This window comes from Palaemon carinicauda, chromosome 1, assembly GCF_036898095.1.
Source record: "Palaemon carinicauda isolate YSFRI2023 chromosome 1, ASM3689809v2, whole genome shotgun sequence".
NCBI lineage: Eukaryota > Metazoa > Arthropoda > Malacostraca > Decapoda > Palaemonidae > Palaemon > Palaemon carinicauda.
In genome coordinates, this window is record NC_090725.1 from 285966564 (window position 1) to 286110742 (window position 144179).

General features: G+C 38.8%; 3 protein-coding genes and 1 pseudogene across 4 annotated transcripts; 2 read left to right on the forward strand and 2 right to left on the reverse strand.

Annotated features, from left to right (window-relative positions):
* The first annotated feature begins 1243 nt into the window (after window positions 1–1243).
* Window positions 1244–15858, forward strand: LOC137657410 (protein slowmo-like). Of its 2 annotated transcripts, none has more exons than XM_068391752.1 (5): window positions 1244–1402; window positions 6788–6953; window positions 7633–7719; window positions 8014–8187; window positions 13699–15858. In XM_068391752.1, exons 1-5 carry the CDS (start codon window positions 1371–1373, stop codon window positions 13993–13995), a joined length of 756 nt encoding a protein of 251 aa, XP_068247853.1. In that variant the 5' UTR covers window positions 1244–1370; the 3' UTR covers window positions 13996–15858. The 2 variants fall into 2 exon arrangements, with proteins under 2 accessions (XP_068247853.1, XP_068247849.1); XM_068391748.1 differs by lacking the exon at window positions 1244–1402 and adding an exon at window positions 1409–1548.
* A 5754-nt stretch (window positions 15859–21612) lies between these two features.
* LOC137639475 (zinc finger protein 708-like) lies at window positions 21613–23913 on the reverse strand (annotated as a pseudogene).
* A 19675-nt stretch (window positions 23914–43588) lies between these two features.
* On the forward strand, window positions 43589–53328 carry LOC137639482 (uncharacterized). The gene is made up of 4 exons (XM_068371753.1): window positions 43589–43939; window positions 46492–46593; window positions 51909–52244; window positions 53209–53328. Exons 1-4 carry the CDS (start codon window positions 43589–43591, stop codon window positions 53326–53328), a joined length of 909 nt encoding a protein of 302 aa, XP_068227854.1.
* A 376-nt stretch (window positions 53329–53704) lies between these two features.
* Window positions 53705–54145, reverse strand: LOC137639490 (uncharacterized). The gene has a single exon (XM_068371761.1). The coding sequence runs from the start codon at window positions 54143–54145 to the stop codon at window positions 53705–53707; it is 441 nt and encodes a 146-aa protein (XP_068227862.1).
* Window positions 54146–144179: the final 90034 nt, after the last annotated feature.

Sequence of the window (144179 nt, forward strand, 5' to 3'; positions counted from 1 at the left end):
CGTCTTGGGTTGGAGTTCTCTTGCTTGAGGGTGCACTCGAGCACGCTGTTCTATCTGGTTTCTCTTTCTCTTGTTTTGTTGGAGTTTATGTAGTAGGTATTTATTTTAATGTTGTTACTGTTCTTAAAATATTTTATTTTTCCATTTTTCCTTTCCTCACTGGGCTATTTTCCCTGTTGGAGCCCCTGGGCTTAAAGTGTTCTGCTTTTCCAACTAGGGTTGTAGCTTAGCAAATAATAATAATAATAATAATAATAATCCCAGTCATGACTACTAAATGAATTGATAGATAAACTGTTAAGGAGACTTTCCCCGAAATCTCCAAATAAATGAATGAATGGAGGTGATTTTGTTTATCATTACACATATTCGAGTAGTTTGAAGACAATACTACAATTAAACGTTTTACATTTATTTTTGGTGCTCCGTGGGAATAACATGAACATAGTCACTGCTAGGCCTACATTTACTCTTTCATTGATGCTGCTTCATATACCTACGTCTATTTCTATGAATAAGATTATAAAATTTTGAGTACGTTCACTCAACACTATAATTAACATATCAGATACTAGAATTCCCAAAATCTGAAGGTAGTGACAAATAATAATTGTTTTTATCAACTTTTTCGCCCAGAAGGCCGAAAAAGACTGATTTTGTTTCAGCATTATTAGGCCTAAATGTGAAAAAAAAACTATAACCGAAATCAAAGGAAAATGTTGAGCTCAGGTTTCCTCTTTTTTCCTCTTCTAAATCTTGCGTGGGAGTAAGGGCTCGGGCGTGGGCGTGAGGGCTAGAAAGTCAATTAATATCTACCATTTGGTCTTTCTCTATTCACTCGGAAAGCCTGCATTGCATAGTTCTAAAATATGTGCAGAAATATTGCACGTTTCTTGCTAAATACAGCTGAGACTTTATGTTAATCCAATTCTCGTAACTTTACTTGAGTCAGTTAGGTATTCCATGAATGAAATCTACTCTTTAACATTGGCGGGTGCCACACGCCCAGTGACGTCAATATGACGTTAAAGGAGTGCCAGTTTGTACCAAGATTATAAGAACTCTTTTCTTTACCATGAGCTCATGCAAGATTGTATATGGACATAATAGATATTGAGCTTAGATTATTTCTTTATAATAATTATGATCAAAATAACTATTTATTGCGCGTACACAGGATAAATTACGTTTAAATAAAGGGTAAGCGGCAACCGCGTGATTGCATAAAGGTCCAAGTGAGATAGAGCCGTAGCTCGGAGGTGGCCTCCCAGAATCGTTCCTTTGAGTAAGCGAAAGGCAAAGAAAGCGTAAGGCCTCACTGATTGCTGTTGAGCTCAGTGTCAATTCCGGTGAACAATTAACAATCAAACATGAAGATCTGGACGTCCGAACACGTATTTAGGTAAGTTGAGATAGAAGGCAAGAAATGGAGGGCGGAAAAGGTGAAAAATCATGTGGTGATGACGAAACCCACCCTTGGAATATTCCCGAGGACGTTGCTTGGCGCCGTCCCTCCGCAGCTGATATATTTTACTTCCGGGGAAAAAAGTGAGCAGTCAGGATTGTGTGAAAGTGAATGAAGTGAATAGTGTTGTAATATTTTCCCCGAAAAGTGTCTTATTTTATGTTTAAATCATGAAATCACTTCGTAGCAAGTGTCTCGTAGGGCTTGATCGAAAACGGATTGTTATACGGAAACGTCTAAATTTTCTATTCTACGGCATTTGCTTTTGCTCATAATGTCTTATATTGATTGAATGAATCGGAGTTTATCCATTATAATAACCACCTGGGATACTTAAACAGATGTCTTGTTGCTATGCTCTTTAAAACCAAGCCTCCAAGGTTACCGGCTTCGGCTGACGGTAAATCGCCTAAATCCTAAGAATTGTCGGCTGGCCCACATTCAGCCTTTTTTGCCCAACTGATATGAATCTAATATGCCTATGTTATTTTTAAATGTATGTGAAGGCTAGGGAATGTAGGCCTAAGTAGGCTATACCTGTGTTTTAATTTGAGGGCAGTGCCAGCAGTCGCCAATCGATAGTGTAGTGTTTAAATAGGAATGGTCAGTTAGGCTAACAAATTATTTTTCGCTTATTATGAAATTCTAGTTTAAAATAAAATTGCTTTTAAAATCCTAGAAATGTGAAGTGCCTAGGAGCTCTATGTAGCAGGGTTTCAAATCAAATCAAAACTGAGTAAAATTTAGAAAGTTAAGAGGAAACGGTAAATTTAATAACAAGACAATATTTTATTTTTCTTTAAAAAACAGAAATAATGTGTATTTATATGGGTTTTGGGGGTGGATGTATGATAGTGGCCATCTGTATGTATTATTACGGCTATCTTAGAACACGGCAGTGTAAGGGGGGTCGCAGGGGCATATACCCCCATTAGGTAAGTAGGTAAGGACACGGCTTGTAGGTTAGGTTAGGGGGGGAAAGTTTGTTAGTTGATGTCCATTTTTAATCCACGCGGTAGAAACTGGCCGCTGATATACAAAGGCTCCGTATTTTGAGAGTTATTGATAAAATTTCTGGCGGATATCCATAGATTTTGAGTTATGATGGGTCGACTACCGAGTAATATTAATGAAACGCTGTCATAACACTGGAGCATTTGTTTGCCAGGACTTCCTGACGATAGAAAATGTGACTTTCCATCCCATTTTCTATGTAATTGGTAGTAACAGTGTTCGTCGTGTTACTGTACTACCTCCTAAGTTAATTGAGCTAATGATTTGGTTTTATTATAGTTACTGATGGGTAAAAGCTGGCTTATGCTCAATTCGCTCGCAATTAAACATTAGCTCGATGCTCCTTTGTTTTGGCAAGCGGAAAATGTTTTGCTACGCACGTTAGTCCTGTAGGCTAGTATTTGGGTTGATTACCAATTATACAAACTTAAAATTTGATTACCTCACTTATTATTACCCAGCGATTCAGCGTTATGGGTTTTAAACTAATATACTAGTAATGTTTTATTAAAATCTGTTGATTGAAATAGTGTTTGGGAAATATTGTTAATGTACAGTAAAATAAAACTGAGGAAACGGAAATTTCAAATTTCCTATGTTATTATCTGCCGTGTATAGATTTATGTTCATATCAGTGTGTTTGAAGATATATATTTAGTTATGCTGGTTCCAATCTCCTAACTAATATTTCACTACGGTAAATTAAAATCTGCTCGGTAAGCATGCCCCCTTCTATTGTTATACAAGATCTTGGTATGAAATTGAGATTTTAGGGGTGCTGGAATAACATTTAAATGCAATGCAATCATTGTAAGGGTAGATCATCTGTATTACTTCCCCTCCTAAAATACATAATTCATGTATGGCACTGGTGGTGTAATATTACACAAATGATTTACTGTACAGCTTAGTTCATATTAAACTGTCAAATCTTTACTTGCTTGGGGAGACCTAGCCACCAAAGGATCACACGTCTAATCTCCAAGGCCGTTGTAAATTCAGATGTATTTACCCCGGGGGGGTTGCTGTAACCTAACCTAAGATAAGAGGACCTTACCAGACCTAAAAATCACAGGTGAAGTACAATCTAATCACAACCTCCCAAGCTATGCTAGACAATACTGCACCTTTTGCAATGTAAAAAGAATAAAAGTGTTTGGTGTAAACAGTGATAACATAAGGACACTGTGCCAAGGTCTTTACCGTATCTATGATGACATTCTCCACAGCAGTATTGCACATTTGTTCACTAACTAACTGTTGAAACTGAAATGACATCTGTATCATTTATGTAGATTGGATATGAAAACAGCGAGATTCTGTATTTTTTTTATGTATAATTTGAAAAGAATAACTTGAAAATGACTAAAGCAAAAATTAAACAACGAAGCAAAGTAGGCGGAGGCATGTCAGGTGCAAGGCACAGTAACAAAACCACCATATAAATGGAAGCATCGTGTGTGTACTTGATGAAATGTATATAAAGCCCCTTTAAGAAATCATTGGCTTTTTATGAAAGCGAGTATTTTGATATTTAATTTGGTAATTATTAGATTATAGAATGTTATCCCTCATACAGTATTGCCTTGAAGCCTTTGCAATAATGTTTAGGAAAAAAAATCTTCAGGAATATATTCTTTGTGTAGTGCTCCACTGTAAATTACCTAATAAAGTTCACAAGTTTACCTTCAAATTAACTTGATGATATTTTCAAATGAATGAAGATAGGAAAGCATAGGTGTGTAGCTTGTATTGAGCTTATAAGTGTTTTCTTACTAGTTAATGTCAATCAGAATACTGTTTACACCTTTCACTCTCACTTGAGTGTACAGTAGCTGTAACTTCTCAATGGATATTTGTATGCATGGTAATGTTAGTGGAGGTATTTTAGGAATGCCAAGTAGCTCTTCTACAGGAAGGTCATTTTGAAAAGATACCAATGATCTCGAGCCTTCTACTGATTTTGTATCAGAGTTTTCTTGTTCACTCGTTCTAATTTTGAAGGCTTGATAGAATGATATAGATGCCTGGTGGTTTATCATAAAGTTGTGCTTTTCTTTGATCTTTTTGTTTATTTGACTAATTTTCAAAGCCATCACTGCTGTCCTATCTATATGTTCTTGGTTATTTTTTCCCCTTTAATAGTTTATTCCCTGTTTCTTCTTTATTCGTGGTAACTTTACCTATTGGGTCCCAAGTCCTTAGAGCATTCTGCTTTATGCATTGGGTCCCAAGTCCTTGGAGCATTCTGCTTTACCTACAGTATTTTGTCCCAAGTCCTTGGAGCATTCTGTTTACTTATTGGGTCTCAAGTCCTTGGAGCATTTTGCTTCACCCAACTAGGGTTACAGCTCGGCTTTTAATAGTAATTGATAATACAGCAATTTGGGCATTTCAGGCTGATTGCCACAAATATGATTTAATACCTTTTAGAAGACAGCTGTGAGTCCTTCATTTTAGCATAGAAATTGGGTAACCAATGGGAGTGAGAGACAGAGTTTTGGGACCGGGAATGAATCTTTAACATTACATCATAGATTAAGGCAGGATGTACCTACTGTACTAAAGCATTTGGGTTCCGTGTCATAAGTTTATTGTACTGTATTGCATAATATTTGGGAGACTACAGTATCTTTTTTAAATTTAGATTTGCTAGAGTACAGTATATGTTGTTAACAAGTTTTAGCTGTTTTTTTATAGTTATAAATTTATCAGGTCAAGATCAGGAGCTTAATGAATTTGTATTGATTTTATTTCAAAGGATATTCCCCTTTTTTTTAATCACAACTGCTGTTTTTATAGGGATTTCTCTTGGGTAAGTTAAGGTGTAAAGCATTTTTATATTTTATTTTTTTATGCTCTGCACTCTTTTTGTATTGTGCGTGCATTGTTTTTTTTCTTTTCATATAGTTTATTTATTTCTTTATTTGCGTTCTTCACTGGACTATTTTTCCCTGTTGGAGCCCTTGGTGTTATACAATCCTGCTTTTCCAACTAAATTTGTAGCTTGGCTAGTAATAATAATAATATAGTCATCAGGATAAATCTTGTTGTTTTTGGGCAGACGACCTTTCCACAAACTTTACCCTTTGGTCTACTCCTGATTTTAAGTGCAGGAGAACTCATCAACTGAAAGATAAGGTTAAAGTACAACTTGGCATTAGTTTAGAAATGATATAGGATTAGTCAAGGCTCAGGGTTGTTTCCAGTTTTATGTATCAGTAGGTCAGACCTAAAATATTGAAGAAGTTGCTAATAAAAAAAAGAAAAGGAGAAGTAGAAGAGTTAATTAAGCTCTTGCTTATATTTTTACCAACTTATTTGGTCTATATATTAAAGGGGGAAACTTGAAAATTCTTGTTATAGTACCAAATAACTCTCTATAACATATACAGTACCTAGGATGCATGCATAATTTTCACTGTGAATACAGTATTGTACTTTATTAGCAAATACAGTGTAATCAGTTTTATATATATACAGGATTAATATGTAAAAATTCAGTATGGAATTTTAGTTGGAAAGGTAAATAGAACTCATGGATATTCTGTATTAGCATGTATTGTGGAAATACATTCATTTTTACTAAGTGTGGGTAGCCAAGAGCGTGGCTATTTTTGGGCTTCTTAGTGTCAGTTCTGGCTGACGACAAGGTGGCTGGTGAAGGCAGGTTTTTTCATTGTGTTAATCTGCACCTGGTATGTTTCTTGATCATGTGGGTCCTAGTTTCCATTTTATTTTAACGTAGAGATTACATTAAATAGGTAAAACAAACACCATACATTTTTATTTGACATGATTTAGTGACCTTATTATGAGAGACAAGGAGAGAAGAGCTGGGTTATTAACCCTTTTACCCCCAGGCTATTTGGAAATTTCCAACCCTTAACCCCCAGGGGGTTATTTTTTTCCCAGCACATTTTGCAGTATATTTTTTTTAAATTGCTCTAACAGCCTTAATTTTTGTCATAGAGAGGTCAGGTTGGTCTCTTTCTCTTTCTCTTTGAAAATGCCTGAATTTTCTCAAAAAATTATCAAAAATATGGAAAAAAAAAATGTATAGCATTTTTTTGCAAGGACGTACCGGTACGTCCATGGGGGTAAAGGGATGGCTTTTGTGAAACGTACCAGCACGTCCTTTGTGGGTAAAAGGGTTAAAGGAATTTTTTCTTTCTTGTATAACTTGTGCTGCGTATTTGTTGCTCTTAGTTTGCTTTGAAAGTTTTCTACCAACTTAGAATAATAATAATCAATGACCATGCTTAATTATTACAGTAATTATATTTAATTTTCAATTTACATTTACAGCCACCCATGGGAAACTGTAACCCAAGCAGTTTGGAGAAAATATCCCAATCCACATAACCCAGCTGTCGTCGGAACTGATGTCATAGAAAGGCATGTGGAAAACGGCGTCTTGCATACACACAGACTCATCAGTTCTCGGTGGGGCCTGCCATCATGGGCACAGACGGTATGTGTTTCCCTTTATATTTGTTTTTGTCTCTTATCGTTTAAACTTTGTGTTTATGATTGATTAGGAGTATTTCTTGAAATTAATGTCTTGTATGAAGTTTATTATAAAATGAATTTCTGCAGGTCTTAATAGTTTTACTTTGACATTGTTGTATTGTTAGTGGAAAATTGAGCAGAACACAGATCTCCTTATCCTGTTATTGATTTTCACAACACACCTATCCTGTGTAACATGGGAGTTTAATTTTCAATTAACAGAATTATTGCAGTATTTTTGTAATGTAATGCCCCGTAAAATATACTGATTACCAAATTTTGGTCTAGTACCGGTATCAAAATTCTAGTAAATATCTTCTGTACTTTTCCATACTGAGAAAATACCGTTGATTTTGATTGGTGCCACAATTTCAGACATGTGTACTGTTAGAGGTTAATAAGTGGCAAGGGTTAGAGTACTTTCATTTATTTTTTTTTAGATATTTAGTAGAGTTTAAATAACTAGCACCACCATAAAAAGTTTAATCTCTGATACTTAAATCAGAAATGTTTTATAATTGCAATATTTAATAATATATTTTTAGATAGCAAAAAGTTTTGTGTTTAAGCAGCATTATACAACTGTATATATTTAAGGCATTCAAGTGTTATTTGTTTCTGATTTCTAATCCCTCATACAGATACTCGGTGCTGACCGCATTTGTTATGGTTATGAACATTCAGAGGTGAATCCATCTGAGAAGACAATGACTATGAGGACCAGAAATGTAAGTCTCTCTCTCTTTCTCTCTCTCTCTCTCTCTCTCTCTCTCTCTCTCTCTCTCTCTCTCTCTCTCTCTCTCTCTCTCTCTCTCTCTCTCTCTCAATATATATAATTTTAGATAAGAAAAAGAAGAATTTTTATATAAATGTGATTGGTCAATTTTTGTTGAAACGTTTGATGGGGATCATAAATGTTAAAAGCACATGCTTAATAAAAATCTTGATATAAAGTAAAGGTATTTTGAAGTAAGGACTTAGTTTCAGAAATATACTGATTTGAGTATTTCTACTTTTTCCAGGTAACATTCTCCAACACAGTTAGCTTGGATGAAAGATTAACATATTCTCCAGATCCTTCTGATAGCGAAAAGACTATCTTACGGCAAGAAACAATCGTTACCGTCATGGGTGTCCCGTTAAACTCCTATATGGAAAATTATCTCCTCAATAGCATTACTAAAAATTCTTTTAAGGTAAGTCTTTAATTCTGTCTTACTAATCTCCTTTTTCTAGTGTATGAGAGATTAATTTCCAAATTAACTTGCTATTCCTTATTGCCCTAAAAGATTTTTTAAATATTTTATATTATTTTGAAGGGGAGTGATACAAGGTTGTATACAACATTGTCATATCTTACAGAATTAAACTCTTGCGGTTTGAGGTGATAACAAACTGAAAATATCCATTGACTGTGAATGGGTGTGAGGAGTTATTTAGCTAAATCGGAAACACTTAATCTAGTTCAGATTGAATAATGATCCATTTACAGATAAGATTGCTGTGTATACAACAGTTGAAGGGGTTTTTACTTTTCATAAATATAAACCTTTGAGATTTTAGAGATAGTACTTTACATCAAATTATGGTGTGCTACTCTCATTCTTTAAGAATCTGAAAGTGTCAAAATTAGTATAAAATAAGAATATTAACCATGAATATTTTTGGGTTCTATAGCATTGGAATGACATCTGTAGAGTATTAGGACAAAATAACTGTATCACATTAAAGTATGGGGCGGACTCGGGAGAATTATGATTTAATCAGTTCTCCATAGAAAATATGAAAAATTCATGTCTATTTCTCCATAGAGGTTTTGTATGCAGTCGCATACATTAATGATTATTATAAATTACCTAAAGTAAGGAAACTACTACTTGGTAAGGCTGCAAGTTGAGCATAAAAAAAATTGATTTACTACAAGCGATAAAAAATATATAATGTAAGCTCATGAGTGACTGATCTGAACTTAATTGTCATTGTTCCTTTGAGTATTTTATCAAGGAATGTCTTCCTGCACAAGCAGTAAGTAATTAGTGAAGCTTGTTTAATGGTTGTTGCATTAGTGGGGGAGGGTCTCTTCCACGCCTGGTACCCCAGCCACTTTCCTTTGGTTGTTGTTATGGATAAACTTGTTACACAGTACTTTACCCAGCATGACTCGCTGTTGAATCTCTTCACTTGAAGTAATTGTTGCTTGTTTTGGGATTTTATTTTGACTAGTATTTAAGGATGCTTTGAGTACTAGTGATCAGCAGTGTGTTTGGTGATAGATTGGGTGTGGATGATGTATGCCCTGGTTGTCCATTAACCACTCCCCCCCACCATTATTCTTTTGTAGGACTTGTATATAACCCTGATTGCCTCTCCTTTGAAATGTCTTGGTCATTTTCTTAATGGTAGAAATGTGGGAAGAAGCGGAGGAGGACTGAGAAGTATTCTTTCGTTATTGGGGAAATACTCTGACCCCAAAGAACCTCTGATATCTTTGTTCCTTCTCCCCTTATCAATTCAGTAGGTTCTGTCTCTTCTCAGGGGAGTGGGAGTACACATAAGGGGGAGGTTGTTGCCATACACCCCTTGTAGAATCTCCTAGTGTGTATAAAGGATCTTCCAGGAGGGAACCCCATGACCTGCTTCTTGTATGTCATAATGAGTTTGGATACTTGGGTGATGTGATCTTCCTTGGTACAGTATTCCTGACACCCCTTGTTTTAGTGTATTCTTGGACCATCATATATATAGGTGTCTTTGAATACATATAGCTAGTGTTACTTATATTAGCTGTGTCTGCTCTTGTGACTTTACAGTATCTGGATTTGACAGTTTGGTGTGGTGCTCTGGAGGTTACTCTCCGCCCACAAACACGATCGTTCTGACCTACCACTAAGGTGGTGTATGGCGATCACTGGGGGAGCCCCACTCTTCACCAAACCCTGAAAAACTTGTACTCCCGGGGAGTAAGCCAGGGAGCTTATTCCTAGGAGCTTCAGTGACTGATGAGCTGGGTGAGGAGAAAAAGTGCATTAACACGTTGACTGCGATGTGCTCCACATATGGTTCACAGGGGACTCTCTGAATGAGCGATGTGTACCCTATGTGGTACACATGCTAAGAATTATATATTTTTTTCAAGTATCAAAATTTCTTCAAAATGTGCTTTTTTTTACCAAAATATTATTGTAATATATTGGAAATTAATTAAAATAAACTGGAACATTAACTAAACACTATTTATTACTGAAAATATTCTTCAGATGCTAGCAAAAGGGGCATATTTTTTTTTTTAATTCTTTCTTCCTTTCAGTAAAAAAAAAATAGAAAACATTATTATTAGATCAATAAAAATGCTATCCTTTTAACCCTAGATTATATTTATATAAATTCAATAGAAAAATAAATCAGTTTGGTAAACATTTTACTTCTGAAAAAATAATAGTGTCCTTTTCTTGGTGAAAAAATATCCATGTATGATGAAGGAAATCATGAAGTATTTAGAGTACAAGTATAAAATTAAATTTTTTTTCTGTTTTGCTTCTACATAAGAAAAACCAATAAAATACACAAATTTATATTCTTCAAACTGAATGTTTCAAGTTGAAACAACTGAGACAAAGGAAAGGTTTACCCTCACAATTCTCACATTAGGTGTTTACTCTTCGTGCTTTCTTTTGAGCTACAGAACTTCCTTTATTTTGTGACCGTATCTCATAACAGGAACGACATAGCCTTCTTGTCTTGGCTTTGGGGCCAGTAGCTTTAGTCAGGGAATGTTTTCTGTATGCATATGTACGCTTTTGCGTATATACAGTGTGTATATATATATATATAATATAAAGGAATAAGTAGAAATGACAAAGAAAGTAATACATACATACATACATACATACATACATACACACACATATATATATATATATATATATATATATATATATATATATATATGCATACATACATACAGTAAATATACATACATACATATGGTACTAAAAGGAAGGCAAGAATTCAAATATTCTCTGGGGTGTTAATTTTTCATCATATTGGGACAATGGGTAATTTGTATATCAGTCTGTATATGCAAGTGTATATATATATATATATATATATATATATATATATATATATATATATATATATATATATATATAAACTACCCATTTTGTGTGTGTATGTGTGTCATTCCTTTTTCTGTTACTTCCTTTATCTAATTTTCTAATATTTTATATTATAATAGACACAAGGAAGAGTTCTTTTCCACATTTTATTCCTCTCTCACATAAGTGTGAATATATGTATGTATATACGTGTATAGTCAGGTACAAAAAGATGGGCTACCGTATACAGAGGGACAGATACTGTATATATGAATAACTGAAGAAGACCTAAATAATTTACTTGTATGTAAATACTTTTATCTATGCAAAATATAAATTTGTATTGCCAAAAATACAGCCTGTATATATGTTTCCTAATGTGTGTGTCTGTAACATGTATGTACATCTTATATGTATTGTATTCAAGTGTATGTTTATATATATTCCTATATACACACGTGGGTACTACAAATTTTATGTGCACATATGAAAATATACAAAGGTGTTATATATATGTCTGTCACATTGAGTATGAGCCACGTCTGGTACATGTTGCATACGGTAATTCCCTAGATCAGTCTGAGCGATATGCACCATAACTGAACATCCAAAGTGTGACCATATTTGGCACACAACGCCAGCAGAACTATCTCTAATCATTCTGGGCGACTTGAGCCATACAGTGAACCCTCGCTACTTCACGGTTCGACCATCGCGGATTCACCACTTCGCGGATTTTTTCCATAACCCATACAGTATATATACAGTAATATATATATATATATATATATATATATATATATGTATATATGTATGCATGTATTTATGTATATATGTAGGTATGTATATGTGTATACATATAAATATATATATATATATACACACACACACACATATATATATATATATATATATATATATATATATATATATATATATCTAAAGTAGGAAGATGTGATGTAGTTCTAAGGGAAAAGTATGGGAAATATGTCTGGGTAATAAGCAAAGCTCTACCTCCAGTTTGTTTCTTCATTATGATCAGAGATAAATGTAAACGAAACATTGGTTGCCATTTTTTAAATGCATGATATAAAATCACCTTTAATATTTGTGCCTGTTTTAGTTTAGGGTACTGTAGTACATGCATTAAGTGTTCTGTACATTAAAGGGTAGTTTGTTAACAGAACTACGTACAAGGGAAGGTTTTAAAAGTCTGAATATACAAGTTGAATAAATAGGTAAATATGGTGTCACTACTTCGCAGATTTTCACCTATCGCGGCCGCGACTGGAACCTATCTACCGCGATAAACGAGGGTTCACTGTATATGACCACATCTATAATGTCCATATTAGGTACACAACGCCTGTAATGAAGACTTTTGTTATGTCAGGCGAAGTGTACCACATAAAGTCACGCTTTTTACACTGGCTGAGCACTCGGCTTACCTTACGGATACACCATAACAATTCTCACGTCAATAGCTAGCTGGTTACTGATTTTAATTGGGGTTAAAGATAACGCCCATTGGGCCGTTTCACAGCATTGCCAATCGCAGTCAACGTGTTAAAGTTTCTTCAACATCATCTGGGCCATTACCAAGGATGATGCCAGAGAAGACTTAGCCTTCTTTCCCTTCATTGAAGAAAAAAGTCTTCACTTAACATATGGTGATATCTGCAAACATCAGCTTACACTTTCCCATGCATTTATGAAGTTCTTGCTTCACATCATATTTGAATCCAATCATAAATCATTCATTCTGTAGGCCAGGAAAGGAAAAAAATGTTAAAGCCCTTAGATAGGTCGTAACAGTACATCCATACTTGATGCAGCCAAAGATGAAAGTGAAGAGTGACAGGAAAGCGAGCGGGGATACTTGCCTGTACTCATCACTCTGAAAAATTTGGATTTTTAAACACCCTGGGAAATTTAATATACTGTACTTCCTTTCAATTGAAAGATTTTTTGTTTCATATTTAACGTCCTATGTAGTAACATGAAAAGACAAATACAACTGTTTCCTAACCCTTTGAATAGTTGAGAATGGTTTTGTTTAAAGCAGCATGGTTGAGTTGGTGTTGTGATAAAGAAAAGCTATTTTGGTCATAAATATTTAAAGATTGTAAAAGCAGGAACATGTATAGCATAATTTTATAGAGCCATGAAGAGAAAAGAGACAATAAATAAAATACATGCCTTTAATATTACGCATACAGTTTAAGACAAGACACGTAGACTAGTACAGATGATTAGCAGTTTAAATAATTTATCAACTATTTCATTTGGTCACTTACTTTACATTTATTAATCTCTACTTTAAGTCTATAGCTGTCCAAAATTAAGAAGCACATGATAAGTATGATAAGTAAATTATATGTATAATGATTTATATTATTAGCCAGCCTTAGGTGTGGCACAGAATAAGCTACCCAAAATCTGGCAAGGCTCTAGAACTAAAGTTGCCGGAATATCAATGGTGAACCTGTACTAGAGTTTGTACTGTAGTGTAGATAAAGGTATGTTATAGTTATCCCACTGATTTGTTATGCATTGAGTTTTAAAAATTATGTGGATTAGTCATCATGTGAATTTTCTTGTCTTCCGCAGGGTCGTGATGCTATGGAGTTTGTTATAAGCAAGATAAATAGAGAAGTGGAGGAAATTATGTCTACCTACAAACGCAGTACCACGGAACTACTCTCCCACACAATAAAATCTTTCGACGAGATTACTGAGAGTGCAAGAAGATCAGTTGATGACATTTCCCTGGTTGCTAAGAAGTCTGTGGATGGGTTCTCTGGTGTAGCTAAAAAATCTATTGACGATATTTCATGCGTTGCCAAGAAGGGCATCGATGAGATTCAGAATTTGGCGAAACCCAATGAACCTATGCCGAGGATATGATATCAGAAGATATTTAGGATGTATTTCAATTGTCTTTCTCCCAGTTCTTGTGGGAAAGAATATAGAATAAAGAAAAAGGAAGATGATAATGCCAGTGACAACATAAATGTTTGAAAGCTGTTTGGATAAAAGATTTAGAGATATTGCCATCTGAGGTTAGATGTATATTTTTGTAAGTGTTACAGTGTGTTACATACTGGAGACTTGAAAATATTTTCAAATCATGCTGTTATGGTTTCAGGTATTCATTTGTTAATGCTATGGGCTTCTCTCATAGACTTTCTGGGATTATAGGACTCTTAACGTATCCTAAGTTCACTGACAGGTAACAATTGACCGCAAGATTTGTTTACTGTGATATGGGAAGCTCCATTTAAGCTTTACAAATTATCCTGAAGTCAATAACTCGGTGGATGTCTATCCACATTAGACACTGGCAGAAGAAGTGCCTATATCCCTTTGGTTAGGGGAGGCAATTCTGGGCATTTTACCTTGAAGGCATTAAAACAGCTGTTGGTTGTCCTGTTCCAGAGGTCGGTATTCGTTATGTTACATAACCAATAGGAGGCTTTTCAGATTGACCATCATGAAAGTAGAACACACTTGTAGTTTGCCTGCTATTGCCAATTCACAGTTGCTCATGGCCGTCCCTAGAGTAGGAAATATGTTCGTCTTGCATCTGGGACAGGTGCTTCTTTGGTCATTAACCTCTGCCCTACCCCATTTTTTTTTTATTTTGAGGGGTAAGACACTGTTTTGTGAGAAGAGGGCTCTCTCATACTCAGGGTTTATCATTTGTAGCAAGAGGATGAACCTAGTTATGATTGCATCGTATCCATATGACAGTGTTGGAACATAAAAGTCACTATTCCCATTTTTACGCAATTGTATAGCTTGAAGTTCAAGTGCCAAAAGATTAAAGGTTGCCATACATCATTGGTTTCCAGATTTGTTAACTAGTTGATCCATAACTTGTGTCATTTCAGTCAAAACATCTAGATCATGAAACTGATGAGGGCGTTTAGACAAGAAATTTATGGTTCATGGGATCACAAAATGATTTGGCAAGAAATTCATGGTTCATGAAATCACAAAAGGATTTGAACTTTTATAAATACATCCTTTCAATGTTGATGATTTTTTAGGTCTGTTTAGCTGAAGTGTGTACTGTAGGTTGCTAACTGAATTATAATAGAAAAATTAGAGGGCATCGTCTTGCTAGTTGTGGAGTCGAGAGCACAGGTATTGGGTATTTCAGAGACTTTGAAATGGATACTCGAGTATTTTCCTAACATAACTTGGTAACAGCTCCTTGCATTCCCCCAACTTTTCTACCTATGAATTTTCAGTGCACAGTCATGTACCTGTATACTTTTTACGATGAGAAATTAACTTTTGAAATACATTGGAATAAGGAAATATAAAGGCTGTAAGTTTTGTTGGCAATTTGCAAACTGTTGTAAAGTTGAAGTGTTATATGAATACAAAGGTTGGATAAGTATATCAAATATTTTTTGGTTTTGCAAGTTTAATTTTCCAGCCATTATAGATAGATAGCTTGAGTATTACCACCAGACCAAAGGTGCTTATAGATCTTTTGTTTAAGTAGCTACATCAAAGACTTTATCTTTCGCGAATTACTGTACATATCTCGGCATCTTCCCAACAGTGCAGCAGCAGATTTTGTTCAGTAGCATTTTAGAAATTGGTTTTTTCCCCGATACCATATGGCTGCTGCTCCTCAAGATTGTCAAACATTTTATTCTACCATCATCTTGATTTCTTTGACATAGCTTTCATAGAGTATTTATTTTATTTAATAAAATGTTATTTATCATGACCTAAAATATAAAAAAGACAATCTGAATTTTATCATTTGTTTTTTCCTTACTTACCTAAGACACTTTATATCAATTAAATGATGTATGAGAGCCACAATGTCATATCTTATTGTATAAGATGTATAATTTTAAGAGATAAATTTATTGAGGGGTTTTAGTTTGAGGGAGTCTTTACAAAATGAACTGTAAATCCATGAAATAGCTTTTGAGATAATTAACTACTGTACTATTTTTTTCTCAATCTAAGGTGCAATCCTTTCAGCCTGTATGGTATGGCTCAAAAACACCTTGTGATGAGTAAGCTCTTATCCAACCATCTGAGAATCCAATTACTGCTCTAAGCTCTGAAGAATATGCCTTCCATTCATGAATTAACAATATTTTCATGTCCCTGTCATTAAGATTACGTAGAAGATATCTATTCTCAAGCTCCAAATGAAATAAAACATATTTAGGATTTTGAAATGTACAACTTACGAACTTCTTTATTATTGATGGCCGTCCTGGAATTAGACTCGTCATGTAACATTTCAGGTAAGTGACAAGGTTGATTAACTTCAGAATGACATTTAAAGCAGACTTTGCAATATGGATGGGTTTCATCATAACTGCTAACTCGTGTGTAGCCGCATTCATTGAAAAGATGGTACACAGCAGTCTTAAGCTAATAGCTTGCAGGGAATCCAATAAACTTGCCACCACCATTGTCAATCTGATGGTCAATCTCTAGGGCAATGTCACTTTCCCTTGCCTCTGTCATTCATGAGCAACCTTTAAAAACCGGGCTAACACCCTTAGGTCATAGTACCATCCTTTATTCTCTCCTAATCAATAAGACTGAGGACTTGAGTAGGTGATTCTCAGATTTGTTAAATTTGCTCGATATATTTACAGCATTTGACTTTCAAGTTGCATTGTTTGAATGGTACAGTACTGCATTAATGTAGGTATATCTAAAATAGTCCAAAGCTTCTTACTGTGAGAAATACAAGGTTAATAGGGAGTTACCTGTGATAGATGAATTTTTTGTGTAACTGAAGAAATGGACCGATGTGTTTCACAAAGGCACAAGTAAATTTGCTATCAAGAATCGCGTAAAATTTAAAGGAGTCTTATGTTGTAGAGGTAAAGAAACATTATTAATGCAGAGATATGGATATCGAGTAGCCACTGTCCTCGACCTACTTATAATCATACTTTGAATTTTGTTAGGGTTCTAATTTCATGCACCATGCAAAGTGAGTAGCATCCTTTGCAAATGCAACAAACTTGTCTTCTAGGCCCAACCACATATCGCATATATAGTGAGAAAAGTAATGAGCAAAAAACACTACCCTGAGGAACACCAGAAAAGTCCTAAACAATATTCACTATGGTACCACTCAACACCAACTCTGCAATCTACTGTACTGTATTACAGTACTTGGAAATTCAATAATTATTCTAAGAAATGACCCACTTACTCCCAACTGTTTGAGTTTGAAATAAAGTAACTCATGATTAACATGATAAAAGGCATCACTAAAATGAAGGCCAATCATATGAACTTTCTGACCCCGATTGAGGGATTTCTGTACCACATTGGAGATTGTAAGAAGGGTATCCCATGCACCAAGGCCTTCCTTTCCAAAATAGCATGGTCACATATCTAAGAGAGAAAGGCTTACAAAATGACTAGACTTCCCTTAACTATTGGAGATAGTCAGTCTTCAGTGAGACGGGCAAGGGTCATACTCTTATTCTCTAACTACATCATAGCTGACCTTGTGGTTATTTTCACTTACTTCGCGCTAGATACTTTGCACGAATTGAAGTCCACGACGTTATAAAACTAACATGGGAAAAATTAGTATATAAATGTTCTCTTGCTTACTAATGCTAATACAACGTAGGTTTTATACCATCGATTAATTAAAAACATATTTTTTTTTTCTTGAATTGGACAATACAGTAATTAAACTCTATTGAAAACAATAATTGCAAAAGAAATTAGTGATAAAATAGAAAAAGCACGGCAGATGAGTACGCATTTCATTTTTTTTTTGTAAGGTGAAATTGGACAAATTTTTCTTTATTTAGATTTTTTTTGTGCATTACCTGTAAACTTAGTGCTTACTTTAAGTTAACAACTTCAACTGGGTAAGGAAGACCCGGTATCGATGGTGAGCGGGTGGTAACTTTGCCATTTTTCAGCCATTGAAGAATACTGCTGGACATATTGTACCGTTTTTTAAAACAAACAGAAACTTAATTTTGTTGCCAAATGCAGTTGGTGAGGGGGCTCTATTTTTCGAAAACACAAGAATGACAGTGAAAAGATGTATAAGTATAGTAAGAAAATGAGTAAATTGGTTAGGACCCAGTTATTTGTATTAAAAGTCTTCGAGGTTAAGTGTCAATTAGACCCAATTACTGTAACAGTGAACATGTCAGTTTGTTACTACCAAACATTGGTTGGGGGAAAATATGATGGCTGAAATTGAAAATACGCGATTTTATGACCACACGAACGTGGAATTTTCGATGTTTGCATAAATCTTCATGCCAGCGAATTTAAATGATACTACAGTACTCATAATCCTTGATCAACAACAAAACTAAAATTCCCTTTAGTTTCATAACCCTCACTATCTGTAAATACTTAACATACACTCACATGCTAAACATGACGACTGGGGTTTAAAAATCAATTACGCTGGTATTTTAATCACCAACACTCGTAAGATTGACTAGCTATGAAAAAAGGAAGTTACTATGCTATGCAAGACAAAATTAATAAGATAAGGAATCTAAATTTATTATCAAATTAGAACGATATCTCAAATTCTTTCATTAGGAAGGGTAAACAACTAAAACCAATTCATGGTTCAAGAAGTCAGAATACAATTACTCAATTATCAATGTACGTATTTGACAGATTTAAATCCAATTTATATTTTAACTATTCAAAACCAAAATAGGGGTAACCAAAATGTGATTCCTGTTATTTATCTTAATTGTACAGTATTTCAAGATTCCCCACTTCATGAAGATATCAATTCTTTGGCAATGAAATTTTGATAGCGGTTAGGAGAAAGTTGATGAGCAGGTAAAACTGTCAACAGCTGTAGCGTTGGTTCTTGCATATGCGGTGATGTAATTTTATTGGAAACAGCAGATGGTTTTCAACAGTGGAGGTGCTGTGTCGAGTTCAAGAGTGCCTGAAATGGAAGGTCTCTCTTACACACTGAGTTTATGCTTTGCACGTTGATACACTGGTCATACAGCAGGGGAAACGTTATTTCTTAGATATTTATGTCGTACTGGGTTTTTTGTTGTAGCCTTTCACAGGAAAGTCTTTGGAGACCACAAAACATTAGCAAACTAAGCCCAAGAAGTATTATTCAGCTAGTCATAAATGAGAGTAACAACCAAGTTGAGAAACAAGCTACTAAATTAGATTTACTGCTCCTAAGTGTCCCCTATCAACAAATATCCCACTCCCTACTGTTAATAATAAGGCACAGAAATTCCAGTATTATGCAGCAACTGTTTGTTGCAGATTGCTAAAAGGAAGGTAGTAACAAGAAAATGATTTACACCCACATATGAAAGCACAAGATCTTTGCTCCCATATTAGGATAGTGCTTTCAGTGCACTGCATGTATTATTTAAAGATCTTTGCACTCACTTTAGCTTTCTACTATATTTTGTCCTTGCTTCCTTTTTTTCACCTTTCTGTCCAACATCTTAATTTTTCCTTCATATTACAACTATGGGGTTTTCCCTCTGTTGCACATTGGTACTCCCTGGCCTTCTGGTCTCATAACTCCAATTAAGTCCAAGCTCATTCCCATACTTCAATAACATCAAAATGCATACTGCATAATCTAAGGAGGCAACTGTTAAAACAACATACCCCAGTTTCCTTAACAGTCAGTGCCCAAGATTACCTTAAAAATTGAACTATACAAAGAATACTGTATATTATCATTACCTCATCCATCATTCAATTCTGTTATCATGACAACTTTAAAGGTTTATATGTATTTGAGCTGACATAATGCAAATGTTTAATCAAATATTGTGAAGTAATAGCTTTAAACATAAAGGCCAGAATTTGGGGTTTCTCCAATAAGACGGACGTCTAATGGGGTAATGAACTGGTTTGTTTTTTAAAGTCGTTTTCTATGATCAATGTATTAATCTTTCAAAGTTTTTTGAGAGGATATACTAAGCTGCATGTTAGAACTAGGGTCAATTTTTTTTGTTGCAGTTTGTCTACAACTTCCCCAGCAGTAAAGGGATTTTGACGAAGGAAAAATCTATTTCTGGGGAGAGACCTGTGACGCCCGGTGAAAAGGGTCCTTCTTTACACTTTTCTAATATAAATCTTCCAAATATACTAGAGAAAGATAAAAGCATGGAATGCAGAGGTAACAACCCTCGCGCGAGCACCTTGTTGGTGTCGTGTATTTAACAAGGGCGTGTGTAAACCACTATTCACAGGCTGTCTTCCATTTAGATAATCCCTTCATCAAAGGGGAGGGCTGTGACAGGCCCTAGAGAATACAGTTGGGCTACCCCACCGACACCTACTACTCGCGCTCTCCAGGTCATCCTTCTGTTTTGGACTTGCCAGCTATGTCGGTAGTGTTTTGATCAGTGTTTGTCGTTAATTCAACATGACTGACGTTGCTACTTCACCTTTACCAATGTTAAGTACTTCCCCAGCAGAAATGGTATCTCCATATTTTGATTGAATATGTTGGTACATGTGAAAATCATAAAATAATTTTATATTTTCATCATAACCTCGTTATTATAACTGAAAACTTTTCTTTCACACAGTATATGGGACTTTATGACTATACATCACTCTGTATAATACAAAGAGCAATCTAAGTACTGTATTTGGAAGAAAGGGACTTGAATTACTTTGAAGAAACCAAGGTATTGAATTTAAAATATTCACCCCACAACATTTCTACCCTGTTCAGGCACCATAGTCCTCACCTGGAAATTCATTATCATAAAGAAAATTACACTGTCCTTATTTCTACACTCCTAGGGTTAACCAAAAGCATTTATTCTTAGATTTAATAAGTTCTGTATCAGAAGATTATTTGAAGACTTAAACCATGAAGGAATCTAATACAGTACAACAGAATGTGGGTTAAATGATCCAAACTTGATGAGACAGAAAGCAATGCAGCAGAGGGCCAAAGAGAGGCTGGAAAGGACCTTTAGTATTGCATAGCATACCAGATAAGGTACATTATGGTATTCACTGACAAAGCACACAGAAAAGGAAGTCTGTCCCATTCCAATGGATGGTTTAAGGGGCAATGGTAGGGAGGCATGCATATTAAGCCCTGGAATTGTGCTGTAAGCTGGGCATAATTTTTATTTTATTTGCCTTCGATTCCCATCTAAAGACCCTTTTCTATTTAGAGAGGCGTGGACTGTGTGAGCCAATTGAGGAAATCAAACTTCAGACATCACAAATACCAACTCAAACTTATTCATAAAGGTAGAATAATTAAAACTCTATACGCTAGAAACTCTTTTCATTTTTCAACATAACAAAAACAAAATTTACTATAAATGCAATTTTATATATGATTCTGAAATTTTAGTAAAACAAGTTCTATTTTGCAACAACAAATGTAAATATTAATTTTTTCACAAACATCTGACAGAACTAGAAAAGCACTGTGAGAGTGAATACTCGCACTCTCAGATCTTGACCTTGACCTTTGACTTGGTACAAAATTGAACCACTTCCCCGTCTCAACATAACAATTAATCCCTGAACATTTCACTACTCCATGAGTAAAATTGTGGCCTGGAAGTTGTTCACAAATGGACAAACAGGGGCAAAAACATAACCTCCCAACTTTGTTGGCGGAGGTGAAAAGGATCATGAAAACTTAATGAGTATATTATGTTAATGATATAGCTAATGTTTCTAAAACGTTATGCTTCATTGGTAATCAAACAAACCTCGTTGGAACTTACATTACATTGAAAGATGAAATAATTTATGGTAATATTGCATTTTACTCTCAAAGGGGCACGATAGCTCACAATTTTTGGAAAACTCGGTTCATACTTCATCAATGTGCTCATCTTTAACAGTACACTTTTCTGAGGAACACTTGCTTTCCAAAAAGCTTTTATCTTCAGCTCTAACATCTAATAAATATATAGGATTTATAAAATCCTCTTCTTTGAGTTTTTCCAAGTCATTCCAACTGGAGCAGCCCGGCCCAACGTGGTTTTTTTCTAGGACTTAAGCTTTCTTCGTCTATGTTTGAGAGATTGGATAAACTTCCACAAATTTTTATCCTCTTTATGAGTTTTCTAACAGTAGGGACAACGCATTCCGTCTTATCTATATTCTTTTTCTTTCGAGCATGTACTTTCAAGTGTTCGCTCAACTGCAACTTAAACGAAAATTTTTCCATACATAACGGGCAATCGTATGATAGGGAATTTATATGCATGGTCATATGCTGGAAAAAATCGGATTTTTGCAGGCACTCTACACCACATAGTTCACATGCATAATTTTTTAAAGAATTATGTTTCAGCACATGCTTAGTCAATTCTGACCTAGTATAAAATTCTTTGCCACACATATCGCACTTGTGGTTCTTGCGACCGGTATGTCTCTTCAGATGTTGCTTCAAATTTACACCACCAAAATGCTTTCCTGCAAAATTTGCACGGGAATTTTTTTTCACCTGTGTGTTTCACAACATGTTTATTATAATTAGACTTAACAGCAAATCCTTTGCCACATACTTCGCAGTGGTAGTCTTTGACTTCTCTGTGTATAGCCATATGGGTGGTTAAATTACACTTTTTTGAAAATGGTTTCTCACATACTTCACACTTAAAATTTTTTATTCCCGTATGTACCGTCATATGTTTGGCTAGGTCTGTATTACGGTGGAAACTCTTCTCACATAAACTGCACTTATAATTTCTAACTTCACTGTGAATGAGCATATGCTGAGACAGAGTCGACTTGAGGTAAAATTCAACAGCGCATACTTCACACTTGAACTTTTTGATCCCTGTGTGTGTGACCATATGCTGGTTCAGGTAAGACTTCGTGGAAAATTCTTTCTTGCATATTTTGCATTTGTTTCTCATCCCCGTGTGAATAGTCAAATGTTGTGACAAAATGGATTTTTGAGAGAAACTTTTACAGCAGACCTCGCACTTATAGTCCTTGGCTCCGGTGTGAACCACCAGGTGACATGTTAGATCGCACTTTTGATAGAATGTTCTGTCGCATAGATCACATTTAAATTTTCTTACTCCTGAGTGAATTATTTCATGTTTCTTCAAATATGATGATTTGGCAAATTCTTTGTTACAATATTCACACCTTACACCTATTGAAGCAAAGTGTAAAGATCTATGTCGTTTTAGTCCAACATTTTGGGTAAATGTTTTAAAGCAAATATCGCACTGAAATTGTTTCACTCCAGTATGAGTGACCAAATGTCTTGTTAAATCAGATTTTTGATAAAATTCTCAAGTACAGACATGACACGAATAGTTCTTGACGCCTGTATGCATTAACAAGTGCCTCGTTAAACACGATTTTAAGGTGAATGCTTTTCCACACAAATTACATTTGAATTTATATTTTCCTTCTTTCTTTGCCTGCGGAGAAGTCTGTTCAACTTCTGAATCCAGAACATCACATTCGTTGTTATTCTCTACAAAAGCTGTGACTTCTGTATCTTGGTCACTTAAATCTGTCTATGAATACTCTTCCCTTACATCACTTTGCAAAGAAATTTCAGTTTGCACTGGCTTCGAGGTCAAACCATTTTGAATACCTATACAATCTGTTTTAACAGGTTTTTCATTCATATCTCCCTTAACATGTTCCATACTCAAATCACATTCTTGGGCCTTTGCCTTAAAATCAGTGTGCACAGATTCTACCCTTATTCTCTGGATCTACTTTTAATTCAGTGTTCTCAACCTCTGCCCTTATATCAATGAGAGGAGTTTTTGAGCCTTTGTTTGTTTCCAAATGTAAAACAGAACTATTGTGTTCTATCTTATCCATAATCAAAGCAACTGAAAGACAGCAATTGAAAGATCTGATTGTTCAAAGATAAATACCTGTAATCTACACACCATGATTAAGTACAGTATATTGACTTCATAAGTAGACTACTACAATGTAGGAATTATAGACTTACTGAGTATTGCAATCAATCAAATTTCACCGTAATAGATTAGCAGCAGTATACTACCACTAGAGGGTTATGGGGTCCTTTAACTGGCCAGACGGTACCACATTGGATCTTTCTGGTTACGGTTCACTTTCCCTTTGACTACACATACACTGAAGAGTCTGGCCTATTCTTTACACATTCTCATCTGTCCCCATTCACCTGACAGCACTGAGATTACCAAACAATTATTTTGCGCTCAAGGGGTTAACTACTGCACTGTAATTGTTCAGTGGCTACTTTCCTTTTGGTAAGGGTAGAAGAGACTCTTTAGCTATGATAAACAGCTCTTCTAGAAGGACACTCCAAAATCAAACCAATTTTCTCTAGTCTTGGATAGTGCCATAGCTTCTGTACCATGGTCTTCCACTGTTTTGAGTTAGATTTATCTTGCTTGAGGGTACACTCGGGCACACTACCCTATCTAATTTCTCTTCCTCTGGTTTTGTTAACGTTTTTTATAGTTTAAATCGGAAATATTTATTCTAATGTTGTTACTGTTCTTAAAATATTTTAATTTTCCTTGGTTCCTATCCTCACTGGGCTATTTTCCCTGTTGAGTCCCTGGCCTTGTAGCATCCTACTTTTCCAACTAAGGTTGGAGCTTAGCAAGTAATAATAATAATAATAATAATAATAATAATAATAATAATAATGTTATTTTGATAATAAAATAAATTTTTGAATATACTTACCCGGTGATTATAATAGCTGCAACTCTGTTGCTCGACAGAAAACTCTAAGGTAAAATTCGCCAGCGATCGCTACACAGGTTGCGGGTGTGCCCAACAGCGCCATCTGTCGTCCAGATACCCAGTACTCAATGTAAACAAAGAACCCAATTTTCTCCTCGTTCCACTGCGTCTCTATTGGGGAGGAAGGGAGGGTCCTTTAATTTATAATCACCGGGTAAGTATATTCAAAAATTTATTTTATTATCAAAATAACATTTTTCAATATTTAACTTAGCCGGTGATTATAATAGCTGATTCACACCCAGGTGGGTGGGTAGAGACCAGCACTATATGTTTACATTATTATGAGCTAAGAATTTTTATTTCATTTTAGAAGTTATCAAAATAACAAAAACAAAATAAATAGGTACCTGGTAAGGAAGTCGACTTGAACAATTACTCTGCCTTTTTAAGTACGTCTTCCTTACGGAGCCTCGCGATCCTCTCAGGATGCTGATCGACCCCTAGGATCTGAAGTATCAAGGGTTGCAACCCATACAACAGGACCTCATCAAAACCCCTAATCTAGGCGCTTCTCAAGAAATGACTTTGACCACCCGCCAAATCAACCAGGATGCGAAAGGCTTCTTAGCCTTCCGGACAACCCAAAAAACAACAATAAAAACATTTCAAGAGAAAGATTAAAAGGGTATGGAATTAGGGAATTGTAGTGGTTGAGCCCTCACCCACTACTGCACTCGCATTATACTTTGCAGAGATATATTTTGCTTAAAGGCCACGTAAGTTGTTACAGCTCTAACTTCGTGCGTCTTCACCTTAAGCAAAGTTCGGTCTTCCTCACTCAGATGTGAATGAGCTTCTCGTATTAACAATCTGATAAAGTCTGACCAAGCATTCTTTGACAAAGGCAAGGATGGTTTCTTAACTGAACACCATAAAGCTTCAGATTGGCCTTGTAAAGGTTTAGTACGCTTTAAATAGAACTTAAGAGCTCTAACAGGGCATAAGACTCTTCCTAGTTCATTGCCTACGATCTCCGATAAGCTGGGGATATCGAAAGATTTAGGCCAAGGCCGAGAAGGCAGCTCATTTTTGGCTAGAAAACCAAGTTGTAGCGAACAAGTGGCTTTTTCTGACGAAAATCCTATGTTCTTGCTGAAGGCATGAATCTCACTGACTCTTTTAGCCGAGGCTAAGCATACCAGGAAAAGAGTCTTAAGAGTGAGATCTTTCAGGGAGGCTGATTGTAACGGCTCCAACCTGTCTGATATGAAGAATCTTAGTACCACGTCTAAAGTCCATCCAGGGGTAGCCAAACGACGCTCCTTGGTGGTCTCAAAAGACTTAAGGAGGTCTTGCAGATCTTTATGTTTGGAAAGATCTAAGCCTCTATGCCGGAAGACCGATGCCAACATGCTTCTGTAGCCCTTGATAGTGGGAGCTGAAAGGGATCGTCCTTTTCTCAGGTATAAGAGAAAAACAGCTATTTGAGCTACAGAGGTACTGGTCGAGGATACAGAAACTGACTTGCACCAGTCTCGGAAGACTTCCCACTTCGATTGGTAGACTCTAATGGAAGAAGCTCTCCTTGCTCTAGCAATCGCACTGGCTGCTTCCTTCGAAAAGCCTCTAGCTCTCGAGAGTCTTTCGATAGTCTGAAGGCAGTCAGACGAAGAGCGTGGAGGCTTTGGAGTACCTTCTTTACGTGTGGCTGACGTAGAAGGTCTACCCTTAGAGGAAGACTACTGGGAACGTCTACTAACCATCGAAGTATCTCGGTGAACCATTCTCTCGCGGGCCAGAGGGAAGCAACTAACGTCAACCTTGTCCCTTCGTGAGAGGCGAACTTCTGCAGTACCTTGTTGACAATCTTGAACGGTGGGAATGCGTAGAGATCCAGATGTGACCAATCTAGGAGGAAAGCATCTATATGTATTGCTGCTGGGTCCGGGACTGGAGAGCAATAGATTGGAAGCCTCTTGGTCAGCGAGGTTGCAAAGAGATCTATGGATGGTTTTACCCCAAGTGGCCCAAAGTCTCTTGCACACATCCTTGTGGAGGGTCCATTCGGTTGGAATTACTTGCCCTTTCCGACTGAGACAATCTGCTATGACGTTCAAGTCGCCTTGGATGAACCTCGTTATTAGGGAGATGTCTTGACCTTTTGACCAGATGAGCAGGTCCCTTGTGATCTCGTACAACGTCAGTGAGTGGGTACCTCCTTGTTTGGAGATGTACGCCAAGGCCGTGGTGATGTCCGAGTTAACTTCCACCACTTTGCCTCGAAGGAGAGACTTGAAGCTTTTCAAGGCCAGATGTACTGCCAACAGCTCCTTGCAGTTGATATGCATGCTCCTCTGACTCGAGTTCCACAGTCCTGAGCATTCCCGACCGTCTAGTGTCGCGCCCCAGCCCACGTCCGATGCGTCCGAGAAGAGAACATGATTGGGAGTCTGAACAGCCAGGGGAAGACCCTCTCTTAGGTTGATATTGTCCTTCCACCAAGTCAGACAAGACTTTATCTTTTCGGAAACCGGGATCGAGACCGCTTCTATCGTCTTGTCCTTTTTCCAGTGAAAAGCTAGATGGTATTGAAGAGGACGGAGGTGTAATCTTCCTAGTGACACAAATTGTTCCACGGATGACAGCGTCCCTACCAGACTCATCCACAGCCTGACTGAGCAGCGTTCCTTCTTCAGCATCTTCTGGATGGATAGCAGGGCTTGATCTATTCTGGGGGCTGATCGTCTTGTTGTTCAGCAACGTCCTCATCAGAGGGTTCCTCATCCGAAAACTGATGAGGAAACGGCAACGGAGTGGGCAACGTCTGGCTCGCTGAGTCCGGTCGCACTGGTGGATGCGTGACGGAGCCGGACGCAATATCATGGAACTGCTGCACAGTCTGTGAACTGTCAACAACCATGGGTGCGCGAGGAAGCACAGCGTCAACCCGAGACTGTCTAGACCGTCTGGGTTGTGCAGTCAACACCCTACCGGGTTGCTGAGGTTGACGCACTGCGTCAAAACAAGTCACCTCTGCTGGTTGTTGAACGTCCTGAACGTCAACAACCACCTCCGAGCGTCGCTTAACGTCAACGTGCGGCTGGCAACCCACACTGGGTCGCATCGGTGGAGGAACCACCTCAACTGGCAGACGCGAGTAGGTTACCTCAGCGTCAACAGGGCGCACAACCGACCGGTTGGAAGGTTGTTGGCCAGAAGGTTCGGTAGCAACCTTCTCCGCATTAAAGTCCTCTATCAAGGACGCAAGCTTGGACTGCATGTCTTGCAGCAAAGCCCATTTAGGGTCTACGGGAGCAGGTGTGGCAACAGACGGGGTTAGCGACTGAGGCGGTACCGTTTACCATCCCTGAAAGCCTTGTTATGCGTGACATAATTGTACAGCAAAACTTCAAAGGCTCGAAAACAGCTGTGAAGTTGACCTGCAAACAACTTGGAGCGTCTCCTGGCCAGGCGCCAGGGAGAGTCTACGAGAATTGAGAAGTCTATCTGGGCAGAGGCATGAACTCCCAAGCCGAGAACTTCTCTCGTGTCATATCAGACTCTCGCTCTATAAACCAGTTAAAAGAAGGGAAAGCAAAGGCTGTATCCCCCAAACTCCTCCTGGTGAAAAATCAGTCGCCTAGCCAACGTAAAGCTCTCTAGGAGAGCGAGAGAGCACTAGCTTAAAAACAACGGCTTCGAAGTAGCTAGGCCTAGTGTAAGCTCTGATGTTTAGGCGAACGAGGAGCAGCAGTTACAAAAAGATCCGGACAAAGATCCTTAAAAAAATCATCATGATTTAATTAAAGTCCATAGGAGGCTAAGCAGCTTTAGGCTCCCCTCCATCTGACAGAGTCCTCAAGGGAATATCAGTAGGAGGGGGAACAGCAACTTCCTCATCTACAGGAACCTTGTCCGATAAAAGCTGAGTCTCAAGCAAGGGAGAGACCTACCGTGGTGGCAATGCTTTACAAGCAGAGTCCACACTCACTGGTGCATTAGTAGCGGACCAGAACGCAACGTCATGTAACTGCTTGACAGTCTGTGAACTGTCAACAACTGAACTGTCAACCACAACAGGTGCGTGAGGACGCACAGCGTCCACTCGAGACTGCTTTGACTGCCTAGACTGAGCAGTCAAAACAACTCTAGAATGCGGAGGTTGACGCACAGCGTCAAAACAAGTCAACTCCGATTGTTAGTGAACGTCTTAAACGTCAACAGGAGCATCAGCAAGTGGTCTAACGTCCAAATGCGGCTGAAAAACCACACGAGACCGCATCGAGTGTGGTTCTAAACAACCTGACTGACGTGACTAAGCTACGCCAACGTCAACAGTAAGCACAAAGGAACGTTAGGTTGGCTGAAAGCCAGGATATCGATGAGATAAACGGCTAGACTCAACGGACTAATCGGCAGAATAGTCTTCCATAAGGGAGGCAAGCATATACTGCATGTCTTGCCATACAACCCAATAAGGATCAACGGAAATGGTTGTGGTAAGAGACGAGGGTAACGTCTGTGACCGCAACACTTTGCCTACAAAAAAAGACTCTCGGAGTCTGTGTTACGCTTTTGTTAGGCGGCGAGCAGTTATCCGATGACTGCATAGGGTCAGAGCTGTCCTAATGGTTGTAACCAGGACGCTGGACCTGTCCTGAAAGGACTGACTTTCGCTTAAGGGCTTCGAAACCTTGTGACAGGTTTCTTATGCGAAAAGCCTTCGGATGACGAGGAGAAACAACGTCTCTCTCGTTTTATGGTAGGGGAGATCTTGGTAAGATACACCCGATACCATAGAGGGAAAACGTCTGTTCGTTGATCAAGGCCTCTCGAACCCATAAGTCGTTTGACATTACTTCTCCCCTGGGCTTGGGAGCATGTAAGAGGTCCCGGACTAGGTGAACGACAGGCACGAAAAGACGAACCCTCGGACGCAACACTGTAACACTTTGCGCATATCACTTTATCACTTCGATTTTCTGTTTTGCACTTATTTCACTGAAATCGAAATTTTTACTGATTTCTACCTGAAACACGCAATTCTACCCTTCATTAAAAGGTAGTAATTGCGAAATCAGTCGTATAATGTAACATTAATACCAGCAAAAAACAGAAAACATATTTTAAGATAAAAAAAATCAGTGGCTGGGAAAGAGACTAAACACTAGTTCATATAACTACGTTTTCAATCTCTCACCGCACATAGCCTGGGGACGAGAATAAAAAAAAAAAACTAAAACGTTTTATCCTTCCTCCCCTTACAGCGACTAGGGACGAGAGTAACACGAGAACAACGTTACCCGCTTGAACGGAACGTTTTCTCTCCTCTCTCTCCCTCCGTCTCTATCTCTCTCTCTCTTTCTCTCTTGATTTCGCACCTAAGAGAAGAGCCCAATTATATTTCGTCAAAAAAACATGTTATTTGACTAAAGGAAAAAAACTGAAAGGTTTTTCAAATAAAAAGTTCCTTTAAAATAGAATTTAAAACATTTAAGCTAAGAAAGAATGAACAAAACGTCAGAATCGATTTACTCTTACTGCAAAGTGAAACCGTGATACACTCTCTCTCTATCGTAACGATAGAGCGCATGTTGAACGTCCTGAACGTCAACAACTGCGTGGCATAAATAAACTAAACGTTAGTTCATCTTTGAAAACAGTACGAAGACTATCAAAGAAATTCTTTCATAAAATATTACATTTAAAAAGTTTTAAATCCTTAGCTCTTTAAAAGCTAATTACGATATAAAGGGCTCAACATTGATTAACTTCGGTTTCCAAGTTAGGACCGCCTACTCTCAGGAAAGGTCTATATAAACAAAACATTAAAATTATTTTCATATGTTTATAATAAATGGAAAGTTAATCGAAGAGGCCTAATAAAGGCGGAGAGATATAAAAAAAAAAGAAAAAAAAAGAGGAAAATCTATAACGTGATATAATTACTAAAAGCCTAAACACACTTCCGTCTAAGGGAAGGGTCGGCCATTTAAAAGTGAAAGAAAGCCCATACTCTCTTTGTCACCATAATTAAATCTATCCAAAACGAATTCAAGATTTAAGATGAAGATAAAACACCTGCATAGCGAAAGCTCAAAACTAGAATAAAGTACTTCACCAATTAGTTGTGAAAAAACTCCAGTTTAGCAACAGCGAGTAAGTACGTCTTGTCGATAGCTCGACAGAGAGAAAATTGAGTTCTTTGTTTACATTGAGTACTGGGTATCTGGACGACAGATGGCGCTGTTGGGCACACCCGCAACCTGTGTAGCGATCGCTGGCGAATTTTACCTTAGAGTTTTCTGTCGAGCAACAGAGTTGCAGCTATTATAATCACCGGCTAAGTTAAATATTGAAAAATCAGGCTATATATCAGTGAGATCGATGTTACTTAATGGACATAGTCGTGGTATGACAATGAAATAATTTCCAACAGATTTTGTAGATTTGAGAACAAAGCCCTCAGAAGAATATTGGGAGTTAAATGACAGGACAGGATTAGGAATGCAACTATAAGAGAGATTACTTGAGTACCATATGTGGATGAGATAATGGGGAAGGGTAAATGGAGATGGTTTGGGCAGGATCTTCGCACTCCCCAAGAGAGATTGATTACCCAAACTTTGATCTGGATTCCACAAGGCACTAGAAGAGATGGAAGACCCAGGCCTACATGGCTGAGGGCTATGAAGCATGAAGTAGGAGATGATGAATGGAGAAGTAATGATTTAAAAGCTCATGGCGAATTCTAACCGAGGCCCTTAGCGTCAATTGGCACAGGAGGAGATGATGATGATATGGCATGAGCATGGTAACCCATATGCTTAGGACAAATTTGTTTTATAGAATATATTATATAACAACACTTTTAGGTTAATTATATTTGGACTGTGTTGATTTAATTTGTACGTCTGTCATTTGCAAAAATGTATTACCCACCCTTATTTTGTCATTTATTCTGTATAAATTTAGATGCTGATCTTTTGTTACAACATAAAGATAACAGGAATTATTTAATGTCTACCACTATAGGTACTGGCTCCTTGTACAAACTTAGAAAGGAAGATACCATTTACTGTACTTTATATCAGATATTTGTGACCACTTACTTGAGGCCACATGTGGGGGGAAGCCAGAGGCTATATACCAGTATATACAGTATAAACCCTTTCGAGAAGGTGACAAAGAAGAAAATAAACCACCTGACATTTGCAAGGAATGGGGTTTGATTTACGTTTGACACACCCATCAGTAAATAGGTAACATGGCCTATTATTATTATTACGTACTTGCTAAGCTACAACCCTAGTTGGAAAAGCAGGATGTTATAAGCCCAAGGGCTCAAACATGGGAAAATAGCCCAGTGCGGAAAGGGAATAAGGAAATCAACTACAACAGAAGTAATGAACAATTAAAATAAAATATCTTAAGAACACTGACAACATACATAAAAAAAAAAAAGAGGAAGATAGATAAGATAGAATAGTGTGCTTGTGTGTACCCTCATGCAAGAAAAATTATACCCCGAGACTGTGGAAGACCATGGTACAGAGGCTATGGCACTATCCAAGACTAGAGAATAATGGTTTGATTTTGTCATGTGCTTCTCCTAGAAGAGCTCCTTACCATAGCTAAAGAGTCTCTCCTACCCTTACCAAGAGGAAAGTAGCCACTGGACAATTACAGTGCAGTAGACAACCCCTTGGGTGAAGAGGAATTGTTTGGTAATCTCAGTGTTGTCAGGTGTAAGGGGAGAGATGAGAATGTAGAAAGAATAGGCTAGACTATTCCATGCAATTGTAGGCAAAGGAAAAATAAGCTGTAATCAGAGAGAGGGATCCAGTTAAAGAACCCTATAATACTACAACTCTCTAACGTTGGTACCTCAATGGGTGGCTGGTGAAAGGAGCTGGCCATGCTAGTGGAGATTATGATATGATGTATTGTAGATGAATTAGGCCTTTAATTCCCTTGAATGAGATAGCCCACTATTCTTGAGTTTTACTCATATAAGTACCCAACAATGTTTGCATATGAGTACTGTATCAAAAAGCTTACTTAATCTCGCAATTCACCATACGATGGCCATTGAAGGCAAATGTAGGGCAGACTAGTCGATTGTTACGTTTTTCTAATGGTACTGCTGTATAAAGACAATAGCAGTCAGAAGGTGACTTTATAATTAGAAATATACAGGTTTTTGACAATTACCATCAAGAATATGGTTCAAATTACCATAGAATATAACACTAACACATAATTTTCTTTGGAGCCTTTGTATATCAGCGGCCAGTTCTTCCTGCTTTCTTGAAAAATGAGCACCAACTGACCCAAGCTTCCTCTCCCTAACCTAACCTACAAGCCATATCATTATCTACTTAGCTAAAAGGGGGGCTGATGCCCCCTGCAACCCCCCTTAAGCTGCCGTATTCTTAGTCGGCTGTCATCACACATAGAGGTGGCCGCTATTATACATGTAACCCTTTTCTCCCAATAGGTTTATTGGTTTTTTGTTTAATTTTACCTGGGGGTTCAATGGGCAGGGCTTAGTCTACCCAGGCAGGTAACGATATGCGTCTTAGGTTAGGCTGGTAACATTAGGCTAAGGTGATATCTGTATTAATTTTCCCAGTAAAACATGATTTTTCTGAGAGTTTTAAAAACTGGAAAAATACCAGTTTCAGTTATAATCGATATAAATTCAAAACACTCTAAAGTACACCAAGAACACCTTATTTTCGCCCATATATTTATTGCTAAAGAGTGTAGTTTTACCATTTTATTAGTATCATATGCAGCATAATAACATAAGCAGTCAGTAATATTAAACATATATCGTAAACCCACTTTTACGTACACTAAGGTAGGTTAGGAGTAGTTTAGATATTGGATACAATTGACCTACAATCAACGTAACATGCACCCAATCTTACACTAAAAGTAATTACCAGCATTTTGTTTTGAGAGAACTACTTTAATCAATCAAGTCATTACGTCTTTCCGGTATTTCGAGGCATTGTGTTAATATGTATAAAAAAAAAAAAAACTTGTCAAGTGTCAAAAAGTGAATTTGGGAGGTAAGATTCTATTAACAATAATTCCAGATTAGTGAGTCTCGATTGTGGTGTCATTTTCAGAATTTATGTTTTGACGGATTGCGCATAGGGAATATTTCATTTTTATACTTTAGAAATATAAAAATGAATAATTGAATGCAATACTACTAAGGATAAGAATATTTTACGATATACAGCATTTATATTTTGAGGAAAATCGGTAATCATTTAATGTTTCTATGCGTAATTCTAGAATACTATTATGTTTGATAGAAGACGACTTCTATTGCGCTAACCCAGAATTTTGATATGTATAATACAAGACGACTTCTATTCTTTTGACCAATAAAAATAATAGTAAACAAAAACTTCTGACAGTGACAGACTGACAGGTTATCTGTTATGACATAACAGATGGGTGTGATGAAAACATACGAATTGATTAATAAAATAGATAGTTTATAGCGAAATATTAATAACAAACAAAGAATAGTGAATTGAGAGGTGTGTAAATGCGAAGAGAAATAAACAAAAAAATAAGTTGGAAAAAATATGAAAACTCCCATAAGTGATAACTGCATAAGTATTAAGTAACATAAAAGTGGCACAGCAAAGACAGTGGCAAAGCCCTTCCTTAACTTAAGTCTACTTGGAACTGGCATGTGATAATTCTCTCTTCAATTTTGTTGTATGCCTCCAGATTTCTGGGCCGGGTTGTAAGGGGGGGGGGGGGGGTAACCAGCAAGTTTGTAGAGGGTGTTGATGGGAATGGGACTTAGTGCCCCACAGATGACTGCATGCCTCGTGGAACATAGGATCTATTTTCTTGGCATGCAACGATCTACCCAACTGGTGCACAGTACTCGGGTGGTGTATATCACTGGGCTAAGACAGTTGATCTTTTTGTGTGCGCATTGGCTCCCTACTTGGTTCCATCTAGTTTTTTAGTAGGGAATCGTGAGAGACAACTTTCCATCGGAGTTTTTGCAGATGGGTAGCGATGTTTTTATTGGGATGACAGATTTTTTTCTTGCTCTCTCCACTCTTTGGTTGTCATTGAAATTCCTGCAGCTATTGTGATATACTACTGTATTGGACATCATCAATTGCACTATATGTTGAGAACCACCATCACCAGCATTACTACTACCACCACCATTAATATCATTCACTGCTATAAAATCAGTCAACTTGCCAAATGCTGTCAGTTCCTGGATGTTATCTACAACTTCTTTGTAACATGCATTTTGTTTATCACGATTATTTCTCAGTTTTATAGATGAAGAAGGATCTAAAGTTTTTTCATTGATCTCAGATTGACATAAAATACACGAATTCCAGTCTCTAGTGTCTATACTGTCAATTTTGTATTAGATGTACTTATTTGAAGAAAATTCTCCAATCTATTCCGAAAGTCGGGAATTTGGGGAAAATTGCTGGTATGAGACTGATGTCTCGCCAGGTAAATCCTGAAATGCAGTTAGCAGTTTAGCACTTAGGTTTCGATTGCTTTTTAGAGGCTCTGATAGTATGATTGGTAGCGACCCCGCCTTTTATTTGTGGGGGCTAGGGTTTTATGCCAGTATAGATGGAAATTTATTTCTATTTGAGCACAATATTGTGTAGATTTTCATCCATATTGATTCATTAGGGGTATTTCGAATTAAAAAGCTATCAATTGTCACCTGGTGGGTCGGAAAGTCAGGGAAAATTCGCTGGTATGAGACTGATCTCACCAGGTAAATCCTAAAGTGCAGTTAGCACTCAGGTTCCGACTTCTTTTAAAGTCTCTAATGGCATGATTGGTAGCGACCTTGCCTTTCATTTGGAGAGGCTAGGGTTTAATCCCAGTAAGTCTGAGGTCTATTACCTTATGGTTGAGTAGCAGGGGCAGGTCGTGGATGGCTTAGGTCATTCCACGCTGAGTAAAATCAACCAGGAAGATTGGCGATGTTCCTTCGAATCAAAGATTTAATTGTCACAGGAACATAGATAAGCAACTACAATACACACACACACACACACACACACATACATATATATATATATATATATATATATATATATATATATATATATATATATATATATATATATAAAGACAATAATGCAAGTGAAGCGTTAAGGAGTCTCCCTGGGGATGTCAGCAGCCATTTTCTCGACAATGTTACCATAGATTACTTTACAGTGATGTTAGTTCCTGAAAAGATTTATTTCCTGAAATTATGGCTTCATAGCGACGTTATTTCCTAAAATGAGGATGATACAGTGACGTTAGCTCCTGAAATGATGACATTACAGTGACGTTAGTTTCTGAAATGACAACTTTACAGTGATGTTAGTTCCTGAAATGATGACGTTACAATGACGTTAGTTCCTGAAATGACAACTTTACCGTGACGTTAGTTCATGAAATGATGACTTTACTGTGACTTCAGTTCCTGAAATGATGACGTTATAGTAACGTTAGTTCCTGAAATGATGACTTTACAGTGATGTTAGTTCCTGAAATGATGACTTTACAGTGATGTTACTTCCCTGAAATGATGACTTTATAGTGATGTTAGTTCCTGAAATGATGACGTTACAGTGACGTTAGTTCCTGAAATGATGACGTTACAGTGACGTTAGTTTCGAAATGATGACGTTACTGTGATGTTAGTTCATGGAATGATGACTTTACTGTGACGTTAGTTCCTGAAATGATGACTTTACTGTGATGTTAGTTCATGAAATGTTAACTTTACTGTGACTTTAGTTCCTGAAATGATGACTTTACTGTGATGTTAGTTCTTGAAATGATGACTTTACTGTGATGTTAGTTCCTGAAATGATGACTTTGCTGTGATTTTAGTTCCTGAAATGATGACTTTACAGTGACGTTAGTTCCGAAATGATGACGTTACAGTGACATTAGTTCCTGAATTAATGACTTTACTGTGATGTTAGTTCATGAAATGATGACTTTACTGTGACTTTAGTTCCTGAAATGATGACTTTACTGTGATGTTAGTTCATGAAATGATGACTTTACTGTGACTTTAGTTCCTGAAATGATGACTTTACTGTGATGTTAGTTCATGGAATGATGACTTTACTATGACTTTAGTTCCTGAAATGATGACTTTACTGTGATGTTAGTTCATAAAATGATGACTTTACTGTGACGTTAGTTCCTAAAATGATGACTTCACAGTGATGTTAGTTCTTGAAATGATGACTTTACTGTGATGTTAGTTCATAAAATGATGACTTTACTGTGATGTTAGTTCCTAAAATGATGACTTCACAGTGATGTTAGTTCTTGAAATGATGACTTTACTGTGATGTTAGTTCATAAAATGATGACTTTACTGTGACGTTAGTTCCTAAAATGATGACCACAGTGATGTTAGTTCTTGAAATGATGATTTCATAGTGACGTTAGTTACTGAAATGATGACTTTACTGTGACTTTAGTTAATGAAATGATGACTTTACTGTGACTTTAGTTAATGAAATGATGAATATGCTGTGATGTTCGTACCTGAAATGATGACTTTATTGTGATGTTAGTTCATGAAATGATGACTTTACAGTGACGTTAGTTCCTGAAATGATGACTTTACTGTGACTTTAGTTCATGAAATGATGACTTTACTGTGATGTTAGTTCATGGAATGATGACTTTACTGTGACTTTAGTTCCTGAAATGATGACTTTACTGTGATGTTAGTTCATGCAATGATGACTTTACTGTGATGTTAGTTCCTGAAATGATGTCTTCACAGTAACGTTAGTTCTTGAAATGATGACTTTACTGTGACTTTAGTTCCTGAAATGATGACTTTGCTGTGATGTTAGTTCCTGAAATGATGACTTTACTGTGGCTTTAGTTCCTGAAATGATGACTTTACTGTGATGTTAGTTCCTGAAATGATAACTTTACTGTGATGTTAGTTCCTGAAATGATGTCTTCACAGTAACGTTAGTACATGAAATGATGACTTTACTGTGACTTTAGTTCCTGAAATGATGACTTTGCTGTGATGTTAGTTCATGAAATGATGACTTTACTGTGATGTTAGTTCTTGAAATGATGACTTTACTGTGATGTTAGTTCCTGAAATGATGACTGTGCTGTGATGTTAGTTCCTGAAATGATGACTTTGCTGTGACGTTAGTTCCTGAAATGATGTTTCAGAGTGACGTTAGTTCTTGAAATGATGACTTTACTGTGATGTTAGTTCTTGAAATGATGACTTTACTGTGATGTTAGTTCTTGAAATGATGACTTTACTGTGATGTTAGTTCCTGAAATGATGTTTCAGAGTGACGTTAGTTCTTGAAATGATGAATTTACTGTGATGTTAGTTCTTGAAATGATGACTTTACTGTGATGTTAGTTCCTGAAATGATGACTGTGCTGTGATGTTAGTTCCTGAAATGATGACTTTGCTGTGATGTTAGTTTCTGAAATGATGTTTCACAGTGACGTTAGTCCTTGAAATGATGACTTTACTGTGATCTTAGTTCATGAAATGATGACTTTACTATGATGTTAGTTTCTGAAATGATGTTTCACAGTGACGTTAGTTCTTGAAATGATGACTTTACTGTGATGTTAGTTTCTGAAATGATGTTTCACAGTGACGTTAGTCCTTGAAATGATGACTTTACTGTGATGTTAGTTCATTCAATGATGACTTTACTGTGATGTTAGTTCCTGAAATGATGTTTCACAGTGACGTTAGTTCTTGAAATGATGACTTTACTATGATGTTAGTTCGTGAAATGATGACTTTACTGTGATGTTAGTTTCTGAAACTATGTTTCACAGTGACGTTAGTTCTTGAAAGGATGACTTTACTATGATGTTAGTTTTTGAAATAATGACGTTAAAGTGACGTTAGTTCCTGAAATGATGACTTTACTGTGATGTTAGTTCTTGAAAGGATGATTTTACAGTGACGTTAGTTCCTGGATTGATAACTTTCCAGTGGTGTTAGTTCCTGGAATGATAACTTTCCAGTGACGTTAGTTTCTGAAATGATAACTTTCCAGTGATGTTAGTTCATAAAATGGTGACTTTACAGTGACGTTAGCTCGTGAAATTATTAATTTACAGCGACGTTGGTTCCTGAGATGATCTCTTCACCGTGATGTTAGTTTGTGAAATGATGACTTTACAGTGATGTTAGTTCTTGAAAGGATGATTTTACAGTGACGTTAGTTCCTGGATTGATAACTTTCCAGTGGTGTTAGTTCCTGGAATGATAACATTCCAGTGACGTTAGTTTCTGAAATGATAACTTTCCAGTGATGTTAGTTCATAAAATGGTGACTTTACAGTGACGTTAGCTCGTGAAATTATTAATTTACAGCGACGTTGGTTCCTGAAATGATCTCTTCACCGTGATGTTACTTTGTGAAATCATGACTTTAAAGTAACATTATTTTGTGATAAGAGTTTACAGTGGAGTTAGTTCCTGAAATGATAGTCTTCACAGTGACGTTAGTTCTTGAAAAGATGACTTTACAGTGATGACAGTTCGTGAAAGTATATCTTTACAGTAACGTTAGTTTGTGAAATAATGACTTTACAGTGACATTAGTTCCTGAAATGATAACTTTCCAATGATAGTAGTTTGTGAAATGATGACTATACATACAGTGATGTTAGTTCCTGGGATGATAACTTTCCAGTGACGTTAGTTCGTGAAATTATTGATTTACAGCGACGTTGGTTCTTGAAGTGATTTCTTCACCGTGATGTTAGTTTGTGAAAAGATAACTTTATAGTGATGTTAGTTCGTGAAATTATGACTTTATAGTGATATTAGTTCCTGAAATGATGTCTTCACAGTGACGGTAGTTCTTGAAATGATGACTTTACAGTGATGTTAGTTCGTGGAATGATGTCTTTACAGTAACACTCGTTCCTGAAATGATGACCATACATACAGTGATGTTAGTTCCTGGGATGATATCTTTCCAGTGCCGTTAGTTCCTGGAATGATAACTTTCCAGTGATGTTAGTTCCTGGGATGATATCTTCCCAGTGACGTTAGTTCCTGGAATGATAACTTTCCAGTGATGTTAGTTCCTGGAATGATAACTTTCCAGTGACGTTAGTTCCTGAAATGATAACTTTCCAGTGATGTTAGTTCATAAAATGGTGACTTTACAGTGACGTTAGCTCGTGAAATTATTAATTTACAGCGACGTTGGTTCCTGAAATGATCTCTTCACCGTGATGTTACTTTGTGAAATCATGACTTTAAAGTAACATTATTTTGTGATATGAGTTTACAGTGGAGTTAGTTCCTGAAATGATAGTCTTCACAGTGACGTTATTTCTTGAAAAGATGACTTTACAGTGATGACATTTCGTGAAAGTATATCTTTACAGTAACGTTAGTTTGTGAAATGATGACTTTATAGTGACATTAGTTCCTGAAATGATAACTTTCCAATGATAGTAGTTCGTGAAATGATGACTATACATACAGTGATGTTAGTTCCTGGGATGATAACTTTCCAGTGACGTTAGTTCCTGAAATGATGTCTTCACAGTGACGGTAGTTCTTGAAATGATAACTTTACAGTGATGTTAGTTCGTGAAATGATGTCTTTACAGTAACACTCGTTCCTGAAATGATGACCATACATACAGTGATGTTAGTTCCTGGGATGATATCTTTCCAGTGCCGTTAGTTCCTGGAATGATAACTTTCCAGTGATGTTAGGTCCTGGGATGATATCTTACCAGTGACGTTAGTTCCTGGAATGATAACTTTCCAGTGATGTTAGTTCCTGGAATGATAACTTTTCAGTGACGTTAGTTCCTGGAATGATAACTTTCTAGTAACGTAGTTCATAAAATGATGACTTTACAGCGACGTTGGTTCTTGAAATGATCTCTTCACCGTGATGTTAGTTTGTGAAAAGATAACTTTACAGTGATGTTAGTTCGTGAAATTATGACTTTATAGTGATATTAGTTCCTGAAATGATGACTACACGGTGGTGATAACTTTAGAGTAATGTTAGTTCGTGGAATGATATCTTTCCAGTGACTTTAGTTCCTGGAATGATAACTTTCCAGTGATGTTAGTTCCTGGGATGATATCTTTCCAGTGATGTTAGTTCCTGGAATGATAACTTTCCAGTGACGTTAGTTCCTGAAATGATAACTTTCCAGTGATGTTAGTTCATAAAATGGTGACTTTACAGTGACGTTAGCTCGTGAAATTATTAATTTACAGCGATGTTGGTTCCTGAAATGATCTCTTCACTGTGATGTTAGTTTGTGAAATGGTGACTTTACAGTGACTTTAGTTCCTGAAGTGATAACTTTCCAGTGACATAAGTTTGTGGAATAATGGCTTTACAGTCATATTAATTCCTGAAATTATGACTTTACAGTGACGTGAGTCCCTGAAATGATGACTTTACAGCAACGTTAGTTCCTGAAATGATTACTTTACAGTAACGTTAGTTCCGGAAATGATGACTTTATAGTAACGTTAGTTCCTGAAAGGATAACCTTACAGCGAGATTAGTTCCTGAAAGGGTGTCTTTGTTGTACCGTTAGTTCGTGTAAGGATGGTTTTACAGTGACGTTAGATCGTGAAATGATGAGTTTACAGTGACATCAGTTCCTGAAATGATGACATTACAGAAACGTTAGTTTATGAAATGATGACTTTACAACGACGTTAGTTCCTGAAGTGATGACTTCAAAGTGATATTAGTTCCTGAAGTGATGACTCTACAGTGACGTTAGTTCCTGAAATGATAAATTTACATTGACATTTGTTCCTGAAATGATGAATTTAGCCCCTTGAGTGAAGAGGAACTGTTTGGTAATGTCAGTGTTGTCAGATGTATGAGGAAAGAGGAAAATGTGGAAAGAATGAGCTTGAATATTCGGTGTATTTTCAGGCAAAGTTAAAATGAGTCTTAATCAGAGAAGAGTCCAATTTAAATTTAGTACTGTCTGACCAGTCAAAGGACCCCATATCTTTCTAGCAGTACTATTTCAACTATCTTATTTCTATCTTTGCATGAATGGCCTCACGGGTTCTAGCACCGATTCATAGTTTCTAAATTCCACAAATAAAAAATTAAAAGAACTTGAGTTAGTCAATGACCTTAGATATCAGGGTGCCAGAAAACCTCAGATCAATCAACTTGAGTTAGCTCTTTTGGGCAATGGACAATAAAAGCATTACTGCAGAGTGGTACGTCCATAAAATTCCTGTAATCCTGATCAGTAAATCAGATAAATTCTTTGATTGTTCTAATATTGGTCATGAAAACATACTAAAAACCATTGACTTATATGCTAATGTTGCACTTTGCAATAAATATCTATCTATCACGAGAGTGGCAATGGAGCCGAAAAGCTTTAAGTTTAATATCCTATCCTAGAAGAATTTTATGAACCTTTAATAGATAATTGGTCAGTTGAAACTATGCAACTTCAATTGTTTTTAACCTTTCTATAAACCACCACTGTGTCATTAGGTTACAAAAGCTATCACAAACATTAATAGAGCGACTCGGGTCAACAATTCGTATCATTATTGGTGCTGAAATGTTTAGAAAAATATCCTTCCAGAAGGAAGGCTACGATTGATGAAGCTTTGATAATGATATTTTCTAATACAAAAAGATTTATCACTTCCGGAAATGGAATGCATTTTCACTTTGTTTGAACTTAAGAAGTGCAGCACAAAACCTGAGTCAACGTTTTATCGACGATGTTATGTGTGATCATAAACATGGAAACAAATTTGTTATTGATTAATGGACTGACACTCCTGGTCATACATCTACTCTAAAAAGAACAGAATGATATAAGAAGCAAACGGTCGCAATGGACATTAATAAATTTTATATCGACCTTGACTTTGCCAAAACGGCTTTAGGGTGACTATCATTTTTATTTATGACTTAGACCACATTGCAATAAGCAAGCAGTATTGAAGGTAACGTTGCTGTCCCATTCATTTGCTGTCTTCTCCTGCAACCCGCGGATCAGCTACCAAGTACTTCGAGGAGAAAACTCGTTTTGTTTATATAGTCAGTGTTGTTTCTCTCATCAAAACATGATAATGAAATTCTTCATAATTTTGACCATGTCTGTCAGTTTTCATAGTATAAAGGGTGTCATTTTCAAACCGGACTTGTCAGTGTTTATGATGCAGTATGCACAGCGCCAAGGATTCCACCATATTCACTTCATTCATCCCCTGGAAGGTAAACCAAACTTAAAAAGAGGATAAACATAATCAATTAATGATTCAATAATTAAGTTAATAAATAAATCAGTTAATTTATGGAATTACAGATTTCTTGCACTTGGTAGACCACAAAATCAGTATTAATATCAGCTCCTCAAAGCTAAATTTGATCATGAATAACACAATCATGTCTTTGTTGTGGCATTCTAAAGACCAGGTGAGATTTGTAAGGAAACCACGTGAAAAGAGTCTCACTATCAGGTTCATTTCCATTGGCTTCTGGAAATTTGGAAGTGTGGAATTTGGGTCAAATTGAGAAAGCGATAAAGAGGATATGTCCATACTCATCTAATGCAATTTCCATACTTTGAAGACCATATAAATAGTATTGAATTAAAAAAAAAAGTTCTTAACACTTAGCTTAACTAAGGGAGACAATGTAATTTTAGGTGCTAGCGACACTAAATTCATCATTTCAGGAACTAATGTCACTGTAAATTCATCATTTCAGGAACTATCATGACTGTAAATTCATCATTTCAGGAACTAATGTCACTGAAAATTCATCATTTCAGAACTAACATTACTGTAAAGCCATACATTTCAGGAACTAACGCCACGGTAAGGTCATCTAGGGTAACATTGTTGGGAAAATGGCTACTAACATCCCAAGGGGGACTACTGAACTCTCCACCTGCATATGTTGCCTTCCATAATTCCTGCAAAGGAGAACTAAATTCTTCCTTAGCCGAGATGACTCTTGAAATGGAATGTTGCAAGAGACCTGCAATGTTGAGGAGAAGAAGCAATTCGTCACCATTATTCGTGGCATATGTCTTGACTGGAAAGGATTTTACAAATGTCCAAAAAGTATGTATAAAATTATTATTTCTTTTTAATTGGAAAAAAAAAGAATCTATCATATTACTATAAATTTCATACTATTTTTTTAACAAATTAAATGAAGAATATTGACATAGTACGAGAATAGACACTAACCTAAAGGTTTTGTATCCTGAGATTTGAAATGATATAAGGTCCTAAAATACCACCCTTGCTTGAATGGAAAATATATATTGAGAGTTTGGACGTTTTTTAATGTTATGTGAACTTGAAAAGTTCAAACGCTGCGAATGTTTTTATGTTCATAAGTCTCTTTTATAGTTTATATATGAAAGATCTATTTTAATGTTGCTGCTGTTTTTAAAGTGTTTTATTTCATTTGTTCATTACCTCTTGTAGTTCATTTATTTTCTTATTTTATTTCCTCACTGGGTTATTTTTCGCTTTTGGAGCCCTTGGGCTTATATTATAGCATTCTGTTTTTCCAACAAGGTTGTAACCTACCTAATAATAATAATAATAATAATAATAATAATAATAATAATAATAATGATGATGATGATGATGTTACACATTCAAATCAGAATATGGATGAACAGGTATGCATCACTATGTCCTGCTGCAACTGGAGAGTCCTGCATTATTATGGAGTTCCTCTTAAATATGCAAATTTAATTAAGACGGTTCATGAGTATAGCAAGTACAAAGTTAATGTTAGTGGAGTCCTATCAAATAAATTTCCGGTGAACAGTGGAGCACTCCAAGGGAATGTGTTGTCACCTATGTTGTTTATCCTCCTCATGAATTTTGTAATGCATAGATCAGTTGGGGATGGACTAGAAGGATTGGATTGGATTGGTAACAGGAAATTAACTGACCTAGAGTATACTGATGACGCTGTCCTTATTAGCTGAACACCACAGGACTTGCAAAGCTTGATTACCAGAATGCTTGAAATATCACATGAGGTTTGACTCTAGATAAATAAAAGATAGAGATGATGTTAATGGAATATGGAATGGAAAATGAAATATCATTGGAAGGAGAAAGGATTATTGAGGTGGAATCGTTTAAATATTTAGAAACTATTATCTATAATACAGGATCTTTAGAATTAGAGTTTGATGGAAGATTGAAAAAAAAAAAAACCCAGACAGTGGGTAGGTTAAGTAAAATTTGGAAATCAAATTGCCTGAAATTACATATTAAAATCAGGCTATATATCAGTTTAGTGAGGTCGGTGTTACTGTATGGACACGAGTTTTGGTATGACAATAAAACAATATTCAACGGATTTTGTAGATTTGAGAACAAAGCCATCAGAAGAATATTGGGAGGTAAATGACAAGACAAGATTAGAAATGAAACTTTAAGAGATTACTCGAGTGCCATGATGAGGGATAGATGGAGATGGTTTGGGCATGCTCTTCGCACTCCCCAAGAGAGTTTAGTTCACCAAACTTTCAACTGGGCTCCATAAGGCACTATAGGAGTTGGAAGAGCCAGGCCTATATGGCTGAGGAATAAGAAGCGTGAAGTAGGAGATGATGAATGGAGAAGTATTGATTAAAAAACTCAAGATATAGATGACTGGCAACATCTAACCGAGGCCCTTTGTGTCAATAGGCGTAGGAGGAGATATTGATGATTACAAGTATGAATAGGTAATATAAAGATGTAAGAGGAAAAGGGATGAATATGTTTATACATTCTATATGTGGTAGTCGTAAGAATGTGTTCCATTATTATTATTATTATTATTATTATTATTATTATTATTATTATTAGCCAAGCTACAACCCTAGTTGGAAAAGCAAGATGCTATAAGCCCAAGGGCTCCAATAGGGAAAAATAGCCCAGTGAGGAAAGGAAATAAGGAAATAAATAAATGATGAGAACAAGTTAACAATAAATTATTCTAAAACAGTAAAAACGTCAAAACAGATATGTGCGGGAGAAGATTTTGAATAGCGTTTGATTTATAATTTGATTAATCCCATGAGAAGTATAATGTCGTTAGTAGTTTTTGTTACTATTATTATCTTCTTATAGGAAATGAAAATTGGATTTTAAACAATAATTTATTCATATATACAAATATGTATGTATACTGTATGTAAGTGTATATATTTAATATATTTATACACACACACACACACACACACACACATATATATATATATATATATATATATATATATAATATATATATGTATATATAGTATATATATACACACACACATATATATATATATTATATATATATATATATATATATATATATATATATATATATATACAGTAGATTTATATACATATATATATATATATATATATATATATATATATATATATATATATATATATATATATATATACAGTAGATTTATATACATACATATATATATATATATATATATATATATATATATATATATATATACAGTAGATTTATATATATGTATATATTACGTATATATACATACATATGTATGTATATATGTATGTATGTATGGATGTATTAATGTATATAAAATGTATGTGCAGCAGTTGCTTATTCATGTTCCTATGGCAATTAGATCTTCGATTCTGAGGAACATCGCCGATCTTCCTGGTTGATCTTACTCAGTCCCGGAATGAGCTCAGCCATCAACGGCCTTCACCTGCCACTCGACCATAAGGTAAGAGACCTCAGACTCGCCCAGCAGTGTATATACTGTATTATCTCTTGCTTGATAATTCTATGGCTAACTATTTTGATAAAAAAATGATTTTGATTAAGGTAATAGCCTAAGATTCTCGTTTTCTTTTCTTTTTAGTATTTGGAAACGGAGTTTCTTTTTTGTATATATTATTTTTGGTAATCTCTCTCTCTCTCTCTCTCTCTCTCTCTCTCTCTCTCTCTCTCTCTCTCTCTCTCTCTCTCTCTTGCATGCGCTTTTACAATATATCTAACAACCTAGATATCTTCAACTATTTTTGCTTTATGTTCTTATTGTTATCAAATAAACCTCCAATGCAATGATATTTAGCAAATACTGACAATTCAAAAACAATATAAATCATTTCCGATAAATGCCTCAGAGTGGACCGACTTCCTATTGATTTCACATTTATCGTGAAAGCGAACATATAATATTATAAGCTACCTTCCACACCACTAGACTCTAAAGCAATGCGAAGGAACGAGTATGAATGCAGTCATTTAATATATGTGGTCAATGTGTAATAGGATTAATAGTCCGTGGGCTGAGGGGGCTCACCTTGCACCCCCCCTTAAAATTGACAAAAGTGCATTTAGGTTGTAGCATTTGATCCATATTTTCATTTTTTTAATGTTCCCATTGAAAAATAGGGACTCACTACCACTCCTCGGCTACTTTATTTGATGATATCATCGAATTTTGCAGCTGCCAATTTTGGGGTAGGGGAAACCTAATTAGACATAACTCCGGACTGAATGGTCAGAGAAAGATAAATGACATATCAAAATGTTTGCTTTGGGCCTCTCTAACAGATAAAATAGACAATTTGCAATTATGTTTAATAATTAGGTCACCAGAGGTCAAAAGGTCACCAAATTTGGGGTCAAGTGAAAATTTTAGGCACCTCCATAAATGTAACCCCAGGACCAGCCAGACCCATATCTGATGACTTTTTCTGCCTTATTTCATCTCTAGAGACCTCAAGAAATAGAATGATACCCATAAAGTGTACTTATTGGCCAAATCATGGTAATGAGATGTTATGTAAAAAAGTCAATTTTCAAATTTGTCGTTTTTTTTCCCCTCAAAATCGTAAAAATTGATAAAGCTCATAACTCTTCTTATAGAGGGGCTACAGAAATTATTTTGGTGTGTTTTCCTAGGTTTTGGGGGTCAGAGAATCCAAAATAAGCATTCTCAACAATGTCAACTAATTACCTCATGCTGGAATTCAAGATGGCCGCCACTCTGGACGCCGTAATTTTGAATTGGCTATAACTCCTCCATGAATGCAGCAAGAGAGATAATATTCGTGTCCTCACCCAGGTTCTTGAGATCACAGCATCCAATAAAGGCAGTCTCAACAAGTCTGTCAGTAAATTTGGGGAAAGTCACCTAAATCAACAACAGAAATGCTTTATTTGAAGGTTACGACAATCATGAATGAAATACAATAAAACTGTACATGAATGTACAATATACTCATATGATGCAAGACCTCATTGGAAAAATTCACACTGTGTTGCTTTGGACTACAGAAAAAAGTCAACCTATGCAAGGTATAAAGTTTGATAGTCTACTTGGGTACCTTTGGGTCCACTTTTAATTAATGGAAAGGCAATTATTGGAAATATCTTGTGATACAAGGGAGGTCCTTGGTCCTTCGACCCTGAAATCTACCATCTTGTTACTTGAAACTTTCTTAGTCCAAGTCGGACCCACTACCATCACTTTCATAGTCATCATCAAAATTTCCATCACTTCTATTTTTTTCATCAAGGCTTTCATCATCAGACGTCTCAAGTATATCAGCCATACCTGTAGGAAGTGCAGTTCCCTTGAACCAACAGGGTTCTAGATTTCCATCATTCATTATCCAACCATGATCCACAGCTGGATGAGAGACCTCAGGTTTGGGATAATGGGCACGTTTCCATATCGCAACCTGATAGTTCACCTCCTGATTTGCTCATTTAAACACTCTTGGTGGCTGAAGAGATAAAAGATCAACATTCTTCTTTGAATCCAGCGACTGCCCACTGCACTTTAACTCGAGCATTTAGTATCGAAGCTGGTCAACCTCCTTTGTCTTAGTTTTGGCAGAATACATGGTACAGGTGAAATCCTCAAGAGCAAGGAATATTTCATCGGTTACCTCCCATGACTCCCCTAGGCAACTGAAGACTTCTTGGTACTTTGGGCATTTCTGTAGAATTCGCAGCGGTTTTAACTTGACAATTCCTTTAAAGGAACTGGTCATATCGCATCTACTGAATGCATGAAGACCAAGGAAAGCAGACCAAGGAGAGACTTCAGTAAGTTGGTGTGAACCCTTTCGATAGTTCTGTGACATTTGTGAATCGCCTTCTATTTCCAGTTATCTGGTCGCCTTGTGTTTTCTCCACATGCCCAATTCAATAAAATCCCTGGAGAGATCAAATCTTGGCTCAAGAAAAAAACATTTGGTTAGTGGAGAAAACACAAGGCGACCAGATAACTGGAAAGAGTTCTTGAGTAATGACGACAATAAAACTCAGCTCATTGAATTACTCTTCTAGGTTTGGTGCACGGAGGAGAATATACCGAAGGGAGAGAAGAAGAAGCTTATCTTAGTTTGTAAGGGCAAGGCGTACGAACTAAAGGCAGACAAGGAGAGGATCACTGCATTTCAAATTGAATCTCTTGACTCAACCCAGGAAGAGACTGATTCACGTGTCATTCTCTATTCAACCTATGCCAAGGATGAAGGATATAAATTTGTTTGGGTTCAAAGTCCAGACTGTGATATATTCTTCATACTTCTGTATTATGCTCCAAACTTAGGTGTGCAACTCCTTTTTGATACTGGCACTGGGAATAGAAGGCGATTCACAGATGTCACAGAACTATCGAAAGGGTTCACACCAACTTACTGAAGTCTCTCCTTGGTCTGCTTTCCTTGGTCTTCATGCATTCAGTAGATGCGATATGACCAGTTCCTTTAAAGGAATTGTCAAGTTAAAACCGCTGCGAATTCTACAGAAATGCCCAAAGTACCAAGAAGTCTTCAGTTGCCTAGGGGAGTCATGGGAGGTAACCGATGAAATATTCCTTGCTCTTGAGGATTTCACCTGTACCATGTATTCTGCCAAAACTAAGACAAAGGAGGTTGACCAGCTTCGATACTAAATGCTCGAGTTAAAGTGCAGTGGGCAGTCGCTGGATTCAAAGAAGAATGTTGATCTTTTATCTCTTCAGCCACCAAGAGTGTTTAAATGAGCAAATCAGGAGGTGAACTATCAGGTTGCGATATGGAAACGTGCCCATTATCCCAAACCTGAGGTCTCTCATCCAGCTGTGGATCATGGTTGGATAATGAATGATGGAAATCTAGAACCCTGTTGGTTCAAGGGAACTGCACTTCCTACAGGTATGGCTGATATACTTGAGACGTCTGATGATGAAAGCCTTGATGAAAAAAATAGAAGTGATGGAAATTTTGATGATGACTATGAAAGTGATGGTAGTGGGTCCGACTTGGACTAAGAAAGTTTCAAGTAACAAGATGGTAGATTTCAGGGTCGAAGGACCAAGGACCTCCCTTGTATCACAAGATATTTCCAATAATTGCCTTTCCATTAATTAAAAGTGGACCCAAAGGTACCCAAGTAGACTATCAAACTTTATACCTTGCATAGGTTGACTTTTTTCTGTAGTCCAAAGCAACACAGTGTGAATTTTTCCAATGAGGTCTTGCATCATATGAGTATATTGTACATTCATGTACAGTTTTATTGTATTTCATTCATGATTGTCGTAACCTTCAAATAAAGCATTTCTGTTGTTGATTTAGGTGACTTTCCCCAAATTTACTGACAGACTTGTTGAGACTGCCTTTATTGGATGCTGTGATCTCAAGAACCTGGGTGAGGACACGAATATTATCTCTCTTGCTGCATTCATGGAGGAGTTATAGCCAATTCAAAATTACGGCGTCCAGAGTGGCGGCCATCTTGAATTCCAGCATGAGGTAATTAGTTGACATTGTTGAGAATGCTTATTTTGGATTCTCTGACCCCCAAAACCTAGGAAAACACACCAAAATAATTTCTGTAGCCCCTCTATAAGAAGAGTTATGAGCTTTATCAATTTTTACGATTTTGAGGGAAAAAAAAACGACAAATTTGAAAATTGACTTTTTTACATAACATCTCATTACCATGATTTGGCCAATAAGTACACTTTATGGGTATCATTCTATTTCTTGAGGTCTCTAGAGATGAAATAAGGCAGAAAAAGTCATCAGATATGGGTCTGGCTGGTCCTGGGGTTACATTTATGGAGGTGCCTAAAATTTTCACTTGACCCCAAATTTGGTGACCTTTTGACCTCTGGTGACCTAATTATTAAACATAATTGCAAATTGTCTATTTTATCTGTTAGAGAGGCCCAAAGCAAACATTTTGATATGTCATTTATCTTTCTCTGACCATTCAGTCCGGAGTTATGTCTAATTAGGTTTCCCCTACCCCAAAATTGGCAGCTGCAAAATTCGATGATATCATCAAATAAAGTGGCCGAGGAGTGGTAGTGAGTCCCTATTTTTCAATGGGAACATTAAAAAAATGAAAATATGGATCAAATGCTACAACCTAAATGCACTTTTGTCAATTTTAAGGGGGGGGGGTGCAAGGTAAGCCCCCTCAGCCCACGGACTGTAACCGAGACAAAGCACGTTGAGCGCACATCGAGAGCTATAACTCTTGATGGGGCCATCTTAGTATTGGTAGGTAAAAACACGAAAGGATTTTGGAAAATTAATAGTAAATCAAAATGGTCAATGGATGAATATATTGCTATTTTAAAATTTATTAATTTGTATTCAGTTATTGAGAAATTAAAACTGATATTTTTAGTTATTCCTTTTTTTTACATATGCGTCAAGTAATCTCATATTTAAAGTGTTTAAATATATTCATAATTTTGATAAAAATATGTATGTTTATCAGATAGCTTTCAAATATTTTATGCGATCATAATCTTCGTATCATCAGACATTTGTATTTAATTTTACAGCTCTCATCAAACGGTATCTATAAGTCAAAGTACTTATAGTTTTTAATAGAAAGTTTTTTATCCAAACTTACATTTTATTCGCACTTGAAAAAAAAAAGACTTATTATATCTTATTTTAAAAAGATCCTATTGCCACGCTTTACTTAATGGTTGCTAAAAATCTGACATCATTATTTGAATTTATATTGTTTGGCTTGGCAAGACCCCTAATTAGGTTTTCCTAACTCCATGAACAGGCTGTCTTTGCAATAGTACACAACGATGACGACACAAAACCGTTTTCGGTGGATTTATGGGACATATACAAAGCAGCTCCACATTTTGCACCAAAGAAAATCTTCCTTGGGAGATGGTCATCCAAGGAGTGGAGACCTTCTCACGACGGATCACACCAGGAGCCATCATGGAAGGAACCTCGTCCAGACTCAGAGCAGGAGAGAGTCGGAGACATGCCACCATCCCTTGAGTGGAAAGAACAACAAGACGATCTTCTTCTTCCTTTCTTCATCAGGGAACCCTGGGAGAGGAGGAACGACCTGATGGGTCTCGTCCTCCGCTGCACCACACTTCAGGTGAACATCTATATTATCTTTCTCTTCCCATTCTTCTAGAGATTTTGAATCAACAGTAAATACTAGTTTCCTTGTATAGTTTGATAAAAGGTAAAAGAATATAAAGAAAAGGTTGAGAGATTTATATCTTAGCTTGTTTTCTATTTTTTTTTTCAAGACTGAGTTTGGGAACGGACCGTAAATATTGATAGTAATATTAAACGCTAGAAGCCTAAAAACTTTTGATTCCTGAACCTGTGCAGAATTGTTTGATATTCATGAAATTCAGATTAAGATTGTATATTATTGCTAGCCCAATGGAATAGACAAATCAATGAAAATATCTGTTAATAAAAGGAAAATAGAAGTGAAGACGAAATTACTTCTCTTTTTGCAGGTTTTTGACTATTTATTTATAATATTGATTATGTTGTTACACAAATAGAGATAAAGCAGTAATTTTTGTGCGTTAAACCGATATCGTCTTCAAAAGAACAAGATCCATAACATAGTGATAACACCAATGTTAATATATGGATCGTAAATGAGATGAGGATGCTGACGTGAATTATGTGGAAATCACTGTTTGAAAGATTGGAAAATGATGAAATAAGAAGAATGGCAGGTGTAGTGAAGATTACAGAGGTGATAGTGTCACTACTGAGATGGTGTGGACACGTGATGAGGATGGATGGTGGGGAGGGAGTGAGTAGGGCTTAGGAGGAACCTGTTAGGGGGAGAAGATCGAGAGGGAATTAGAAGAGAATTAGATGGCGAGATAAGGTGAAGAATGATATGGAGCGAAGACGTTTGGTGGAAGAGGATGCCTTGGATGGAAGGCATTGGAGAGTGTGCGCCGGGCAAGTGACCCCTTAATGTAGGGATAACGGTGAGAAAGAAGTAAATAAACAATCAGAAGCTGAATATTTGTATATAATTAGCAGGAGTAAGAGAGAAAACTATGATCTGGAGCTTTTCATTACAGGTCTATCCTTATATAATGTATGACGGGGTGAACAAGGACGGAACTGTATTATTCGACAGTATGAGAGGCATAAATGGAGAACTATTCCACATCTTGAAGCAGATCATGAACTTTACGTAAGTATTTTCGAAGCCATCCGAGCACAAAATAAATTTAGGACATTTTAAGTATTCAGTTTGGATAAGGAAAAGAACATTTCAGTTTCTTCATAACAATTAATTTTAATATCACACAGTTTAAACAACTTTAACTAGAGTAGGTGAAGATGCTTATCTCCTTTCTCTACAAGCGTGTCCTTATTTGGGACCGCTGTAATGTTTCTTCAACAGATTCTTCCATTTCCTTCGGTCCAGTGCATCTTCCTCTGTCGATCTCAACTCCCTCGTGTATCTTTTCACACTGTCAATCTATCGTAATTTTGGTCTACCTAATCTCCTCCCAAATGGTATTCCCTAATCCACTATCTTCCTCATCGGACGGTCTTCCTCTTGTTTCTTTATATGTCCATACCATCTCGGTTACTTTCTTTCACCTTGGTTGAAGCTGGTGCTATTTTGAGAGTGCCTCTAACATGTTTGTTCTTAACCTGATTCTTTATGGTAAGTCCACATTGCCATCTAAACATCATCATCTCAGTCGCATCAACCCTGTTCTCATCTCTTATGTTAGTTGCCCATGTTTGGATGAATAGAACATTGCAAGTCTCACAACCTGACGCTGGATCCTTGGTCTTTAGTTTTATTGGCATCCTACGATCACACAGCACCCCACTATATTTCCTCCAGCTATTCCACCCTGACTGTATCCTTCCGGTCAACTCTTCATCTAGGTCTCCTGTATTTTGGATCACAGATGGCCGATAATTATCGCTTTCTACCACTTCCAACTTATCAAAACCAGTCTCAAGATCTACCTTACTTATATTGATACTATTCATGGCATGTGGTAACTATGTTAAGGGTTTATAGAATTCGAAGATGATGGGTCGCTTCTACTTCATTTGGATATTGCAAACTGCAGATTATTATAATATAAAATTATTGCAAATACTTATTCATACAAATTATGAACACAATGTTAAAATTATTAAGAAAACAGTCATTAGTTAGCTAGATATGAAAATATTGGTGATGATTATTGAGTTTAAAAGAATTAACTTATTCATTCTCGGTTACTGAAAAAATCTGAATTTGAATGATGAAGAAAAAATTTCCCTCATGTAGCCCAGTTTTATCTACAAAACAGGAGAAAATAAAATGAAACCTTCTATTGAGCATGGGATAAAGTACTGATTGCTGTTACTGGTTTGAAGTTACAGAAATTGAATATTCACTCGAAGGGTGACTTCCTGAAGTTCAGAGGAAACTGTTACAGTCAACTATATCAAAACGTTCAATATATGAAATGATTTAACGTTTTATTCCCTTTTTAATCGATTTAGCTTAGCGTATAACAAGACAGTAACAGCGAAAGAAAATAATATCCAGCAAACAATAATTACTATATTTAAGATTGATAAAAATATTTACAATATTTTACAAGATTCTTAAGATATTCACAGTTCGCTTATTAATAAAATGTTACAGAAATTTGTAAAGTAATACAGGTCGGTGGTTTGAGACGCAAATGACGACAAGTACAAAGAATTCCGAAGGTCCAACAAATTTCCAGAACGAATTCCCAGAAGCAGTTCAAATATAAAAGATGATAATCAGGAACACAGCTTCTAATAATATCTGGTCTTCCAAGATCTTCTCGTTTTCTTTGTAAATCAGCAGCGTTGTAAAAATGGAAGTGAATATATACAGAATCACATGTGTCACAGAAATGTCTCCAAAAATGCTGCCTTAACTCACGGGGCTATTTTTCCCAGTTCGAGCCCTTGGGCTTATAGCATCCTGCTTTTCCAACTAAGGTTGTAGCTTAGCTTGTAATAATCATAATAATAATTAATGATAGCAACTTCCTGCCTCAAATGCGCCGGCTGTCTTCTTTAAATACACGAGACTCCTTTTCTATAAAACTCAAGTAAAATCTTGGGGATTCTTTTACGTTAGCGAATCGCGACTTCAACAAATTATGAAACATTACCGGAAGCTCTTGTCTTGAATACAACAACATCTTTGATTTTTAAAACATTTCAATGTTTTCTTCTTAACACTAACATTTAATATGTAATAATAAACGGATTTTGAGCGAAGCGAAAAATCTATTTTTGGGTGAGATCGCCATGTTGTCCTGATGGACGACATGGCTTGAGCCCAAAAAATCTTTCTCACAGGTCCTATAACATAAAATAAATAAATTTGCCCTACATATAACAGAAATTTCCTTTTATAATCTCGTCAGACCTCATTGCTTTGAAAATGCCGACCAAACCTGGGGAAGCCTTCGTGATGGGAAATGGATGGGAATGGTGGCAGACCTTGTGGAGGATCGAGCAGATATCGCCGTCTCAGATGTAGATATGAATTACGTAAGGAGCCAAGCCATTGACTATCCATTCGGATGGCAAACTGGAGGGTGGGTACAAATTCTGAATAAAAACCTTTTTCTCTTGGGGTGCCTTAGCACAAGAGCCTGTGACTGCACCTTCTGTGCAGGTCGATCTAATAGCAGTGGTAGAAAGAGTGAAAAGTATTTTCGTCTTAGCCTTCAGTCTTGATGATTCCCACGGAGGAAAATTTGACTTCGTTTTAATTGATTATTATCACTCATTATTCCAGATAGTTTACCATTTTGCTACTAAGAAATGTTTCATAATCCAGTATTTGACAACATAATATCTCCTTCCCAGATAAGGATATCAATTGGGACTCTTCCTTCGCTGTTTCGTTTCATTACCTCCATTGAAAGAGATAAAATGTAATAAAGCCGATCAATTGCTAACAACCATAAATTATCGCATCATCATGTATGAACTAATGCATAATACAAAGCCAACAAAGCCTGTTTCGAAGTTGTAGACAAAGACAATATGTCAAGAAGAGAATTATAATTTCTGATTCTTCAATCAAGATTTTTATTTTCTCTTCCTAAATAACATGCCAAATATGCCTAACAAATCAATTAAAATAAGTATGGCCCAAAGAAAGGGGCTGTGTCATAGATTATGGAAAACCGTCATACAGCCTAAAACTCTAACCTCTACAGATATTCTTTGTTGATGAGACATGCTCCAGCCGTTGGGAATGCCTGGAACAGCTACACCAAAGAATTTACATGGCAAGTTTGGTTAATGGTCATGATGTTTGGAATCTTACTTTGCCTCAGCCTGCTCTTTGTACTTCGTCATTCTCCCCACAATGAAGAGATGGGTCTATCAGAAGTCATCTGGCTGACTGTGGTAGCATTTTGCAACACAGGTTAGTGGAATTTCTATCAGTATTCAAAATGTCCCTAATTACACATTAAGGACAAGTCCCTCTTCATGCATATGCAATACCTTGATAAGTGTATGTACGTAATAAGGCAGATATCCTGTCTTGGAAGAGGAATTGTAGATTTCATCTAAGATAAGTGCTTTTTATGGCAAACATATTAAATATATCTCACAGGAGTTGAATTTATAGCCACATCCTCACAAACACAAAATGTACACACAGACACACCATTCCCTCATCCTGCCCCACACACATAAATCTATCTATCTGTCCATATATGTGTATACATAATATAAACTGTATATAATATATATATATACTTATATATATACAATATATCTATCTATCTATCTATCTATCTATATATATATATATATATATATATATATATATGTATGTATATATATATATATATATATATATATATATATATATATATATATATATATATATATATTTGTACTGTATATACAGCCAGTCCTCGATATTTGTGCAATCTATCTCAGCAGATTTGGTCATTCACGATACCGAGGACCATAAAACTTATTAGATAAGAAATTACTTATTCGTGATAAGTACTCTTGCTGTACATGTGTTATAGTAATATGCACTAAAGTATCGCAAGTGTTGTTAGATGGGAACAACCGTGTTTTTTGTTACTCTATGTATGTGTTATGTGTACAATAAGCTGACTGTGTATGTAGTACATGTGTTTACATATACTCTACACTTACTGAAATATGTTCATTCATTAACACAGTACTTATATTGTGAAAGAAACCAAATAAAAATAATATTAGGCAGTACCTAATATGTTAGTCGACCAAACATATGTAATAGTTAGTTATTACATGTTTAAAACACATGACGTAATATGTCATTGTGGATGAAGATGCTAGCGTGAGATTTGCTGTAGTCAGATAAAATCATAACAGGATGTATTTTGCATCCCTCAGCAATGTAACATTTTTCTGAAGCATCAACACAAATGCATACCGTGTGAAAGATTGTGTCGTCACCGGATGCAGGTGTCTTCCTAGACGAATGTAAAGTTTACATATTGTGTTTAAATGCTGAGACAACTAAACATACGATATCTGTGATATCGACAATTTAGGCAGTTCATATCTATACTTCACCTGAATTGGTCATCCGACCAAAGCAGCTACACTCCTGTGATGGAGATGTTTAACACTGTTGTTTTTAGAGAATAAACCATGTTAAAGTTACAATGCTGGACTTTATTTCAAGACTCAACATCTCAAACAACACATACTCAATGTGTGTTAATAACAGTAGCACACTAATACATAGACATAGGCAATGTGTGGTGAGTTGATATGTTAGGAGTTAATGCTCCTTAGGTCAGGAAGTATTCGCCTATTCTCGCTTTTCATGCCTGTGTACGTTACCTAACCCCACGAATAAGGAGGGCTGACTGTACTTATGTTCATAAGCATGTGCATTTGTGTTTTACATAAGAGTCACAGGACAATATGAATGTGAACCATCAATCAGATAAGACAAGAAATAGCTGCTTGTTTTCAGTATGAATTCTAATGAAATAAAAACTACATATATACTGTATATATATATATATATATATATATATATATATATATATATATATATATATATATATATATATATATATATATATATATATATATATATATATATATATATATATACATACATTAATACATATGTATGTGTGTATTTTGTGCATTATGTAAGAGTCAGGTAAGAATATATGCTATGTAAGTGAACCACCAGCTGGAAGATGGAACAAAAATATCTGTTTCTTTTTACTATAAATTACATTAAATAAAAAAAAGTTTGAAATGCATATGTATTTATTTATTAAGTCATAGAATTCGCTGGTTTGAGACGATGACAGTAATCCATGTTAATAACTATACGAAGGAAATAATATCGAATCCTTCTTAATTACCTGTACCCAAGGATACAATTCAAACCTAAATCTTAATCTGTTTTCCATTAATCCTAAATTATGCTCTTTTCTATAATCTGAGTTTATGAAATCATCAAGAAACTGACAGCTGTGGGATCCCTTGTTCCTGCATAAATACTAATTAATATCGTATATATTCTAATTGTGAGTTCATGTCAACAATAAGCCAAAAATACCAACTCCAATCAAATCTTTTCACATTTCCTCTGGGTGCTATAATACATATCTTATATTCACCAAGTGTCAACTTTCGTGATTTTTACACTTATGTATGTTTGTATGTCTGTATGTATGTATGTATGTATGTACATATATATATATATATATATATATATATATATATATATATATATATATATATATATATATGTATGTATGTATGTATGAATATTTATTTATGTAAATATACATAAATGTATACATGTGTACATATAATTATGGATATATATATATATATATATATATATATATATATATATATATGTGTGTGTGTGTGTGTGTGTGTATATATACTGTGTATGGTATTATTATTATTATTATTATTATTATTATTATTATTATTATTATTATTATTACAAGCTAAGCTACAAGCCTAGTTGGAAAAGTAAGATGCTATAAGCCCAATGGCCCCAACAAGGAAAAATAACCCAGTGAATAAAGGAAATAAGGAAATGAATAAACTACAAGAGAAGCAATGAACAATTGAAATAAAATATTTTGAGAACAGTAACAACATTAGATTAGATCTTTCATGTATAAACTATTAAAACTTAAAAGACAATAGGAAGAGAAATAAGACAGATTAGTGTGCTCGAGTGTACCCTCAAGCAAGAAAACTCTAATCCAAGACAGTGGAAAACCGTGGTGCAGAAGCTATGGCACTACCCAAGACTAGAGAACAATGGTTCAATTTTGGAGTGTCCTCCTAGAAGAGCTGCTTACCATAGCTAGTCTCTCTTCTACCCTTACCAAGAGGAAAGTGGCCACTGAACACTTAAAGAGCAGTACTTAACCACTTGAGTGATGAATTGTTTATGCAAAGAATATGCCAGACTATTCGGTGTATGTGTAGGCAAAGGAAAATGACCCGTAACCAGAGAGAAGGCTCTAATATAGTACTGTTTGACCAGTCAAAGGACCCAATAACTCTCTAGCGGGAGAATATCTATCTATCTATTTATATATCTATGTATGTATGTATGTATGTATATATATATATATATATATATATATATATATATATATATATATATATATATATATATATATATATATTTGAAATATTAAAGACGTAGCGAAGAAAGTGAGCATATTATCTACAAGCACGATGAACCAAAAAAATTCTTTGGTATGTCTCATTTCGAAAACGCTTCAACTTAATTGGATAGTGATGAAGAAAAACAATTTTTAACATGAATGTCATGATTTACAATATATACCCTTCTTTAATATAATCTAGTGGGGGAAAAATACAAATTCTATTATTTACCGTACCTTTTTCTATTGCTCTATTGGCAAAAGCACAAACACAAACAATATTGTGTTCGACCTTGATTTCCCAGTACTAAGCATCTTTCTTTTTGACTTCCCCAGGGGAAGCTGTCTCCACAATAAGCTTATCATCACGAATACTCTTGCTGGTGTTGTACCTGACTGTCATGATGCTCCACACCTACTACAACAGCTTCCTCATCTCATCTCTCACTGTGGAGACAAACTCGCTCCCCTTCACCACCTTGGAGGGAATGTACGAAGCAGGCACGCACTCCTTTGGCTGCATTGGTGGAACTGCGATTGAAGACATTATCAAAGTGAAAAAAGAACTCTTAAATTATTATCACTTATTTTCTCTGCTATACATTTCTAAATTAGGAATCATGCATAGGATCTGATAAGTTTGGGGGCGGGTGTTAATGCCATCATTACACTCCACGAGGTGCATTGTAGGCATTATTGAAGGGTCTTTGCAGTGTTCCTTCATCCCCTAGCTGCATTTTGACATAACCCCATTTCCTCCAAGCTCTCAACTTCTTGTGTAATTTGAACATAAATCTGGTTCTCCCATATTTGTCACCTGACAGTGAATGATATACTGCCTTCCATTACTGGACCATATGTCCGTATTTCCATTATAATATAAATTTCAAATTGTACTTTTAGGAATAATTTGTTTCTCATTTTTTTCGTGAGAGATATGCAGGGGTCTACATGATATAATTTTTCTTAATTAGTATTTTATAATAATGGACAAAAACTTCAAACATTCTCATCCAGTCGTGCCTTTTCACGTTACAGTTTTCCCCGTTTCCACTTCAAAAGCGTATTTGGGATGAGATAGTTATGGCTGATCCAACAAATTTGAGTCCCACCCTTAGAGATGCTAAAACTCGTCTGTGTACAAAAAATCATGTCTTCATGACCTCTGATAACTTATATCGGACAGCAGAGTGGCCCTGCAAAATCATATTGTTATCAGGTACTAACTTCCTGGCTCAAAAATCTATGCCTCTTCAAAAGGACTCTCCCTTGTTGTCTGCATTTCGATTTCAGTAAGTATTCTTTCAACATTCTTTGCTATATTCACAAGCATGTAATATTTCACACATATAAATGCACATAAAGAAGGGTGATTACTCATTACTCTAATACTCCAAACTACTATTTTCTAAAGGATAAAATTTCTACTATGGATAAAACATTCAAACCTAGACTCGAGTTTCATCTCCTTCAATACCATGATCCCCGTTCAAGCTGCTTTTTCTAACTCACTAGAATTTGGGTTGACTTCACCCTCGCTCTTTCTCCTCCTAGAATGGAAGAGTACCCAGTAAGGAACGTATTCAGTTATCCTAGGAATACTGTAAACAGGATTCATTCAGATCCTGAGTCTTTTCCACCTCGGAGGATAGATGGTTTCCAACTAACTCTCTCCTTCTTCCTGCGTATTTGGCTGTTGCCGAAGAACAGATCTTGTGTACCTGAAAAGTATTCTCAAGTTTTACAAAAGATCATAACTCGGGGTCCAGACATTCGATAGTGTGGCTGATAGTGTAGCAATAAAGCATGGCTTAGTCTTGGCCATACTAATTACTACTTATAGGTTTGTTCCATCTCTATGTAAACATTTATCTTTGTAATGTACTTGATTCTGGTCATGATTGGTAGCATCAACTTCCCTCTCGTATGGTGGCGTTCCTTACACTTCTAATCTATCACCTACTTTTTTGTCCTTATAAACAAAGATCTTTTCCAGTCTATCTTTTTCCTAATCATACTTTTACCATTGATTCTCTCATTTTCACTTCTAGTTTCCAGTTGCTTATACTTAATCTCAATTCATCTAAAACTAAGTATGATAGTACCCGGGCTACGAGTAACTTTCAATATGAGCAAATTGGTATACAAGCATACAATTCAGATTGAGTTACGAGTATTGTATAAGTCTACGAGAGAAAGATTGCCTCCAATGCACATAAGTCTGCGAGAGAAAGATTGCCTCCAAGTACTAATAAGACTAGCAAGTTTACCCATACACCACCCAGGCAGTGTCCGGTGGCTTTTTACACCATTTTGTTTCATATTACAACACCCACTCCCCAGTTCAGAGTGTAACTTTTCCTCTCTGAGCAGCACTAGTAGAAGTATTATAGAATGATGTCACACGCACATCTTTGGATTTTTTTATATTGTCACCGCATGTTCTTTGTTGAGTTCTAATCACTATTGTTCATCATACAGACATTTTTTATGGTGTTGTAAAGTTAACAATATCGTAACAATGGCCCCCGAGATTATCAAGAAAGATGGTAAGAAGACAGAAAAGATTATGCATATGGGCGACCTGTATAAACTCTACATTCGTACTGCAGCATCCATGATTGGTACAGTTATAATTCTGAACACTAAAGAAAATATCAAAGCATTAGATAATGTGGAACTGATGCTATCATTGATGAGTTAAAGGAATCATGTTCTTAACCATTCTGTTTATCTAGATTGATGAGAATCAGTTAGAAGGTGATACAATTACCAAAAACACTATTTGTGATAAAGCAATGGAATTGGAGCTGAATAAGGTGCAGCCTCAAGAAATTGCAGAGAAGATTTCAACAGAGGAGAAGTTGCTACGAATGTTGGAAACCACGCAAAATTTCATAAAAGATAAGGCGTCAGCGAATCTATTACTTACAATACGATGTTCCATCCATGAAATTTCAAATAGAAAATAAATCAGTCAACTCTAGATAAATTCCTTGTCAAAATTGAACGCAAGAGTGTAAAAAACAGACGACCAAGTGTCCAGAAAATGCAAATTAAGTGATGCAGTCAGTGGTGGTGAAATCCATTAAGAAGAGAGAACTCCCAATAAAGTTCTCATAGAGGGAGATTCTCCCTCTAAGCAGTAACTCCCCACCCTCCTCCTCCCCCTCCTCAAAGGTAAAGTGAAAGTTAATTTTTTAATGTTTCTATTTTCTGTTTTGAAACATCAATATGTCCTCCTTTTTGGTGTCACAAGTCATAATTTGTTCACTGGATTACATTACAAACCTTTAAAAATTAGTGGTTACGTGTATTTATGCATGTGTGGAATGCATCGAGTGTATTTCCTTTATTTTCCTAATTGTTTTGGTTTACGAGCACATTAGGTTGCGAGCTCAGCCCCAGAACGAGTTAAAACTCGTAAACTGAGGTACAAATATATTCTTGTATTTTGAACTAAATCTCTAAACAATTCTACACATTTACAGGAGAAATTAAATTATGCCTTCATGACCGTATATAATTTCTTGAAATATTAATTTGTCGCTTTCAAATGACTTAATTTCATTTGTAAGTAAATAGCATTATTTTCATCCATTTTATTATGATTAATTCCACTTTGGCATAATTTGAAAGAATATATTCTTATACATATATTTACTAAAAGCTTGTTTCTAATTACCTAATTTATGTTTAAAAATTATTTGAAGTCAATTAACTCATCATTAGGAAACCTCCTGGGGTGTAGTGTTAATCCAATTATTGTTAATACAAATCGTGAATGATTATAAAGAAAACAATCACCAATTCTTTTTCAAGAATATAGGAATGCTTGAATAGCCAGGATTCGGTTATTGTTACTACAATCTTATTTTTTTCAGGATGAAGAAGCTCGTGGAAACCGGAATCGTAGACCGACTGAAGAAGAAATGGATGGTAAATCCAAAACCTCATGAAGCTGAGAGATCTCCAATCAGCCTCTTGCAAGCAAGCACGGCTTTCCTTCTTCTTCTCATCGGCATCTTATCTGCATTATTAATCCTTATGATTGAAATAATTATGGCAAAACGAAAGAAGGACAGGTAAGAACTTGAAGGATTGGTCTTAGAGGGGTAGTTTCTGATGGCTAACAACTCACACCAACAATTCAAGCTAGCCAACACATAGTGTCCTTGTGCAGTATAATCTTATTGGAAAGAATCTTAGAAATTAAATACCACAGCCAAGGATTGTAGAGAAACTCAAGGAGGCATTGTAATCTTTCAAACTAACGTTCGTCACCTCTAAGGTACTCACATTCATTCGATTGAACTGAAAGATCATACATATAGTAACTTAATATCCAGAACAATAATGGCAAATCGATAATGTTATATAAGTTAATTCATGAAAAGGCAATAGATTGACCACAAATTTAATGTGTGTTTTTGGCTCAATCATTCTTTCATCAAGTATTCAGTTTCATACTAAACTCCTTTCCAGTATGGTAATAATTGGTGCAGTAGATATGATAGTAATAAGAAATATTGCTAAGAACACTTCAGAGTCAAAGGGGATAGTCACTAATACTTTCCAACAATAAGTTTGTGGTCTCAGTTGTTTTGATAGAAAAGAATGGACTACTGTAATGAAAAGAAAGCAACAGCCTCTTGTTGAACATTTCATTATCAATTTCACGGCTTCTGTAACACCCAATTATGCCACTAAAATCTTCTTTACAAATTAGGGGTTGCTTTTAAACCGTTCACTTCAATTTATCCATGAGAAGATACATGAACAAATAATTAAGGTATTCTAAAGAATGGCTACAGTATGTCTTCTTGGGAACTAGTTAGTGATGTGATTTTAGTGAAAGAGAAGTTTTATCAATCATGTGGATTCAAGAATTTGGCTGTATAACCCAGTGCCGGACATAAAGATGCTGTTTGGTCGAATCTCACATCAAAGCAATGATCAATTAAAGGGTGGGGGGAATCCAGATTGGGAGGGATTAGAACCGCATGATTAGCACCGTAAGGATAGGATAAAATGAATGAAGTTTTCGTAGTAGTTAGGATTTCTGGAAGGATGAAAGGAAACGATGGGAGGTGATCAAAGGCAGGTAGATGGCAGATTAGGTGAGGATATGAGATTCTCTTGCAGACACCTTGCCTGGATAGAAGGATGTTGTCGCCTTTCATGAGGAGGACCTCTTTATCACGTCCTGTTTTCACCACTCTTGAAGAACGACCGCTCCTACAACCTGATACCAAGCCCCGAATTTTTCGGGCATGCAGTATGTTCCACTGGTCATTGGCCTTGTATCCCACTGGCAAAAGGCCTATTCTTTAACTCTCCATGAGTCCTTATGGTTAGTTCTAGATGGTACCCTTTTTTTCGAAGGTGCCGGAGAATGAGAGACCTCAGCTTCATCAAGAGGGCGTACAGTAGTCTAATATAGCATGGGTGGACAGGTGGTGAAACTCTAGTAAGAATCCCCAACGTTTGTAGCATTCAGACAGGTCCTTGCATGGAGTCTCTTATATGGCAAAAATGACTCAATTACTGTCACGAGTGACTATATATGATTATATATATATATATATATATATATATATATATATATATATATATATATATATATATATATATATATATATATACTGTAAAAAATGGAAAAAGTACAATAACTTCCCCTTGGTCTGCTATTCGTAACTTAGTTTTAAAGAAGCACAAGTCACTTTGGTGATGGGAAAATCTAATAGAAGAATGTGAATAACGTTTTGTTTAGAGAACTTTTTTTTTCAATTAAACAATTAATTAAATTTTTTTTGTTTACTAGGTAGAGCAAAAACAATAATCAGATACCATGACTTCGTAGATAATACAGAGCATTGCTAGATTTGGTAAATCACTTCCATAATTTCTGGTATTGATCTTGAGTATGGTTTCCAGTAAAATAAATCTTATTTATAATTATACTGTTATGAAGTCTCGCATGTAGAGCATTGCTTACAGCTAGGTTTTCAGTCTTTAATCAACGAGGTTTGTAAAAAGTGAATCCCTTCATTGTAACCATAGAGAGCTTAGGAAGTTAGGAAGACAGGAGTGGAATATTGAGCCTCCTCACGTTGAAATATATATCTGGCATGTAATTAGCCTCGACAATGGACTGAGGTGGTATGGTCATGTCAGGAGAAGATGACATTATTTTGGGAGGAGAGTGATGGAAATGGAGGTTCAGGGAACGAGAAGGAGAGGGAAACCAAAGCGAAGGTGGATGGACTGTATCAAGGATGACCTTTGATCAAAGGGATTAACCGGTGATGAGGTGTGGGACTGAGGTAGATGAAGAACGCTGGCCAGAATCATCGACCCCACATAGAGGTGGGAAAAGATGCAGGCAAAGAAGAAGAAGAAGAATGGACACTGAAAATCTCAATGAACATTTCCTATGCTTAAATAAGTATAGTAATTTTTGTTGTATCAAGGGCACAGATATATTCAAGTAGAATCGTCTCAAGACTGCAAAAACGTTGGACACCTGTTCGAGCTAAAAGAGTATTGATAATAATCTTCACAGCATTATTACCCCATTTATATAGGGGTCGCTATATAAAGAACAAGAACATGCTTTCATCTTTATAATCTATCAAAAAAATATAACTAGGTTGCGGTGGCCGATGTGGTAACGTCCCTGACTGGTGAACGCCAGACTTGGGTTCGAGTCCCACTCAAACTCGATAGTTTCTTTGGTCGCTGCAACCTCACCATCCTCTTGAGTTAAGGGTTTTGGGGAGCCTATAGGTCTACCTGCTGAGTCATCAGAAGCCATTACCTGGCCCTCCTTGGTCCCAGCTTGGGCGCTGATCATATGATACATATGTTCAGTCTCTAGGTCATTGTCCTGCTGGCTAGGGCAATGCCACTGTCCCTTGCCTTTGTCATTCACGAGCGACCTTTTAACCGAGGCACCATAAACAACATGCCTTCGAACATATTCTAAGGAAGGATCTTATTATGCAATAAACACTTATGGCTGTAATTTTATATCTAATTTATCTTCCTCTTGTTTTGTTAAAGTTTTTATAGTTTATATAGGAAATATCTATTTTAATGTTACTGTTCTTAAAATATTTTATTTTTCCTTGTTTCCTTTCCTCACTGGGGTATTTTCCCTGTTGGGGCCCCTAGGCTTATAGCATCCTGCTTTTCCAACTACTTAGCAAGTAATAATAATAATAATAATAATAATAATAATAATAATAATAATAACGGGTGCTGGTTGTACTGCAATATCTTCAACCAAAACAGGTCCCCTCTCATTACCAAGTGAAATATCAGTATTTTCAATTTTATTAGCATTTGGTATCATCAAAATAATTAAAGATAGGGAGAATATAAAATTTGTTATTTATTCAGATTCAAGAAGTGTCATTAAAGTCCTCAAAGGTTACGTGCATAAGAACCAACTTGTATTACAAATTTAAAGAGCTCCTTAACAAATTTTATTCTGGTAGGTAAATAATGAAATATTTTGGATTCCTAACCACGTTGGAATTGTTGGTAATAAAGAAATGGGTGCCACTGCTGATTCCAGATTATCTTTTTTATATTTTTTTAATATTTTTTTTTCATTTATTTGATGTCGGTTACCCAGCAAAATTGGAGGTAGTACCTTGGTAGCCTATATGTATGTGATAATTATGATGACAAAAATTTATTTCTCTGTTTAATTATAATATAAAATCTTTAGAATCTTTATGATAACTGCTTTGTCTATCTAAGATTTAGTAAACTGAAAGGTTGAACTTAATAAATTACCAAGATTTGAGAAAAACTATCCTCACTAACAAAAGATTTGGTGGAATAATTTTAGGAATAGTTTATTCAAAGTTTTACCAAAGTACACAGTACTTCTATTGTATATAATCATTTCATATATTAAAACAATAGTGTCATGCTATGAGCAATTTATCTAGTGAATTACCAGGTATATATTTGATATTTTATTCTATTAAAGCTTTAGCTATACTTTTATAGCAGTATAATATTTCTTGTAACACCTCTTCAATGGGGACAAAAGAAAATACACCAGAACTTCTCCTTCATTCCTTCGCAAAGAATGTATCAAAGTCTTTAACAAAAAAGGAAAATAAAATGTTATGCGTTTTCATTTACCTTTCTAAGTTTTCTTATACTAAACCAACTTAGCTATAATTAGGAAGGAAGCTTTTATAGAGTAACACTAAATTAAAATTGGAATTACGAAAGTTTGGATGCATTACTGGAACATTATTGGAATGGAAAAGAACGGGCCAACCAAGGGAAAGGCCCGTGCCAACAACAAGTGTTGGCTTTAATACCCCAACAACAGCAAATTGGAATGGAGTTGTTGCTGTTCATTCCCAGTTTGAACTTTCTTGTGTCAACACCTTAGAACTTCTTTGAAGAAAGGTAAGGAAATACTTTAAGTGAAACCCACAATTACAAGTGGCTGTAAACAGAATGAGTTTCTGTTTCGTTATTTTTACTTGACAGTCAAGTGTAATTCTGTTTAGCCTAACGTGAAATTTAAGTGTCAAGAAATGATTGGACGTGGTGGATTATAAGAGAAACGTATGAATAAAAAAAAAAAAACATATATAAGACTTAAAACTTTATTTTGCAACTTAACTTTTGTGGGCCTTTTTATATTTAGTTATCTAGATCTGTTAGTAGTGTGTCAACTACATATATCATACAGCCTTTAACTAATTTGTCTCGGCAATTGTGGATGGACTTTGTCATGTGTTATAGTACCAGGAAACCATTCTTTACAGTGAAGTAAAGCATACTACGCATATCAATCAATTATACTTTGATTATTCAACTATTAGATATCTGTAAAAAAAAAAATATCAAAGTAGCACTTAGAAATTTTCAAAAGGTTTCCAAACTGCAATTTCCTGAAAGGTCTCAAAGTGGCACTTGCCAATTTGCATATTATTTCCAAGATGCACTCCATAATTTACGTTTCCATGTGGCACCTTAAAATTTGCATAGTCATCTATCTAGTGCACACCATTTTCATGGCTTTGCAGAATCATCATCATCATCTTCCTAGTTTATATTTTTATGCCCCGTATTTCGGCTCTTGTTTGTTTCACCTTTTGGGCCCCAGTTATTTGTCAATAAGTTGTATTCATCGTGATTAATTCATTCTTCCCCAAAATATGTTTTTTTTTTTTTTTTTTTTTTTTTTTTTTTTTTTTTTTTTTTTTTTTTTTTTTTTTTTAAGATGTGCCTCTTCGTGTTTCATTAGATGCATCTTAATAAGGATGGTAGTGACTTCTTTGCAACTTCTGAAGTAAATAGAGTATTTTGGTATACCATAATCTAGAATGTTATAGGGAGTCTAGTGTTTAGATTACTTAGTTATTTTATGCACAAACATTTTTAGCTGACGATAGTTAGCTATTTATCAAGAAACCTATAGCTTTAAAGTGACGATTTTTTCACATAAAATTTATGATGAATATTATCTTGATTTTAAATTGCATTGTTAGTTGTCACGTTAAAGAGATTAAAGGTTAATCATGTGAACTGTGAATTAGAGTTCACAAATAAGTCATCATTTTATTCATCCTAATTATGATAACATAACCTCAGTTACGGATATTTTTTTTTCGCAAAGACTTAATTAGAAAACGCATTCACATCAATAGTTTTTAACAACTTGATTACTTAACTGTGACTTAGTGAATCCCATTTGCAACATTGTGTTGAAAATAAGAGATATGGTCATAGGTTAATAAGGGACCAAATAAAATCCAGTAAACGGAAGTTTAAATGCAAAAATTGTGAATGTAAAAGTCAAATATATTTTACTTTGTTTATGGAGGAAGATCAGATGAATGATTTGAAGGTACAAACTATCGGAATTTATCAACATCTTAATTTTAGTTCTTGAGTTTTTACACTCTCTGGTTAGAAAAAATGGCGGTTTTTCCTCAGATCCGTTAACACTTATCAAAAAATACCCCAAACCGCGGATAAATGAATTAACCAGATCAAGAAGAAAGTGATGTACCACCCGTGTGTCACACGATCGTACATAGTAACGACATTTCTCTTATATATATATATATATATATATATATATATATATATATATATATATATATATATATATATATATATATATATATATATATATATATATATATATTATCCTTTGTATCTTCGATCTCCCCTCGCACTCACAGCAACTGGTATTAACCTGTCTGCCTACTTCATTGTTAACTAGCGAAGATACAAAGGATAATATATACAAAACAGAGAAATGTTCCTATGTACGATCGTGTGACACACGGGTGGTACAGTGACCATAAAAATCCTTACGGATTGTCAATAGATTGATCACAGTAGCTCACCAATTGCTTATTACAAAAGTCGAAACTAGACTCAATTCATTACTTCAAAAGCACTGATCATCCTATAAACCAGACAATAGCGCAATAAGACAACATAACTTTCCCAAACTCCATAAAGTACTTCTAACTACAATGTCGTTCACATTTCTGTCATTTTATTCGAAAGTTTTTATTTACTACGATTTTTCTAACTCTTAACGATAAATATCAAAACAAACAGAAATAGTTCATTTCGTATGGCAAATAACATGTTGACAAGAAATTGAAATATCATACTGATACAAAGTGAATTAGTTGTGTGATGATAAATATCTTGAAGCATAGTAAGATTATAAGATCAGTAAATTGTTTTAATGATATTGAATAGAACTTAGATTTGTATGTAAAACTATATCCCAAACCCAATATTTGGGATTTTTTTATTCCTTGAAAAGTTATTATTTCTATATACCTAATATAACTGGAGTACCATAATCTTATTCCCTAAACAAGTTATCATGACCATCAAAGAGGCGAAAGTCTAAATTCACCAAAAAGCAGCCTGAGCATATTTAGTTTTTTTAATGTTTGTTAATGTAAAGTCATATCTTTTCAAGAGTTATTTTTCCTTTTTTTGTGTGTAGAATAAAAAAAGGTTATTTAAGAAGACATTAGAGTTAACTTACTTGAACAAAAATTTAGATCCTGTTCAGTAGGAGGTCACCACAAACTTACGTCCGCACACACAGATTGGCCGGACCTTATTTCCGGACGGGGGCTCTTAGACAGTCGGTCATAGCCCCATAAACGCAAGGGCAAGATAAAGATTCAGTTTTATTCAAAATGGAGAAAATCGCTTCAAAGAAAGAGGGAATGAAGTAAGGTTATATTATAATCTGAGTAAACAGATATAAAAACTGACTTTTAGACAGCATTGTGAATGCGCCCCGTCCTCCATTGATTGATTGATTTGAGGTTTTCTGGCATCCTGACATCTTAAGGTCATTGACGTACTCCATTAGAAAATTGGAAACGACAACGGTTTGTATTTTATATTCATGAAAAATAAAATGACTCGTGCAGTTGCACGTTTCGTCTTTAATAATTGGTATATACAGGAAATTTGCATATCAATATTTCGGTGTCGGATTTACGATGCTTGTGGTTCTTCAAAGATTATTCTGTGATATAAAAAGAACTTTTGAGGTGTCTAATCGTGACTAAACAAGACAACAGCCAATTTTGGTTCTCATGGTAGAATATTCTGATAAATTTTATGAACTGTAGTTCTTCATATAATACAACAGCACTTATGACAAGCTGAGCATTTGTTCCTGTCAAAGTTTGAGTCAATTGTCTTAGCATAGAATTAAAGAAAATGGTGTGATTACATAAAAAAGATACAAGAAATATATGGAGCATTAACCAAAATATTCAAATTTAGATTGACTTAAAGTTGCCTCACAAAACGAATTAGCGCGTTTTCTGAATGTATTTATTGAATGCGTATTAGGAAATTTTGAAAATACATAGTCCCCTTTTCATTCAAACATCCTAATTGGAGTAGTGTTTTGATTTTTAACTTTGAAATTGGCTAATGTATGAATAATCCAAGATATGTGAGGACAATCATATGAATATAATGCCAACGTGAAGTGGATAATAAAAGAATAGCCTACAAGTTTATTTCATAGACATGAAAAATCTGTATTCTTTATTTCAGGCTACACGTTAAACGTTTTAACTTGCTGTTGCCGAAAATCATAATTTTAAGTTATTCCTTAGTTAAGATTCAATGACATGCTATGATGATATATCCGTTCCATCTCGCCAAGTGATTGTTAAAAGAGAATAATCTTCTTGATAACTGGTAGATACGAGATGGGAGGCTGTCGATCCTCTTCAGTTATCATCTGAAGAGGATGCAGTGATGGTGTTAGGCTGTCAGTACACCTCTCAGCATGCACTTTAGGCATCACTGGAAGGTCTCTGCATTGTAAGCTACTATCGGCCCCTTGCTATATTCACAGCAACGTCCCTGACTGGTAAACGCCAGACTGGAGTTTGGGTCCCGCTCAAACTCGTTAGTTTCTTTGGTCGCTGCAACTTCACCATCCCTGTGAGCGAAGGATGGGGTGTTTTGGTGAGCCTATAGGTCTATCTGCTGAGTCATCAGCAGCCATTGCTTGGCCCTCCTTGATCCTAGCTTGGGCGGAGAGGGGACTTGGGCGCTGATCATATGTATGTATGGTCAGTCCCTATGGCATTGTCCTGCTTGATAGGGCAATGTCACTGTCCCTTGCCTCTGCCATTCATGAGTGGCCTTTAAACCTCGATTCGCACTTCCTTTCTTCATTTTTCTATCCAATCGTTTTTCAATTTTACTTCAAAAAAGTTGCGGATGATTCCCCTAGTTGCACCTGGGTCCTGAAAAGCCTTACGGGCACTACCCTGGATCCTTTAGAGCTAATTTATGATTATAATCAATGTGAAAGAAACAGCTGCACACTAAACTTCATTTTGAAGACGGTTTATCAGGACCTGCTTCGCTAAAAACTGTAGTCCTACAACAACACTTACAAGAACACACATTAGAGGGGGTTATACAGAATTGTCTTTTTTTTTTATCCTACACTAGCAGGGAATATGAGTTTTCAAGTCCTTCCTGAAAGACTTAATATTATCAATCTCTCTAATGCTACGTAGGAACTTATTGTACAATCTTTGGGCCTCATATTGGAAGGCTCTAGAACTAAGAGCCGAAGTGTATTTGGGCTTTGATAACTTTAAACCTAAACCATTCTCTTTTAGTTTATTCATTTATTTATTTCCTTTCCTCATTTGGGCTATTTTTCCCTGTTGGAGCCATTGGACTTATCGTCCGGTTTTTTTAACTAGGACTGTAGCTTAGCTAGTAGTAGTAGTAATAATAATAATAATAATAATAATAATAATAATAATGAGAGAGAGAGAGAGAGAGAGAGAGAGAGAGAGAGAGAGAGAGAGAGAGAGAGAGAGAGAGGGGGTGGGGGCGGGTAAATTATTTCTGAGTTATTGGCCATGTTCTTGAATGCCTTTCAACCAAACAAAAACTAATTTCTTTTCCCCATAGTTCTGTGTATGGCAAGATACTGCAACATCAATCTACAAAGAACTGCTTATAAGCGTTCTATGAGTATTATTATTATTATTATTATTATTATTATTATTATTATTATTATTATTATTATTATTATTATTATTACTTACTTACTTACTTACTAAGGTACAACCCTAGTTGGAAAAGCAGGATGCCATAAGCCTTGGGGCTCCAACAGGGAAAATAGCCCAGTGAGGAAAAGAAACAAGGAAAATTAAGATATATTACGAACAGTAACATTAAAATTAATATTTCCATATATAAACTATAGAAGCTTTAACAAAACAAGGAGAGAAATAAAATAGAATATCCTGCTCTTGGCTTTACCTGGATTCAAGAAAAGCACATAGTTACATAAACAATACAGAAACTGCTATTATGTGACAGGATAGCTTTATAACTGAAAGTAAACATCATAACGTAACTAGGATTATTGTGAAGTAAAAATCTAGTAATTTATAAATGCATTTCCCAAGAAGGTCTCAAGGATCTACTTCGCTTTTTCTAAAGTGCTTTGTTTTCTTTTTCGGTGATCATCTACAGTTTTACCAACCCTCTGCAACACACATACCCTAAACTGTTTCTGATTTTACTACAGTCTTCAATTAACATTATCACTAAAATGTAGTTAAATATTTTTCTATTACATTTCATTCATATTATTCGAGAAGAATATATTTTATTGAGATTTTTTAATAATATTAAGATAGTTATTTTCTTTAACTACTGTCATACAAATACTGCCAGTTATTATTTTAAATGAAATTTATTCAAAGGACTTCTACAAAAACAGTGAATTTGCCTTTGATTGCAAGAAATTTTTAAATTATTTTACATCTCAAATTGTAATTTGCATAAATGAGAATTACGTCACATAACATTAATGGAATACATTATTTTCCGTGCTTTTAAGGTGCCAGTTACTATTAATTCTTTGTTTATATTTTCTTGTTGCTATATGGCATAGCAAGGAGTTACACAATGCGTTTTTTTTTAAACATTTTTTTTTTCATTCTAAGTAGAATGAATAGACTCAGGTTTATTCTCTCATAAAACGGTAGGTAGTGAAAAAAATGCTTTTCGTGATGTGAAGACTGTCACTGATGTTTCCTTCACGAATATCTGGCCATTGATATCAAATGTAAGCTAAAGTTATTCTCTCTTATATGGAACGTTTACTGTATTATGTAGTCCTAATTATAGAGAGAGAGAGAGAGAGAGAGAGAGAGAGAGAGAGAGAGAGAGAGAGAGAGAGAGAGAGAGAGAGAGACCCAGTACTCTTAAATCTGTTATTATAATCCTCTTTAAACTAGTGAGCTGATTACATCTAAAGCTGCTACAGACTCTGAGTTACTGATATACAAATTGATGGTGTATGTAATCCATAATAAAAGAATTATGTAGAGGATCGGCATTAATTTATCACTTTGATATGTTTATTACTAAGATTCGTGAAACTTATAGTGTTATGTGATATTGGGATAATTCTCTCTCTCTCTCTCTCTCTCTCTCTCTCTCTCTCTCTCTCTCTCTCTCTCTCTCTCTCTCTCTCTCTCTCTCTCGTTATATATATATATATATATATATATATATATATATATATATATATATATATATATATATATATATATATATATATATATATATATATATATATATATATATATATATCTTTGCACCCATTTCAAATACTAATATTATTAGTAGGTTTTTTTTATTTCGTCAACAATTATCAATGTTATACAAGATTTGTAATACATTATCCATTAGTTGCTACTGCTATTACTACTTGTTTACATTTTCAACTACGATTCCTGAATCTAAAATATTTCTATTGATCTAATCGACTATTGTTGTCACTACTTTAGTTACGACAAATAATACTATTTCTACCGTTAGTTTGTCGCTGCTGTAAAAATATCTCCTTCAATTTCAAATATCATTATACTACATTTACCAATTAGTTTGACCAATAACAAATGCAGTTACTGATAACTTTTATTCAATGCAAATTCTCTCTCTCTCTCTCTCTCTCTCTCTCTCTCTCTCTCTCTCTCTCTCTCTCTCTCTCTCTCTCTCTCTCTCCAACGAAGCGTTTAAGGATATTTTACTATAAAGATTGTTAGGCAAAGCTCTATCTATGACTCTCTGTCTACCCGAGAAATTTTAAATGTATGAATGTTGTTTTCTACTAGAATAAATCGTAGATTATTTAATTCAAGTAATGTATATAAGCCTCAAGACATTGCATCATTGCAGTCGATGATCCAAGATGGCTACCCCTTTTTTATTTCGTGTCGGTTTCGTTTCCTATTTAAGATTGTCTGCTTGTTTTCTAACCAAATCTAAAGGTGTTCTAATTATGGTACTAAATCCATTGTTAATATCATTGAAATCAATTAGAAAGGTTCCTATTTAGACTAAAGTGAGTAGTATATCCCTTTCTGAGAGGGGATACCTTAATCGTGGTGATCACTTTGTGTATCGCCATGATAAGCAAATCTTTACTTATCAGGACCACCCATACTAGGTTGGTTGCTGTGATTGATCAAATAAAAGTCTCCAACCATCACCAGTCCGCGGCTAGCCAGTTTAGCGATGATAACTGGCCAAACTCCAGACAAGACTAAAGAAATCTATGGCCTTTGTCTTGCAGTGAACTAGAAACTGCTGCATTTGATGATGTTGTTTGGGTAGTATTTTTTTTTCCATTTTTTCTGCTATTATTTACGCATTTTATTACTAGAATTAAGCAAGTTGCTTATTATCTTATCGGTGAAGATTTATTCAAGTAACTTGTACGCGTTTATTAAAGAATCGCTGGTCTTATAATTATTTTTCTTATTCTGCATCATACAAATTCATCACAGATTACATAAAACGGACGTTTTTATTACTTTTTTCGTTTCACTTGAACTAATACCACTCAAACTATTCATATGGAATAGTGTCACCAATTAGCCTAATTTTCTTATAAATCTTCTTAAAGCAAATAACATCTACCTCTTTCTTTATCTTTATTATCAAGACTATGCTATTTTTATCATGTACTCCAGCAAAGTAAAAATAGCTTTAGGATAATGATGATAAAATCTTTATATTATGGTTCATTATCGATCGATTAGCTTTGAATTATAAATGATAAATAAGTTTGTAATACGATTCTTTTCAGATGTATTTTTAAAAATTACACACACATAACCTACGTGTTTACATAATGACGTATGTTCAACCTTAGGTCATCGTATTGTGTATTCAATTTGATTAACAAAGTTAACTACGAATTTGCACTTTCGTTCTAGTTCAGTTTCCCCTTGAAGATTTCGTCTGCTAGCTGTTTTGCCAGACATTTATTACAAACATCCCGAGAAGTATTATAATTTTAGGATAAAACTCGTCAAACATATCATTATATTTTTTTGAAAATTAATAATTTTATAGTAGTAGCATGCCGTTTTAATATAAAGTTTTATTTTATCTTTTTAAAAAAATTTGACATTAGTTACGCATTTGAAAGATATAAATATGATAGTTATTAACTAGTGCTTTATTTGACTTTTATTCAAGTTACATTCGCTCTTATATGGAACAAATCTCTCCTTAATGATAAATTATTATTTTTATAATTTCATCTATAGTACGGCATTATCAAAATCTATTGAAGATTACAAATATTTTATTGAATTTAAAAAGAGGTGCTAGTAGCTTTTTGTGTCTGTTTACATATTGTTGTTTCTCTCTTTTGCTAACAGATGTCTCTTAGTGATAAGTCAATAAAGCCTTTTTTAAACATGGCTACAGCAACTAAGATAGAACTATGTACTCTAATTTTCTCTCCAATACACTTAGATTAAAAGAAAACGGGTTATTGGAAAGACATTGAAATCTTCTTCTATTAGCGTTTATTTTATTTGCCAGTTTCCCATTATTGATTAGTCGTAGTTTTTATTTTTCCCAAAGACAATTCGACAATAAAACCGATCGTAATTGAAGATGACGTTCCAAATACAGTATCTATACCAATCTAGAAACAGCAGTAGGCCTAACATTATCATCATCATACAGAGAGAGAGAGAGAGAGAGAGAGAGAGAGAGAGAGAGAGAGAGAGAGAGAGAGAGAGAGAGAGAGAGAGAGAGAGTTCCCTAACCAAGTCCTTCTGTTAAACTCCTAAGAGGTGAATAGTGCGAAGTATTTTCCTTAAATGGATTTATCTATTTTTTTACGACATAAAAACCAAACATCTACGATATCATGATATATTTAGTCATATTATTACTTGATTTTGAATTATTTAGCAATTTGATTACTAATCTATATTAACTCATAATTATGTAGGTTAAGTAAAATATGAAATAAAATACACCTTTATAGATTTCCCTTCCTCCCTTCTATTTCCATGTCTGTCACTCACAATAATTTATTCTACTGCTTTCATTCATGTTATTGCTAAGTACCAGTTTCAGTTTATACTACCAATTCAGACCAGATTTTAATGGCAGAGGATTGTCAAGATAAATTGAAACTATTTTTTAAAAATTAATATTTCTTTTTTAAATAAATAAACGAGCTTTGAATTTGACTGAACATTATTGGAACCTTGTTTATATTGTGTGTGCGAATTTCTCACTGTCGTAATCGTTGCAGTGTCGCCTGTTACTTCTCTCCGGTAACAATAAACTGTACTATATTAAATTGTGCATTGCAAGTTTGCTTTTTCACATCATGTGAAGGTAAGGTTTTCCCTAATGCATAATCATTAGCCTAATGTGGCAGTGAAGGTGGTCATTTCTTGAATTGAAACTTTACTTTTTACTTTTAGGGGTTTATTTCTCGCCCTCCATCAGACACTAAAAGTCTGTTCAGGCGGGCCTTGGTGTGTGAAAATAATTTCTTTCCAGTTAATATTTTGCTCTGTATCTTTTCAGTTATTCGCTAGCATTTGTATTCAGGCTTAATAGTTTTCAGATCACTATTATAACACTTTCTAAAAAGATAAAGTCTTCAGGTTTTTCTTGAAAGCTGCCACATTTTTGCTATTCTTGACATCGAGTGGAAGGTCGTTGAAGAGTCTCGGTGCAGCATAACTAAACGTTCTTCCTCCTATTGCATGATTCACACTAATTTCGAATAGTCTATATGGGTCATCACTCATCAGCATGTCTAACTCTTACAGCAGCGCTAGTAGCTTGAGGGTAGGGGACCAAGCAATCACAAAGATATTTAGGCTTATTACTTGTAAGTGCTTAGTGAGTCAACAAGCTAATCTTAAATTCAATTCTAGCCTTAACAGGTAACCAATGTAGATCGATCAATGTAGGAGTTATTCTCCCTAAGTTTAATGCCTTTTATCAGTCTAGCTGCCCGGTTTTGCACATTTTGAAGCTTTCTTAGTAGTGTTTTGGGCAATTTATAGTACAGAGAATTGCAATAATCAAGCCTGGATATTACGTGACTCATCACTAAAATTTTTGTACTGCCCTCTGTTAAATATTTTCTAATAAATGCTATGTTTCTCAGGTGATAGTTACACACTTTCACTGTGTTCACTATTTGATCCCTCATTGACAAATTACAATCTATCAGTACACCCAAATTTTTCACAACAGGCACAATCCTAACAGCATATTCTACAGTCCACAATTTTCTTTCGAGAGCAAGTAGCGTTATGCTTCATCACCCTAAGAAGAGGCTTTGCAATACAGATACACAAAGTATTTTTCCTAGAGAAAGTGTTAAATATAATTAAAGATGACAGTAAACCAAATGGCACAGAAAATGACTAAAACTGATTTCACAACAAGGCAACAAATGAAACCCTACTATTGCGGATATTGTGACAAGTAAAATTTTTCTTGTTTTCTCAACTGTTCTAAAAATTTGGAATGTATTACTGAGAAAGTGGAGTTCAGCGTAGTTGCATACCAAAATTGAATTTTCACCATCACGAATTATCAAAAACCTCAATTGGCAGGATTCAATCAATTTGAGAATAGAGAGTTCATATGGATTATTAATTCCCTTGCCCCTAATAACAAAACATTAAGGCTTGGCTACGAAAAATTACATGGATGATTCTCATTCTGAGTTTCTCTATTATAAGTTAACTAACTTTACCTTACCTACCCCTATCTTCTTTATACTTGCCTTACCTATTCTTATTTTAACAACCCTTACTTTCCCTACCCTCACCTTACTTTACCTACTCTTGCCTTACCGACCCTTTCCTTACCTAACCTACCCTTTACCTTACCTACCCTACCCTACCCTTTACCTACCCTACCCTTTACCTACCCTACCCTTTACCTACCGTACCCTACCCTTTACCTACCCTTCCCTACCCTTTACCTACCCTTCCCTTCCCTTACCTACCCTACCCTTCCCTACCCTACCCTTCCCTACCCTTCCCTTTACCTACCCTACCCTACCCTACCCTTCCCTTTACCTACCCTACCCTTCCCTTTACCTACCTTACCCTACCCTACCCTTCCCTTTACCTACCCTACCCTACTCTTCCCTTTACCTACCCTACCCTTCCCTTTACCTACCCTACCCTACCCTTCCCTTTACCTACCCTACCCTACCCTTCCCTTTACCTACCGTACCCTACCCTACCCTTCCCTTTACCTACCGTACCCTACCGTACCCTACCCTTCCCTTTACCTACCGTACCCTACCGTACCCTACCCTTCCCTTTACCTACCCTACCCTTCCCTTTACCTACCCTACCCTTCCCTTTACCTACCCTACCCTACCCTACCCTTCCCTTTACCTACCCTACCCTACCCTTCCCTTTACCTACCCTACCCTACCCTTCCCTTCCCTTTACCTACTGTACCCTACCCTACCCTTCCCTACCATACCCTACTTTACCCTACCCTACTCTACCCTACCCTTTATGTTACCTACTCTACCCTACCCTTTACCTACCCTACCCTACCCTTCCCTTTACCTACCCTTCCCTTTACCTACCTTACCCTTTACCTACCCTACCTTACCCTATCCTACCCTTTACCTTACCTACCCTTCCCTTTACCTACCTACCCTTCCCTTTACCTACCTTACCCTTTACCTACCCTACCCTACCCTATCCTACCCTTTACCTTACCTACCCTACCCTTTACCTATCCTACCCTTACCTATCCTACTCTTACCTATCCTACCCTTTATCTTACTTACCTTACCCTTTATCTTACTTATCCTACTCTTTATCTTACTTAACCTACCCTTAATCTTACCTACTCTAACCTTAATGGTATTTGTTTACAAGAGCACTCTCCATTTACTCCAAAATTATGCAGTCCTGCAGCTCTCCTCTTCTTGTACAGTAATTAGGAGGTTCTTTAAATGCTGGGAAAGCAAAAACTAGCAAGATATGTTGCACAAGGGGGGAAGGGGAGGGGTTAGTTGACGAGGTACTAAACGACCTGGAACCGACATCATCAATATAGTCAATCAAAGAGAAGTTTGTGTCGTCAGCATACATTTGGTGCAACATATCTTGCTATATTTTTCTTTCCCAGCATTTAAAGAACCTTGTAACTACTGTACAAAAAGAGGAGAGCTGCAGGAATACCTAATTTTAGAGTAAATGGAAAGCGTGCTCTTGTAAACAATTACCCCCTTAACTACCCAACCCTAACTACCCTTCCCTTAACTACCCTACCCTTACCTATCTTATTTTACCTACTCTTACCTTACATATTATCTTACTTCACTTTAGCTTACCCTACCCTACCCTACCCTTACTGTACCTATCCTTACCTTACTGTACCTACCCTTACCTTACCGTACCTACCCTTACCTTACCTTCACCACCCTTACCTTACCTTCACCACCCTTACCTTCCTTACCTACAGTACCTTAACCTATCTTACCTTACTGTACCTAACCTTTCTTTACCTTTCTTTTATTTTATCTTATCTTATGGTACCTTATCTACCTACCCTTACCTTAACTACCCTTACCTTACCTATCTTGCCTTGCCTTACCTTACCTTACCTTGCCTTACCTTACCTTACCTTACCTTACCTACCCCTACTGTGTCATAGTGCTATTGAAATAAAGATATAGTTCGTTAATATTGGAATTCAGTACAGTATTTGCAGTTGTTGCTATATAAAGTAGTTAAAAAGTTGAATGTTTGTAGGCGAGGAAACGTAATAGATTCTGTATGAGATTCTAGTCTCGGAAAGTTATGGAATTCTTTTTGTTCACTGGAATTATTATGAAAGGGAAGTATTGTGATTCTTTTTGGTTTATTCATATCAAAATAATGATTGTATCAAGAAGCGTCAACAGTATTTATTTAGTCATTCAGTCAACAGACTGATTAACCTACAAACACTTAATAGATAGCGTTTGAAAATTCATCCATTGCTTTCTCTTAAATTTAGATTATGGAAAAAAATTCAAAGCTGTGCAGTTTGAAGAGGTTAGTGAACCAAACTCCTAAATGGTGGAAAATTGCAGTTGTACTTGTGTTTATAATGAAGAGAGATTTGCAATATTTTCAAGCATTGTGCCTGTTACCATGAGCATAACAAAGGCAATATCATGGTATAATAACAGTTAAGCTATAATGAAATACCTTCACTTTATTTGAATACCCCCATTTCATTCATAAAATGTATGCATTATATGATAGAAAGGTTTATCAATGTTGTTGTAACTTTGTCCTTGTAATTTTTGCTCTTATTATTTAGCCTGTCTCCTTCAAGGGACATTGCTATCAGTCCACCTCATGCAGTGCATTGAAAGTATGAATTAAAAGTTTTCACAGTGTTCATTGGGCCCTACCCTTATCCTCTTTTTATTCTCTTACCTTGCCTGTGTTCCTACATCTTTTCTTTCAGTCGACTGTCCAGTATCTACAGTATTAACTTTTACTTGTTCCGTAACCGAAATACAAACCACGCTATTTACAGAGGGGGTTACCTTTTAGCGCAGCTGAAATGGCGAGCCATTAGAATTTAACGAGGGTGTATTACCCCCGCGCTAGTTAGTGGGGGGGGGGGGTAGGGGAGTGGTAGCTAGCTACCCCTCCCCCGCCTCACACACAGGTGAATGCTCACTTTCACTTTTGGCTCGGACTGTGACAGACGTCTCTGTCTTGGTCCTCTCTTGGCAGCCATTGTTTGTTTTGTCTTTACTTAATCGCTTACTTTTCATTTACTCTATATATATGTAAACATGTTTTCATGTTTGTATATATATTTGGGTATAGAAATAAGTAATTTTAAATATTTAACTTAGCCGGTGAATATATAATAGCTGCTACTCAGCGGCTCGACAGAAAACACACTCAAAAACTCGCGAGCGATCGCTATGAAGGTTGCGGGTGTGACCACCAGCGCCAACTATCGGCCAGATACCACTCTTGTATGTAAACAAACCCTTCAATTCTTCTCTGTCGACCTTGACGACAAGACGTATCATTACTCGCTGTAGAACCTGGAGTTTTCTCAACATATTTGGTGAAGTACTTCATTTTGGTTTGAGCTTTCGCAGTACAGGTGTTTTATCTTCAACTTAAATCTTGAACTCGTTTTTGGATAGATTTAATTTTTGATGACTTTGGATTGTTTTTTTGGACTTTCCTTGACTTTTAAATGGCCGACCCTTCCCTTAGTACGGAAGTGTGTTTAGGCTTTTAGCAATTATCTTATCACGTTTTAAATTAATTATAGATTTTCCTCTATATATTTTATATCTCACCCGCCTTTATTAGGCCTCTTCGATTAGCTTTCCATTTATAATAAACATCAAGATAAATTTTAATGATTTGTTTATATGCGACCTTTCCTGAGAGTAGGCGGTCCTAACTTGGAAACCGAAGTTAAACAACGTTGAGCCCTTTCAATCGTAAATAACTTTTACAGAGCTAATGATTTAAAACTTATTAAATGAATATTTTTTAGTAGATATTTTATGAAAGATTTTCTTTGAATAGTCTTCGTACTGTTTCAAAGATGAACTAACGTTTAGTTTATTTATGCTACGCAGTTTGTGCTCTATCGTTACGATAGAGAGAGAGAGTATCACGGTTTCACTTTGCAGAAAGAGTAAATCGATTCTGACGTTTTGTTCATTCTTCTTTCAAAGCTTAAATGTTTTAAATTCTTTTTTAAAGGAACTTTTTAATTGAAAAACCTTTCAGTTTTTTCCTTTGGTCAAATAACCTGTTTTTTGACGAAACGTAAGTGGGCTCTTCTCTTCGGTGCGAAATCAAGAGAGAGATAGAGACGGAGGGAGAGAGAGGAGAGAGAACGTTCCGATCTTTATCTCGTCCCAAGCGAGTAACGTTGTTCTCGAGTTACTCTCGTCCCTAGTCTCTGTACGGGGAGAGGCACTGTACGGTGAGAGATTGAAAACGTAGTTTTGAATGAACTAGTGTTTAGTCTCTTCCCCAGCCACTGATCTTTTTATCTTAAAATATGTTTACTGTTTTTTTTGCTGATATTAATGTGCTTACATTATACGACTGATTTCGCAATTATAACCTTTTGATGAGGGTAGAATTGCGTGCTTCAGGTAGAAATCAGTTTTATTCATACCTAATGTGAATTGTTAAAAAATTCGATTTCAGTGAAATAAGTGCAAAACAGAAAATCGTAGTGATAAAGTGATATTGCGCAAAGTGTTATCAGTGTTGCGACCGAGGGTTCGTCTGTTCGTGCCTGTCGTTCGCCTAGTCCGGGACCTCTTGCAAGCTCCCAAGCCCAGGGGAGAAGTAATGTCGTACGACTTATGGGTTCGAGAGGCCTTGATCAGCGAACAGACGTTCCCTCTATGGTATCAGGCGTATCTCACCAAGATCACCCCTACCATAAGGCGAGAGAGACGATTTTCTCCTCGTCATCCGAAGGCTTTTCGCATAAGAAACCGTGGAACAAGGTTTCGAGGCCCTTTAACCCTGGATAGGTACGCTCCTCGGACACCCCTTTAAGGGTATACTCGGACGCGAATGACCCCGACGCCAAAAAAAATTCTTGAAAAATCAGTTTTTGCAGTAACCTCCTTTTTTCTTTTGCCAAAAAAAAACTTCAATGAATGCTTAAAACAACTGTAAAGATAAATACTACTCATCTGCAGAAAAACTATTTATTATAAATATTTTAAAAAATTAAGTAGAAAAAAAAAGACCTGACATAAAAATTCATAAAAAAAAAGTTTATACATATATACACAAATCCTTTTAGGAATTGATTCTTGAATGTTTAGGACACATCTTGATGTATTTTGGATGAAGTCAGACCCATGGAGGTGAAGATCTGAAATGAGAAAAAAAGGGTAACTTTTTTTGGCCAAAAAAATTTGTCCAAATTTCATGAATTTTTTTGGGTACCCAAATGAAATAGGAAGTGGCTAATTTTTTTAGGGAATAAACATATGTTATCCTAAAATAGAAATATGTAAAAAAATCTTCATTATTTTGTAAATTACATTTATATCAGGGGCCATATCTAAAGGTAATTTTTTGAGTACTTAGAAATTTCGTAAAAAAATACATATATTTAATATATAATATGATATTTATGCAGGTAAAAATATACCAAAATATCACAAATTCTATAGGGAACAAGAATATATATAGATAGGGCAGCTTACGCTTCGGATATGTCCACAAAATGGCCGCCAACCACACTGACTCAGACTCCCTAATCTGCCACTTGAAATGTAGGAAGGGTATGTCAATTTCAAGGTGTTATTTACTAATCTAATTATTATTGGATATGCATAAAAATTGTATGGTGGGTTGCTGGATAATTGTCGATTATTTTACGACTATAAAATTAAAATTCTGACCCAAAAAAATTTTTTTGAAGGGAAATAAAATCGAAAAAAAAAAATGTAAAACAATATAATATTTTAGCTAAAAAAATTTGATGATATTCAATCAAAAAAAAAGTAAACAAAATTTTCCGACAAATAAACATCTAGAGGAATCATTACTCTGTGATAGTTCCTTAGTACGTAGTAATTTTGAAAGAATTGGGAAAAAACGAAAAAATGGCAATCACCGGAAAATCGAACACACCTATATATACGCCATATCTGGCTAAAAAAAAGATAGGCATGGGTAGCCAGATCATCTAGAAACACTTTCCAACACTATAAAAATATAAGTTTTGCGACACTACTTGCCAATTCCTTACGGTAACATGACTAAGCAAAAAAATGCAAAACAAATAAAAAGGGGCACTCGCGGAAAAATGGCTAACATTCTAATATACGGCATTTCAGAAAAAAAAAATTCAGCCACGTGCTAGGCAAACCATCAAGGCACATTTTCCGACAAATAAACATCTAAATGAATAATTACTCTGTGATAGTTCCTTAGTACGTAGTAATTTTGAAAGAAATGGGAAAAAACGAAAAAATGGCAATCACAGGAAAATCGAACACATACCTATATATACGCCATATCTGGCTAAAAAAAGAAGATAGGCATGGGTAGCCAGATCATCTAGAAACACTTTCCAACACTATAAAATTATAAGTTTTGCGACACTACTTGCCAATTCCTTACGGTAGCATGACTAAGCAAAAAAATGCAAAACAAATAAAAAGGTGCACTCGTGGAAAAATGGCCATTCTAATATACGGCATTTCAGAAAAAAAAAATTCAGCCACGTGCTAGGCAAACCATCAAGGCACATTTTCCGACAAATAAACATATAAATGAAATATTACTCTGTGATAGTTCCTTAGTACGTAGTAATTTTGAAAGAAATGGGAAAAAACGAAAAAATGGCAATCACAGGAAAATCGAACACATACTTATATATACGCCATATCTGGCTAAAAAAAAAATAGGCATGGGTAGCCAGATCATCTAGAAACACTTTCCAACACTATAAAAATATAAGTTTTGCGACACTACTTGCCAATTCCTTACGGTAACATGACTAAGCAAAAAAATGCAAAACAAATAAAAAGGGGCACTCGCGGAAAAATGCCCAACATTCTAATATACGGCATCTCAGATAAAAAAAAAAGACATGCACGTGTTAGCCCAACCATCAAGGCACACTTTCTAACACATAAACATGAAAAAAAAATCAATAATATACGGCAATTCCTTACTACGTAGTAAATTTTTACAAATATTGAAAAAAAACAGAAATTGGCAACCGCAGTTAAATACCCAATATACCAATAACTACGTCGTATCTGACAAAAACAAAATCACGCATGGGTAGCCAGATCATCTAGACACACTTTCCAACACTAAAAAAGCAAAAGTTTTACGATACTATTTCGCAATATCTTACGGAAAAATGACTTGGCAAAAAAATGAAAAAAAAATGAAAAAGGGACACTCGCGGTAAAATGCCCGACATTCTAATATACGGCATCTCAGATAAAAAAAAAGACATGCACGTGTTAGCCCAACCATCAAGGCACACTTTCTAACACATAAACATAAAAAAAAAATGAATAATATACGGCAATTCCTTACTACGTAGTAATTTTTACAAATATTGAAAAAAAAACAGAAATTGGTAACCGCAGTTAAATACCCAATATACCAATAACTGATAACCTATACAAGTTGCACCATTCTACGACAATTTCGTAATACGTAATAACTTTGATAATTATGCAAACTACCTTAGAAGGGTAAACTCGGTCGCGCTCGACCCCGACGCGTCTCAGAAATCGGGGAAGGAGTACAGCTACAGCAATGCACATCTGGACACTACTAGAGCGTGTAGGGGAGACACCTCCTGCAGGTCGATCACCCACAAATTCAGTCACGGGGGTGAGTCACGTGAGAAAAACCTGTTTTTTTTTTTACGCTCGGGGTCGCAAACGACCCATCGTACCTATCCAGGGTTAAGCGAAAGTCAGTCCTTTCAGGACAGGTCCAGCGTCCTGGTTTTAACTATTAGGACAGCTCTGACCCTATGCAGTCATCGGAAGACTGCTCGCCGCCTAAACAAAAGCGTAACACAGACTCCGAGAGTCTTTTTGTAGGCAGGTTTTGCAGTCACAGACGTTACCCTCGTCTCTTACCGCAACCATTCCCGTTGATCCTAAATGGGTTGTACGGCAAGACATGCAGAATAAGCTTGCCTCCCTTATGGAAGACTATTCTGCCGATAAGTCCGTTGAGCCTAGCCGTTTATCTCATCGAGATCCTGGCCTTCAGCCACCCAAACGTTCCTTTGTGCGTCCTGTTGAAGTTGGCGTAGCCAAGTCACGTCAGTCAGGTTGTTTAGAACCACACTCGATGCGGTCTCGTGTGGATTTTCAGCCGCATTTGGACGTTAGGCCACTTGCTGATGCTCCTGTTGACGTTCAGGACGTTCGCCAACCATCGGAGTTGACTTGTTTTGACGCTGAGCGTCAACCTCCGCATTCTAGAGTTGTTTTGACTGCTCAGACTAGGCGGTCAAAGCAGTCTCGAGTGGACGCTGTGCGTCCTCACGCACCTGTTGTTGTTGACAGTTCACAGACTGTCAAGCAGTTACATGACGTTGCGTCCTGGTCCGCTACTAATGCACCAGTGCGTGTGGACTCTGCTTGTAAAGCATTGCCACCACGGTAGGTCTCTCCCTTGCTTGAGACTCGGCTATTGTCGGACAAGGTTCCTTCAGATGAGGAAGTTGCTGATCCCCCTCCTACTGATATTCCCTTGAGGACTCTGTCAGACGGAGAGGAGCCTAAAGCTGCTTAGCCCTCTATGGACTTTAAATAAATCATACTGATTTTTAAGGATCTTTGTCTGGATCTTTTTGTAACTGCTGCTCCTCGTTCGCCTAAACGTCAGAGTTTACACTAGGCCTAGCTACTTCGAAGCCGTTGTTTTATAAGCTAGTGCCCTCTCGCTCTTCTTAGAGAGCTTTACGTTTGCTAGGCGACTGGTTTATCACCAGGAGGAGTTTGGGGGAGACAGCCTTTGCTTTCCCTACTGGCTTATAGAGCGAGAGTCTGATATGACACGAGAGAAGTTCTCGGCTTGGGAGTTCCTGCCTCTGCCCAGATAGACTTCTCAAACCTCATAGACTCTCCCTGGCGCCTGGCCATGAGACGCTCCAAGATTTTATGGTCGACTTCAGAGCTATTTTCGAGCGTTTGAAGTTTTGCTGTACAATTATGTCATGCATAAACAAGGCTTTCAGGGATGGCTCCTATGATCTGACAGCCACGTTCTCTGCAGGAACAAGTCCCTCAGGGATGGCTCCAATGATCTGGCAGCCATGTTCACTGCAGGAGTACGTAAGAGGCAAGTGCGCTCAATGTGTTCATTGTCAAGACAAACTTCACGATGAAGTCTACCAGGCTGTCTTGACAGCATTTATGGAAGGCGACTGGATGGTCTCTCTCGACCTTCAGGAGGCATACTTCTACATTCCTATACACCCGGATTCCCAACCGTTTCTGAGGTTTGTTTACAGGAATGTGGGGCACCAGTTTCGAGCCCTTTGCTTTGGCCTCAGTCCTGCTCCTCTCGGGTTTACGAGGCTCATGAGGAATGTAGCAAAATCCCTCCATCTATCGGGGATCCGAGCCTCCCTGTACTTGGACGACTGGCTTCTCAGAGCATCGTCCAGTCTTCGCTGTCTGTAGGATCTACATTGGACGTTGAGTCTGGCCAGGGAGTTGGGACTTTTGGTCAACCTAAAAGTCCCAACTGATCCCATCCCAGATTATTCTATATTTGGGGATGGAGATTCGCAGTCCAGTTTTTTTTTTTTTTTTTTTTTTTTTTTTTTTTTTTTTTTTTTTTTTTTCTGCCACCGAATAGAACAAGCCCTGCTCGAAGTCCAACTAATGCTGAAAAGAAAACGTTTGTTCAGTCAGGAGTTGGAACAGTCTCGTAGGGACTCTCTCATCCCTGGAGCAGTTTGTCTCACTAGGGAGACTACACCTTCTGCCTCTCCGGTTCCATCTAGCCTCTCACTGGAACTAGGACAAGACGTTAGAGACGGTATCATTCCCAGTCTCCGAACCAGTAAAGGCATGCCTGAAATGGTGGGACGGCAATATCAGTCTGAGAGAGGGACTATCCCTAGCAGTCAAGAACCCAAACCACGTGTTGTTCTCAGACGCGTCGGATTTGGGTTGGGGTGCGACCCTGGACGGTCTGGAATGCTCGGGTCTGTGGACCTCAAGTCAGAAGAGCATGCACATCAACGGCAAGGAGCTATTAGCAGTCCACTTGGCCTTGATGATATTCGAAAGCTTCTTCGAAACTAAGTGGTAGAGGTCAACTCAGACAACACCACAACTTTGGCGTACATCTCCAAGCAAGGAGGCACACACTCCTTCACGCTTCTCGAGATCGCAAGGGACCTTCTCTTATGGTCAAGAAATCGAGGCATCTCCCTGTTGACGAGATTCATCCAGGGGGACTTGAACGTCTTGGCAGACTGTCTCAGTCGGAGGGGTCAGGTGATACACACGGAATGGACCCTCCACAAGGACGTGGGCAAGAGTCTTTGGGCTACTTGGGGTCAACCCACCATAGACCTCTTTGCCTCCTCGTTGACCAAAAGGTTACCAATCTATTGCTCTCCAGTCCTAGATACAGAAGCAATCCACATAAACGCGTTTCTACTGGATTGGTCTCTTCTGGACTTATATGCATTCCCACCATTCAAGATAGTCAACAAGGTACTGCAGAAGTTCGCCTCTCACGAAGGGACAAGGTTAACGTTGGTTGCTACCCTCTGGCCCGCGAGAGAGTGGTTCACCGAGGTACTTCAATGGCTGGTAGACTTTCCAAGAAGTCTTCCTCTAAGGGTAGATCTGTTACGTCAGCCCCACGTAAAGAATGTCCATCAAAGCCTCCCCGCTCTTCGTCTGACTTCCTTCAGACTATCGAAAGACTCTCAAGAGTCGAGGCTTTTCGAAGGAGGCAGCCAGTGCGATTGCAAGAGCGAGGAGAGCTTCTACCATTAGAGTATACCAGTCGAAGTGGGAAGTCTTTTGAGACTGGTGCAAGTCAGCATCTGTGTCCTCGTCCAGTACCTCTGTAGCCCAAATCGCAGATTTTCTTTTACATCTGAGAAAGGTTCGCTCCCTTTCAGCTCCCACGATTAAGGGCTACAGGAGCATGTTGGCTTCGGTCTTTCGACATAGAGGCTTAGATCTTTCCAACAATAAAGATCTCCAAGATCTCCTTAAGTCTTTCGAGACCTCTAAGGAACGTCGTTTGGCAACTCCTGGATGGAACTTAGACGTGGTCATAAGGTTCCTCATGTCAGACAGGTTTGAGCCATTACATTCAGCCTCCCTGAAGGATCTCACCCTCAAGACACTTTTCCTAGTGTGCTTGGCTTCGGCTAAAAGGGTCACTGAACTTCATGCCTTCAGTAAGAACATCGGTTTTTTCTACAGAAAAAGCCACTTGTTCACTTCAACTTGGTTTCCTGGCCAAAAAATGAACTGCCTTCTCGTCCTTGGCCTAAATCTTTTGATATTCCTTGCTTATCAGAGATCGTAGGCAACGAACTGGAAAGAGTATTATGTCCTGTTAGAGCTCTTAAGTTCTATTTAGCTCGTACTAAGTCATTACGAGGTAAATCTGAGGCATTATGGTGCTCAGTTGAGAAACCATCATTGCCTATGTCAAAGAATGCTTTGTCATATTTTATCAGATTTTTTAATACGAGAAGCTCATTCTCACTTGAATGAGAAAGACCGATGGTTGCTTAAGGTCAAGACGCACGAAGTTAGAACTATAGCAAACTCCGTGGCCTTCAAGCAAAATAAATCTCTGCAAAGTATTATGGACGCGACTTTTTGGAGAAGCAAGTCAGTGTTCGCGTCATTTTACTTAAAAGATGTCCAGACTCTTTACGAGGACTGCTACACACTGGGTCCATTCGTTGCAGCGAGTGCAGTAGTGGGTGAGGGTTCTACCACTACATTACCCTAATTCCAATATCCTTTTTAATCTGTCTCTTGAAATGTTTTTTAATATTGTTTTTTGGGATGTACGGAAGGCTAAGAAGCCTTTCGCATCCTTGTTGATTTGGCGTGTGGTCAAAGTCATTTCTTGAGAGCGCCCAGATTAGGGGTTTGATGAGGTCCTGTTAGTATGGGTTGCAACCCTTTATACTTCAGCTCCTGGGAGTCTTTCAGCATCCTAAGAGGATCGCTGGGCTTCGTGAGGAAGACAGACTTACAAGGCAGAGTAATCGTCTAAGTCAACTTCCTTACCAGGTACCTATATATTTTGGTTTTGTTATATTGATAACTGTCAAAAACTCTTAGCTTATACGCTGTAAACTTAATTAACTCTGGTCTCTACCCACCGCCTTGGGTGTGAATCAGCTATTATATATTCACCGGCTAAGTTAAATATTTAAAAATGATATTTTAATTATAAAATAAATTTTTGAATATACTTACCCGGTGAATATATAAATTAAAGGCCCTCCCTTCCTCCCCAATAGAGACGCAGCGGGACGAGAAGAATTGAAGGGTTTGTTTACATGCAAGAGTGGTATCTGGCCGATAGTTGGCGCTGGTGGTCACACCCGCAACCTTCATAGCGATCGCTCGCGAGTTTTTGAGTGTGTTTTCTGTCGAGCCGCTGAGTAGCAGCTATTATATATTCACCGGGTAAGTATATTCAAAAATTTATTTTGTAATTAAAATATGTTTCCTTTTCAGATTTGTGTGTGTAGTGTACGATATCTACGTGGAGTCCTCGGCAGTTAGGCCACCACGGCGTAATTTTATGGGTGGCGATCGAGTTTGACTTATGTCTTTCTCTCTCTCTCTCTTGAGGTCGTTCACCCTTTTACTACGTGTTACTACGCCCTTGTAGCTTCCTTTCCGTGTGGGGGGTTGCTACGCCGTACGTTTGTCTCAATTAGTTATGAATCTAATTGTAGTTGTTTTTTGTTTTCAGCTTGTAGAACGATTCCTTTCGGAGTTTTCGTTCTTTCTTTAATGTTCATTCATTTTTAAATTACATAATTACATAGTTACATAATTATAATTGTTATAATTCTGTTTTGGTTACAGCTCTCCTTCCGTGAGTGTAAGTGGTTGTGAGGGCACGTGCCTGTTGTGTAATTCTTGTTTCCTTTCCCTCGGGATTCCTCTTCGGAGCCTTCCCGGGGGAATGAATGTGTACTAATATTATTTGTTTTATTTTTTTACAGTTACCGATCTAGTTCGTTTCTGTAATATGGCAACGGTGTGAGCTGTCTGGTTGAGTCCTGGGGATTCGGCTGTTGCTGCCTCCCCCCTTGTATTTTCGTCAGGGGCGTGTCTCCTTCTACTGGAAGTACTCCCGTGACGACGGACAGCTCTCCAGTTCATTTTAGAACTCTCAGGAGGCTTGCCTCCTTGGGCGGGTAACTTTCCTTCCGAGGGAAGTTTTTCCTGTCCAGGCTTGAGTTTTTCCCCTTTTGGGGGGTTCTTCTCTTGCCTTTTTTTCGTGTGACTATGCTCTTGGTGCTGAGCTGTCGCACCTGCAGTTTCGCTCAAGGGGCTGGGCAATTGCAGGAGCTCCTCTTCGGAGGATTGCTCCTTTTAGGTCACTGGCTGACCAGTCTCTTCTACGAAGTGTTTCTCTTTCGTTCGCGAGAGAGTACACTCATAGAGACTCCTCTTCGGAGGTTTCTTCTGTTGCTGTTGCTGTTGGCCTCCCTCGCCGTAAGGCCCACCGTCCGCCTCGTCGTAAGGGCCTCTCATCTCCCTATAAGGGTGCTTGAGGCGCCTTTTTGAATCTCCGTTTGCAGCCTACAACTCCTTTTTCCCGATCTTCCGCCTTGGTGCAGATGGACAGCAGTCTGATCTCGTCTTCCGACGGGCAACGGTCTTCCCGACGGACAACGGTCTTCCCGACGGGCAGCGGTCTTCCGACGGACATCAGTCCCCCGGCGGACAACGATCCCTTCGGGGCAAAGGGTTGCCTCCCACGGGGGTTCTTCCCTTGCGTGTCAGGGTTTCCCTGCGCGCCCTAACCCTGACACGCCCTTCTGCTGTGTTCTCTCCTGCTCCTGCTCAGTGTTAGCGCACAGGCGCTCTTCTGCTCATCAGCGCTCTCCTGTTCGTCAGCGCTCTCCTGTTCGTCAGCGCTTTCATGATGATCATCCCTGCTGTTCCTGTTGGTTCCTGTTACGCGCCCTGTGCGCCCACGTTCGCCCTCGCGATCTAGAACTTCGGTTCAGGTCGGGGTCAAGGACTCTTCTTCTATGCGCAGCCTTCCACGCGTAGCCTTCTGCTCGTCAGCGATCATCAGCTCGCCAGCGATCACCTGTCTCTCGGCGATCTCCGGATCGCCCGCGTGTGTTACAGCCGGCACGCCAACGTTCTCCAACACTTCTGAAGGAACATGGTTCGCCAGCTACTAGCTCACCTGCGCATGCTGACCGCCATCGCGCGACCCTCAACTGCGGATGCTGACCGCCGTCGCGCGACCCTCAACTGCGGATGCTGACCGCCGTCGCGCGACCCTCAACTGCGGATGCTGACCGCCGTCGCGCGACCCTCAACTGCGGATGCTGACCGCCGTCGCGCGACCCTCAACTGCGGATGCTGACCGCCGTCGCGCGACCCTCAACTGCGGATGCTGACCGCCGTCGCGCGACCCTCAACTGCGGATGCTGACCGCCGTCGCGCGACCCTCAACTGCGGATGCTGACCGCCGTCGCGCGACCCTCAACTGCGGATGCTGACCGCCGTCGCGCGACCCTCAACTGCGGATGCTGACCGCCGTCGCGCGACCCTCAACTGCGGATGCTGACCGCCGTCGCGCGACCCTCAACTGCGGATGCTGACCGCCGTCGCGCGACCCTCAACTGCGGATGCTGACCGCCGTCGCGCGACCCTCAACTGCGGATGCTGACCGCCGTCGCGCGACCCTCAACTGCGGATGCTGACCGCCGTCGCGCGACCCTCAACTGCGGATGCTGACCGCCGTCGCGCGACCCTCAACTGCGGATGCTGACCGCCGTCGCGCGACCCTCAACTGCGGATGCTGACCGCCGTCGCGCGACCCTCAACTGCGGATGCTGACCGCCGTCGCGCGACCCTCAACTGCGGATGCTGACCGCCGTCGCGCGACCCTCAACTGCGGATGCTGACCGCCGTCGCGCGACCCTCAACTGCGGATGCTGACCGCCATCGCGCGACCCTCAACTGCGGATGCTGACCGCCGTCGCGCGACCCTCAACTGCGGATGCTGACCGCCATCGCGCGACCCTCAACTGCGGATGCTGACCGCCGTCGCGCGACCCTCAACTGCGGATGCTGACCGCCATCGCGCGACCCTCAACTGCGGATGCTGACCGCCGTCGCGCGACCCTCAACTGCGGATGCTGACCGCCATCGCGCGACCCTCAACTGCGGATGCTGACCGCCGTCGCGCGACCCTCAACTGCGGATGCTGACCGCCATCGCGCGACCCTCAACTGCGGATGCTGACCGCCGTCGCGCGACCCTCAACTGCGGATGCTGACCGCCATCGCGCGACCCTCAACTGCGGATGCTGACCGCCGTCGCGCGACCCTCAACTGCGGATGCTGACCGCCATCGCGCGACCCTCAACTGCGGATGCTGACCGCCATCGCGCGACCCTCAACTGCGGATGCTGACCGCCATCGCGCGACCCTCAACTGCGGATGCTGACCGCCATCGCGCGACCCTCAACTGCGGATGCTGACCGCCATCGCGCGACCCTCAACTGCGGATGCTGACCGCCATCGCGCGACCCTCAACTGCGGATGCTGACCGCCATCGCGCGACCCTCAACTGCGGATGCTGACCGCCATCGCGCGACCCTCAACTGCGGATGCTGACCGCCATCGCGCGACCCTGCGGATGCTGACCGCCATCGCGCGACCCTGCGCATGCTGCTCGCGATTGCTCACCTTCGCATACAGTGAACCCTCGTTTATCGCGGTAGATAGGTTCCAGTCGCGGCCGCGATAGGTGAAAATCCGCGAAGTAGTGACACCATATTTACCTATTTATTCAACATGTATATTCAGACTTTTAAAACCTTCCCTTGTACGTAGTACTGTTAACAAACTACCCTTTAATGTACAGAACACTTAATGCATGTACTACAGTACCCTAAACTAAAACAGGCACAAATATTAAAGGTGATTTTATATCATGCATTTCCTAAACATGCTAAAAAGCACGATAAAAAATGGCAACCAATGTTTTGTTTACATTTATCTCTGATCATAATGTAGAAACAAACTGGAGGTAGAGCTTTGCTTATTACCCAGACATATTTCCCATACTTTTCCCTTAGAACTACATCACATCTTCCTACTGTAGATATATATATGTGTGTGTGTGTGTGTGTATATATATTTATATGTATACACATATACATACCTACATATATACATAAATACATGCATACATATATATATATATTACTGTATATATATGGGTTATGGAAAAAATCCGCGAAGTGGTGAATCCGCGATGGTCGAACCGCGAAGTAGCGAGGGTTCACTGTACTGCTCGCCAACGCACAATCGCTCACCTGCGCATGCTGCTCGACCATCGCGTCGGCATAACACAACGCGCCATCGCCAACCTGCGCGTTAGCGCTCACCAGCTCACCACCGATCGCTTGTTGATCCATATCGCCAGCGGTCTTCCTCCCCCACGCGGCAGCGCGTTTCCTCGCCCTCGCGCTAACACTTGCGTTCGCCGCCTCGGACTCGCGCTCATCCACCTGCCCACCCTTACGACCGCTCGCCTGTGCGCCCGCGCGACCATTCGCCTGCGCGCCCACACGCCCACGTGCCTGCACGTCTACGCTCATGCGCGTCCGCGCCCATGCTCTCCAATGTTCGCCCACGCGCGAACCAACGGTTTTCCATCGCGAGGACGGATGGTGTTCTGTCGCGCGAACCTACAGTGTTTCTTCGCACAAATGTCGGCTTATTTCTTGCAGTATCCATTGCTCGTCTATGGGTTATCGCTCGCCGACCACCAGCTCTCACCCTTCCTACCACGCTCGCCCTCCTTCTGCGCTCCCTCGCTCACCTTCGTTTGTGTTACCGCGCATGGGCGCTTCCACGTTTGCCCACGCGAAAATCTTTGAATTACCGTCGCGCGAGCTCCAGGGCGATTGCGGCCACGATTCCCAATGGGGTTTTTGCAGCATGGCCAGCCTGGCGAGTTCTTCTGGAGCGTATTTCCAGAACACGGCCTCACCCCGTAAACGCAGTGCATGGCACTTGCAAGAATAGGAGAAACTTAAGGGAGATCTGAGCAACACTCCTCTTTCCTGAACCTGGGTTAGCCCTTCCCCGTCATTCCCTGGAAGGATTTTTTGCGGGGGGGCTTTCCGTTCGAGATTTCTCCATCGGACAAGGGGTGACTGCTTACCCCTTCCTCTGGGAGCTTACCAGGTTCTTTCCCTCCTCGGTTACGGCCCGAGGTTTGGTTCAAGGAAGCTACAGGAAGATCATGGGTACTTTCCTCCTCTCGAGCTCAGGCACCTTGGCCTTTCGTCGTTAAGTATCTAACTTGCGGACAAGCTCGATGTTGTACCATCTGGACGCGCTGACTGAGGGCTTCCTTCGGGTGTCTCATCTGTGGAGGTCGACGACCTCAGACACCCTTCCATCCTTGAGAAGAGTTTGTTTGTGCCCAAGGACAGAGACTTAGACAGCGGCTGTGCGGAGGAAATCGACTTCCGTTTTCACTCCTCCAAGGCGCTTTCTTCCAGACTCTGCAGGGCTTCAGCGCCCTTTTCTTTCAACCACGTCGGCCTAAGTTATCGGCTACGACAACTGGGACAAGGTGTCCAATTGCAGTTTCCTCCTGTCAGGAACAGATGGCACGGGAGACTCCCCCGGGGGGGCATAGTCCTAAAAGGAGTTCACGAACTCTAGGATTGCAGGTTTTTTGCTGGGAGGATGCTTAAGGTTACTCATCCGAATGACAGCTTCCCGATGCCCATTCCTGCACAATCTCTGTGATCAGCCAAGGATATCGCGCCTGCCGTCTCTGTCAGCGAATTCAGTGTCTCTGAACCTCTATGCCATAGCGTCAGCAGAGTTGCCCGGTTGGGCAGAATGATCCATACCTTAGGCGAAGGTCTTCCTTAGGATCATCGACGGCTTCACCCCCGGCCTCCTCAGTCGATCCTTTCTTGTAAGGAAGGATCTGAGAGGGGATGTCCGTAGTCGACCTCTCAGCCCTGATCAAGTTTGTCGAACAAACTTCGGCCAGCGTAGACCAGCAGAATCGATCAGACTGGTAACGAGGCGACAGGACTCCTTAACCCTGGATCGGAAGGACGGATACTTTCAGTTTCCATTCCATCCATCTTCCAGGGTGCTCGTCGAATTCAGCCTAGACTGCAAGTATTCCTGCTTATGATGCAGTGTGGCTATCCCGGCGTAGCATAGCAGGTTTGTTTCCCCAGAGAACTCTCCCTGCCTTCCTCTTGGCCGCTCAGGTGCAGGCTTCCGCCTCCTCTGCTGTTTGGAGGGCTGGTCAACTCCGGTAGGCTCGGGTTCGACCTTCTTCAGCGCCGGGACAAGCTTCCGGATGCTTACCATGAGTGTGGGCTCATGGTATTTTGCTTGGAGCCTTCTCTTCCTCTGCCTCAACATCTGGAGTATCTGGCCATGATATTGAGTCAACGGCCTTACCACGTTGGAAACCCCGCTTCTCGTCCGTCCAGCGAGGTTAAGCAACGTCGGTACTTGGATAGGTGACCACCTGGGGACGCCAGATTCTGTTACCACATCCTCCGAGCCTTCCTTTCGGTTGACTGTGGCAAGACTGAGGAGAGTCGCAGTACCTGTTCTCAGTCAAGCAGAGCTTTCAGCCCTACCTTGGAACGTTTCCTAGTTCTCCTTTCCTCATTGACCCGTCTATACAGTGAACCCTCGCTACTTCGCGGTTCGACAATCGCGGATTCACCACTTCGCGGGGTTTTTCCATAACCCATATATATATATACATATCGCGGATTTTCCGGAAAATTCGAAAATACCGCGAAATCTGAAGACCCCCAAATACGATATTTTGTTACCTGTAATTCCATTAATACTGTAATTAGTAATATCTGCTCTTACTGATTGTTCATTGCATTACATATGATATATAATTCAGCACAGAAAGAAATAAAACACGAAAAGAGAATGTGATCATACGATAATTCAGTACGTAGTAAAATTAAATCGAACATGAAACGCAAATCAGATGCAGTCATACCATATTAGAATGGTGTGTACTGTAATGGATGTGCTTCTTTTCCATGAATCTTTTGTATGTATACGTACGTAGTACAGTACTGCATCCAATAATATTCTTTGTTGCAAAAATCACATTTCGAATAAGCGTACGAGAGAGAGAGAGAGAGAGAGAGAGAGAGAGAGAGAGAGAGAGAGAGAGAGAGAGAGAGAGAGAGAGAGGCGTAAAATAGCGTACGTAAAGTGTGTATTATTATTATTATTGTTATTATTATTATTGTTGTTGTTGTTAATAAAATTATTATTGTTATTATTATTATCATTATTATTATTATTACTGTACAGTATTATTATCATTATTTATTATTATTACGGTATTGTACTTAATCTACGTACGTTCAGTATGCGCGGGGCATCTTCTATGAGTAGGTAACCAACGCATCATAGTACTGTAAGACGGGTTGTGATTGGTTCAAGCGCTGATAGATGACGAATCAGAACTCAAGTTTTGTTATCTAGCCTGTGATTGGTGTTTTGCCCGCATCTTCTACCCGCAGCATCAAAGTTCTCGCGGGGCTGGATCGTTCACTCTCTGTTACTGCGTATCGCTGAGTAGACGTTCTTAAGTTTGTGAAGTTTAATCTGTGCTGTGTGCGACCTTTTTAAGTTTAACTTTTTGTTACAGTACTGTACGTAAATCCTACTGTAATGGCTCCCAAGCGTTCTGCTTCTCTTAAGGCTGGTAGTGAGCCTAAATGCCACCGAAGGATGATGACGATAGCTGAGAAGGTTACGCTTCTCGACATGTTAAAAGATGGTAGAAGTTACGCGGCCGCCGGCCGCCATTTTGGCATCAACGAATCCACCGTTCGCTATATCAAAAAGGACGAGGCGAACATTAGAAAGACGGCTGCAATCACCTTTAGCAGATCAGCGAAGCGAGTCGTTACAACGCGTAATAAAACGATCGTACGCATGGAAGGTGCTTTAGCTGTGTGGATTGCCGACTGCCGGAAGAAGAACATAGCGTTGGATACGAACACCATCCAAACAAAGGCTTCGAGTTTATATGAGAATTTTGCTGCAAAGGAACCTAAAGACGACGACGGCAACCATGCTGAAGATGATGATGATGCAGATGATCCTCAACCAGGGACATCCACTGATTCCCAGCCTCAGAAACGTTTTTCCGCAAGCAAAGGATGGTTCGCGAAGTTTCAGAAACGCTTCGCCCTGAAAAGCGTTTCCCTGCATGGGGAGTCTGCTTCCGCTGACACTGCCGCTGCTGAAACTTACGTGAACCAGACGTTCAAGAATATTATCGCCGAAGATGGATACAAGCCGGAACAAGTCTTTAATATGGATGAGACTGGCTTGTTTTGGAAGAGAATGCCGTCGCAAACTTTCCTGTTCAAAGAGGAAGCCAAAGCCTCTGGCTTTAAGGCATTCAAGGATCGCGTTACCCTCGTGATGTGTGGCAATGCTGCTGGATTTTTGTTAAAGCCGGGGCTTATTTATAAGTCGAAAAATCCTCGCGCTTTGAAAAATAAAAATAAGAATCTCCTTCCCGTGTACTGGATGCATAATTAAAAAGCATGGATTACGAAGATGCTGACCTCCAACTGGTTCCACCAGTGTTTTATCCCGCAAGTCAGTAAATATCTCTTAGAGAAGGGCTTGCCATTCAAGATCCTTCTCCTTATGGATAACGCTGGTGGACACGCAACTGACCTGTCGCATGAGGGCATTCAGGTTGAGTTCCTGCCACCCAACACCACGTCATTAATTCAACCGATGGACCAGGGGGTTATCAGGGCGTTCAAGGCCCTCTACACGAAGAATACCTTGGCGGACCTCGTTGCGTGTGTGGATGCTGCCCAAGATGACGAGGATGAAGATTTCAACTTGAAGGCGTACTGGCGGCAGTACACCATAGCCACGTGCCTGCAGAATATTCAGAAGGCACTTCAAGAGATGAAACCTGCAACCGTGAATGCGAGCTGGAAGAAGTTGTGGCCCGATATTGTTTACGACGACAAGGGATTTACTCCGTCGGAAATCCAACACTCTGCAATACGGAAATCTGTGCAGTTGGCTGCCATGATTGGAGGTGACGGGTTTGGCGACATGACGACTGAAGACGTCGACGAGTTGTTGGACTGCCATTCCCAGCCCCTAACTGACGCAGACCTCGAAGACCTGACGAAATCGGCAAGTGAGGAAGAGAGTGATACCCAGGAAGAGACCCAAGAAAATGTCGAAGAAACGGGCTTAACATTAGAACGGCTTGCCAAGGCCTGCAACCACGCGAAGGAGTTGAAAGAAATGTTGCAAGAGTGGGACGAGGATATGGTTCGCTCGATGCAATTCTGCAACAAGGTTGATGACATAATGACTCCCTACAAAATGCTCTTGGATCGAAAAAAGAAGCAGCGGCAACAACTTCCGATCACAATGTTCTTCCAGCCTCGCAAAAAAGAGCCAGTTCCTCCTGCTAGTACGCCTTCGGAAGAAATTGAAGTTTCCCAGGAAGAAGTTGAAGAGGTGTCCCAGGAAAAGACACCTCCGTCTGAAGAGACGTAAAATACTATCATTGGCTGCACAGTAGAACACATCATCAGCTTCATCATCATCATTTCTACTGTGCAGCAAATTCATCGCCATCACCATTCAAGTTTTTCTTCAACTTCTTTCGTGGTGAGTACAGTAACAATCTTTATTTTTTACTTTAATATTCTTACTGCCTGTTTTATAGTTTAGTAATGTACGTACTGTATGCATTAAGTTAAAGGGAAGGTTTTAAAAGTCTACATGTTGTAACCTATCATATTTTTTTTGTTTAAAATTTACATTTACGTACGTAAAACAATCTCTCTCTCTCTCTCTCTCTCTCTCTCTCTCTCTCTCTCTCTCTCTCTCTCTCTCTCTCTCTCTCTCTCTCTCTCTCTCTCGTAAATTGTTTTCCTGCTTTGCTACGTACAATACTGTATAATTCATATTTGTAAGGTAACATATTTTGTAAATGCTTTTACTGTAAATACTGTATGTACTGTATCATTATTTATCACTATCATCATGCGCGTTAAATGCCTTGTTTGTTCTGAGCGTGGTTGTTTACTGAGCGTACACGCCGTCGTTTCAGGCGGCGTCATAAAGAAAAACATTTCATTTGGAAGTCCTAAGAAAAATACGTAAACTAAAACATTGGTAATAAACAAATCAACATACAGTACAGTACTGTATAATCAATATAATCGATGCAAAAACTAACCTATACATATATGTGTACTGTACACTAAATGAGTTTGTTTCTTCATTATGATCAGAGATGAACGTAAACAAAACATTAGTTGCCATTTTTTATCGTGCTTTTTAGGTGTTTAGGAAACGCATGATATAAAATCGCCTTTAATATTTGTGCCTGTTTTAGTTTAGGGTGCTGTAGTACATGCATTAAGTGTTCTGTACATTAAAGGGTGGTTTGTTAACAGTACTACGTACAAGGGAAGGTTTTAAATTTCCGAATATACATGTTAAATAAATAGGTAAATATGATGTCACTACTTCGCGGATTTTCACCTATCGCGCCCGCGTCTGGAACCTATCTACCGCGATAAACGAGGGTTCACTGTAGTCCGAACGGTCGCCTCAGGATAAGTTCCATGTGGGGCGGTCCAAGTTCCGGTGGCTTCAGGCAATGTTTAACCGGACTTCCTGGCCCCTATGGGACCAGCGGAACTATTAGACCTGCAATGGGTGTTGACCTATGGAGCCTCTTGATGGTAGTGGATATTCTCGTCCTTTCCCCACATTCTTGATGCTGTTCTCGGACTCGTCAAAGGAAAGGGGGGCGCATGTTCCGGTCCAGGCCTATGGTCAAGACCTGAAGGATACCTCTCCATCATTCAGGCAGGCTTAGGGGCCTTAGTCTGGCCCCTCTACAGATCCTACAGCTCCTGCCGAGTCGCCCCGTGCGTGTTGACTTCATGATTCTGGCGTATTCTAACCAGCAGGGGACGCATTTTTCACACCTTCACATCTTGCAGTAGAGATACCGGGATGATTGAGATTCTCTCAATACCACCATCGGCTCTCTCATTCCAGGCAGGGGAATGTTCTCTCAGACTATCCGAGCAGAGCCTCGTAGAGAGAGTGTACCTGGGGGTCTTTGACCTTGGGTAACCAGCAAGTACTGGTCTGGGGGACCTGATCGCGACAGCTTGGAACCTCAAGCTTCCGCTATTCTTCCCCCCTGTCTCAGACCCCGAGACTCTGGCAAGATGCATTCCGGTGATGGTGGGACAACTTCGACGCCTGCGTCTTCCCTCCCTTTTGTCTGTGGACAATGGGTCTCAACAAGACCAGGTTGTCTGTCAACCTTTCAATGGGAGAGCTCCACTGGGACTATGCGCAGAACGGTTTCTGGACCCTCTGCTTCCCTTGACGGAACTCCCAGGAGAGCTTCTCCCACGGCGCAGACTACTCAAGCAACCACACTGCGACATCTCTCCCGAACCGGGGCGTCGCTTCGGCTTCATGCCTGGAGACACTACGCCTCCTCCTCAAGAAGAGACAACCCGCTACAGTCGCGGTACGGAGGTCGCGTCATCTGCGATAGTCATCCACAGGGGTCTCCCAGGCAAAGTGAAGAGTCTAAGGTGGTTGGTGCCGTGGAAGATATACCTCTTCCCTTGAGGCCTCTTCTCCAGCAATAACGGTCTTATTGCCTTTCGGCGGGAGGAAACTCCTTTCCGCTCTCGGCAATGAAGCCTGTCGCTCAGCCTTTCCCTGACCTTCAGGCTTAAAGGAATAACTTTTTCCTGCCCGCTGGATCTATCCTCGCTCATGCGAAGCTACGATCGTCCCTGCCCTAGTCGGAGGAAGACCTCCAACTTGGAGCATGGCTCGGACTTTTAGTCCTTTAAGAGATCTTCTCAAGACCCTTTACGACAAGCCTCGTATTGTATTCTGCCTTGGGTCTCCTGCTCACTCTGGCCACGGCCAGTGTGTAAGCAATCTTCTTGGTCTCTTACGACTCCCTCCTCTCTAAGGAAGAGGGGAAGGCAACATTCAGGCTCGCTCCTGAGTTGTTGGCTAGACTCAGAATCTGGGGGTCCCGGCCCTTCGGTCCGATTCATTCAATATTTCGAGTCTCCATTCTGTATCTGATGTCCCAAGACCTTCTCTTTCTTGCCAGTAAAGGAATCGAGAGGTTAGCGCTGGGAACAGCTGCAGTTTGTCCTCAGTTGCAGCCGATTTGGGAGCACAAGGAGGACATGGGGGAGAGTCACCAGTATACTTCTTCAGCCCGGACTCAAGGACATTCATCTCGACCTGTCTCCAGACCCTCCCCCGTCACGTCGCCCTACAGCACGATGTTGGATACATCGCAACGTCCCTCGCCTTCGAGTACAGTAATACTACTCTGTGACGCAGGTGCTACAAGCTGGAGTCTGGAAGCGTCTAATGACCTTCGCAGCCCGCTTCCTGCAGGGCGTGACCCACAGGAGTCTCGATACGTTTTCTATCGCTCTGTGGTGGCTACACAACAGCTGGTCTAACCTCAGGCTCCTTTTTGGACAGGTAGCAGAAGGTTGAGGGCATTGTTATCAGGTTTTAGTCTGCATGAACGAAAGAAGTATGTCTGGCCCTTACTTCTTTCTTCATCATCCCCTCTACGGGGAAGCAGCATCCTGGTCTCTGCATAGCTGACCTCAAACCTCTGCAGGTAAACCATGCTTCCTTGTGTTCCGAGTATTGAGTCAATACTGTCGCGTCCCCCATACCCTGACGAGGTGGTATTGGGAACGTCCTAACCCAGAGTTCCTTCTGGAACTCCAGGTCAACTGCCTAGGACGGGTCACACTTCTCCTTCACACACAAGCTTACGTAGGCCACATGGTTCCTTGCGGAGCAAGGAACTTGTGAGGTGCAGGGACTCCTTTTCTCGAGTGCGACTCACTCGGATTCTGAGTCCCCGGGTAAAGCCAAAGCCAGTATGGCTGGGGACTTTCCACCCTACCTAAGGGGTAAGTCACCCTCTGTAAATAGCGTGGTTTGTATTTCGGTTACGGAACAAATGACAAATTCGAAGATAATTTGTATTTTTCCTAACCATACAAACCTTAGCTATTTACACATATTTGCCCGCCAGCCCTGTCCCCCAAGACAAGTCCTACCTCTAAGTGAAAGTGAGCATTCACCTATGTGTGAGGCGGGGGAGGGGTAGCTAGCTACCACTCCCCTACCCCCCCCGCTAACTAGCGCGGGGGTAATACACCCTCGTTAAATTCTAATGGCTCGCCATTTCAGCTGCGCTAAAAGGTAACCCCCTCTGTAAATAGCTAAGGTTTGTATGGTTAGGAAAAATACAAATTATTTTCGAATTTGTCATATTATAGTGCACCTGAAGTGATTTCCCCTGTTGCATATGGTGGCTGAATGGCTTCCCCAACCCCAACAACGTTTCATAATGGTCGCTATCAATAAATTATATTGATACAGTACACATTTATATACAAGTTGGAAGATATCAATGAAACATATCAATTTTCAATTAGACATTAGAAAGTTTAAAGCCCTATCTTCGAAATTAAATTTTTTGGTGTGCCATGGAATAATTAGTCAACCAAATATTAACACCAAAGACTAGACAAGGCCTGGGACTAGCTAGGAAGACCAACTTATATATACGGTAATGCTCTTCTGTTATTCAAATGATCAAAAGTCACTGGCTTCAAATCTAATTCCTAATACAATGAGTTTATTTGAATCTTTTCAGCAAGCTAGAGTAATGTATTTGAAAAAGCTTGGGAAGATTTATATCTTAAGTACTTGGACTCAAGACTTTACCACGAAAATATACAGTAATTATGAATATGAATATAATTATACCTAATTATTTATTAACCGATATAATTGTGAGATTTTAATCTTATTCATGTTTTGATATTTCAAATGCCATATTACCAGTCCACTGACAATAATGTTAACTATGTCAAGAATAGCACTCATAATACCAATGTTTGTAGAATAGGGTTTATATGAAAGGACCAATCTCAAATTATAAATAGATTCTACTATAGTTGTGGATAATTATCCAAGCTGTACTTTGTCCTAGTCTTGCATGGTCAATTCAAAGGCTCAAAAGTTTCTGGTGTAGAGAACTCATGAGTATAAAGTCAAGTTGAATATGCCATGCAATCTAATGGATAATAAAAAAAAAAAATAATAATTAGATATTACGTATCAAGTCATGATTTAAATGTGCAGAGCTTTTGGATTAAAACTATCATTTACTTTTTCTTTCAGATGGTTTTTTATATCCATATTTGAAGTCCAAGAACGAAAGACAGCAAATAGAATAAACTTATACGTTATGAACACGGCAAGATGGAAGCTACAGGAACTTTGGTGGCACAGGGTGAAGTAAAACATATCTACAGTATATTAAAGTTGATAATTAGGTTGGAAGCTGCCATATACAACTGTTTTTAAACACAAGACTTACCCGGTGGTTATATAAATATAGCTTTAGTCCCTGCTGTCCGGCAGAAATTCAAAACTCGCGGCAATCGCAGATTGAGTAGCGAGGTGTACCACCAGCGCCCTCTCTTGTGAGGTACCTAGAACCATTCCATGATTCCTCAGATCTTCCCTGCCGCTCTTGCCGACAACATCGTTGGATATTCACTCGTTATTAACCTGAATTTTGGTAGTTATCTTGGTGATGTACTACTAAATTGGTTATTGGCATTCGCTTGTTTTGATTTTCTTTGGTATTTGATCGCTACGTTCGTAACTTAAAAGGTAGGATTAGGAGTTTTTTCCACTTACTGTAAAATTAATGAACCTATTCTTGAAAACATGATGGCGGAAAGAAAACACTCCGCTAACAATATGACGTCACAATCATATGACGTAAACTACGTAGACTACGTAGTATGACTTGCAATTTCTTTTCTTTTTCTATGCAAAGAATGATAAGTGAATACTTTCTTACAAACCAATAGTATTTAAGTTTTTATAAGATAAAAGGAATATGTTATTTTAGGAAAATATTTGTCCTTTTAGTATATTTTCTTTAGATAATCTTCGATCTATTTTCAGAGATTAAATAAACTAGCGTACAGTTAGATTTACGTTATGTAGTACTCATGACAATAGGTATAGTCCCACAATTCTTTGTATCGTTTACTTTCTCGATATTAGGAATACTAATTTTTAAATATTAAACTTAGCCGGTGAATATATAATAGCTGACGTCTCGGACGGCTCGACAGAAACACAAAAACTCGCGAGCGATCGCCATGAAGGTTGCGGGTGTGCCCACCAGCGCCAACTATCGGCCAGATACCGCATATACATGTAAACAGCTCCAGTTCTTCTCTGTCGGTCTTGTCGACAAGTTGATTCCATTACTCGCTGTTGACCTGGAGTTTTTCGTCATTCTTGGTGAAGTACTTCTTTTTGGTTTTGAGCTTTCGCAGTGCAGGTGTTTTTATCTTCAATTAAAACTCTTGAACCCTTTTTTGGATAGATTTTATTGTTGATGACTTTGGATTGTTTTTGGATTTTCTTTGACTTTTCAAAATGGCTGACCCTTCTCCGATTCCTAAATTTCGTAAATGTAATGCTAGGGATTGTAACAAACGTCTTCCAAAGGCCTCTCTCGACCCACATACCGTGTGTTCTAATTGCCGGGGTAAAACCTGCCAATTAGGAGATCGGTGTGATGAGTGCGTGGTACTTTCGGAATTCGACTGGCTAGAGTTTGATAAGTATTCTCGTAAGCTTGAGAGAGATAGGGCGTGGAGAAGTTCCTCTAGATCATTAGATTTTTCCTCCTCCCATGCCCCTGAACCTAATCCTTCCCCTGTAGTAGTTGTGCCTGAACCTTCTACTAGCACTCATTAACCATCCATGCGGGATATGTTGCTTGCCATTCAAGCATTGGGCGAGAGAGTTGAGTCTTTGGCTACGGACCGTAATCAACTCATGGCGGATGTGAAAGTGTTAAAGTGTCAGAGTGCCACATTAGAAAATCGTGGGGATAAAGTGATTAGTGCGCAAAGTGTTTTTAGTGTTGCGACCGAGGGTTCGTCTGTTCGTGCTTGTCGTTCGCCTAGTCCGAGACCTCTTGCAAGCTCCCATGCACCAGGGAGAAGTAATGTCGTAGGACTTATGGGGACGAGAGGCTATAACCAACGAACAGACGTTCCCTCTATGGTTTCGGGCGTGTCTCGTCAAGACCGCCCCTACCATAAGACGAGCGAGGCGGTTTTCTCCTCGTCTTCCGAAGGCTTCTCGCGAAAGAAACCGTGGAGCAAGGTTTCTAGACCCTTAAAGCGGAAGTCAGTCCCTTCAGGACAGGTCCAGCGTCCTGGCTGTAGCCATTGGGACAGCTCTGACCCTGTGCAGTCATCGGAAGACTGCTCGCCGCCTAAACGAAAGCGTAACACGGGCTCCGAGAGTCTTAGTATAGGCAATGTTTTGCCTTCACAGACGTTACCATCGTCTCGGCTCGTACCGACTCCCGTTGATCCTAAATGGGTTGTCCTGCAGGATATGCAGAATAAGCTTGCATCCCTCATGGAGGAGTATACCGTTGAGCAGCTTCACGATGATCCTCGCCGTTACGCTGATCGAGATCCTGGCCGTCAGCCGCCCAAACGAGCCTTTGCTCGTCCTGTTGACGTTGACGTTACAAAGTCACGTCAGTCACGTGACTTGGAGCCTCACTCGATGCAGTCCCGTGTTGACTTTCAGCCGCTTGTTGACGTTCAGGACGTTCGCCAACCAGCTAAGTTGACTTGTTTTGACGTTGAGCGTCAAGCACCGCAGTCAAGAGTTGTTTTAACTGCTCAATCAAGGCAGTCTCGACTTGACGTCGAGCGTCCTCCCGCTCCTGTTGTTGTTGCTGGTCAGTCCTTTAAGCAGTTACATGACGTAGCGTCCTTGACTGCTACTGATGCTCCTTTGCGTGTGGACTCTGCTTGTCAAGCATTGCCACCACGACAGGTCTCTCCCTTGCTTGAGACTCATCAGTTGTCGGACGAGGTTCCTTCAGATGAGGATGTTGCTGATCCTCCACCTACTGATAATCCTTTGGATGTTTTATCAGACGTAGAAGAGCCTAAGGCTGCGCAACCTTCTATGGATTTTAAGAAAATCATGATGATTTTCAAGGATCTTTTCCCAGATCATTTTGTTGCTGCTGCTCCTCGTTCGCCTCCGTCTGAGTTTGCGCTAGGCTTAGCTGCTACCAAGCCTGCCTTTACTAAGCTAGTGCTCTCTCGCTCTTCTAAGAGGGCTTTACGTCTTCTAGGCGACTGGTTGGTTACCAGGAGGAGTTTGGGGAAGACGGCCTTTGCCTTCCCACCTTTTAAGCTAGCTTCTAGATCGAGCGTCTGGTATGACACGGGAGAAGTTCTCGGCTTGGGAGTCCCTGCCTCTGCCCAGGGTGACTTCTCAAGCCTCGTAGACTCTCCCCGTCGCCTGGCCATGAGACGCTCTAAAATTTGTTGGTCCTCCTCGGACCTTGACCATCTCCTTAAGGGGGTTTACAGGGCCTTCGAAGTTTTTAACTTTTTAGATTGGTCTCTAGGAGCATTAAGCAGGAAGATCTCGTCTGCCGACCAGGATGTTTCCTTGCTGATTATGTCTTGTATGGACAAAGCCATCCGCGATGGCTCCAATGAGCTCGCCTCCACCTTTACGTCTGGAGTCTTGAAGAAGAGAGAAAACCTTTGCTCTTTCCTTTCAGGAGGAGTTACTCCCTGTCAAAGATCAGAACTTCTCTTTGCTCCCTTATCGGCTGCCTTGTTTCCTCAACAGCTGATTAAGGACATTGCTGCTTCGCTTGTACAGAAGGACACACATGACCTGATGGCTTCTTCTGCTCGCAAGGGAGCTCCTTCTTCATCCTTTGTAGTGAGACCCAGAATCGAGACTCCTGCGTCTAGGTTTATCCCGCCCTTTCGTGGCAGAGCTCCCAGCAGGGGAGGCTCTCGTGCCGACGGAATGAGAGGTAAGAGGAGAGGAGCCAAGTCCTCCCGTGGCAGAGTCTGACTGCCCACGTCCTCAGACAGCGGTAGGGGCCAGACTGAACAACTTCTGGCAGGCCTGGGAGAAGAGGGGTGCAGACCAAGAGTCTGTGTTGTTGCTCAAGGAGGGGTACAAAATACCTTTTGTACGCAGACCTCCTCTAGTAACAGTTCCTCTAGACCTCTCTCCCAGGTATCGAGAGGAGTCAAAGAGACAGGCTCTACATCACCAGGTGTCTCTGTTGCTAGAGAAGGGAGCGGTGGTGAAAGTCTCGGACCTTCAATCACCGGGATTTTACAACCGTCTCTTCCTAGTCCCAAAGCATACGGGAGGTTGGAGGCCAGTGCTGGACGTCAGTGCGCTCAACGTTTTTGTTACGAAAACAAAATTTACGATGGAGACCACAAAGTCCGTCCTAGCAGCGGTCAGAGAGGGAGACTGGATGGTCTCTCTCGACCTGCAAGATGCGTATTTCCACATTCCTATGCACCCGGATTCCCAACCGTATCTGAGGTTTGTTTACAGGAATGTGGTGTACCAGTTTCGAGCACTGTGCTTCGGCCTCAGCCCTGCTCCTCTCGTGTTTACGAGGCTCATGAGGAATGTGGCAAAATTCCTTCATTTATCGGGAATTCGAGCCTCCCTGTACTTGGACGACTGGCTTCTCAGAGCATCGTCCAGTCATCGCTGTCTGCAGGACCTACACTGGACGTTGGGTCTGGCAAAGGAGTTGGGACTGTTGGTCAACTTAGAAAAGTCTCAACTGATCCCATCCCAGACGATTCTCTATTTGGGGATGGAGATTCGCAGTCTAGTTTTTCGGGCTTTTCCGTCTGCCACCCGAATAGAACAAGCCCTGCTCAAAGTCCGACTCATGCTGAAAAAAGAACGTTGTTCTGTAAGAAGTTGGATGAGTCTCGTAGGGACTCTGTCATCCCTGGAGCAGTTTGTCTCGCTAGGGAGACTTCACCTTCGCCCTCTCCAGTTCCATCTAGACTCTCACTGGAACAAGAGCAAGACGTTAGAAGCTGTATCAATCCCGGTCTCCGAGCCAGTAAAAGTATGTCTGAACTGGTGGGACAGCAACATAAGTCTGAGAGAGGGTCTGTCCCTGGCAGTCAAGAACCCAAACCACGTGTTGTTCTCAGACGCGTCGGATTTGGGTTGGGGTGTGACTCTGGACGGTCGGGAATGTTCGGGTCTTTGGACGTCGGTTCAGAAGAGCATGCACATCAACGGCAAGGAGCTATTAGCAGTCCACTTGGCCTTGATGAGTTTCGAGAGCATTCTTCGAAACAAAGTGGTAGAGGTCAATTCAGACAACACCACAGCTTTGGCGTACATCTCCAAGCAAGGAGGCACTCACTCCCACACACTGTTCGTGATCGCAAGGGACCTCCTCATCTGGTCAAAAAATCGAGGCATCTCCCTGTTGACAAGATTCATCCAGGGGGACTTGAACGTCTTGGCAGACTGTCTCAGTCGGAGAGGTCAGGTGATCCCCACGGAATGGACCCTCCACAAGGACGTGTGCAAGAGTCTTTGGGCGACTTGGGGTCAACCCTCCATAGACCTCTTTGCCACCACGTTGACCAAAAGGCTCCCGATCTATTGCTCGCCAGTCCCAGATCCAGAGGCGACCCACATAGACGCGTTTCTACTGGACTGGTCTCACCTGGACTTGTACGCATTCCCACCGTTCAAGATAGTCAACAAGGTACTGCAGAAGTTCGCCTCTCACGAAGGGACAAGGTTGACGTTGGTTGCTCCCCTCTGGCCCGCGAGAGAGTTGTTCACAGAGGTACTTCAATGGCTGGTAGATGTTCCAAGGAGTCTTCCTCTAAGGATAGATCTCTTACGGCAGCCCCACGTAAGGGATCTTCATCAAAGCCTCCCCGCGCTTCGTCTGACTGCCTTCAGACTATCGAAAGACTCTCAAGAGCTCGAGGCTTTTCGAAGGAGGCAGCCAGAGCGATTGCAAGAGCTAGGAGAGCTTCTACCATCAAAGTATACCAGTCGAAGTGGGAAGTCTTTCGAGACTGGTGCAAGTCAGCATCTATTTCCTCTTCCAGTACCTCTGTAGCCCAAATCGCAGATTTTCTCTTACATCTGAGAAAGGTTCGCTCCCTCTCAGCACCCACTATTAAGGGCTACAGGAGCATGTTGGTGTCTGTCTTTAGACATAGAGGCTTAGATCTTTCCAATAATAAAGATCTCCAAGATCTCCTTAAGTCTTTCGAGACCTCTAAGGAGCGTCGTATGGCAACTCCTGGATGGAACTTAGACGTGGTCCTAAGGTTCCTAATGTCCGACAGGTTTGAGCCATTACATTCAGCCTCCCTGAAGGATCTCACCCTCAAGACACTTTTCTTAGTGTGCTTGGCTTCGGCTAAAAGGGTCAGTGAGATTCATGCCTTCAGTAGGAACATCGGCTTTTCCACGGATAAAGCCACATGTTCATTTCAGCTTGGTTTCTTGGCCAAAAATGAACTGCCTTCTCGTCCTTGGCCTAAGTCATTTGATATACCTTGCCTGTCAGAGATCGTAGGCAACGAGCTTGAAAGAGTACTGTGTCCAGTTAGAGCTCTTAAGTTCTATTTAGCTCGTACCAAATCCTTACGAGGTGGATCTGAGGCCTTGTGGTGCTCAGTTAAGAAGCCATCATTACCTATGTCAAAGAATGCTTTGTCATATTTTATTAGATTTTTAATCCGAGAGGCTCATTCTCACTTGAGTGAAAAAGACCGTTGCTTGCTTAAGGTTAGGACGCATGAAGTAAGAGCTATAGCAACTTCCGTGGCCTTTAAGCAAAATAGATCTCTGCGAAGTATCATGGACGCGACCTTTTGGAGAAGCAAGTCGGTATTCGCGTCATTTTACTTAAAAGATGTCCAGACTCTTTATGAGGACTGCTACACACTGGGTCCATTCGTTGCAGCGAGTGCAGTAGTGGGTGAGGGTTCTACCACTACATTCCCTTAATTCCAATATCCTTTTAATCTGTCTCTTGAAATGTTTTTAATCTTGTTTTGGGTTGTACGGAAGGCTAAGAAGCCTTTCGCATCCTGGTTGATTTGGCGGGTGGTCAAATGTCATTTCTTGAGAGTGCCCAGATTGAGGGTTTTGATGAGGTCCTGTTGTATGGGTTGTCGCCCTGGATACTTCAGCTCCTGGGAGTCTTTCAGCATCCTAAGAGGATGGCTGGGCTTCGTGAGGAAGGCAGACTAACAAGGCAGAGTAATCGTCAGAGTCAGCTTCCTTACCAGGTACCTATATTTATTTGGGTTTTGTTATGATATAACTGTCAAAAACTCTAAGCATATACGCCGTAAACTGTATTAATACTGGTCTCTACCCACCACCATGGGTGTGAATCAGCTATTATATATTCACCGGCTAAGTTTAATATTTAAAAATGATACTTTGATTATAAAATAAATTTTTGAATATACTTAGGCTACCCGGTGAATATATAAATTAAAGGCCCCCCCTTCCTCCCCGATAGAGACCCAGCGGGATGAGAAGAACTGGAGCTGTTTACATGTATATGCGGTATCTGGCCGATAGTTGGCGCTGGGGGGCACACCCGCAACCTTCATGGCGATCGCTCGCGAGTTTTTGTGTTTCTGTCGAGCCGTCCGAGACGTCAGCTATTATATATTCACCGGGTAAGTATATTCAAAAATTTATTTTATAATCAAAATATCATATTAATCGTATAATACATATAGATCAGGGGTTCCCAACCTTTTTGCACTCGCGACCCCTTTGCTAAAAATCTGAAACCCATGCAACCCTCTACTTAGGGCTTACTATCATCAGCTTAATTTTCCTTTTATTTTCTGTTAAGTTAAGGAGAGGGAAAGAAACATCTAAGAAAACATTTAAAATTGCTGTAATTGTTTATTAGCAAATTAAATCACATTGGTCCAACCTGAATTCACAAAGAGAACATATATTTCTTAAAATAATATTAACATAGGTTTGAACAGGTATCCAACCCAGCTAGTGGGATGCCTGATGTTGCATTTCAGCAGCAAGCTTTGAAATTCGTGGCCGAACGTTTGTTAGAGCCAGTCTCATGTCATCTCCAACATCCAATTCCAATCTGTTCCTATTCTTTGTTTTGATATTGACAAGAGTGGAAAATCCTGCTTCACACAAGTAGGTAGAAGCAAATGGAACAAGGACACGTAAAGCTATCATGCTGATTTCGGAGTATGACTGATACATACCGCACCAGAACTGAGTCACGGATTTCACCTTGAAGAGATCACGAGCTGAAGAGTCGTTCCTTAGATCCAGATATTCATCTTGGATTTCATCTGGGATGCTGGATACATCAAGTTCAGTACAAAATGGGTTCCTTACCAGGGCCTCCTGTTCCTGTGAAAGCTTAGGAAAGTAACGCTTAACTTCCTTTTCTAGAAACTGAAGATGTTCGGTAATCTCATCCTTGAACTGATCCAGTTGGATGTGAGACTCATCCATCACTCCACAAAGTTTTTCAAACATAGCGATGTTTCCAAGATTGGTTTTCCGACGCCAGTTTTGCAGTTTGGAAACAAAGGCCCGAAGACTATCTTCAAAAAGGAGAACATGTGTTTCCCTTCCTTGAAGCTTCAAATTGAGCTTGTTCAGCTGGTCAAAAATGTCGGCTAGGTACGCAACCCTTTTATTCCATGCTTCATCTTCGAAGTGGACAACAAGATCTTTCCTTTCTTGAGTCTCCAGGAATAGCTTTATTTCATCTTTCATTTCAAAGACACGATTAATAATGTTTCCTTTCGACAACCAACGTACTGCTGTGTAGAAGAGAAGGACTTCGTGGTCAGCATTCATGTCTTTGCATAGTTCTTTGAATAGGTGAGTGTTGAGTGCTTTAGTCTTGATATAATTTACAATTTTGATTACAGATTCAAGCAATTCCTGCAGAGAAGCAGGGAGAGTCTTACTGGCGAGAGCATATCGGTGAATCATGCAGTGGATGCCCTTTGCTTGAGGTGCTAGCTTCTTCACTCTCGATTGGAATCCTGATTTCGATCCCAGCATAGCTGGTGCCCCATCTGTACAAACACCACACACGTTTTCCCATTGAAGATCTTCCTCTTGGAAAAAATTTAAAACATTTTTCATGACATCATCAGCTTTTGTTGTGGTTTCAAGTGCACTGCAGAATAAGAATTCGTCTTTAATGTCACCTGAATTAATGTATCTCACGAAGACAAGCAACTGAGAACATGAACTTACATCTGTTGATTCATCGAGCTGAAAGGAAAACAAAGGGGAACCCTTAATTTCAGACAAAACCTGTTCCTTCACATCCATAGACATTTTAGAAATGCACCTCTGTATAGTATTATTTGACAGGGATACTTGCTGCATCTTTTTTGCACTGGCTTCTCAAAGAATAAGATTTACTGCTTTCATCATGCAGGGTTTAATAAGTGTTTCTCCAATCGTGTGAGGCTTTTTTTGTTTAACAATTTCGAATGCAATCTCATATGAGGCTTCCAATACGGTTGCACTCTGCTGCTGAAACGACCCACTGCTATCGAGTCTTTGGCTTTTAAGACACCGTTCATGCCGTTTGAAGAAATCCAAATCCTTCTTTGCGTGTTCTGGATGTTTCGTCTCGAGAAGATGCTTGAGTTTTGATGGTTTCAGTGACTCTGCACTTAGGATAGTATGGCACAAAACACACTGTGGTTTCTCAATGCCGTGAATAGAATAAAAAGGAGATTAGGAATATATTCAATTAGAAAATAAACAAGAAACTTAAATAAAAACATGTTTCCAATCAAAATGTCATATCACAACAGCATGCTTGCCAGACACAGCTCACCTCTACTGCTTACTTATCTCCTTGTTAAAATAAAGTAAAAATGTTGAATAATGCACTCTTTGGAACACTGACTGGTGGTGAGTAATTTACGAGCCGGGTATAAATTTCTTAATGCATACGATAGACACGTAAATAATAAAAAAAAAAATGCATGACTAAAACAAATAGAATACTGTATATACACGTGAAACATATTGCCAGAAGAGCGAAAAAAGTGTAATCAGCAAAAGGTGGTTACTCGAAGGTTTTGCAGGAATAAGTTCTTTTCTATAAATTTCAGTAGCAATGTCCACCAAAAAATATAGAACAGCTTTTTCATCTATCTCTTGATAACTTTGCTCTTACTTTTGCTAACAGCTCTACATTAAAAGATTGTTATTCGAAGGTTTTGCAGGAATAACTTCTTTTTATGAATTTTTTCTAACAAAAATACAGAAAATCATACAAAAACTAAAATAACAATAACTCACATAAAGATAGGCATCAAATTTATAGTAAATCGTAGCCACTTACAAATCAAAGAGAAAACTAAAACTGTCAGAATAATCAAGTTTGTCTTCAATATTTAAGTCACAAGTGAAAAAGTGAAATAATCCACTCCGTAAATGACGGAAAAAATCTAATCCATCGTTTAAGAAACAGCATAAAAACGTCAAACAAAATACACAATCATAAGAAAAAAAGAAATTTTTAAACATGATAAACAAGAGAATAATAATCATCACTTACTTTTCAATGGAGACAATGATGCAGAGCAAGATGAAATGAAATTAATGTTATTCCAAGCTACTTCTAACAAGGCTACGCGACCCCCCTGCCAAGGCTTCGCGTCCCCAGGGGGCGCGACCCACCAGTTGGGAACCCCTGATATAGATGTTCCAATTGTAAAGTGTGACAAATCAACTTTTATTGGAAACCCTCAAGTAATAAGGGTTGTTTATATATATATATATATATATATATATATATATATATATATATATATATATATATATATATATATATATATATATATACATTATTCCTATATCTGTTCATTTAATATTTTGTTACAGTTTATATAGGATACAGAGAAAACCTATTGCATTCTCATTCAAGCCCTTGCCAGAAGAGTAAGATCTCTCACAACGGGCAGGTCTACTTATGTGAAAGAGTGTAAAAGTGCAAGTTTTTAGTGATAAATTAGTGCAGTGAATTTATTCAGTACAGTGGAGGGTGCGTCTGCTTGGACCTGTCGTTATCCTAGCCTTAGACCTCTTCCAAGCTCCCCAACCCCTGGGAGAAGGAATGTCGATCGGCAAAAGGAAACGAGAGGCGTTAGCACCCGAGCAGACGTCCCCTCGAGTGTTCCTGTTGACGTTACCCACTACGCTCGCCCTCGCCGTGGGTAAGGCGAGGTAAAAGTGTTATCTTCGCCGTCGGTTGACTCAGCTCACAGAAGCATCGAGTAATTGGAAGTCATGACACGAAACTCCGAGCGTCAGAGCTTTGGACGGCAAACTATTAACGCTGTTGTAAGAGTTTGACACGATGTTTGAAACTGAGTGCAACTTCTTTGTCTCTCTTGTTGGATGAGCGAACGTTCTAGACGCGAACGTCATAGATCCGAGCGTCTGAATCGCGATCGTCATTGTTCCGTGAGTCATGTGGCGCCGAGCGTCAAGTAGTTGCATGACGTCAAGCGTCCAGCAGTTGGACTTGACGTCGAGTGTCAAGCAGTTAGACATGACGCTGAGCGTCAAGCAGTTACGTGACATTGAGCGTCAAGCAGTTGGACGTGACGCTGAGCGTCAAGCAGTTGGACGTGACGCCGCGTGGCAAGCATAGCTCTGAGCGTTTAGATCGCGAACGTCTAAATCGCGAACGACATTGTTCCGAGAGTCACGTGACGCCGAGCGTCAAGCAGTTGCATGGCGTCAAGAGTCCAGCAGTTGGACTTGACGTCGAGTGTCAAGCATGATGCCGAGCATCAAGCAGTTAGACGTGACGTCGAGCATCAAGACTCGGACGGCGTGGTTCCACCAGTTGGGCCAAATGTCGAGATCGTGAACGTCTTGGTTCCGATCGTATTGACCACGAGCGTCTAGCGTTGGAACATCGTTACGCCAGGCGCTATATAAAAAGACGCAGAAATAAATATTAACTGTTAAGAAATTATTTTCTAAGACTAAGGCACGCTTGAACAAACTCTTGGTGTCTGATGGAGGGCGAGAATTAAACCCCTAAAAGTAAGTAATGATCTTGAACCCATTGAGGCCAGAATTCAGGACCTTAAGGAGTTGACTCCTAGGGAACAAGAGAGTTTTTTCTGTAGAGTTTCCAATTTATTTTGTGCCTGCTGTTCCTCGTCCCGCCTTCAGAGTTTACGCTAGGGAAGGCGTCGAAGGAGTCTCTGTTTACTAAGATGGTGCTGTCTCGATCATCTAAAAAAGCTTTGTATGCAATCCAAGTATACCAGGGTAATACTATTTTCCATTTTTCCCTCAGCTTGATTGGCCTCCAGATCTAGTGTTTGGTACGAGACGGGAGAAGTTCTCAACTTGGGAGTTCCTAACCTATACCCAAGGAAACTTTTCGAGTCTAGTTGACGCTCCGTGTCGGATGGCCTTGAGAAGGTCCAATACTGATCAACGTCAGAGCTTGATCATCCTCTCGAAGGCGTCTTCAGAGCTTTCGAAGAATTCAATTTCCTTGACTGGACTCTGGGAGCCTTGGGGAAGAAAGTTTTCTACCTTGAAGGATGTGGACAATGTAAGTCTCAGCCTCATTATGTCAGGCATGGATAAAGCCTTAAAAGACGGTTCCAATGAGTTAGCAGCCCTTTTCTCAGTGGAGGTCTTCAAGAAAAGAGCCCAAATGTGTTCTTCTCTGTTCATTGGGGTTACACCCATTCAGAAGTCAGAATTGAGGTACGCACCACCTTTTTTCTTCCTCTCTTCTCCCTCAAGAGTTGGTCTAAGAGGTCTCTTCTGCTTTAGCCCTTAAGATCACACAGTTTTTGGTGTCTAAATCAGCAAGAAAGTTTCTGCATACTTTTTCTCTAAACCGCACAGACAACAGTAGGAGCCAGACTAAACAACTTCTGGCGAGCTTGGGCGAGGAGAGGAGCAGACCTTTGGTCCGTGCTTTTACTAAAGGAGGGATGTGAAATCTTTTTCCTAGTGAAACCTCCTTTATTGGTTACTCCGAAAGACCTCTCTACCAGATACAGAGAGGAGCTAGAGACAGGCTATGCAGCTTCAAATGTCTCTCTTTTTGGAGAGGGAGGCTATTGTCCGGTTCTGGATGTAACTGCTCTCAACGCCTTCGTTCAGAAGACAAAGTTCTCCATGGAGACATTGAAATCAGTCCTAACAGCAGTAGGAAAGGACGACTGGATGGTCTCTTTAGACCTCCAGGATGCTTACTTCCACATCCTCATCCATCTGAACTTCAAGCAATACCTGAAGGTTCGTGTATAGGAGGAAGTTGTCCAGTTTTGGGCTCTTTGTTTCGGCCTAAGCACCACCCCTCAAATAGATGGTGCTTCTGCTAGAACCTGTAGTTCTTCTAACCATAGACCTCTTCCAAGCTCCCCAAACCCTGGGAGAAGGAATGTAGAACGTTCTAACCATAGACCTCTTCCAAGGAATGTCGACCATAGACCTCTTCCAAGCTCCCCAACCTCTGGGAGAAGGAATGTCGAAAGACAAAAGGAAACGAGAGGCTTTAGCTCCCGAGCAGACGCCCCCCTCGAGCATTCCTGTTGACGCTTCCCAGGACGCTCACCTTCATCATAGGAAAGGTGAGGTAAAAGTGTTTTCGTCATCTTCGGATGACGCAGCGCCCAGACGAGGCTGGCGTCAAGCTTCCAGACCTCTGAAGAGGAGGGTGGACACGGTCAATCAGCGTCCTATCATGACACCACAAGCTTCTGGTTGTAGTCTTTGGAGCAGTCCTGAGCGTTTTTCATTCTACCGAAGAAAGCTCTACTGCCAAACGTCCTTTAGGACGTCGGCAACTGTCAGGAAACGTCCAACTCACCCAGTTGAAGGACAGCTGTCTGAGCCTGGCATGACCTCGCTTCATGCTCCTCCTCCACCGTCAGACTGGTTATCGTCCTCTGCACGCTCTGCACGTTCTTTTAACGGCGTAGAAAGCGAGCTTGTGGTAGACGTGATGTCTCCTGTACCACAACAAGTTGACCCTAATTTTGATATGCTGCAAAATATGCAACAGAATCTCTCTTCGCTCATGCGAGTTTATCAGTCTGCGAACAACAAGAGAGTAGCAGACCTGGACCCTGAGCGTCAGGAAACTTCACACCTGGACGCTAAGCGTCGTAAGGCTTCTAGTCAAGAGGTTCTTGACGACGAACGTCTTTACAACTCCCCCGTTAAATGTCGTGTTTCAGCCACTTTAACCCAAGGAGTCAAGCAGACAGACGTGCCGTCGAGCGTCCAGCTAACGTGACGTCGAGCGGCCAGCGGAACGTGACGTCGAGCGGCCAGCGGAACGTGACTTCGAGCGTCTAGCTAACGTGACGTCGAGCGTCCAGCTAACGTGACGTCTAGTGTCCAGCAGGACGTGACGTCAAGTGTCCAGCAAGACGTGATGTCGAGCGTCTAACGGGACGCGACGTCATGCATCAAGCAGAACGCGACGTCGAGCGTCAAACAGCTCGTGATATGGTCGTGTACGCATTTCCACCGTTCAAAATTCATTACAAAGTGATGCAAAGTTTGTGTCACACGAAGGGACCAGATTGATTCTGGTGGCCCACTTTTGGCCCTGAGAGAGTGGTTCACGGAGGTACTGGAATGGATGGTAGACACTCCAAGAAGTCTTGCATTAAGAGTAGATCTACTCAAACAACCCCACTTGGAAAGGTACCATCAAAATCTCCAAGCTCTTCATCTAACTGTCTTCAGGTTATCAAAAAACTCACAAGAGCTAGAGGTTTTTTCGAAGGAGGCAGCTAGGGCTATTGCAAGAGCAAGGAGGACTTCTACCATCAAGGTTTATCAATCCAAGTAGGAGGTTTTTTAGAGAGTGGTGCAGAGTCAACTCTGTTTCCTCGTCCAGTACCTCTATAACTCAGATTGCTGACTTCCTGTTATATCTTCGAAGGAAACGCAATTTTTTCATCCTCTACCATCACAGGATACAAGAGTATGTTAGCAACCATATTCATGGCACAGAAACTTGGACTTTTCTAATGTCAAAGACCTACAGGAACTTCTAAAATCGTTTGAGACATCAAAACAACAACTCCAGGATTCACCAGCTTGGAATCTGGATATAGTCCTGAAGTTCATTATGAGTGACAGGTTTGAGCCCTTGCATTCAGCTTCATTTAAGGACCTCACGATGAAGACTCTATTTTTGGTCAGTCTGGCGACAGCTCAAAGAGTCAGTGGGATTCATGCTTTTAGCTAAAATGTTGGTTTTTCAAGATAACAAAGCTATCTGCTCATTGCAGTTAGGCTTTCTCACCAAGAACGAACGCCCTTCTCAACCTTGGCCCAAGGCTTTTGAGATTCCAAAATTTTCGGATGTGGTTGGCTAGGAGTTGGAGAGGGTCCTGTGCCCAGTAAGAGCCCTGAAGTTCTATCTGGACTGTACGAAAGAGTTGTGAGGCAAGTCGGAAGCTCTTTGGTGCTCGGTCTAGAAGTCCTCGTTACAGATGTCGAAGAATGCACTTTCATTCTTCATCAGGCTCTTAATAAGAGAGGCTCATGCACATTGCAGTAAGGCAGACCTCAAGTTTTTAAAAAGCCAAGACGCATGAAGTTAGAGCTGTAACAACCTCGGTGACCTTCAAGCAGAATAGATTGTTGCAAAGCATTAAGGACACAACCTTTTGGAGGAGTAAATCTGTGTTCGCCTCACATTATTTTGAAACTTGTCCAGACTCTTTATGAGGACTGCTTCACTCTGGGACCATTCGTAGTAGCGAGTGCATTAGTGGGAGAAGGATCCACCACTACGTTCTCATAATCCTAATACCCTTTTCTTCTCTTGGAACTTTTGTATTTTTATGGTTGTTCGTGGAGATTGAGACAGTCTTCCACAATCATTGATTTTAGTCAGGTGGTCAATTTGTTCCTTGAGAGTGCCCGGAACAAGGGTGTTGGAGGAGGTCCTGTCAACATAGAGGTATTTACACCAGTTTATCAGCTTCTAGAGGTCTTCAGCCCCCTGGGTGGATCGCTGGATCTCTTAAGGAAAGCGGACATAATGAAAGTATTCATTGAAGTCAGCTTCCTTATCAAGTACGAACCCTTAAGCTTGTTTATTAACTCTTGAGTAAAATTCCAACAATATTGGCTGTCTCTGACCCTCCACCAAGGGTGTCAATCAGCTATATTTATATAACCACCGGTAAGTCTTATGTTTGAAAATATTTTCATAATAAAATAAATTTTTGACCGTACTTACCCGGTGATTATATGAATTTAATTCCCTCCCTCCTCCCCTCTAGAAGACCTCTGGGCATGGAAGATCTGAGGAATCATGGAATGGTTCTAGGTACCTCGCGAGAGAGGGCGCTGGTGGTACACCGGGCTACCCAATCTGCGATTGCCGCGAGTTTTAAATTTCTGCTGGACGTCAGGGACTAAAGCTATATTTATATAACCACCGGGTAAGTATGTTCAAAGATTTATTTTATGAAAATATCATTTTAAATTTGAAGCTAAGTTTAAAATTTCATCGTTTTTTTTTCTCAGAAATTTACTTCTAAGTTAGGTTGCAGAGTATGAAATACTGTATATATTTGTGGAAGGTAGTTCATGTACAGTAACTGTACCATATAGTGTTGAATATGAACAATCTGAAAACCCCCAGAAGTGCAGTAACTTCCCTAGAAATGAGTTGTTCATATGTGACATACAAACCATCATCTTTTTATCGGGAATTGTTTCAGCTCGAGCTGGAGACGGTCATTAGAATAGTTTAACATGTAGTTAAACTACTGGTGCAGTGTGTGGGCAAGAACCCCAACCCCCTCAACAATCTGAAAGCTTCACTTTTGATTCACCCACTGACAAGTATGGATGTACTGACAGCTCCCATCAAACTTTTAATTTTCTTTTTCAGGATGTGAATATGTTTCAGATTGTTGGACATTGCAACTGGTTTATGAGTAAACCAGTTGTAGATCTACACTCACTATGTGCGTCTTGTAGGGACATGCCTGTTCGCAGTCATCCCTTGGTCTCCTGAGCAGTGGCAGGTGTATGCCCTGAAGGGAAAGAAGTGAGCTAATCCTTCGCCAGTGTCTGTCTTGGCAACACCCAAGAAGACACTGAAGAAGTCTTTTGCTGCTTTGTTCTCCTCATTGGGTGGTGCGTCTGCTGTCTCTTCTCTGTGCATACCCCCTTGGCTCAATTCCTTGGAAGTATGCATCAGGAGCAGGGAACTCTTGGATTTACTTCAGCAGGCTTTTCAGGTTTCAGTGGTGTGTGGAGTACCCCTAGTGGTTACTGTACCCCTTCGTAGGTTGGAAGCTCTTCACCTGTCTCTGTATAGACCATGGATGAGTTTGACCTAAGAAAGTCGGGAGCTTCTTTAGGTCTTTTAGGTAGGCTCTCCATAACTGTATTTAGGGATTGTATAGCCAAGGCTACTTCTTCCCCTGTTCCCCCAGTGGTAGTGACTCCTATGATTCCAGTGAAGCCATTGGTGAGACATGGTGGTGTCCCCAGCCAGTGTCAGGCACTCTGGATGTCTAATTCCCTAAGCCCAAGACAACTAAGAAAATTTGGAGAGGGACGCTTGTGACGCCTGTACCAGTAGAAATTGTGCTAACAGTGGGAGGTTTCAAACCTGAGTTTCAGTGCAAGTTTGCTTTCGTGACTGAAAGTATGTGTTGCTCCAGTGCCTGGGGTTACCCATCCCTGACCCTTGTGCCCGGGGGGGTCTACAGCTCGGTACCCCTGCTCCCACTGTGTCTACAGCCCTACTCATGGTGAGGCCGTGGGACCCTGAGAGTGCGCCTTCCCCCTCCCCCATGACAGTATGTCTGAAGTGTTGTGGCTCCAGTTGGTGCAACCCATGTAGCTTCTCCCCCCAGGGGAGTTTCATCACATATCCCGATCTGTTATCCCTTCTAATTGAGGTCCCTAGAGAACTACCCCAATGGTCCATGCTCCTCTGTCAACCGCACCTTCAGAGGTACCGCCAGTCCTTGAAGTCTTTGGATCTTCACAGGTGAGGCTATCCAGCATCTCCTGAGTGAAAGGATTTTTGCAAGACACTCTATAGGAGATGTCTGGATACCTGTGACAGTCCTCTGTAGCTATCTACTAGGGGAAGTGGACCATCTTCTGTGTTTGGTGTCATAGGAGCAATACCTCATTTGGTCAGAGTAACTCAAGCCCAGATCCCAGACCACCTTCATGGCCTTTTATTTACGGGAGTATACCCACAAGCAGCTGGACATCTTTGTGCCTGGTCCTGCTCAAGTAGGTGTGTAGCCAGTTCAGCTCTTATATTGGACAAGAAGCATCTCGTCTATGATAACGTGTAAATGTAAGTCTGGAATGATTGTCTCTTCTCCATTTATTTCTTTGTCACTGCTCTTTGGGACAACGCAGTCAAAATATTACATGATGGATCGGACCTAATACTGGTAAGTTACACTTCCAAGGTCCATTCTTTATTCCTGAAGAAGTATATGATACGAACCCATTGATCATCATACAGGTATCTTGTTCCAGACTAATATCCCCTTCTGGGGAAAGGTGTTTTATTTGACTGAGTGCATGTCTCCATGTAAAGGCCAGGTCCTGTCAGTTTTCTCAGCCCTATGAAAGACAGTTGGGAGGTAAAGTAATTTGTATTTCTCCTTGTTATACAAATCTGAGTCCTTCAACCTAACTTGCCTCCTCAACCACTCCTCTCAGTTCTGGCCTGAAATATCAAAAGTGAAGATCTCAGTCTAATGAAGGGGGCAGAATTTCATGCCGCACCTGCTACCAGTAGTTTAACCACTTGTTAAGCAATTCTAATGACTGATTCCATCTCATGCTGAAACAATTTATGTAGCAAAGGAAACAGGTTTGTTTAGCTAAGAAAAATACACGACTAAAAATTTGTGATGTTCTCTTAATTATTTTTGTGAGATGGTCATAAAATTGGCATTACTTTGCATCATTGGTTTTATGTTTGAATACTGTCAGGTCATTCTTGATATAAAGACGTTTATCAAAATTTTAATTTTCAAAAAGTCTTATCAGTATAACATTTCATAGTTTATTTTTATAGGTTTTAAGCACTTGGACCTAGGGGTGCAGAATGCCATATTTGTTGAACCTGTAGTATGATGCTTGTTGATAAAACTTGTATAATGTTGCCTTAAAATTATGACATTTCAGACAAACGGAATTATATAAATAATTTAGTGTAGTATATCACTTCACATTTGCCCAAAATAAAGTTATTCGTAAACTGATTTGACCTGGGCCCCTTGTTTGAAGCTGATTATTATTATTATTACCATTATTAGTTGTTTGATTACTATGACAGGGTATATTTAACTTTGTGCCATTTTCTTTCTAATAGTGAAGTATAAATATTTCTGTCAATAGACTTTGACTTCCAGGTTCAATGAATGATAACATAAGTCAATTAATTTGTCGAATGATTATTTTTTTTTTTTTATCTAAACAATGTTATTTTACCCAACACAGGATGTTGGCACATTGCAGTATATAAAATGGGTTTATAGATAAGTAATTTTTTTTCTCCCATCAATGGTTTAGATGCATATATTTTTTTTTTTATCTTTAGAAATGAAACTATAAGAGGGATTACCCGAGGTCATGGTGAGGGGTTGAGATGGCTTGGGCATGTTCTTTGCACTCCCCTAGAGAGATTAGTTCACCAAACTTTCAACTGGGCTCCACAAGACACTAGAAGAGTTGGAAGACCCAGGCTTACATGGCTGAGGATTATGAAGTGTGAAGTAGGAGAGGATGAATGGAGAAGTATTGATTTAAAAGCTTAAGATAGAGACGATTGCCAAAATCTAACCAAGGCCATTTGCGTCAACAGGCGTAGGAGGAGATGATGATGACATTATGGTTGCATAACCAAATCAGTTAGTTATATACTGTAAATAGCTTTTTATTATAGAATTTTTTACTAGTTTGTTTGTCAGTTTTAAGCATGGTAATGGGGCATATAATTCATATATTGAAACTAATGAATTAAATACTTCCCTGTTTGGGCTCTTGAATTTTCTATTTATCACTCTTTCAATTACTTGAAATGTTTCTCATAATTTCTAGGCAAGTTTTTAGCAAACCAATAAATACCACTCATAGCCTGTGCATTTCTAAATCTGAATGCAATCTAAGAATGTTATTTCTAGTAAATTTGGATATCAAATCTCTAGATTAGATCACATGATAAAAGGGATTTTGACGAAGGAAAAATCTATTTCTGGGAAGAGGCCTGTGACGCCCGGTGAGAAAGGTCCTTCCTTATACCTTTCCTAATATAAATCTTCCAAATATACTAGAGAAAGATAAAAGCATGGAATGCAGAGGTTACAACCCTCGCGCGAACACCTTGTAGGTGTCGTGTATTAAACAAAGGCGTGTGAAAACCACTATTCACAGGTTGTCTTCCATTTAGATAATCCCTTCATCAATGGGGAGGGCCGCGACAGGCCCTAGAGAACATAGTTGAACTCCCCAACGACACCTACCACGCGCGCCCTCTAGGACATCCTTCTGCAAGAACATATGGCTTGGCAAGGAAAAAAGAGGGGTGGGGTCCGTATCAAATAACCAGGAAGGGTTTCACCGGGCGTCACAGGCCTCTTCCCAGAAATAGATTTTTCCTTCGTCAAAATCCCTTTTCTGGGGCGGCCTGTGACGGCCGGTGAGAATGTACCAGAGAATGCCTTCCAAGCCCAATAAATTAATAACATAATAAGGAGAAAACAAACACCATGTAAGGCAATAATATAAAACTGTAAGTAAACATAAATCATAAACTAGCCATAGGCATAGGGGATGTAATGCTAAAATAATATGAGGACCAGGGATCACCTGAGTGTCCCGTCGTAAAAGGTATCAACCTTACATGTCTAAGCATATCTAAACTTTACAGGAATGGTAATTACAATAACAGTTAAATCATAACAATTAAACATGGCAAAATAACTTAGGGCTAACGAACCACCCAGGAGAGTGGCGACGTGGTGTGAGAGGTGGTCAGGAGGGAGGAGAGAAGAGATGGAATAAAGAAATAATCAGAGATTAATGGGGGGAGATAAGACTCCCCGCTGCCACCGTAGGGTATTTAAGAGCCTGTAAGTTCTTTAGATAGTGGCGTTTGAAAACCATAGGAGATTTCCAACCCGTGTATTTTTTAAGGTCATCAAAGTCCATGTTCTGGAAGTAATTGATAGAGGTAGCTATTGACCGTATATCATGAGCATGGGGAAATGATTCCGGGTTAGCATGTTTAATGAAGTAGAGGATTTGTTGTCTGATACCTTGAATGGTCATAGTACCACCTTGTTCCCTGATAAATAAGGGGCCAGACGAGCGGGTGGCAGATCTAGCTAAAAAGGTCCTGAGAGTAGTGACTGGACACAGCGAAGGATCCTGGGGAAGAGAGATGATCTTCCAAGGGGACCACCTATTTTGCGGGTCCTCATTTTTAGCTAGGAAAGCTCTGTCTGGGGTAAGCAGTACTTCGCCTGTAGGGAGGAAATCTATGTTTTCCGGGTTACGTGAGAGCGCTGCTAGTTCTGAGATTCTAGCACCTGAGGCCATAGCTGATAGAAATAACGTCTTCCTAAGCAGAGTGATATAAGAGCAGGACTCGTTGTCCGTGTCCGACGCGAGTTTGAGGACATTGTTCAGAGACCAAGAGACTTTTTGCGGCCGATCCAACGGCCGAAGCCTAGCACATGCTTTTGGAATAGATGAGAAATAGGAATCAGCTAGGTTAATGTTAAACCCAACCAGGAATATCTTCTTCAAAGCTGACTTGATGGTAGTTATAGTGCTAGCTGCCAAGCCCTTGTCAAATAAGAACCTAAAGAACGAGATGGCTAAATTCGGAGTCATACGAGTGTGGTCTGAATTCTTTAGGAAACCTGCTAATTTCTTAACAGTCGAATCATATTGACGAATTGTCGAGTCCCTTTTGTCCGCTTCGATGAAGAGAACGTTTTCCGGGTCAATGTTTGCGTCTTTATGAGCTGCAAACTTCATGAAGTCCACAAAGTTAGGGTTTTGGGTATCCTTGAGGAATCTGACACAGTCTGTGTTTGAATTACTTGGGTTAGTTTGGGGAATGGAATCCGGAAGGGTCGGAGTTTCAGCTCGAGGAGGAGAGGAAACCAACTGCTCTTTGGCCAGTGAGGTGCTACTAAGGCCACTGCCCCCCGGAAGGAGCGTAGTTTGTGCAATACTTTCATTAGAAGATTCACTGGCGGAAATAGGTAAATCTTCCTCCAATGGTTCCAATCCAGGGTTAATGCGTCTATGGCATAAGCCTGAGGGTCCATGTTTGGTGTCACATAACAAGGAAGTTTGTGATTCATCTGAGTTGCGAATAGATCTACCTGAAGGCCCGGAACCAGCCTGAGTATCCACCGGAATGAAATTATGTCCAGAGACCATTCTGATTCCAGTGGTTTCGTCCTGGATAGTGAGTCCGCTATCACATTCTGGACTCCCGCTAGGTGGGTTGCTGACAGGAACCAGTTCTTTTCTGCTGCCAAGGCGAAGATAGCAACCAGGATCTGATTCAGGTTGGGCGACTTGGATCCTCCTCTGTTGATGCAGTGTACTACGGCTGTGCTGTCTGACACTACTCTGATGTGGGTCGACCTCGGAGGAGAGAGTCTCTTCAGGGTCAAGAACACTGCCATGGCTTCGAGAACATTGATGTGGAAGTGTTTCATGGCGGGTGACCAAGAGCCCTGAAACATCTGACGTTCGTAGTAACCCCCCCATCCACTCAGAGACGCGGCTGTATGAATTGTCACTTGTGGGGGTGGGAATTGAAGAGGAACCGATTTGGAGAGGTTCTTCGGTTCGGACCATGGCTGTAATCTCATTTTCAAGACAGAGGGGATTTTCGAGACCTTGTCTCTTAAAGGTACTGTGGCTCTCTTTCTCCAAACTCGATTGATGTCTTTGAGTTTGGCTTTCAATAGGCGATCTGTTACTGAAGCGAATTGAAGAAGGCCGGGGATTCTTTCTAAGGCTCTTCTGGACACCTGTTTGTGTTTTAGAAAATTCTTGACCTTGGAAGCTATTTCTCTTACCTTTTTGGGAGGTAGAACCAGCTTGTGCCGTGCAAGGTCCCACTGTATGCCTAACCATTCGAAGCGGTCTGATGGAAGTAGGCGGGATTTTTGGAGATTGACCCGAAATCCCAGGTTGGCGAGAAAACGAAGTACTTTCTTCGTAGCTCTGTTGCACTCCAGGGCTGACCGAGCCCAAATAAGCCAATCGTCCAGATAAGCAACGATCTGAATCCCTTGGTTCCTGAGTTGTTCTAACACTGTCTCTCCCAGTTTCGTGAATATCCTGGGTGCAATGTTGAGGCCGAAGGGCATGACTTTGAATGCAAAGGCTTTCCTGCCTAGACGGAAACCTAGGTAAGGAGAGAAGTTTCGAGCTATTGGTACGTGATAATAGGCGTCGGTAAGATCGATAGAGGTGGTGACGGCCCCACGGGGAAGCAGGGTACGTACCTGAGAGATGGTCAACATCCGGAACTTGTCGCATAGGATGTAAGAATTTAGCTTTGACAAGTCCAGGACCACTCTCAATGCCGACGAGCCTTTCTTCGGAACTGTGAACAGGCGGCCTTGGAACTTCAGCGATCGAACCCGTTTGATTGCTTTTTTCTTTAGTAACTCTGTGGTGTACTCTCTCAGAATGGTTGTGGGTCTCTGGAAGAAGGTCACTGGTGGAGGAGGAGAACCTTGTGACCATTTCCACCCCAAGCCTTTGGAGACTATGCTGTGAGCCCACGGACTGAAGGTCCAACGGTCTCGAAAGTGGTAAAGTCTCCCCCCTACCGGAACTATATCATTGCGAGGAAGTGAATCTAGGTTCTTTCCCTCCTCGAGAACCCCTTGTCCTAGGTCCGCCTCGTTGACGGAACTGTCCTCTAGCCCTGTAGCTACCTCTCTGGTGTCCACGAAAGGGACCTGAGGGTCCGTAGCTAGGGTTGTATGCGGGTGAGGGCATCCAAACGGGGTTGGGTTGGGTACCTGGGGGAGCAGTGAGGTAGACCACCTGTTGAGGGTGCTTCGGCTGTAGAGGAGACGAAGCAGTGGGAGACTGTGAAGACGAGTGGGCAATCGGCGATTGTTGGTAGTGACCTCGGCTCGTCTTGTAAGGGGCAAACCTCTGTTTCTTCCTGAAGAAGGTTTGTTTTTGACCTTCAACCCTCTTTTTGGCAGTGAGGCCCCACCTCACTTGCAAATTTTGATTTGCTCTCGCAGCGTCTTGTAGTACCTTGTTCACCTCCTCCTGAGGAAAAAGGTTCTTACCCCAGCAGGGGGAAGCTATCAGCCTATTCGGTTCATGCCTGATCGAGGCCTCAGAAAGAACGTGCTTCCTGCAACTAACCCGAGCCAAACAAAACTCGTGTAAGTCGATTTGGAAGGACAGAGACAGGTTCTTTGTGAATACCCGGAACAAGGTCTCGGTCGGATAAAGTGAGGTTAGGGACTCCACGGAGGTAATGGAGTGGAGAGACCTAGCCAACCTATTCCGTGCCTCAAACTCAAGTCTTGAGAAGAATATCTGGTAATTTAGGAAGCTTCTCGGAGAACAGATTAGAGGCACAGTCTGGGTCTAACTTCCCTACTGTGAAAGTAGCGGGGGCATCATCCCAGGTAGTAACGGTACTCGGAATGAGCATGGAGGTGGGATCGGTCTCTTTAAGAGCCGGCATGGCAGAACCTTCTTTGATAGCCTGAAAAGTAAGAGCTGCCACTTTATCTGTAATAGGCAAGGTAATAACTGGAGAAGCTGTAAATATGGTGTAGGCTCCTTTGTGTGGGGTGAGCTTGGAATTAGTGCACCCCCAGTCTGACAACGTCCTGGCCCAGAAAGCTTGGGCCTGCTCTTTAGGGAATATTACCGTTTCCTTCGGTACCTTGTCTAACCTAACCAAGGCATGTTCTTTCAATCGGACGAAGCCGTTGAATGGGAATTCTAGTCCCGGAGGGTAAAATTCTAAGTCCTCTAGAGGACGGGTGCCTATGCCCTCTAGAGTTATGGCACCATAAATATATGGAGCATGTAAGGCAAACCTCCAAGGGTTGTTTTTCTCGAAGGGAGGTAACTTCGATGCGTCCGGGGCTGAAGGAGGGGGCATCTGAGTTCCGGAACGGATGAGACTTGCCACCATATCTTTGAGCTCCGTCATAGCTCCTTGGTCTGCCCTAGACTGTTGAAGATACTGTTGTATCTGTTCTTTCACAATATCCCTGACCATGGCGGCGGATAAAGGGGGCTCCCGAGCCTGATCCTCTAACGAAGCCCTGGACTTAGTGGACTTTGACTTCTTAGGAGTCACGGTTTTAGGTATAGTAATATGAACATCAGGATCCTTTGAGGGTCCCGGAACCGGTGACACTGATAATGGCAAAGCTGAAGGCTTAAAGGTACGTAGTGGCTTCACCTTGGGTCGTACAGGAACGGAGGGACCTCGAGGAAAAGCCGTAGGTTTATCAAAGCCGTGAAAGGAAGTAGTAGAGGAAGGAGTGTGGGGTGAAAGGGGGTCCACCAACTCAACACCACCTACCTGCTCATCCATGGGTTCCTCGTCCAGACCTAGGTAGGGCTCGGCCTCCGTCACTAAAACCTCTTCCTCAGTTAGAATGGTTGCTCTAACCACCTCAATTAACGGGGCCGCTGTCTCCGGTGGAACTGCTGCAGTAGTAGAGCCTGGGAATAGGCGAGAAGCCATGTCTCCATCAAGGAGATAGGGTGCGCCAGCCGGCGCATTCCTCCCAAACCCTGACACCCAAGGACGGAGAGTAGCTCTCGCCTCCCTGAGAGATTCATCATCAGCCTGAAAGAGGAGAGGGGATTAATGATGAAGCCAAAACTGATGTCAATATATAAAGAGCAATTAATTCTTCGCAAAGGATATTAACAGGGACAAACTAGAACCAACTTAACTCCTCGCTCAGGAGTAGGGCTGACAGCTCATAGCAGAGCATGCATGACTCCGGAAACCATATCGTATAGGGGGCTTGTCCCGGTTCCCGAGAGAAGGATATGGCGTAATGGGCATGGGCCCGGCATAGATCATGGCCCATGGGATCAGTAAAGGCAGCGGAGCAGCCCCTGGCAGCGCAGCGGACTTTCTGTAAAAAGAAAGAAGACATAAGTCTGGATGTTCCTTGAGATTCTTGTCATTGACTTATGAATCAGAAACACTTAAATCTTAATTATGTGTGAGTATGGTAGTAGCTAACACCTTAATAAATTAAGAAATTATATTAGAAACCAGTAACCACGTAACATGAATCTCTAAACTTCATCGGTATCACACTGTTAACTCCGGTTCTGGACGCCTGCTTGATCTCTGTTTGTACCGGAGGTCCGGTAGCAAAGGCCCGTCATCGTGATATCGTGACCGTCTCCGGTACGATAACATTAACCTCAATGAAAGAGTTATCTCCAGTGAAGCCGGAGATACGATGAAAAAGGGGGCCGTAACGGTGTAATTGTGATCAAACATGACAAAGGTTCGTGTGTAAAAGGCTTCAGCCGGAGTCCGAGTGCCGGATTTCACCGTTGCACTCCAAAAATCTGCTCCGGAACGATAACTAGTTCTCACCCAATGAGTATCCATTATAGCGGAGCATAACTCAAGGCGGAGCTAAGCATAACTCAAGGCGGAGCTAAGGGTGTCTGTATAAAACGACCCCAATTAATGACTCATACACTAACGTACCTAATAATAGTGTTAGCTATATTAACAGTAACCACATCAATAAATCGTTTATAATATTAAACGTACTATCATCAACTCTGATACTGAGAGGAGGCCTGAATAACTCGTGATCGTATAAAAACGGAGAACGGGAAATTCACCTCTCTTACTCAAAGAAAACGAGAGAAAGGATAACTCATACCTGTAGAACAGGAAACGAGCACTCTATGCTTTCGCTCTCAAGGTTACATAATAAAAAACTAACATCACACAATAAAATAAGAAAATTAATAAAATTGATTGCTTTTTCTTAGTAATAGTAATAACGAAGAATAACGACAACGTAACATATAAACAAGGATATAGTCTAAAACGAACCCTCCTGGGTACAAATTAACAGACTAAATCGCTAAACTTTAAATCGCTACTATACTTTAAAACGCTATCTTTAAATCGCTATTCTTCGTAGGTCCAAATTGGACTTGCAAGCAAATAAATACCATAGTAAAAACTAATAATAATTAATGATAACACAAAAGGCCATAAAACGTAAGTGATATAACCTAGCTGACAGAGTACCAGATGGGCAAAAAAAACTAGAAAATTTACCGAAGCGAACATACCCAAAATGGCTGCCGATACCTCGGCAGGGCAAACGCTTCCAAAACTAAAAACCACCATATTGGAAACAGAACAAATGCCCGGTACTGCCAAAAGCTGCCAAAACAAACTATGGTACTTAACATTGGTAAGGGTGAAGTAGCAACGTCAGTCATGTTGAAATAACGAGAAACTCTTCGAAAAAACACTGTGCCCAAAAAACTCGACTTGTTGCAAGTCCAATATCAGAAGGATGTCCTAGAGGGCGCGCGTGGTAGGTGTCGTTGGGGAGTTCAACTATGTTCTCTAGGGCCTTTCGCGGCCCTCCCCATTGATGAAGGGATTATCTAAATGGAAGACAAGCTGTGAATAGTGGTTTTCACACGCCTTTGTTTAATACACGACACCTACAAGGTGTTCGCGCGAGGGTTGTAACCTCTGCATTCCATGCTTTTATCTTTCTCTAGTATATTTGGAAGATTTATATTAGGAAAGGTATAAGGAAGGACCTTTCTCACCGGCCGTCACAGGCCGCCCCAGAAAACATTTTATACACACTGGATCTATTTAACCCCATTTGCTTGTTTCCATTGATTGTCATGAAAGAATAGCTTTATAAAGAAAATTAATATTTTGTCATAATCTCATCTAATAGTAGCTTTTATTTGGTATTTTATTATGTCTTGAGTTTGTTGATCAAAGTAATTCATAAAATATTTTCTTTTCAGGATAAAGTTGGTTGCTTGCTTCAAATTAACAAATGACTGACTGCAGAAATAATGATGTCCATTTATCCCAAGAAAAATTATGTTGAATAGAATCTGTGACTTCAAGAAAGAAGTTTTAGGTGTAAGGAAAATTAGCAATTTTTAAAATTCTTGTGTAGGTTTGTTTATAGTAGGGCCCTAAGTACTTTGATATTGCTTGATTAATCAGTTTAAGTTATTTGTTTAAATTCCAATATAAAACTATATTTAGCAAGATTGCTGTAAATCTTCACATTTGTTGCTTTCTGTGCCATGCAGTTTTCTTTTTTATGTTATAGTGATTACCATCACTTAACGATTGTAAAAGTTGCTGTCTGTTTTATTTAAATATTTTACAAAGAACAAAGCATCAAATTGAGCACTACTGAATTGGCACTTTAATAACTTATCACTCTGTCTTTTGCTATCTTGTGTCGCTAATTTTACTAGAAGTCTCATCATTAAATCTCATTCTAGCTAATGTATTGCCATCAATTGAAAGCTCAATTTATAATGTTTTTCTATGTATATGAAGTATAGGATTGCTGTTAATGCCATATTTTTACCATGAAGTATTTTTTTAGTTATATGGCAGCTAATTCTAATCTGATTTGACCACAGTACTTGTATGTTTGCCATTCTTCTAAGCAAATGTGAGATGATAATTTTATGGTACCTGAATATGTACTTCTAGATGATTAATAGCTAGAATTTCCATAGAGGATTAGAAGTGACAAAAGTATATTTTCATATTAAAATGATTTAAAATTGGAAAATAATGAGCTAAAACTTTCTGAACAAGTCTTAGAAGGATAGTTTTTTTTCACAGATAAGTACTGTGGTATATTTAGGTTAAGATAATGTTTTTAAAAATGAACGATAGACAAAAGATATCCAATCCAATTATATGGTGTAATGCATGCTCTTGAACGATATTTTACCACTACTGTAGTCATGATATTCAAGCTCAAATTTATTTATTACATTCTTGTACCCTAAAGTTCAACTGATTACTAGTTTCTCAATCAGGTGAGGTCCTGCTGGGTGAAAATATTTGTACTACAGTGATCATTTCTAATCTTCATTGATACGCTGGTCTTGGTGGTACCGTTGGGTATTGGATTCCTGGTTTTTTTACTTTAGGCTTTAGCTTAAGACATTAGAAGGTTTTGTTTCTGTCCCTACTCTCCATTAAGCCTTCTTATTCTGGAAATAATTGTTGGGCAATTAAGCTTTGCCTTCAATTAGAAGATAGAATATGCACCTTAATGACTTGAAACCTATGGTAGGTGCTATTACTTTTCTGATGTGTCTGCTTAGAGGTTGCAGTTTTGTGAATTACCTCAACCATAGTTTCAGCAGTCGTAATTTAGTTCCACTTTTTCAGCTGTGTCTGATGTGAAACTGGCTTATTATGTTGAATAATCGGGAATATTCCACATGATATACATTATTTTGGTTAGATCATAATTCTTTCTGTGTTGAAGTGATAGAAAGTGTGATGGAAAATTTTGTTGAGCTATCAAGTTTATATTGTTAGTAACTAGTTATAGTATATAAGAAAGCACTTTCCAGGTTGTTGTTCTCTTTAACACTATGGTCGAATACTTTAGCAAAAGTCTTCTGCACACTTTTTTTTCACAGATCTCACAGAAGGCTGTTATTTCATTGTTGGTTAATTGTTGATGGTTTTGGGAGTTTGAAATACCAGCATTTAATGGAATAATGCTTTCTACCAAATTTTCCTGGCTATATAAACTTCAAAATTTGTTCCTAATCAAGTCCTAAAACAGGATTTGCTTTTTTTTTTTTTTATTGAAAAATCAATTTCTCGTTTCGTGAAAGTTTTGTTGTTTATTACAGTATATGTGAAATGAAGATTTCATTCAATTTTGCAATGAGGAGTTCAAAGCGTAGTTTCCTTTAGATCTCAGTTTTTCATAAGGCTTTCTGTTTGTCTCTTCTCTAAAGAATAGTTGAAATCATTGTGCTTCAATAGTTACAGAAGGAACGTATTTAAATTGTTTGAATATAGAGTAGTTCTGGATATCCTGAGAATAAAATGGTTTGATAAGATCAATAGAAGCAAATAGCTAGTTCTTAGGCTATAAAAGTTATTCTCAGAATAGATTCCAGGGGTCTTTACCCTTGGGATACCAGTAGATTTATGTTTGTCTTCTTTGTGACTTAATATTTGTCAAAGTATTTTAAGAAACTGATGTAAACAATTCTGATCTTTCCTGGTTCAATTTAAAATATTCTCCTTCATACCTAGTTTTGGAATGTTTTATATGATTTTCTTGCTTTAAGGCTTATGCCAGAATTATGAAAATTTTCTGGTAACTTTTTCTAGAGAGTTTTGAAAGACCTATTTTGATTTGGGGCTTTCATAAGTTTTTTTTTTAAGGTAATAGATAGTGGTTTAAATTGTCTCAAGAGTGAATTATGATTTCTTGAGTTTTTGTTTATGGTTATTTTAAGTTCATGGAGCAATTCTTGTATTATATAGTTGTGTGTGAGCATTCCATGTTCACAGGTCTTTCTAAGTCATTCTGATTTAGGTATCTTTTTATGTCACTTAGGGGTGTAAAGGTCTCTCTTTAGTATTCAAGATTTTTTTCCCGGACACACTTTAAATAAGTCTTGCAGAGTACCCATTGTTTTATGGACTTTCTTTTAGCAAAGATTGTTTATTAGGGTATGCTATGATTTACCAAGCTTTTCTGATTTTACTCCTTAGCTCCAATTTTCTTAAACCTTTTTGTTTAATGAGGCATTCGTAGCACCTCTTAGTCATTGGGTTTTTTTTTGAGGAATTCCTTAGTCTTTGTAGTATTTATAGCAATCCATGAAATGTGAAGGTATTCTGACAATACACATTTATTTTTTTTATTTGAAATGCTCGTTAGTCTACTGTTTGTATTAATTTAGTAAGCTCCTTTATCTATGGAGTTGCTTAATGTATCCCATGATTCAATAAACTATTTGGAATAGTTATTGATATACCATTTCTTGGTGTTCTTAATCTAATTCTTTGGAGCACATTTTGGTTTATTCAGGACATCCCTTAGAGTATGGAGGTGTTTGTAGCCATCTCTTGGTCCATTCAGTTATTCAGGGCATATTTTGTGCTCGAGTTGTTCTGGTTACTTTCGTCTATAGTGTTTTTTATATAACTTTCTCCTATTGGTTTGTTTTGGGCAGTCATTGGTAAATGAAGTCATCTGGGTCATTTCTTGATCTGTATGTTATTTGGAGCAACAAATTGCCTATGGAGTTATTTGAAATATTTCTTTTTGTATGGAGTTATCCTCTATACCCCTTGGAATGATTCTTTCATGACTCTGTTATAGTGTTTCTATTTAAGCAATTCCTTATTTTATTGTTTTCTTTAAACTACGCTTTCTCCTTAGGAATTTTTGGTCTTTCGTTTATGGCTTTCTTGTTAATTTTTTAGGTTCAAAAGTTTTCCTGTCTACTGAAGGCTCCAGATTTATCTATCATTGCTCTATGAATTAAGAGCTAATTGCCAAACTCTAATTGGTGGATTTAAGATTTATACATATTTTTTTATAATTTGACCTTTTAATATTTTTCAGGATATTTAAAAAAGAACTTCTGCATCAATAAGATTCAAGGTATGCTCACATGTAGCACCTTCAAGTTTTACTTCCATTACTATTTACAAAACAGTCATAAAACTGAAGAAAGATTTTCTTCATCCCCTTTTGTTTCTTATTAAATAAGAAAATCTTAATATTCCGTTAATCTTTGTATACTGCTAAGGGATAACTTTATACAATAATTAACTTTTCTTTCCTTTTATTAGAAATACCGTTTTCTCCTTTTACAATTATATGTTTTCTTAGGATAAAAACAAACTAGAATTCTTCTCTTGATTTATATGTTAAGGATAAAGAATACTGTAGTATGATATTTTATATTTCAAGTTCTTTAATGAGTTAATAATTGCTATCCAATAGCAATACTCTCTCTCTCTCTCTCTCTCTCTCTCTCTCTCTCTCTCTCTCTCTCTCTCTCTCTCTCTCTCTCTCTCTCTCTCTCTCTCTCTCTCTCTCTCTCTCTCATATATATATGAGCATACCTTGAAGAATAACGTGCTAGTTGTTAAAGTCATGAGATATTTTGTACATATTTTCCGATAAGGTTAATTTCTGCAGAAGTTCTCTTTTAATTCATCCTGATGGTCACCTCCAATTTCAGATCTCCCACTCCCCATCCTCGATCCTTCCTTATCCCAAATTGGAAATGTTAAAAAACAAAAAACAAAAACTCACCTCATATGGCTGATGAGTCTCCTGCCCCCTCCTCTTTGAGCATCAGCTTTTGCCATTTTATTCCTCACCATAAAATGGGCTAAATGGTCCATGAGATAGATCCTGGTCTTAACTAGAGAAACCACTTGTTCATTTAAACTGTTATTTTATTCCTCATGTACAGAACTAGTTCACTCTTTTACTGTTGTCTTGAGATCTGTAGCTCATTGTGTTGACTTGAATGTATTGTACTTGTCAAAGGCTGACACCCTTTCTTGGTGAATATTTTGGGTTTTAGTCTGATTATTTATCCAGCTCTCTTGTCAGTGCAGGTTTTATCCTGACAGCAAAAGTCATGAAAAATAATTGCTGGGTCATGCCATTATTAATTTTCTCAACAGCCTCAAATTTTAAAGTTTGTTAAGGTTAATCACATTTTAGAATTTGGTGAAAATAACATTTAAACCAAGTATTTCAGAATTTTTAAGAAACTTGCATTGTAGAAGATTTTGTCAAATGTACAGGTTTCGGTATGCAATTTCAGTTTTTAGCCCAGAAATATGCATTTGTATCAATGACAAAAATAATCAAATTTGTTTTGAACTGTAATGTAAGTATCGGAAAGTCTATCTAATGTAAAAGAATTGTGATTCAATGTGCTCCAGAAATGTTTATGATCTTTCTGAAGATGATATGCAATCAGTGGTTCAATTATAGTTAAAATGTTAAATATAATTATAATGATGATTGTACTTTACGTAAGAGTTTCAAGGAATTTGGTAAGAGAGTCATTTTGAAGTCTTGTATTTCAGAGCTTTCTATTATGACAAGATACCTGGGCTCTCTGAAAAGGAGCACAGCTTGGTTTATAAATTCTATTTTGTTTCTTGCCTCGTGTCGTTTGTGCCCTTGACATAAAGAAGGGATAAATAACACTAGAATCATTTTTACATGAAATGGGTAATAGGTTTTTGAGTATCTTGTTGATGTGAAAGCTGTCTAGGTGAGTGAATGTGTTTGTGCTTTAAGTGCGAAGTTTCCTAGATTTATGGCATATGGTAGGTTTTTTATTTCCTTAAATTTGCTAAGGTATGAAAGTTTCTTTTCCATAATTTTTTTTTTTTTATACAGTATATCCCCATAACCTGTCTAATTTGCAATGATTTCTGGTTAGTATTTATGGTTAATGCAATGCTGATGTGCAGAAGTATACCCGTTTTTAAACAGTATCCTTCCTTGAGGAAATTCACATTGTAAAAGATGTATTTGGTATTTTATTCCTGCAAAGTTCACAATAATATTCACAAGTTTGTTAAATATCTTGGATAGGATCATTCATACTTCACTTTGCTCCCTTTTTAACCCTTTAACTATTTCTATGGACAAAGTATAGAAATTTTAGATATATTAGAGTATTCACTGGATTGGGGTTATATTCATACTAGACATTTGTGTGGGGTCGATTTAGTTTTTGTTTATTATTTAGATTGCCAGACCTTTCAACTAGAATGGGCTCTTGCAGTGATAGCTTTTTTAGACCAGTTTTTCTTTTAATTCTTTAGTTAATTGGTATCTGTAAAAATCAGTTTATTCTATTTGAAACCCGCATGAGCTTTGACTAGAATTGTAATTATTAAAATACTTCTCACGAAAATAAAAAATGTTCAAAGAATAATAATAATAAATCTTAAATAGGTAATTATAAAAATACTGTAGTGATGATAAACCTTACTCAATATTTGTAAAGAATACCTTTTAATACAATTGAAAATGTTGCAGTCAAATATTAGGTGTCTTTCGATGTCTATTAATATTTCCATCTTGGCTTAAAAAAACACCCATTAATGACATGGCAAGTAATTATTTAAGACCACAAATCTTTTGAGGAAATAATCAGTTTAGTTTTTTGCCCTTAAGGGATCTAAAGAGCTCACTTGGGGTAGAATTAATTTGGTATAAAGTAGAGAATTGTAAGATTAGCTTAAAATATTGATGGAGCTGCAAAAGGAATACAGGGTAGATATAGAATATGAGCAAATGGATATTGTGTAAGAAATCTACCTTAGTTTTTGTTCCATGAGGCAGTGAAATTTGGTAATATTCTCTCTCTCTCTCTCTCTCTCTCTCTCTCTCTCTCTCTCTCTCTCTCTCTCTCTTCTCTCTCTCTCTCTCTCTCTCTCTCTCCTCTCTCTCTCTCTCTCTCTCTCTCTCTTTTTTTTACAAAACGCAATTCACAGAATTCCCCGCCAAATAATTAATTTTATTCCTTATTTGTATTGAGCTTTGTTGTTTTTAAAGCCATTTTAATCCTCTGAAATGGTTATTTCTTGCACATCAGTATAGCAATAGGATTAAAACCCATTATATTTTGATCTTTGATATTAGTGTCTGATCTAATTGTGATGAGAATTTACAAGTATTGAATGTTAAGACTTTGAGGGTATGAAAGTGTTATTAATTCCATTCGCAAGAAATAAGGGAGTGCTGTGCTAGTATTGAGATCTCTGGGGAAGCTAGGTCGTTTTTTTTTATTTATTTTCTCTTAATATCTCATGTCCCAGGGTGGGTAAGGGAAGTAGTTTTAACTTGAAGTCAGGGCTGAATTTGTCATTTGCAGATTTGTTGTGTAGATGGGAACGAATTAGGATTGCAGTTTTTTTTATGTAGAATTAGGGTAGGTTTTACATTTTAATTCATGTAGCAAAGCTTCTTCAAAAAAAGTATTTCTTTCCAAGAGTGTAGAATCCTCAACTTCAGCAAGTAGGTTTAAAAAATTTGCTATTTTGTGTTTTTGAAATTGTTCACGTTATTATTATAAAAGTTTATTAAATTTGAAAAAAAATCTCTTAAAGATATAGTATATCCCCAAATATTATAAATATTCTAAATTGATTATGTTTTTATCTGAAAAGTTTAGTTTTTACATGAATTTATATGAAAAAATTCTTTGAAGAGCAAATTCTTATCTCAATTTTAGTTTTGAGGTACAATGTGAGATGCTGAACTATACAAGGAGAAAATTTCAGTCTTCATAAAGTCACCAAGACAAATGATGCAGTGGAAAATAATTTATCCTTTTGTTCATTGAGACTTAGTTTGATGCTTAGCTCTTTATTAGTATATACGTTCATAAAGACAATTAACTTTTATAGAAGTTATGATTGCTGGTCCTGTTTTTCTTTATTGGAAAAACATTTATAGTTTTTCTTATTCTGAATTAAATTGCTTAATGAATTCATCATTATTAAATGAGTGTTCGTGAACTGCTTGGTATTAAAAATAATTAAATATATAATAATCTAAAGATATATTTGGCTTTGTTACATTAAAAGGTATTTATGAGCTCAGAGACATTTGTGTTCTGAACAATATTAAAACTATTCAATATCTCTTTCTTGATAAAGTTTTCAGTACAGAATAACGTACTCCGTGAACACGATTTCCATTTGTCTCTTGTGTCTGAGCATAATCTTGTAACTTTGAAAATGTCATTTAAACTTCAGTTCAAGTTGGGTTAATCTAAAGTCTATTGAGGATTAAAATCAAGAAGTTTCATATCTTAATTAGTAAAACTAGCCTAACCATAAATATCTTGATCATTACGTGTAGTTATAAGTTTTATAAGTTACACAGGCCATGCAAAAATACCTAATAGAGAATCATCTTTGATAATAAGCTGTGGATAGGATAGTATAGTGAGAGGTTATGAGCAGGGGATAGTATAGTAAGAGATTAAATGAAGATATACTAAATAGTTTTAAGGTAATGATAGTATATTGAGGGTTTATATGCTAAAGGTAGTGTACTGCAGTAAGGAATTATAAGCTGAAGTATATTGAGGATTATAAGGGGAGGATAGTATGGTAAGATATTACGAGCTGAAGGATAATATTATAAAAGTTAAATCCTGATTATATATAATAAGGATTATAAGCTGAGGATATTATCTAGAGGGGGTGACTTTCTTTCATTATATAGGTTTGCATTTTGGGGGGTCTTTTGGTTGTATGTTTATCATTAGTAATTATTATAACTTCTGAATTAAAATTTAATCTACATAAAACTGTATGTATATATTCAATTAGGCTCATGTGTTTCGTATCATTGTCTATCTGCTTGCAAAAGGAAAACCACTTTCACAAGGTAATTTTTTTCAGTCATGGTTATATAAAATCTGTATTGATTTGTTTAGTGTTGTCATTAGCTTTATAAAAGTGTTTCAGGTTAGTCTCGCTTTCCAACATTGTTTTTCCTGTGGCTTGTATTTGAAAACTTTATTACACAGCTAAACTGATTTAGGTGTCCATGTGCAAGATGAATGCGTACTTCGGTCCGATCTGACTGTCTGCTGGGAGAAGTAGCAATGATGGTCAGGGCAGTAGTCTTGCACATCTCTTCTCTTTTACCCGACTCAATCATGTGCATTAAACGGGGCGAGACAGGGAGGCAACTTGGCATTTGTGAATCTTGACTGCTTTTGAGTAAGCTTCATGTGTCTGTAGTAATGGATAGCTCTAAAATTATGCAAAGGTTTAGAAATGACTCTTTTTACTTTGATTTTTTTTATTTGGTTTTGATTCTTGTGTTCCATTTTTTGGTCTAAGTGCATAATTTCAAGTTTTATTAAAGAATTAATGTAAATGCTGGAATTTGCCTTATATGTAAATTTTATAAATGTTTTGCCACTTAACTTCAGAAGATCTCTAAACTATTCCTGAAATCTTTAAATTATAATTCTGATATTGTTTGTAAAATTATTAATAAAGTATTAAAAAAAAAAAAAGGATAAGGAAAGCATTCAAGGGCCTAGTAACATTGCTTCCCAAGAACAAAACTTTGCATCAAGTTTCTGGTTACTAGGTGGGACAGGGGATGGCCTTGGTGGGCTTTCCTTTTCCTCTTTTATTAATAATTTTATATTTATATTAGATAAAGCACAACTTACACAATCTCATTTTGAGCTTTAAAAACTGCACACCATTTTTTCAAGAGAAAATGGATGGACAAAGTCAAAGAGAATGGGACATTTTGTCATTCAGTGCACTATGTTGGCTTAAAGATAACTCAACTAAGAGCTTTTCTTGGTCAAATAGCAACCTAGTAAATGACGAATAAGTTTTCTTTGAATCTAAGGCGTTAATTAAAGCTTTCAGAAAATGGGTTTTCTTAAATTTGATAAATTAAATAACTATCAAGTCATATTAACTGAAATGATTATACTGAAACCTGTCTTATGTTTGGTATTAATCTTCTACAATAAAAGATTTTAATGATTTTCTAAGTTTTTCTTTAACAATATTGTGTTAAGAGCGTCGAGTACATATGTACCTAAAGATTGAATAAGAGGCCATGTTGAGAGAATGGAAATAAGATAGCTGGATTAATTAGTGGACTTTGATCCAAAATGTATTACCGAGATACAATTCGGCCATCTTGACCGTTACTTTATATTCATAAAACACTGGTACTGCTGATCTCGTCTGCCTCCAGTAGGAGGTGAACAAACTGTACATGGAGCAAAACCAACAAATGAACAAGTCGCTAGTTAGGGGTAAGGACTATTTCATGAGCCCTTTTGGCCATTTTTCATGAGGAATTAGGCATTTGCTGATGCTAGAAGGGGCAGGGGGCCGTTTAGGGAGAAAACACTGCCATATGAGGTTTAATATAGGGAGAAAACTCCTAGTTGCATGTTCATGTTTTATTTTCATTTCAGGTTTTCTTTTTTTTATATGCCAGGAAAACAAATAAAATTTAATATCTTTCATATGCATTTTATTTCCAAATTTATTTGATGATACAATCTTTGAACAAGGTAAAAGTATCTTAACAGTTTTATGACGTTCAATATTTTTTCATCCTATACTTTAAACTAAAATTACAACAATTATTTGAAAAGCTTTGTCACAACTAATATATGAAGCAATAAAATTAAGGTAATTGTTTACAACACCACGCTCTTCATTTACTCCAAAAGAATGCAATCCTGCAGTTCTCATCTTCTTGCACAGTAATTAGGTGGTTATTTAAATTCTGGGAAAGCAACAAGAGCAAGATATGTTGAGGAAGGGAGAAGTGGTTATAAAAGAAAATGGCTCGGTTTCCTCACTAAACGACTTGGAACTGACATGTCAACACAGTCAACCTAACAGAATTCGTGATGCCAGCGTACATAAACAGAAGTCCGTGATGCCAGCGTACATTTGATATACTGTATATTCAAAATATGCTTAGTTAAAAATGGATTAATTACTCAAA

Bases quoted from the DNA above. Each gene is read 5' to 3' on its own strand.
- LOC137639482 (XM_068371753.1), top strand. From the start codon at position 43,589: ATGACTGTAAATTCATCATTTCAGGAACTAATGTCACTGAAAATTCAT. The intron at 46,594-51,908 runs GTAAGAGACCTC...CTCCATGAACAG, and splicing joins ACCTGCCACTCGACCATAAG to GCTGTCTTTGCAATAGTACA. The intron at 52,245-53,208 runs GTGAACATCTAT...TTTTCATTACAG, and splicing joins TCCGCTGCACCACACTTCAG to GTCTATCCTTATATAATGTA.
- LOC137639490 (XM_068371761.1), bottom strand. From the start codon at position 54,145: ATGAATAGTATCAATATAAGTAAGGTAGATCTTGAGACTGGTTTTGAT.
- LOC137657410 (XM_068391748.1), top strand. From the start codon at position 1,427: ATGGAGGGCGGAAAAGGTGAAAAATCATGTGGTGATGACGAAACCCAC. The intron at 6,954-7,632 runs GTATGTGTTTCC...TCCCTCATACAG, and splicing joins TGCCATCATGGGCACAGACG to ATACTCGGTGCTGACCGCAT. The intron at 8,188-13,698 runs GTAAGTCTTTAA...TGTCTTCCGCAG, and splicing joins TTACTAAAAATTCTTTTAAG to GGTCGTGATGCTATGGAGTT.